Source organism: Vulpes lagopus, chromosome 12 (assembly GCF_018345385.1).
Source record: "Vulpes lagopus strain Blue_001 chromosome 12, ASM1834538v1, whole genome shotgun sequence".
In the NCBI taxonomy this organism is placed as follows: Eukaryota; Metazoa; Chordata; class Mammalia; order Carnivora; family Canidae; genus Vulpes; species Vulpes lagopus.
This window is the reverse complement of record NC_054835.1, coordinates 66,847,809-66,984,975: the sequence shown is the minus strand read 5'-3', so window position 1 is coordinate 66,984,975 and position 137,167 is coordinate 66,847,809. Positions and strand designations below refer to the sequence as shown.

Genomic DNA, 137,167 nt, shown 5'->3' with positions numbered 1-137,167 from the left:
AACATACATCACAAAAGACACACATATTAATGATGGGAACCAGGACCCCAGACTATGTATTTTCAGAAACAACCGAAGAAAAATGCATCAAAATTAGAAGAAGAGCACCTGGGTGGCTCAGTCAGTTAAATGTCTGCTTCTTGATCTCAACTGAGGTCTTGATCTTGGGGTTGTGAGTTCAAGCCCCATATTGGTCTCCTTAAAAAAATAAAAATAAAAAACAATAAAATAAGATGAGAAGAATGTTTACGATTGCCGACTTCCATGCTCTTTCTTAAAAGATTTTCAAAAAATTTCAATAGATAGGGCTATCACACATCACCTCTTTGACAATTTTCACCATTAAAAAATGGTTACTTTTACCCAACATTTATTTATTTATTTATTTATTTATTTATTTATTTATTTATTTATTTTCGAGAGAGAGAGCATGCATGCATGAGGTGGGTGGGGAGGGCCAGAGTAAGAGGGAGAGAAACAATTTTAAGGGGACTCCACACCCAGCCCAGAGTCAGAGGGGGCTCGGCCTCATGACCCTAAGATCATGACCTGAGCTGAAATGGAGAGTCCGATGCCTGACCGACTGAGCCCCCAGGCGCCCCTACCCAACTTTTATATGCTTTGGAGAAAGGAAACCCACCTCTAAGTGTATCTTAAGAGGGGCTGGGTAAGGATTCCCAGGGTTTCAAGATCCCTGGTGGTATCTACACTTGCCTTTCATCTCTTCAATTTGACATATGTTCCTCGGCCTCTCTCAGTGCTTTAGCCAAAGTCCTGTACTGGGCCTGGCCCTTCACCCATGCTGGGAGGCCACCCCAACTTCCATATAGCCCACATGCCTAAGTGACAATCACCAAGGGAAGCCTTTGGCCATAGTCCTCGGTGTTCTTACCAGACAGCATATCTTGAGTTAGCACTCTTCAAGGACAAGGAGCCGGTTTATAGAATTCTCTTAGTACAACTCCTCAATCCACAGGACAGAGAGAGTGAGTACAGGCAACCGAGGCTCTCCCTGCAGCCAACTTTGTGATTTTTAAATCTCTCTTGTCATCTTAAATAATCTTTTATAGGCCGTGCATGCAAACCCCGCACAAATGAATAATCTTGAGAACTTCAAAAGTAAGGACAGCAAATAGTTTCGAGTTCCTCCCACTACTCTGCTGGACCTCACGTCAAATCACAAAATAGATTATCTGGAACCAGAAAGCCAGTAAATAGCTGGTTGTTTCTGGAAACAGCTAGCCACCTGGCTTTGTATGTGTTTAGGCTCCAGAGCAGCCACAGATGGAAGCCGCCTACAATAAGAAAAGAGGAAAGTGCTATAAATACCCCCCCCAAATTCTTCACCGGGCCTTCGTTGGTGCTCCCCAGAAAGGCTGGGGACAGGGTGCGAGGATGGCAGTGTCCTGGCCAGGGAACGCCGAGGCTAGGGAGGCCCCTCTCCTAGAGCAGGCCTGCTCTCTGGGGACAGATGTCACCTCGGGCCTCAGGCTGCCCCCCGCAAATGCAACCCGGAGAAGGGGCCAGAGCGATGGGTGGGAGCCTTGCGTGCGCCCTTGGCACACCCACTAGGGATGCGGTGGGTCGCTCTGCCAAGCAGGTGAGCCCCGGGCTCTGAGGTCGCGGCCCAGGGAGGCCCTGCCCCGACGGAGCAGATCCTTCTCTGGCCCTCGTGGCCTGGCCTCAGGCCTGTTGGGGGGTCAGGAGGACCCGAAGCAGCGGAGCGAAGAGCGGGACGGTGGCCCCGCTGCTCCAGGGGCTGGGGAACCCCAGGGGGGAGGAAGGGGTGCCGGGCATGAGCCTCCCAGGGCGGTTCTGGCACCCCACGGGGGGCTCAGGCCCACTGGGGCTGCACCCGCGGCTGACCCTGTGTCCCCCGCTCTGCTCCCATGGTGGGCAGCTTGGGCCAAGAGCCTGCAACCACGTGCTCGGGTCTCTAACTGTGTGGACCGGGGCCTGGGGAGCTGCGCAGCCTCCAGCAGCAGGCGCAGCCCCGTGTTGTGGGGTGTGGGAGGGTTCCCCCGAGGTCTGAACTCGCAGAGACAGGGTTGGCAGGAGCCCGGAGGTGGCCCCTTGCCCCACCTCCTCGCACCCTTGTGCCCCCCACGATGCCGAGACCCCCTGCCAGAGACACCCTGACTTTTAAATGTTATTGCAGATCGCTCTTCTGGGGACCCCGGCCGGGGGGTCGCCAGGAGGGGATCGGAGGGTCTGCCTGGGGCCTTGCACAGAGGTGGGGCAGGGGGCTCCCCATGCACCCCGCTTGGGAGCTGGGGCACCATGAGAGCCCGGGGCGGGTCTGGCTGGGGAGGGACTGACCTTGACCAAGACAAGATGAGGGACAGCCAGAGGTGACAACAAGATGAGCAGCCCCCGGCGGTCTGGGGCCCCCTCCCACGAAGCCTACTTTGGGAACCCCTTCTCCCCGGGGCCTCAGACTGCGCTGGCCCTCAGCTCCGGACGCCGACTGCAAGAAGCGACTGGGGCCAAGACAAAGGTCAGAGGCGTCACCCCGATGAGACTGCTTTGGCCTGGCCCGACAGAGCTCAATTAGTTTTCAACAGATTAAAATTTTAAACAGGGGGTGTCTGGGGGGCTCAGCGGTTGAGCACCTGCCTTGGGCCCAGTGACCCTGGGGTCCCGGGATCGAGTCCCTGCAGGGAGCCTGCTTCTCCCTCTGCCTGTGTCTCTGCCTCTGTGTGTGTATCTCTCACGGAAAAACAGATAAAATATTTTTTAAAAAATTTCAAACGAAGAGAAGACAACTAAGATGGGAAGAGCTACAGATCCTTCCCGTGGGTGAGGCTGTATTGGTCCCGCTGTTCCGGAAAGTCTATCCGTCGGAGACCCAAGGAGGAAACTCCGTTTGCTGTGTGGGGCCGGGCCTGGGAGGTGCTTCTGCGGCCCTGCCGGGGTTCACTAGGTGACGGCCTTGCTGCCCAGGATCACAGGTACCGGAGCCCCAGAACTGACCCCGGTGACCTCGTGAAGCGGGGGGTAGTTCTTTATCTAGAAATGTGGCTGTTGGCGCACAGCAGCCAGGCAGCTTGCCGTACACGGTGGACTCCCTGGAAACTGTCGGACAGGAGGATGTCTGTCCTGTGTACGTGGGCCGGCTCCTGTCGGCCCCTGCGGAAGGGGGTGCAGGGACCCCCCGAGTGTAGCTCACATTCTCCAGGCAGACAGATAACCTCATTTTAAGCTCACAATAACCCCCCATGAGGAGGTCCTCTTATTATCCCTATTTTTCAGATGAGAAAAATAACTCCTTACTGAGTTGCTTTGAGTCCTGAAGGCCCAGAGAGGTCAAGTAAGTCCAAGGTCCAACAAGTCGGAAGGCGCAGAGCTGGGATCCAGGCCCAGGCTGTCTGGCTCCAGAGCGTGCCTTCTAAAATGGCACAATTCCGCTGATTCTTCATTAGTCAGAAATGGAGACACCCCCCCACACACACAAGAAAAAAATTAGTCTCCTCATTTAAATACTCAGAGTATTAAGAAAAAAATACTCCGTAAGCCAAAGAAAACTAAAGTGTGGGCCAAGATGCGGCCTTCGAGCCTCCAGTTTGTGCCTGGTGTTCCAAGAGGGTAAGTTATGAGGTATCCTTGGAAAGCCGTGTTTTTGTTTTCATTTTTGCTTCCCCTCCATGCCCCCAAATATCCACAGCGGAGTTTAAACTTGGTTTTCCTTCAGTGTAATCAAGTTGTGCACCTGCCCGCTCCTACCAGTCCTGCTTCCATTACTCCACATACGGCTGAATCCCTCTCCTGGAGTTGCCTTCAGAAAGGTTTACAAGTCAGCTATATTATTTTGTAGCCATGTCTTCTTTTTTTTGATGAAACTAGCATTTCCCTGCATGATTCCAATCATGTTCACCAGATGTGGCTCTGAATCACTTTCAGTTATTTCCAGAAATCACATCCACTCTGAATGCATGGCGACTGACTGCCCGGGGAATCGTTCGCAAGAATGTGCTCTAACAATCATTAAAACATGTTTACAGCCTTCAAGACCGTGACATCCAAGAGGACACACCAATCCATCTCCTCACAGTCTTACCGGTTAGAAAGCCAGTCACTAATGCACACCTTCATCCCATTTGGATGACCTGGGTTAGATATTCGGAGTGATGCTGAGATATTAGCTCCTATAAATTCTGCTACATGAGATCAATCGTTCCCTCCACACACCCCCGCCCCCCGCTGCCAAGGATTATGAACAAGGTACAGAAACTTGAATGGTCTCCAGTAAAACAATTAAAAATAAGACTCTCCTTCCTCCAGCTCTTCTACTTCTGGGCATATGCCCCAAAGAATGGAAAGCAAGGTCTTGAAGAGCTATTGGTACATTCTAGTTCACAGCAGCATGATTGACAGTAGCTAAAAGGCGGAAGGAACCTAAATGTCCATTGACAGATAAGTGGCACCTCAAGTCGTCCAACTCACAGACACAGAGAGCCGGAGAGTGGTTCCGGGAGGCTGGGGGAAGGGGAGATTTGGCGAGTGGTGCTTTAATGGGGAGAGAGTTCCAGTCTTGCACGATGACTCAGTCCTGGAGATGGGTGGCAAAGCGACGCGAATATACGTAACACTAGTGAGCTCTACACTTGCAGATGGTTAAGATGGAAAACTCTGTTGTGTGTATTTCACTACAATAAAAAACGAAGAAGAACAAAATCAAAGAAAGGAAGCCACGATTCTCTTTAAAGCAGAACCAGACCCGATCCCACGTGAGCGGATCTCTTGCATGAATCACATCTCAGTAGGTTGGGGCCTTCATGCCCTCGGCGATGGGCTAGTTGGGAACCCTTGGGCCTGGACTCTCATGCTTCCAGGAGAGGGGAGGGGGCCCAGGCTCTGGGCTAGAAACAGAAAAGGAGAAGTGGAGCATCCCTGGCCTCAGCCCACAAGGAAGCCCGGCTGTGGGCCCCCGGCCAGCGGAGGCGCCAGGCTCCATCCACGCTTAACCTCAGAGGAGGTAATATCGAACAACGTGGGGTAATATCAAACTACGTTAAAGACAAGAAGGAAGCAGTCAGGTGGATGCTTGCCGAGGGCAAGGGGGGGATCTGGAGCTCTCTTGGCTGCCTCACTAGTTGCTCTGCCTTCGGTCGGGGGCTTTCAGGGCATCGGGGAACCTGCTGAATACCAGCTGGTACACACGGGTCTCGATCTCTCCCCCACCCAGCTTTATGGAGGCATAACTGACAAATAAAAAATGTATTCACAGAGTACAATGGGATGGTTCGTATATGTGCACAAGGCAAAACGAACCATAATCAACTCAGTTAACATATCATCACTTCACATAGTTCACATTTGTGTAGGGGTGTGTGTGTGTGCGTGTGTGTGGAGAGAACATTCAAGACTTCTTCTCTTAGCAAATTTCAAGTATACAATGCAGCATTATTACCTACAGTCACCATGCTGTGCATTAGGTCTCCAGAGTCTCTTCATCCTGCATAACGGCGACCGTGCACCCTTTGAGCCGTTGACATCACCCCCTTCCCCCCACGCCTCACCCCTGGCAACCACCAGTCTACTCTTTGCTTTGGGTTGACTTGCTCAGTTTCCACCTATAAGTGAGATCATGCGGTTCTTTGGGTTTTCTTCCTTATTTCACTCAACATAATGTCCTTCAGGTTTATCCATGTCGTCCCAAGTGACAGGATCTCCTTATTTTTCAAGGCTGAATAATATTCCTGTGTGTGTGTGTGTGTGTGTGTGTGTGTGTGTTGTACCACACTTTCTTGATTCATCTGTTGACAGATAAGTTGATTCCGAATCTTAGCTACTGCGAATAACACCACAATCAACACGGGAGGGCAGATAGCTCTTCGGGATCCTGATTTCCTTTCCTTGGGGTATGTACCCAGAAGGAAGATGGCTAAATCATAATACGTACTTCTATTTTTAATTTTTGAGGGAACTCCATACTGTTTTCCATAACGGTGGTACCAATTTACGTTCCCACTCACAGTGCGCCAGGACCCCCCTTAGTCCACGTTTCAGCACTCATCTGTTGTCTTTTCGATACTAGCCATTCTAGTAGGTGTGAGGTGTTATCTCTTGGTTTTCTTTGTTTGTTTGTTTGTTTTTGGTGTTTTTTTGGTTTTCTTTTTTATTCCCCTGACAGTTAGTGATGTTGAACGTTTTATTTATTTATTTATTTGAGAGAAAGAAAGCATGAGCAGGGGAGGGGGAGATGGAGAAGCAGACTCCCCACAGAGCAGGGAGCCTGATGTGGGGCTCAATGCCAGGACCCTGAGGTCATGACCTGCGCTGAAGGCAGATGCTCAACCGACTGAGCCACCCTAGTGCCCCAATGTTGAACATTTTAAAATTTCTCTTCCAAAGATGACAGAAGGCTGTTTCTTTTGAGAAATGTCTATTTAGGCACTTTCCCTATTTTCTAATAGAGTTACCTGTTTTCTTGTTGTAGTTGTTTGAGTGGCTTATTTTTTAAAAAGATTTTATTTATTTATTCATGAGAGACACAGAGAGAGAGGCAGAGACACAGGCAGGGGGAGAAGCAGGGTTTCCACGGGGAGCCCGATGCAGGACTAGATCCCAGGACCCTGGGATCACCCCTTGAGCTGAAGGCAGATGCTCAATCGCTGAACCACCCAGGCGTCCTGGTTTGAGTGACTTATATATCCTGAATATTAACTCCTTATTGGATGTATAGTTTGCAAATATTTTCTGCTGTCCTTTAGATATTTGCTTTACTCTGTTAACGGTTTCCTTTGCCACGTAGAAGTTTTTTGGTTTGACGCAGTCTCGTTTGTCTATTTCTGCTTTTGTTGCCTGTGCTTTCGGGGTCATATTAAAAAAATCATTGCCCCAACCAATGTCAAAAAACTTTTCTTGTTTTCTTCCAGTAGTTTTACAGTTTCAGGCCTTATGTTAAATCTTTAATACATTTTGAATTGGTTTTTTTAAATGGTGTGAGATAAGGGTCTAACTTCAGTCTCATGTACACAAATATCCCGTTTTTCCAACACCATTTATTGGAGACACTCCTTTCCCCATTGTGTGTTCTTGGCACCTCTGTCAAAGATCAACTGACTGTAAATGCATGGATTTATTTCTAGACTCTCTATCCTGCTCCATATGCCTTTTTTATACTAGCTCTGTACTGTTTTGATTATTGTGGCTTTGTAGTATATTTTAAAACCAGGAAACATGATGCCTTCAGCTTTGTTCTTCTTGTACAAGATTGATCTGGCTACTTGGAGTCTTTGGAAGTTTACTGAATTGTAGAATTGTTTCTATTTCTGTGAAAAATGCCATTGGAATTTTGGAAGAGGTTGCATTGAATCTGTAGATGACTTTGGGTAGGATAGATATTTTTAATAATATTAATTCTTCCAATCCATGAACATAGGATATCTTCCATTGTTTCATGTCTTCTATCATTTCATTCATCATATTTTATAGTTTTAAATGTACAGATAAAAAATAAATGTACAGATATTTAATCTTCTTGGTGAAATTGATTCCTAAGTCTTTTATTGTTTTTGATGCTATTTTAAGTGGAATTAGTTTTCCTTATTTATTTTTAGATAATTTGCTATTACTGCATAGAAATGCTGATTTTTATGTTGATTTATATCCGGCAACTGTACTGAATTTTATTACTGCTATCAGGTTGGGTTTTTTTTTTTTTTTGGAGTATTTAGGGTTTTCTCTATATAAGATGATGTACAGAATATTTCAAAATCTTTATAGTGAATAGAAGCATATTAGTGAATACCAGCTCAATACTCATTTGCCCTTTAGGTTCTTAATGAAGGTCTTCCTAAACTCTCCGAATTCTGCTGCACTGAACTGAGGAGGGAGGGGATTTGTCTGGATCTGGAACAAGTTAGCTAGGAAAAACCAAGTGATCTAGATCAGGTTTATGGGCTTAGGGAGGAGTCAGGAGAAGGGTGCCAGCAGCTGGCCAGCTGGAAAATCAGGGAAGAGCCTGTGGTAAGGATGTGGGCAAAAAGAAGTTGGAAAGAGTGAGTGGAAAAACACCTCTCCCTTCCCTCTTTTCAAGGGTGTGTGTGGAGCCCTGGCATCTGTAATTAACCTTGTAAACCTTAAAAGTAAAGACCGTTCATAGCTTCAGCTTTCTCCCACCACCCTGCTGGTGCTCGGATCAAATCACAAAGCAGATTTTCTGAAGCCACCAAACCAAATAAATAGCTAGTTAGTTCAGGAAAAAGTTAGTTTTTGTACATATTCAGCTTCAGGGGCTTTTTGGCATCATGTGGGCACAGTCTCAAGTGTAACCTCCCTTCCCTTCTTCCACCAGGAGGTGATGGTTTTGACAGACCAGAAAGCTGGAAGCCAAACAGGAAATAGAATAGACAGCAGTGAGCCTGGAGAACATCCCAGAAGAACTAAATGGAAGGCAGCACCTTCCATTGGAGAAGCTTTGACCATCATCAGGTTTAAACTCGAGAAGCCTCCCCACACTGGGTGGTGTGTGTGATGTGCACGTGCGTGTACACCTGTGTTCATGCACACAGGTGCAGCTGCCCATGTTTTGTGGACGCATAAACAGAGGGATGTGGGAATGTCAGTTCCAGGACAGCAAATAATTAGTGGAAGTGCTTCACCACGTAGTCCCTGAAGTGGGGAAGCAGGTTTGTTGTTGTTTGTTTGTTTTTTACAGCTACATTTACTCTGTATTTCCCTTCCTCTCACTTGCATCTTCTGTCACCCTCCCCCTCATTCACAGAATCCTTTATTCAGAATACGTCTGCAGTATGGTTGGGTTTGGGAAAAATTATTACAGGCAGTAGGAAAGTATAAGAAACTTGAAGCAGAGACAATGGAGCATGGCAGTGCTGAATATAATGTTTGTTGAGTGAACAAGTGATGGGCCAGAGTGGAAATAGCTAGGAGGTACTAGACTAACTAGGAGGTAGATAATAACGGCAACACACCAAGCACTCTCTGCCAGATGCATCCTGGGTATTATTTCTTTTTAAGATTTTATTTATTTATTCATGAGAGATACAGAGAGTGGGGGTAGGGCAGAGACAAAGGCAGAGGGAGAAGCAGGCTCCACGCAGGGAGCCTGACGTGGGACTCGATCCCAGGACTCCAGGATCATGCCCTGGGCTGAAGGCAGGTGCTAATCTGCTGAGCCACCCGGGCTGCCCCATACCTCATTTGATCGTGCTTTGTCTTTTCTTCTTTGCAGATATTGCTTTTTTTTTTTTTTTTAAACCAATTGAAGGCTGTGGCAACCCTGCATCTCAGACTCTCATAGCTGGAGAGGAGAAGTCAAGGCCTGGCTTCAAAGTTTCAAAGGACACGCTGACTCTGGTTAGGGGCTGGTGAGTTTAGGTCGAAGCCAGTGCTCATTCACCATCTCAAAAATCCTAGGGCCCTTAAGAATTATGCTGAATCCACTTTGCTTGTGCTCTATGAATGGAACAACAAAGCCTGGATGACAGCACATTTGTTAGCAACGGGGTTTACTGAATATCTTAAGCCCACTGTGGAGATCTGCTGCTCAGAAAATATTTCCTTTGAAAATATTACTGCTCACCGACAATGCACCTGATCACCCAAGGGCTCTGACCGAGATGTAGGGTGAGGCTAATGTTTTCTCAAGCCTGCTGACACAACATCCATTCTTCAGCTCGTGACCAAGGAGTCCTTCTGACTTTCAAATCTTACAGGTTAGGAAATGTTTAAGAAATTTTATAAGTCTATAGCTGCCATAAACAATGATTCCTCTGACGGATCTGGGTAAAGTAGAACTGAAAGTCTTCTGGAAAGGATTCATCATTCGAGATGCCATTAAGAACATTCATGACTCATGAGCAAAGGTCCAAATAGCAACAACAGTAACAGGAGTATGGATGAAGCTGACTCCAAAACTCACGGAGCACTTTGAGAGCTTCAAGACTTCAGTGGAGGAAGGAACTGCAGCTGTGGTGGGAATAACAAGAGAACTAGAGAGAGAAGTGGGGCCTGAAGATGGGACTGAATTGCTGCAATCTCATATGAAACATGAACGGATGGGGGGGCTGCTTCTCACGGATGAGCAAAAAAAAAAATTGGTTTCTGTACACAGAACCTACTCCTGGTGAAGATGCTGTGAAGACTGTTGAAATGACAACAACAGACCTAAAATATGACCTAAACTTAGTAGATAAAGCAGCAGCAGGGCTGGAGAGGGCTGACTCCAATTTGGAAAGACCTCCTAGTGTGGCTAAGACACTATCAAAGAGCATCACGTGCTCTTGTCACAAACAGACAAACTGTTTGTGAAAGGCAGACAACTGATGGGGCAAGCTTCACTGTTGTCCTATGTTAAGAAACTGCCACAGCCACCCGGACCTCCAGCCACCACCACCCTGATCTGTCAGCAGCCTTCAACATCTAGACAAGACACTGCACCCGCACAAAGATTACGATTTGCTGAAGGCTAACATGAGGTTTAGCAATTTTTAGCAAGATTTTTAAATTAAAGGATTTACATCGTTTTCAGACAAAGTGCTACTGAATACTTGATGGACCACAGTGTCGTGTGAACATAACTTCTATATACCCTGGGAAACCAGAACGTTCAGTTGACTTGCTATAGCGTGATGTTCGTGCTTTTGCGGCAATCTGGAGTCAAGCCTGCAACATCTCCAAGGTGTACGTGTACATGATCTCCTTTAGCTCTCACAACAGCCCTAGGGGGTAAATCCTTTGGTCTCCTCACTACTGGATGAAGGAATTAAAGTTTGGAGGCACAGATGTGCTGGTAAATGTTTAACAATCAGCTTGGGGAGGGAGGAGGATGCTAGCTTGTAGCCTTTGTCAGTGTCCATGGTGTGAAACTTCGCCATGGCCAATTTCGAGCTGCCAACAGGAAGTCAACTGAACACAGAGTTGGGCAAGAGCCCGCGCTAGCACAGGTGTGCTTAGGGGAGTTAAGCTCCGTCCCCAGAAGCGCGTGCCTGCACATTAGTGCCAGAGCCAGGGCTCAAACCCAGCCTCACTCCAGGCCACCCTTGTCGCCGATGCACTATAGCACACCCTTTTTAAATCACCAAGATGTTAAAAGGGTCCGCACTGGGGCGAGGACCGTGGTAAAGGGGAGGAAAGAATGGATGAGAGGGTTTGCAGAATGCACTCGAAGAGCCCAGCAGTCGAAGGAAAGCAGAGTTCAAAGACCGAGGACTAACTAACCTCCAGCTGCCCACAGACAACTGCGCTTTGACCTTAGCAGAGAGTCACAGAGGCCCTCCCCGGGCAGGAGACTTCTTAGGGACAAAGGGGGTTCACTGAGGGCGAGTTGGAAGTATTCTCCTGTCTAACCCCGGGAACTCTGGCCGAGGGGTGAACGCCGAGGGGGGCTCTGTAGCATCTCTCCATGTCCCGGCCTGAAGGAATCAGGGTTCGGTGGGCATTCCAAAGCCAAAGATGGGGGATGGCGGAGGCACTGGGGGTGATTTCCACTTTCTGCCACTAAGCTTCGGGGCCGCTCGGGGGTCCCAAGCCTGATGGTTGGAGTAAAGGCGCTGCCTTAATCAGGGCCATCGGCACATGGTGCTGACTGCGATACGCGCTGCACCCTGTGGCCTGTTGGAAAGAGCTGCTCTGGATTCTAGTCCCAGCCCTGCGGTCATGGGCTGGCCCATCCTGGGTGTGCTCCTGAGTCTGCATTTGCACAGGCTGCTTGTAACACAAAAGGTTTGGACCAGATTGATTTTTTTAAAAATCCACTTTAGTTCTAAAAAGCTACAATTCTAGGGCAGCCCGGGGGGCTCAGTGGTTTAGCTGCCCTGCCTTCGGCCCAGGGCGTGATCCTGGGGTCCTGGGATTGAGTCCCGCGTCGGGCTCCCTGCATGGAGCCTGCTTCTGCCTCTGCCTGTCTCTCTCTCTCTCTCTCTGTGTGTCTCTATGAATAAATAAATAAAATCTTTAAAAAAAAAAGCTGCAATTCTATGACATGCACATATGGTCATTTGCTAAGTCGGGTGCTCCACAAAGACCCTCTGATGAAGCAAATCTAACATGAAAACAGAGCGACAACTATGAACTTTTTTATATGGTGCTTGTTAGCACCAGACACTTTTTAAAGTGCTTTATACACGTTACACGATTTAATCCTTGGAGCAATCATTTGAAATACGTGGCATTTGATATGAGCTGATAGATGCTGACTGAGGTTCCCGATGCTCCTTGTGCAGCAGCTGCACGTCAAGTCATTGCGCTGTTGCACCTGAAACCTGGGCGGCTGTGGGTCGGTTCTAAGTCTATAAAAACTGGGGAGGGGGGAAGAAATGGGTTATATTATCTTCATTTTGCAGGCAAGGAAACTGAGGCACAAGGTGGTTATATAAGCCAATGGCAGGGGCTCTTCTTATCCCTCTTACATGGATGAAGAAAGTAGGGTCACAGGCGGTGACATGCTGCGAGCTTGTGGTGGGAGCCCCATGACCCACCAGGGAGCCCAGGAGCCCGGGGCCAGGGGCAGGCACCTGCCGTGGGTGCAGCCCCCCGTGGGCCCTAGCCCCCCGCGGGGTGCCAGAGCCTCCCTGGGAGGCTCATGTCCTGTGCCCCCTCCTCTCCCCTGGGGTCCCCCAGCCCCTGGAGCAGCAGGGCCACCGTCCAGCTCTTCACTTCCGCTGCTTCGGGTCCTCCCAACCCCCCAGCAGGCCTGGGGCCAGGGCACAGGGGCCAGAGAAGGATCTGCTCCATCGGGGCAGGGCCTCCCTGGGCCGCAACCTCAGAGCCCGGTGCTCACCTGCTCAGCAGAGCAACCCACCGTGTCCCTAGCGGGTGTGCTAAGGGCATACGCAAGGCTCCCACCCATCTCTCTGGCCCCTTCTCCGGGTTGCATTTGCGGGGGGCAGCCTGAGGGCCGAGGTGACATCTGTCCCCAAAGAGCAGGCCTGCTCTAGGAGAGGGGCCTCCCTAGCCTCGGCGTTCCCTGGCCAGGACACTGCCATCCTCGCACCCTGTCCCCAGCCTTTCTGGGGAGCACCAACGAAGGCCCGATGAAGAATGTGCGAATGGGCCTAAATATCGTACCTCCAAGGGGCTCTGTAGTCTTACGTTGGCCACACTCAGCCATTAGCAATTCATTAAAAATCTTAGTTGAATTCCTGTTACCAGCTTGCACGCATCCGCCGGCACCCGCCCTGGCCCAGGAAGTGCTCCTGGGCCATTCTTCCCTGGAGATGCCTGTCCTCACGTAGATTTCGAGCTTGTGGGTTGACCTGCATCCTCAGCTCTCTGATAGGTTCAAGAAAAGTTTTGAGTTTTCAGATTTTTTGGCCAGATCATCACTTGTTTGATTAAGGCCTAACACATTGGCGAGAAAGGCCAGGATAAGCTAACTGAACGAAGTGACTCATCGCCGAACAGGTAAATTAGAGAACAAACCATCAAGCAGTAAGAGAAATCTCTTGGATATTAAAAACATAATGGGAAAGCGGAGCCGAACACGGGTGGTGCAGATGACTTGGTTTCCGTTAGAACGCTTTCTGAATTACACGATCCACAACCACGTTCATATATTACGTTGACAAAGAGGTTTGAAAGTTGTGGAAGGACACACAATCTTATCAATCACAAAGTCAGAAAAATAAGCAAAGCAGCCCAGTTGTGTGCTGGTTTCCGCCGCAGCGTGGGAATAAATCAGCTGAACCACAGACCCAGATCTGTTCCCACTGAGGGAATCTGAATCCGCTCTTCTCCAAGAGACAGAAACCAGAAGCCCAGGAAGTGCTGGATCATTATAAACTTGGCCATCCTATGCCTCTCATTTTACCTATTCGATGACTTAAAAAAAAATCGAGTTGTAGTGGCACCAAGTCAAGATCTAAGAGGGTCCTTAACACGTGTGTGCATATGATTACATCGCACGAGACGAGCCATAGGCAGCAGGCCTCCCCCGCAGAGGTCACGGCCCGGACCAGCAGAAACACTGTGGGGGTGACAACTCCCGTCGGCTGCAGTCAAGCCTTGTTCCAGCAAAGAAAGGCTTTGCCACCCATCTGCCGACACCCAACAGTTACCTGGGTTGGAATCCGAGTTCCCAGCCTGGCACCCCTAAACAACCAGAGTCGTGTTGGGGGTTCTCCTTGTCTTAGATCACTTTCTTCAGCCGAGCCTTTCCAGAAACACATTTCCAGAAAGAAATGAGTCATGCTGATGTGATATGCAATATTTTAGCTGTGCGAGAATTCCCTGGACTCTTTCCATTTAGTTGCTTAGAACTCAGGCTGAGGGAGGAACCAGCTTCCACTTACCATAAGATGAAGTCAGATCAAGCGGAGATTTGAAACTCTGGAAATGTGGGATGATCCGAACGGCGTTCAGGAAGGGGGGGAAGCTGCCGAGATTCAGATCGCCGGCCCCACTGCTCATTAGAAACACACACAAAAAACCCGAATTCATAGGATTTCATGTCTCTTCACAGAAACAGATCAATAAAAACCCAGAAGCCCGAACAGAAAAGATCCCACTGAAATCTCAGTGGGGTCCCACTGAGAAAGGCTGGATGTTACGGAATGATACGCCGTCTATCATCTCCCTGCCTCCCAAGGGCCTGCGGACTGAAGCTGGGTGTTGAGCAGCACCGAGCTTTGCAAGGAGAGAGGATTCCTCCTGCTTCCAGAACGGGGTGGAGCTACTCCTTGTCACAGCCAACTGCAGAAGCTTCTAGGCGGTAAGCAGCCTCCCCTAATTCCAAGCCTCCTGCTTCACCTCCTGCAGGAGGGAGAGTTTTCTCTTGCAGGGCTGCCGAAGGAAGGGCTTTCCGCACAGAGGAGTTCGTAACGCAGCTAGCAGAGGGAAAAAAAAAGTTTTTTTGTTGTTTTTTTTTAATTTTAGTGGGAAAAACATTCTTCTAGTGCATAAAAAGCTGTTTTCCTTCCATATCGTTCTGGAGCATATATGCAAGAGCGGTTTATAAAGGTGCTAATTAGGCTGCAGGAGCTGTGTGGCAAGAAGTCTAGAAGAGTCCGGGGCTCTGGCCCAGTTCGCATCTCATCTCTTCCCCTCGTTGTGACTTTGGAGAAACTGCCATGCCGTTGCAGGCCTCTGGAATGTTCAGCTGTGTAGTGAGAACAGTACAATCGTCGTGAGCACGAAGTCCCGAGGCCCGGAGCGGAGAAGCTCTCAGCAGATGGCACCCACAATCATTTCCGTGGTTAACTTTCCGCGGTGCAGTTGCTGGCGAGCCCCGAAGCATCCGCGACCAGCCGGCAGAGGAGGAGCTCAGGGGCTCGCGCAGGGTACCAGTCAGCTGAGCCTTCTTCCACACCCCCGCCCCATGAAGGATTTTCCTAAATCATCTTCTGGTCCTCGAGGTCCCTGGCAGCTTTGGGGGTCCATTATGCCAGCCGGGGAATTTACCTGGTTGCTTTGCCAGTCACGTCTGCAGCTCAGCACTGGGCCCGCTGGCCTGATGCCTGGGCTATGTCAGGGCCTATAAGCTCATAGGGCACATTACTGCTCTCTTCCAGAACAAGAACCAGGACACGATTTGAATGGCAATTCGAAGGTTTTAGAACTTTAGGAAAACAGACGATTTCCTATACTGTCATGTTAACGTCAGTTCTTTTATCGAGCTAGAATACAGATTCTGAGAAAGGGTGCATGTAGTAGGGGTGCCGCGTTATGAGTTATCCCAAAGTGAAGAAACCTGTATAAATGTCATCCTAAGACTAAGCCACGACCAGAACCTTGGAACCTCATCCCCCACCCCTTCTCTCTCCAAATGACCAGTCCTCCCCTTTGGCTCAGAGACAACCCCAGTACTGACTGCTAACACCATAAATTAGCCTTCCTGGGTCTGACGCTTAGATACATGGAATAACAGAGCACGAATGTGCAACTTTGGCTCTTTCATAGTAGAATAATAATCAGGTGTGCTGTTGCACGTAGCTTGCTCTAAACATTGATTTCAATGTCATTTGGTGCACTTACGTGAGCATTTTTCTTTTTTTTTCAGATTTTATTTGTTTATTTGAGGGAGAGAAAGTGAGCACGAGCTGGGGGAGGGGCAGAGGGAGAAGCAGGCGCCCCGCTGAGCAGGGAGCCCGCCAGGCTGGATCCTAGGACCCTGAGATCAGGACCTGAGCTGCAGGCAGATCCTCAACTGGGAGCCCCGGGGCCCCCACGGAGGCATCTCTGATGAGTATATACCTAGTGGGGGAAATGATGCATCACCAGCTATGTGCGTGCTCAACCTTAACAGATAACGGCAAACAATTTTCCACAGTATTTGTAGCAAAGCGCACTCAGGCTCGACACACGTGAGTTTCAGTTGCTCCATATCTTTACCAAAACTGAATATTGTCAGTCGTTTTATTTTTAATGTTAGCCATTTTAGGGTGAGAATAGAACGGTCTCACTGGGATTCTAATTTGCATTTCTCAGATGATTAACCGTGTGAATCATCAGATGCTTACTTATTGAATCTCAGATGCTTATTTGCATGCAACCCTTTAAGATTATTGTACGTATTATATGATTTGTTCTTATTTTATAAATACAGCAGATCACATTGATTTTCAAAAGTGAAGCTGACTTTTCAATTTGGTGACCTTTATATTTTTGCTCAACTTGATAATTAGGATTTTTTTTTTTAGGCACCAAAATGTTTATTTACCCACCTTCCCACTCTCTTTGAACATTATAAACATTAACTAAACATTATAGATAAAACTAATCTTTTTGATCCAGGGTTGTGATAAGAACCATCATGTTACAAAGAGGTGCCCAGATCTATGTCTGCTTTTATGACTCTCTGGCCCTTCTCAACCTCTGGCTGTCACTTCTCTCGTCCTTTTTTGGCTGTCCCTTAGCCGTCTTTTTTAAACTCTGTAAAATAGAAACTGCAAGTATTAACCTCATTGTTCTGTGAAACCTCTTCAAGAGAATGCCCAGCACTAAGCCATGCTCTCTGGGGCATTCAAACTCTCAAAAGCTCCTCCCTTCCTTTTTTTTTTTTTTAATATATTTTATTTATTTATTCATGAGAGACAGAGAGAGTAGAGAGAGAGAGAGAGAGACAGAGAGGTAGGGACACAGGCAGAGGGAGAAGCAGGCTCCATGCAGGGAGCCCGACGTGGGACTTGATCCCGGGTCTCCAGGATCAGGCCCTGGGCTGAAGGTGGCACTAAACCGCTGAGCCACCCAGGCTGCCCGTCCTCCCATCCTTTTGATATAATCCATTCTCATCTCTCATGGGCCGAGGGACCAGTGAACCAGTAAACTAAGAACATGGGTACAAAGTTCATAGGCCAAGTGAGGGCCTAGAAGGTGACGTGTATGGGCTTTGGACCGTGACCACTGCGGACTTCCAACCTAAATAAGGACTGACTGGGCGAGCAGTTCCCAAACCACTGAGCTCAGGGTTCCTTGTGGGTTCTTCCTGGGTACTTCTATTATGACCAGGGCTTGAGAAGGGGCTTCTCAATTCCCTCTGCCACACCGAGAACAGTACAAGGGATGCAGCAGAGGCCAAAGACTGAGTGACCAGCCCTGGGGAGTCAGTGGGGGACATTAACAAACCTATCTCAAAGTTGGCACCATTTGCTCTTGGGGAAGAGAGGTGGGACCCCAGCAAGGCCAGCAGTTATAAGGCAAACGATAGGCCTGGTTCTCAGTAGCGGTAACGATCGGGCTCGAAGGGGCCATCACGGGACAAGCCCAGGTACTGGGCCTGCTTCTCAGTCAGCCTGGTCAGCTTCACATTCAGCTTACCCAGGTGAGCTTCAGCCACTGCTTCATCCAGCTTCTTGGGCAGGAAGTGAACCCCAACAGAGAACTTGTCTGGGTGGGTCCACAATTGTATCTGTGCCAGCACTTGATGGGTGAATGAGTTGCTCATCGCAAAGCTGGGATGGCCCATGGTGCAGCGCAGGTTGACCAGCCAGCCCTGAGCCAAAAGGAGGATAAGGTGCCCATTTTTCAGCCAGTAGTGGTCCACCTGGGGCTTGATGTTCACCTTCTCTACAGCATTTTCATGTAGCCATTTGATGCCAATCTCCATGTCAAAGTGTCCAATGTTACACACAATGGCATCATCTTTCATTTGTTCAAAGTGCCAGCCAAGGATGATGTCAACACAACCTGTGGTGGTGACAAATGTATTGCCGTCCTGACAGGCCTCATCCATAGTGGTCACCTCATAGCCCTCCATGGCAGCCTGCAGTGCATTGATGGGGTCGATCTCTGTGATGATGACGCGGGCCTCAAAACCCCACAGGGCCTGGGCACAACCTTTGCCCACATCACCCTAGTCTGCTACCACTGTCACCTTGCCTGCAATCATCACATCTGTAGCCTGCTTGATGCATCTATAAAAGACTCCTGGCAGCCATACAGGTTGTCAAACTTGCTTTTGGTGACAGTCATTCACATTGATGGCAGGCACCTTCAGCTTCCCGTCGGCCATCCCCTTGTATAGGTCATGAATCCCTGTTGTGGTCTCTTCAGAAATGCCTGATAGGAGCTGTAGGTACTTGGTGCGGATGAGATTGGTAAGGTCACCTCCGTCATCCAGAATCACATTGAGGGGCCCGTCCTTGAAGTACAGTGCCTGCTCAAGGCACCACAGGTGCTCCTCGTCCGATTCCCCCTTCCACGCGTACACTGGAATGCCAGCCTTAGCAATGGTCCTGGGTGGAGAAGATGTTGCAGCTGGACCACTGCACCTCAGCACCCAGGGCCGGATGCGGGCACCCTTCAGTGGCTTGGAGGCCGAGTACATCTCCCTCATGCGCATCAGGCCCGGCATCTCATTCTCCACAATGTCCAGGGCCATGTGTCCCCAGGAGGCCAGCCTGATGTCAGTGACTTTGTAGGGCAGTTTGTCCGACATACTGGCAGCGCTTCCGTGATGGACACCAGCAAAGGGAGCTGGCCTTAGGGGTAGGACCTGACACGGGAAGGGTGGTGCTGGACAGATAGTGATAATTTAGGATTTTTAAAGATTATTTATTTATTCCTGAGAGATACAGAGAGAGAGGCAGAGACACAGGCAGAGGGAGAAGCAGGCTCCCTGCAGGGAACCTGATGCAGGACTGGTCCTGGGGTCACAACCCGAGCCAAAGGCAGATGCTCAACCCTCTGAGCCACACAGGCATCTCAATAATTTAGGGTTTTTGTGCCTGTGTCATTAAAGAAATTGACCTCCAGTACTTTTTCTTGGAAAGCTCCTAGGGCACGATGATATTATAAAACAAGATCCAAAGACTTGGTGCATCTCTTCCTTAAATGTTTGGAAGAACTCATTGGTAGGGACATCTAGGCTTGAAGTTTTGCTTTATTTTGCTTTGTAGGAAGTTTTTGCTACTTAACTTCTTAAGCAGAACATCAGGAAAAGTGCACATCAGTAGACTGCAGTACATTTTCACAAGCTGAGTACATAGCCATGTGGCCAGCACCCAGATTGAGAAACATAATCAGCACATAATCAGCACATAATCAGCCTTCCAGATGCCTGTTTCTGGCCTTCTTCCAGCCATTATCCCCCTTCCCGAGGGTGATTGCTATCCTGAATTCCGAGACCATTATTTAGGTTTGCTGTTTGGGTACTTGATTGGAAATCTGTTGAGACTTACTTTTGATCCAGTATATGGTTAGTTTGGGTATTGTTTTGTGTTCACTTAAAAAAAAAAAAAACTGCCTATTTTGAAGTTGTTGAAAAGAGCGCGCTATAGAAGTCAATTTAGTCAACTTTGAGAATTGTGTCATTCAAATGTTGGATATTCTATTTGTCGGCCCGTTCTATCCGTCGGTGAGAGAGACGGGATAAAACCTCCAACTATGTCAGATTTGTCAGTGTCTTCTTTTGGTTCTGTTACTTTTGGCTTTTTATGTTTTGAAGTCATGTTATTAGGTTCATAAGATTGAGAATTGCTGTACTTTCTTGATGGATTGAACATTTACAGTTATATGATATCCCTCCTGTTAATTGCCTTGAAGCCCACTAGGCCTGGTGGTAGAATTGCTTTAGCAGCCATGTCTTTGTTAATGTTTGTAATGACCCATCTTTATCTACCCTATTATTTAAATACTTTGGTATTTAAGATTTGCCTCTGGTAGGCAGCATATAGTTAGGGTGGTGGTGTCGTTGTTCTGAAGACCTTTGTCTTTTACTTAGTGTAATTCATCCATTTGCAGTGAATCTAATTACTGATTATTTGGGTTTACTTGTACCATCTTACTCTTTGTATTAGATTATGTATCCTACATTTATGTCTTTTTTTTTTTCTTGGTTATCTCTTTTCTTCATTTTCATTAATTAAATTACTCCACTGCTTCTCTTTTATTAATTTGTCCTACATTCTTTACCATTTATATCTGATAGGATTTCAGTTCAGTCTGAACAGTTTCCTTTAATATTTCTCATACTACAAAACTGGGTAGTTGGGAACATATTTTCTTGATTTTCAGTTATCTGAAATTATCTTTGCCTTTTTTTAAAAATTTTATTTATTTATGATAGTCACAGAGAGAGAGAGAGGCAGAGACACAGGCAGAGGGAGAAGCAGGCTCCATGCACCGGGAGCCTGACATGGGATTTGATCCCGGGTCTCCAGGATCGCGCCCTGGGCCAAAGGCAGGCACCAAACCGCTGCGCCACCCAGGGATCCCTTTGCCTTTATTCTTGATGGATTTTTCACTGAGTGTACACTGGAGGTATTGGTCCAAAGTCTTTTCAACTTGTGTTTGATGAAGAGTGATGGCTACTGAAATGGTTGTTCTCCCCTATACAGTGTTTTGTTTTTTCACTCTGCTACTTCTGTGACTTTCTCTTTTCTTTGGTTTTCAGCAGTTTGACTACAATGGGCGTAGGTATGGTCTTCTACATATTTCTCTTGTTTCAGGTTTCCTGAACTTCTTAAATCTGTAAATGTATGTGTTACACTAAACTTGGGGAAATTCCAGCCTTTGTTTCTTTGTGGGTTTTTTTCTTTTTGTCTCATTTTCCCTCTTTTTTCCATCTGAAATTCCAATCATTTGTATGTTAGGTCTTTGCTGTTGTCCCATAGGTGCATGATCTTCTATTCATTTAAAATGTTTTTCCTGGTTCTCCATATTGGATTAATATCCATTACCTATCTTCATTTGCATTGAATCTTTCTCTTGTGAGTTTTTAAAAATATTTATTTATTCATGAGAGAGACAGAGACAGAGGCAGAGACAGAGACATAGGCAGAGGGAGAAGCAGGCTCCCTGTGGGATCCCTGGGATCAGTACCTTGGCCAAAGGCAGAGGCTCAATCACTGAGCCACCCAGGTGCCCCTCTCTTGTGAATTTTTAATTTCAGTAAAAGATACTCCTAGAATTCCCATTTAGTTGTATTTTATAGTTCCTTTTTTCTGTTGAGATCTTCCACCTTTTCCCTTATAATAACCATGTTTTCCTTTATGCTTTTGACCCAGTTATAATATCCACTTTAAAATTCTTATCTACTAATTCTAACATCTGGATCACCTCAGGACCAGTCGCCACTGATAGTCTTCTCTTTTGAGGTTTGGTTAGATGTTGCTGATTCTTCATAAATTAAGTTAATCCAGTATCCTGGATATTGTGATTCTTTTGTTGTGGGAACTCTGGGTTCTGTTAAATTCCTCCACAGAGTGTTGGTTAATTTGGTTAGATTCAAATAGCCAATTCTGTCTATTGTGCAGCACCTCAAAATGCATTTCAGTAGTTTTATCTTTAGCTGGGCTACTTGTAGACCAACCTGCAGACACATGGTTCAGGGATTAGTTTCAAGTCTGAGCAGAGTTTATACTTAGAATTTGGGATTTCTCCCTTCTGGCTCTATTTCTGGGATCCCTTCTCACTTTCTAGAGGCTGTGGTTGCCCTAAAATCTGTCTTCTGGTTGAAAGGCTGTAGGTTTTCTATGAAAGTTTTACTCACCCCATGTGATGCAGACTGTGGCATAACTAAAAGTTAAAAAGCTAAACTAAAAGCTAAAAACAAAACAAAACAACAACAACAAAAAAAAAACCCACCTTTTTCTGTCTCATTCTCTTAATCCAGGTGTCAACTAATCTTCAGACTCTGCCTGTTTTTGCTTACTCTCCAGTGCTTTCAGGTCATTATCTGCTTTTAATTTATCTACAGTATTTTATAATTTCTACCTATACATGTGGCTGCTTTTTAAGATTTTCTTTGTTTTTTTTTTTTTCAGAGGTTTTACTTGTATGTTGGTTTGCCTTTGTCCTGCTTGAGTGTTTGCAGCACTCTTGAACTGGGACTTCTTATCTTTCACTAGTGTAGGAAAATTCTTAAACATTGTCTTTAAAATATTGCCTTTGCCACGTTCTCTGTCCTCTTTTTCCAGGACTAAAAGTATTTGTATCTTAGACCTTTTCACTCTGCTGTAAATCTCTTGACTTATCTCTGTATTTTCCACTTTTAAAAAATTTTATTTTTAGTTTCTCTGTGCTTCAGTCTAGATTCTTTCTGACATATTTTTTATTTGTTAACTCTGTCTTTGTTGGGCTTAATTTTCTGCTAAAACCTAAATCCACTGAGTTACTAATTTCATCTATTAAATTTTTCAGTTCTAGAATTTCCATTGGATTCCTTTTTTTATAGTCTCCACTTCTCTGCTGAAATTCTCTCCCATAATTTAGAGTTATTTAAAGTCCACATCAGATAACTCTAATATCTAAATTTCCTATCATTTTTTTTTTCTATTGGCTTTCTTCTTTCTTAAAAAAAGTCTTAAAAAAAAAAAGTCTTGTCCTGGGGCACCTGGGTGGCTCAGCGGTTGAGAGTCCCAGAGTCCTGGGACTGAGTCCCACATCAGGCTCTAAACAGGGAGCCTACTTCTCCCTTGCCTGTGTCTCTGCTTCTCTCTCTGTGTCTCTCATAAATAAATAAATAAATAAATAAATAAAATCTTTTAAAAAAAAGGTCTTGTCATTTTTGTAGACTTAGTTATTTTTGAATGATTAACATTAAATAACATTGTGTATAAGAAATTACATAGTAAAAACTTCTGTATGATATTTCCTTAATAAAAGAAAGATTATTTCAAGGTTTCAATAGTCTTACAGACATTTAAAAATAGACATTAAAAAGTAGAGCAAAGCCAGCTGGGAAAATGGGTTCTGGTCTTGGAACTTTGAGGACTAAAAGCTGCTCCATCTGTCTTTCAGGGAACTGCACATCTCATAGCTGCTGCTTACTGCTGCTCTGTGCCAATCAGCTTTTTATTTCTGACTTATTGAAATATAAGATGGCAATCTACCCCACATCTTCATGACATTATAGATCTCATACCCATCTATCTCCTCCTGATTTAGTATATTTTAGTTCAAATTCCTGAAGAAAAGAACACGGGGGGCTCAGTGAAGTCTATGGATTGGTACCCATTGGGACAGGTGTGCACGTCCCTGGTCTAGTTGGCCATAGCCATAGGTGTGTGAACTCACGTATTCACAAAGGGCAGCAAGAGCAGAAAGTAAGTCTCAGCAGGGGTGCCTGGGTGGGTCAGCTGGTTGGGCGTCTGACTGTTGATTTTGGCTCATGTCTTGATCTCAGGGTCATGAGATGAAGCCCTCCATTGGGCTCCGTGCTGAGCATGGAGTCTTCTTAAGATTCTCTCCCTCTCCCACTGCGCCTCCCCTGCTAAAAAAGGTATCTGCAGCAGAAACCAAAGATGATCCTGTCTAATATAGTTTGAAGGCATTCATGTCAATATCATTAAATTTTGTGTTATTTTCTTCATTTATGAGCTTTACTGAAGATACATTACCTCTCACTGTTTTAAATTTGAATTCTTTTCCCATGAGCAAATAGTGTTTTATTTCATATATGTGTAACCCATGGATGGTCTATTTTTTTTTCCAGATTAGAATTTACTTCTGGTTCTGTCAGGCAGTTAGACTCAGGACATTCACTGCAATCACATCAGGGATTGGACTGATTTGAAACTGAGCTTTAGTCCTTGTGCTGGTCTATTTCTAGCTCATCCTTATTTGTAAACCCTTTTAGCTTCTCAGAGTCCTAACCGTAAGTCTAGGGGTTTACCAGAACCCTTCCTCCTTGGCAGACTAAACTCACCCCAGTGAGACCCTCAAAAGATCTTCTGAGCTTCTCAGCCTCTACTTTCACTCTCGAATGGACTACATCCTAAAGGAAAAAAGTAGCCTTGAATACTAGCTCATCAATCTTGGCTTCTTTCTTCTTCTAATCTTTGCCCAACAAACGTTCACTTTCTTAGTAGCTTTTCAATTCCTTCAAACAGATTCTAAAACCATTTTGCCTAACTTTTTAAAGCTATCCTATTGAGGAGGTTGTCCAAGACAGCCACCGTAGGAAGCAAACTTCAGATGCTATCCACATACTTCCCAAGAACGTCACCAACCTAGAATAACTGGTCTTACTTCTCAAGACCTTTGATCCCTCCATACTATGGAAGACTTTATAGCTAACCTTTACATTAATTGTTGCATCTGATGATTTTTCTCAAGAGTTTTCTAAAAACAGAGGCCATTATGGCACATCCTCTGCTCTTGCCCCATTGCCTCAGAGAGACCCAAGTTCAGCCTAAGGAACTCATGAAGGTGGAAAAGAGCTACATAGTGTGATATATACATGTCCTCATCTACTCCAGCCATCACTTTTGTTTTTGATGAGGGTTGTGATTTCTTCCACTTTGCCTGGCATATGGGTAATGACAGATATTAAGCTAAAGGGATAGTTGGGACAGAGTGAGATATTGAGAGGACCCTATCCACCACCACGACATGGGTCTTTATATAATAAAAAATACTATCAACTCTCCTCTTGTTTCCTAATATGTCCACAGAGCATGATGGCTGGTCTCCTACAATTACCACCACCAATGGCCAGCTTTTCAAGGACTCTCGGCTCTTACGTGAGGTGTCCTTTAGCTCCCTCAGCAAACAGGAGACACATTTGGAAAGTGACAGGGGTTACCCAGTTATCATTTGATTTCTCATACTGAGGCAACCTTCAGAATGTTTTCCAACCCCTTCACTTCACTATCACATTGAGGTACAGCCTCCCACCTTCTGATGGATTTGGATATTAGGACCACACAGGTCCATGGAATTATTCCACTTCATCTCCAAAGCTTGGGTTTGGGGAGTATTGGGTTGGAAAATGATGTGGAAAGTCAATCTCTGCTTATCTATATCTTAAATGTGTTGCCATGCCAATGATGTCATAGTCTTGGGGTAAGGCCCACCCAAATCCATTCTTCAGCTTCCTCCCACTCACCATCAGTTCCATTTCTAGATTGTTCCCTATAGGAGTGATTGTCTCCTGCCTAGTTGACTCTTGGTCTCCTACTTCCATCCCCCAGAACATCCTTCAACATCTCCTGTATGTCAGGGGGGGAATCTAACCCCGGAGACAGTCCATAGGAAGAAACTAGAGCACCACTGGATGAGTCCTCTTTACTTAAGGGGTCAAAAACTGTCCTTCAACCTTAGCAGCTTACTCTCTGTAGGGCTTACTGTATTATTCCCGGAAAAAACTGACCTCCTCTGATGTTTGTTCCAAATTAGTAAGGAGCAGTCTGATATTCCTCATATTGCAACTCTGAGGCACAATGTGCCCCCTTGTCCCATTTTTGCTTTTAATCCACCAGATGACCCACTCCAGCATCCCAGAATAATCACATATATGTCATCATCCAGTGTTCCTGCAGCTCGAAAGTCACAGAAAGCCCCTGGCTGGATGGCACCACTCTAGTAACTAGGCAGTTTCTCATGCTTGTCTTAGTCTTTCTCTGCTCTCTTCTTACACATGAGGTCATTCTGCCCGAGTCTGTTGGCCATTTACAGGGACAGGGCTGACCACAGGGCTGGTCTGGATTTGAAGACTAGTAGGAATGGCACGGCAACTCAACTATGGAAACTTCCACTTTGTTTCACCATCTCTTCACCCAGAAAACAACGCAAAGTATATGCAAGCATTCAAGGACCCATGGTAGTTTCAAGCCAGTGGACATGGTGTCACTGGGTTTCCCTTATTTTTCAAAAGGTATCTCTGCAGGCTGGAAATAGAGGAGTTTCCTAGGTCCGAGGAGCCCAAAGCCCAAATCCTGCTGTCTTCTATACCAATTTTGGCTAGGGGCCAGAGCCCGTCAGCCGTGTCACCTAGACCTCATGTCAAGGTCCTGGATTCACAACTTCTTGCTGTGCCACAGTTACATAACCTAGACTTATTCTTATTTTTCTTGGGACAATGAGACTCACTCGTTAATCATCTTTTCTTATTCTCCTCTTGGACTCTTCCACGCTTCCATCTCTTTGAACGCACTACCTCTCCCTTCTCTTGGTAGAAATCTTTGAATCAGTTCCTGAGAAAGCCAAGGCCATAAGGTTAGACCTCTTAACCACCTCCTACTCATTTACAGACGACTCCCCTCTTGTCTCAGGGGAAAACTGGTCCCTTGCCCTAAACCTCCACTTGGCTGTAGGGTCCCTCCTCCTGCTTCCTCCAGTTCTTCATTCCACCACCATCTCCATTCCCCTGCCTTTATCTTGAGGATGATAAGTTCCTAGCCCCCTCTTCAAGAAAGGAGGGAAAAGCAACAGGATCATTGGCCATAGTAACATGTCAGTCACTACTAGAACTGGTTTTAAACTTGGCTCTGTTGATCAATGACAGCTTCGTATCATCAGTACCCACACGTGATATTGTGATTGATGATAAGAAATATATATTTGGTCTTGGTCCCAGATCCTGGTAGAGTTCCTAAACCCCTCAGAAATTTCCTAAGTGATAAAAGAATTAAGATGCCTTTTGTGATGTTAATGAGGTGACTTAGAAAGTCCCTAGGTAACCTGAGGATGGGGTTGGCTTCCTGGGGAATCCATTCTGTGATTAGAGGGTTGGAAACTTCAGTCCCATCCCCATGCCCCACCTCCAAAGAGGGGCTGGAGATCGAGTTCAATCACCAATGGCCAATGACTTAATTGTGTCTATGTAATGAGCCCTCCATAAAAACCTTAACAGATGGGGTTCAGAGAGCCTCCTGGTTGGTGAACACATGGAGATTTGGGGGAAAAGGGTATATTTGGAGAGCATGGAAGTTCCATGCCTTTCCTACACATCTTGCCTGATGCATCTCTTCCATCTGGCTGTTCCTGAGTTCTATCCTTTTATAATAAACTGGTAAATATAAGTAAATGTTTCTCTGAGTCCTATGAGCCACTCTAGTGAGTTCATGGAACCCAAGGAAGGGCTGTAGGAACCTCCAATTTATAGCCAGTTGGTGAGGATCTCAGTTGACAACCTGCTCTTGTGATTGGTGTCTGGAGTGGCCATGGGGGGGGAGGGGGGGCACGGTCTTGTGGACGCAGCCCTCAACCTGTGGGATCTCACCAGACAGGTACTTGCTTGGTGGTGTTGGAAAACTACACATCAGACCATGCCTTTGAAGCAAGCCCCACCCTTCTGAGTTGGCCAATCAACAATATTCTTACTCCAGTGACCTCAATTCCACGGCTGAAGTGCACCCTAGCCATACATCCCCACTTCTGAAAAAATCAGCCAATCCCTGAACTCCGTGTTTTCCCAGAACTCGATAAAATTAGCAGGAGAGGGACACTGGCAAATCTATCAGAGACCCAAGCAGCCTGCGTGGGACTTACAGGCCTCAATTCTCCTCGTGGCAACTTTTCTCTGCACCACGTGGTCCGATACCAAACTGCCAGCGGTGGAGACATCCACCTGGGTTTAATCCTCACTCTTGCACCTTCCAGCCGTGGGAATTAGCACACGTTACATACACGTTCTGAACCTGTTTCTTCTAGTTCCCATGACTGTTGAAAGGTGTCTCGGGAGACCAGTGTAGAACACACTGCCTCACTGGCCTTCTTCTCTTCTGAAAGGAGCTAAGTAGTGTCAGTAAGCCACCAACTGGCCTTCCCGTCCACATCCCTTGAATCCGTGACAGCTTGCTGGCAGTCAGCTCTCAAAATCCACGAATACACACATGACATCAGTGTATAAAGTACCAAAGATGATGGCATTGAACCAGAAAGTCTGATTTTTTTTTTCTTGCTCACTACCATGAGTCTGTCACCTGCAATGTCATCTCATTGTGGTCAGAACTCAAAAAGTACTTGGCCTAAAAGACCATCAACGTCTGCTCCTTTATATCCCCAAATTTCCACGCCAGAGCACGAGGGAGATGGTTGCAGGTGCCTTCTAGCAAGTTACTCTTTCCGCAGGGAGGGTGGCGGTGGGATAGGGGGACACCTAGGTCACGCAACTGCTTCGCTGCAAAGATTTGGACAGTCAGACTGCACAGAAAAAACATGCTGTTTGGAGGCTGGATGGATTCGGAGCCAGTGGGGAGGGCGCGGGGTCTCTGCTAGCCCGCACGTCCTCCCTGCAACTGAGTTGTCAGCAGGTGAACTCCCTGCTTTCTGAGCCCTGTCCACACCTCGGCCCCGCCTGCTCCCCACGGAAGTTCCCCTCCCCTAAATCTCTCCCCCACACTGCCTGACCCTTCTCACTTCCCAGCACCTCAGCTCCCCATTCCCCTTGCAGAACCTTGGGAGGGGTCTTCCTCCCGTGGGTCTCCTCCCTTCTACAAAAATGCCCAGAGGCTGGGCCTGGGAAGGACACTCCTGAACAACTGACCTTCCTGTGTCCCTCCTGTGAGAAGGCTGGGGTGCTCTGCACCCCTTACTATCATCAGGTGAGTGGGCAGGCTAAGGGCCAGAGGACATCAGAGGGGTACGCCCTCTGGGAGAGGGCCAAGAGGCATCTCACACTTGCTGGAAGCCTCATGCTGTGTGGGGTTTCAAACATAGTCGGACAGCCCAAGTGGACTTTGGGGATCTGGAACCATCTCCTGCTTGAGGTAGCTGCCTCAGTACATCCCAGATCTTTTTTTCCTGAGACATTTCTCCTGCGGGCCTCGTCAGTTTTACTGCTCTCTCTTGATGGCAACCACAAACTCCTCTGTCCTGAAAAGCCCGACTTCGGTGCTGCCACCACAAGCTTTGTGTACACTGTTAGTCGCCCCTGAGAGTCATCCATGCTCAGTTCCCATCCACCCCAGTAATGCCCTACTCTCCAGAGGAACTCTTGGCACCCAGCGTCCTTCTGGTCTACCACTTACACCCAATGGGCATGAGACCCCACACCCAGGGGTCCTTCCAAATTTTTCAATCTGTTGATTTTCTCTTTATCCCAGTCCTCACTCTGCACACTTACAAATTTTAATGCCCGTGTTCCCAATTTCACATAATGGTTCTGCCTAACAGACAACTGAGGTTTGCTGATAAATGATTACACTGAGAATTTGAAAATCCACCTCGATTAGTTACATAAAGGAGGAACAAAAATTTGGAGCGCTTATGAGACATGCCGAATAGGGTGCTAAAAGGCACGTGTTATTCGATTGGGATCATCTATGGTGGGGTCATAACGCTTGTCCAAGTCCCACTCTCAAGGTGGTGCAGGTAGGAGCCCCACAGGTAATGGAGCCAAAATCAGTAATAAGCAAATAGATATGAAATGCGGTGGCTTTTTTTTTTTTTTTTTTTTGAGAAGGGGGGAGAGAGGGAGGGTGAGACAGAAGTGGGGAGTGGTAGAGGGAGAGAGAGAATCTTAAGCAGACTCCACACCCAGCGTGGATGGAGCCCACCATGGGGCTCACTCTCAGGACCCCGAGATCATGACCTGAGTCAAAACAAAATCAAGAGACGGACGTTTAAGCAATGGAGCCACTTCAAAAGCAGGGACTTTCAAGGCACTACCGGAAGTTGGCCAAAACTTTTAGGTTAGTCCACTGGTTGGGAGTACAGCTGCAGCTCTCCTGATCATCACATTCATCCCAAGATTTCTAGAGAACACTAGTTTGAATTTCAGATATTCAAATTTAGGCAATTCTGAGAAATCTCTGCTAGAAAGTGCTGGAGGAAAAACAAAACAAAAGAAACCCTCCTCAGCTTACTTTCTTATTGCCCCGGTTCTTCACAACCCTCAGGCTTCAGAGTGATTGCAAAGGAATTTTTTCCAAAGGACTGAACGCATTTCTTCAGGAGAGGAGATTACATTTGAAATGATGCTTTAAAAAAAATTTCCATTTAATGACTATAGACAATTTGTGTTTTTCAGTTTCCAATTATTATTCTCAGCATAGCTACTCACTCACTCGCTCTAGTTTCTAAGCAAGTACTTGTATACACTTTTTTTTTTTTTTTTTTTAATAATGGCAATTGAAGATAAATGTCAGGAGTGAGTTCTGGGGGCGGGGGGGAACCAAACTATCTTCTGCAGAATGGGCCCACCCTGGTGAACGCGCTCTATATTTCAGGTTACCTTGCGCCCTACAAGCTTAGGGGAGTAGACAGGGCCAGAAAGCTCACGTATTATGTATTATTTCCTCCCGTGTTAGGCTTTTTCCCCTTTCTAGCTGTAACTAAGTTCCATGGGCAACTCTTTTCTAGAAGGATCATAGGTGGTTTTCTCTCATCTTGTGGCTGGAAGTTACTCTTCACATGGAGATATGGGGTTAACGTTCAAGCAGGTCATACAGGCCGTGAGGCCCACGGCACCATGGAGAACAGGTCCTGCCTCCCTGGGGGGCTCACACAGGCCAAGAGAGGTGTTGTCCAGAAGCAGCTAACTCTTGTCTTCACTGCTGTGGCCCCGGGGCAGACTCAGGAACCTTCCATCTTTTCCTGTGGGTGATGTTGTTCATTTTTCAGTTCACTTTCCTCTCTGTCCCATTATTTAAAAAGCTGTCTTATTAGAAATGCCCTTCCTTTGGGGCAACCTTCCTGGAACCTTCTCCCTTCACCCGTCTGCCTGCCATGCACCTCGAGCTGGCATTTTTTTTTTTTTTTTTGTCTGAGACAGGCATCAGTGATTTATTCTGTCCCCAGTCTACCCTGCTCGTTACACTGCTGGAGAACTCGATTTCAATTCACGTTCCTATTTTGTAGCATCGGACGAAGTGCCTCATGCCTCCCCGATGGCTGTAGCCCAGGCTGGGTGCCCTGTCCGGACACTGGCCATCCCCCATATCCTGCCATCCACGTGCAATTAAGCTTTTCCTTCACCTCCGCCTACTATCTTTGGAGGAGTCTGCATGAGTATTTTCTTGAGTCCATCCTCAGCTTTGGGTCCAAATTAGAGTCGGAAGACCACCTACATCACCAATTTAAATGGAGTGTTTGGATTCTGTGTTGTAGGAATCTTGTCTTCTCCCTCCTGTCGAGCTTCTGGGAGTCTTAAAGTCCAGATCTTCAATCCTCAGGTCTAGGTGGGTCCTTGTGGGTTCTCTAATCTTTACGTGGTTTCTCAGGTCCTGATAATCCATTGTCAAGCATGAGCTCCGTGACTTGCTTCCTCCCACATACATTTCCTGGGCACCCACTTCTGCCAGACGTCCTGCCATCGGGGGGGCTGAGGTTCTAGTGTAAGACAATTTCAGAGAGGGGGTGACCGGGGCTGATACACACTAGAGGTAACCAGATGGCAGCGCTGGACGTAGTGAAAATGGGCATCTCTGCCCGACGCTGGCACATGGTAACCACTCAGTTATTAGCTCAGTCTTTTGGAAACACAAAATGTGGTTGTTTATCTTTTTAACTCACTGTTCGGCTGAAGCGTGTACTCCATCTGGAACTGTTCCAGATTAAAAGAGACTGAAGAGACAGGACAGCTCAGTGCAATACTTTCCCCCAGATTATGAATAAAATCGCCATCAAGGCCAATACTGGTACAAACGGAGAGGTTTTTTTTTTTTTTTTCTTTATTTATTTATGATAGTCACACAGAGAGAGAGAGAGGCAGAGACACAGGAGGAGGTAGAAGCAGGCTCCATGCACTGGGAGCCTGACGTGGGATTTGATCCCGGGTCTCCAGGATCGCGCCCTGGGCCAAAGGCAGGCGCCAAACCGCTGCGCCACCCAGGGATCCCTAAATGGAGAGGGATCTCAGTCTTAATCTAGACTGTGTATCAGGTAATACAACTGTTATCAATGTTAAATTTCTGGAGTGTGATCATTGTACTGTTGTTACAAAGATGTCCTTGTTTCGACACACTAGGTAAGAAGCATCATAATGTGATTTACTCTCAGTTCAGGAAAAAAAAAAGTATCTATCTGCAGGGAGAAGTGTACCTGCATATACACACACACACACACACACACACACACACACACACACACATGCACGCTCAGAGTGGCAAAATGGTAACAGGCAGAAAGTCTAGGTGAGAGGTACACAGATGGGTGCTTGATATACTCTTGCATTTTTTTTCTGTAGCTTTGAAATTCTTCAATATAAAGAGCGGGGTGTGGGGGGGTGGGGTGGGGAGGGAGCCAAGAAATAAAAGATAAAATACTTTAAAACTATCTTAACTGGTTTTTTGAAGCACAATCCTGAGAAGAAAGAAGTCACCAATCAGTTCTGAAACCAAACACAAATACTTTTTATTTATGGGATATCATTTTACATCAATTCCATTAAAACCTAAAACCAGTTTGCTGTACTCAAGTTAGGTGGCATAACAGTGTTTTAGTTAAGCTGGAGTCACAGGTTTATGGACGTAATGCAGATACTGACGACACGAAGCGTTCACAGTTACAGGTTGGCTGCTGTCCGTTTAACAGTAACCCCCAAGGGAAAGGTTTTTTTATGATAAAAAGCAACCCACGTTTTGGTCTCATTTACAGACACCCAACATTTAGTTGGTCAATGGATTCTATACATTTATTATACAACATATGAAAGAATAAAAGATAAGGCTTACAGAGGTATTTTAGCAGTTTTAAGAATAAAAACCAAGGGCACAAACTAACTTGGAAAGCTTTCTGGATAAACTTCAAAAGCACTGTTAAAATGGAGCCGGAGAGGCAGCAGACGTGTGTCGTGAAATGAGAAGCTACAGGTTTGTCAAGTCAGATCTGTACGAACTTAATTCAGAGTTCATGCTTCAGGAAAGCTGCGCGCTACGTTACCATGGGTGTTTACGGCAAATCAAATCATGGACTTTCTGACCTACCAGTAAACACCGAAAGGCTGTATTCCATGACGACAGAGTATTGCAATGGGTAGTTCAAGACACAGTGGCAGGAGAGAAGGGGTGTAGACAGGTAAGAAACAAAAACCAGAAGAAGGCACCCTAATTTCTTTAACATTAGCCAGTAACTAAGTGTCTGATGACTGCTCAATTTTATGTAACTTAGGGACATTTTTAAGAGAAAAGTATCTTATTACTATGCGTTTGGCCCCTTTTCCTCTCCCTAAAAATAGCTGCATAAAATCAAGAACCAAGGGCAAGCTCTCCACAGTCACAGAGGTTTATTTTTCAAGGCAGCTTAAAAATTATTTGGAGTCTTCTAGATATGCAAGATTATCGACACCTTGGAATACTTACTTTCATATTCTAATTCACGCATAGTTTTTCCCCCTATTATCAAAATGTTCGCTGTGGATGAAATGTAACAGCTCCCCGTAACAACCCTTTTATGTTAGGATTAACTGTGCTTAGTGTTTTAAAAACATTCTCCAGTTCCTAACCCTAACTTTTAAAATAATTTCATCATCTATGATTTCTTTAAGCAAAAACTATAGTTGACCGAATCTAAGAACTGTTGCCTTTAAAGTGTGATTTTTTTCTTCTTTTTTAACTTTACCGGATACTTCTGAAAATGAATCACGTCTTTCACAAATTCAAACCTGCCTGTGGCTCATCGCCACTGGAATACCAGGCACCTGTGGGAATGGAACCCCTTGCAACACATCGGTCCCAAGAGCTGTGCTTTGCCATCAACATCTTCTATTCTCTTCAGATATTAATTTGTGCAAACTGGTATGAAGTTGTAATGTAGAGGCGAGTCTACAGTTCCTAAGCAAGGAATGATTAAGTCTGCTTAATCACTACAGAGTTTTCCACACTTCTGGTTTATTTCACAGCAAACCACACCTTTCTATTTGGTAGAAAAAGGAAGTGATTTCCTTCTACCATTATCATGATCTTGTATATGCACACACACCGTATATACATACAAAATTTTCTGTCTTTGGTGGTTCAGTTAGGGGAAAAAAATAATATGAAAATCTGAACACTGTTTGCAAAGAAACTGTGAAATAGTGGTCAGGAGTAGCATTGTCTGTGTGCTTTACTCATTTAATGCCATTTAAAGGTTCACATTTAATCCGAAAGATTTTTTTGGCCAGATTTTGCAGTAAGCCGAACCTCTTCCAATCATCATTCCATCATGGGTCTTGCTCACACCTACAGCATTCACTTGTTCAAATGCACCATAGCTTTTTACTTGGTTTAAATAATTAGACTTTTATGTTTTCACAAAACTTTAGGGACTAAATTAGTCATTCAATAGCACCAGATAGTTGAGGGGAAAACATGTTATCTAGACATTTCCTCAAGAAGGGTAAGGCAAGGAAAAAAAAAAAAAAAAAGACACAAAATACAAACCTAAAAATACCGTCCTGTTTACTCTTGTTTCCTCATCCACATAAATAATGGCTATCACCTTTCTGTACAAATTACTCGGGTAATGAATGACGAGTGGCCCCTCCAGGAAAGGTCCTATTGTGTAATAAAGTTAGCTCAATGCTGGTGGTTTCGTGTCCACTGCCTGCAATGGACATCCTGCCAGGAAAAGCCTAGCATGAAAGAAAGAAAACAAAAGAAAACACCTCTCACTTACAGTATAGTTCTTTTTTTCCGAAAAATTAGAAAATTAGACACCATGAAAGCTTAACTAAAAATCCAAACCACAACTGAAAGTGCTCTGCGGTTACAAACTGCCAGCAAACCATGAGGTTTCCGCGGAGGAGGCAAAATCAATGTTACTTGAATGGCACGGGAAGCATCGGCAGACCCAACACTGACTAGGAGAATGCAAAAGGAAAAAGAAGACCGTAAAGGAAGTTTACGAGAGTTTCAAACTCATTTAAAAAAAGGTGCAATTTTAATTTGTTCATTTGTACCTATATTCAAACTACTACGGCTTTAACATCAGAGAATAGAAACCTACACCTTGCGTGGTGAAAATCATTTGTGGCATGTGGGACACGTCTATATGCTCAAATAATTGTAACTTTCATCATTTAAAAAAACGCTCATATTTAAGGAAACCAAATTATATTTGGCATATGCCTCTGGAAAAGTTCTGATTCCCACCTCCTTCCAAAAGTTGGCCTCTTTAACAATGAGGTTAATTCTGGCAACATTTGCTTATGGTAACAGCTGTTCTCTCTTGTGTTCTGAAATGCTACATTTGAGACCAAATAAAGTATAATCGGTTCATTTGAAAAAAGGGACTAGAAATATGCCACAAAAATTATTTTTACAATACAGTTTTGCAGAAATAATCTCTAGGTGAAGCTTTTTCTTTTTATACACATATACAAAATTTAAACAGCAATATACACATCATCACAGTGAGGACGTTGGCAAATTCACCAATCTGTAGTGTAAATACAAACTGCAAAGCAGCCTTCCAAGAGAACAATGCTACACAGCAAGCAGAGCTGGCCCATTCAATAGCAAACACCAAAACGTCCCTGCAAAAGGGAGACAGTGCAAGAAAAGCAGCATGCGCTTTGATACAAACAGCAATTTATGGCTAATGGTTGACATATCTGTGGTAACAGTGACTCTCTCGCTGCTATGCATAAAGTCCTAGGACATCTGTTTGTCTTTATACCACTCCACAAACTCGTCCAACAAAACTGGCCCTAAAGAGAGAGAGAGAGAGAGAGAGAGAGAGAAAACAACACGGCTATAAGGCTCTTCCCAGTGAGGAGGGTGTGCGAATGTACAGTGATGGGGGTGGGGTGGGGGGGGTGCGTGTGCGAGAGCGCCCAGCGCCGGTACTTACACGCTCCATCTTCGTCGTAGTTGCTGAGGTCAAGGTTAATTGTCCTGCTAAACTCTAGCACATTGCACCACTGGTCTTTGTTAATAACTTTATATTTTGATTGCTGATGGGAGGGAAAAGTAATATGAATTACTGACACTTAAAATTAACAAATGGCACGGTTTCAACTGCTGTATGAATCAACTTAATAAAGTTCATGAAGGTTAAGTCTTTCCATTTGAGGTATGCTAAGCACCAATCTGGGAGAAGGATGAGAGAGAGCAAGAGTAGAACTTAAGATGACAATTTCCATTAGAAAAATACCATGAGGGCTCAACACAAAATGACAAGCACATCAAAGAAACATGATTTTTATCCCTAGAAGTGAAATTTCTAGACTGCCAAAGCCCTTTTATTAAAAGGAGACACAGAGAGAGAGATAATTAGCCTACTTCATAGAGATCTTGCAAGAATTAAAAGAGGTAATTTATGTAAAGTACTTCATTCAGTGTTTGGCAGAAAGCAGGTGCTAAATAAAGAGTAGCTCCCACTAATAACCCCTGCCCTGATCAGCACGCTCCCTGTCAAGCTGTCCGCGTCAAGCACACCCAGCAGCGAGTCACCCTTTGGGAACTCACCAAGGGCTCCCGGCGGTCTCAGCACTAGGTGCTCTGGCCGTTGGAAGAAAGTTACTGTTCTAATCACTCAGAACCTGAATCTCATCTTCAAAGTAATAAATTAGAAGACTCATGAAGTAGTTTTCCTATTCCTCTTAGACAAGAAATATGCCAGAGGCATTATTTTTTTTTAAAGTACACGATTCCTGTATAAAGACTGAAAAATAAAACCCAGATTCAACAGTTTTTATATCCTACCCATGAAAACTCAGCAACACTGGGGAATAGCACGAGTAGGTAAAAAAGCTAAGAGACCTGAGCCCCTGGTTTGGGGACGCAGACGCAAGAGAAGCTCAACCCAAAGGACTGCGGTGTCCTTTGAAAAGAAAAAAAGCAAACTAACGTAAAAGAGAGAACAAAGCCCAGACTACAAGTTTGACTCTAAGCAACTCAAAGCAAACACCAGTCAGAGACAGCCGAAGATGCTCCTGCAATTGTGCAAAGTCGGACTTGCTCGCAGCAAGGTCTCTCAGCCAAAAAAAAACTCCTCTCGCTCGGGCTCAGATTTCTGCTATCCCCTGAGAACAAGGACCTATTTCTACTCATTTTCCAAATTTCTCTGACGTTTCATGGGATAACCAGAGAAATCAGAACGGATCACCTGTAGACATGGATTGGCGTGTAAACACCTCGTACAGTAAAACTAGTTTCCAGACTTGTCTTGAGGAGTCCTGGTTAGTGACGCTAAAAGCAGTTTTTAGTGACAGTCCTCAAAGAATCCGGTCAGCTGGAAGTTCTTCTGGACCAGTGTGTCAAGTGAATTGTAAGAAAGAGGGTGGCAAGAGGGAGGCCGGAGTCAGGGGAGGGCCCAAGCTTTTCTCAAAGACCCAGAACCTTCATCCTTCTGGGCAGAGGGTGCTTTGTAAGGGGTTTGGGTCTGGAGGGCAAGAAAGATGCCAAGATACGAGACAAGCCAAGCAGCTCAAACTCCCATCTCAGACACTTCCAGGTCCTACACTATCACCTGGCATCAAAACCAGCTCCTGATAAACCAGTAGCTCAAAACTTTGGATCATTAATAGTTAGAGCAAGCAACAACAGTGAAGTGCTGGATTTTCTTCTATTGCGAACGTGAAGGAAAACTGAAACTGAGGGAGATATTGCCAGTTTGCCTCACACTTAGGTTGACCTAGGTCCCCACGTTCTCGGGGACAAGAGTGGATAACAACACATGACAAGCTTCTTTTAGTAAGAAGGCAGATGGCTGTTCTTTTAACGAAAGTGGAAGTTCATGGTTGTACAGAGCAGGAAATCCTAACGGAGGGAAAGCTGTTAAAGTGGGGTGACAGAGAGGAAAGGACAGAGCTGTGGCTGTCTCAGATGCGCCTGCACTGGGAAGCCATGTGGCACATACACCCCCCACCCCAGACACACCCAGAGAAAACCGGTGACTGCTCACGGACAGCGATTACGTCACCATCATTCCTACAGGCAGAAGGGGACAACACACAGAAAGTTACGTGAAATGGTTAAATAAAAGTATACTTGGTAGTTCTAAGCAAGCAAACATACATTCCATAAAATAACAATTTGGTACCTCTAAGAATTGGTGAAAAACTGGAAAAAGGGGCCAGATTTTTCCTAATAACAGTCCCAACATGCACTTGGCAGTGTTTATGTCTAGGCTGCGCTGGTCCTTTTCCTGTTTAACAAACAAAAACAAGGATGAGCCAGGTGCCCCCAAATAATAATTTCCAATCATCCAAATTTCTATTTCACTTCGACACAAAATTAGTAAACAGCTCATTTATCATACACCATAAAAACCCTGAACCAAGCCTGAGGTGGGGGAGGGGAGGCGGGCAAATGCAATGGAAGGGCTTAATCCGTTGGGTGCTGTTATCAATTTACCATGGGAGAGATGCACGTCAACTGAGTGATCGCCCTGATGCAAAACCAATTAGTTATGTAGTAACAGTAGCTATGATTATTTCATGGGATAAAGAAAAATCTCCAACTCAATCACTTGCTATGACGTTTATGATAATTGTCCATATCATAATCATTGACCCCAAAGCCCACATCTTAACTAAATGGAATGTTAAAGGTTTCGATTTCCATGCCTAGAAATCAGGTTTCCTTAAGAAAAATCATGTTTTTCCAATAATTTTATTTCACTAAGTGTTTTTCTTGAACCTAAAAACGTTGGAATTAAATTCAACTCCTAGTAAATGCTGGGGCTCTGGAGACTCTGAGAGGATGAACTCTTCCACCCACCACTGGGGGGAACACGGTGTGACCTACTGCAATCCTCCTTACCTTGGATTTACTAGTTGTGGAATCTCTTAGCAGAATACCCCTACCCAGTAGCCAAGTGAAAGACAACATCTTATAAGGAAACCAGAAAGGCAATAGTACATAAGCCTGAACATGGGCAGATTAAGTTCTATTCACTTCTACTTGCAATTCAAGATCCTACTTTCTCCTTCTCACCTTTCGTACAAGTTCCCATTCCAGAACTACATGCAGGCCGCTTCAAGGTAAAGGGACAGCACCTGGGACCATAAGCGGTGACCTCACATATCCAACGCTAGCCTCCTGGTGGTACTTTAACTACAGTGGAAATGTGCAACAGTACTTCTCTACAAAAGAGAGAGTGCCTGGCTAGCCCACTCGGGGTGGAATCTAAATGTTCGCCAAACTGAGGCATGATGCTGTGACCACCACCGTCGGCCACGTGTGCAGCCACACATAAATGACCTTCCGATAAAATTGACTGTTACCTCAAGGACTCCGACCCTGGAGTGCTCTTTAGCACACACCGAATTTCTGGCCATGACACTGGATTTAAAAGTGAAGGACTTAAATAATACAGCAAATGTGAGGGCCTCACTCGACAACAACAAGCAAGGTAGAATGCAGATTCGGGAACCTATGCAGTAGGTCCGTCCTTCTGGTCCCAGTCGTATAAAGCGTTAACGACCGTTCACAGACAGACCAGGGCAGAGGGCTCCATGTCACCCCTTCTCTGTTACAGGCCACACAACTGAGTCTGCTGATGGCGGGGGCCCGATTCCACGGTTCCGTGCAAACAGGTGGGACCTCCCTTCCACTGCTTTCTCTGCCTGTCTCCTGGCCACATCTATGGTCTTGCTCAGGGCTTGTAGGACTCTCCCATGGAGAGGAGGACAGTAGAAAAGGTGCTCCCGAGATTGCCCACCTTTTGCCAACCACCTCACCGGTTTGTTACATTGCAGGGGCTCATCCTCCTGTGATGCACCCTGCAACCTCCTCTTACCCGGTAACATAGGTGTGGCACACAGCAACAGCACACCACACTATAAAGCAATCCACAAGAAAATTTAAAAAATAATAATAATAAAATAACGAGTATTGAAAACACACGCGGCACCACAGGACCGGGCCCAAAATTCATTTGTTGCACAATAGCTCCAGTAGCACAGGGCCGACACCACCAGCGCTCGGCTAAAGCTGCCCCTCTGAGGGGTTTGTAGTCGTTCACTACACTTGAAATCGCTAGTCTTGCCTTGATAACGTTTGTGCCTTCTTCCAACATCAATGCCTCTGTCCCCATCACAATGGACATACACTAAGGTGACAAAAAAAGAAAAAAAAAGAAAAGAAAAGATACAAAGGACCTGGACAGACTCTTTGCAACAATATAATCATCTGACAAACTGATGATCATGAAGGATTTCAATGCATGTGTTTGGCAGTGACGCCAAAACATGGAGGAAAGGCATCAGACTCACAGGACCGGAAGCTGAACAGCACTCACTTACTCCTGCTTTGCAAGGGTGCCAGCCGGCGGCTCGCAATCACTAACACCATCTTCTGCCTAGCAAATAAGAGAAAGATATTATGGATGCACTCATGGTCTGAACGGTGGCATCTCGCTGATAACCAACATTGCCGGTGGGTGGACACGACTAAGTGCAAATGACCATGACTGGAGACACTCAAAACTCCTGCGAACAGCACAGTTGAGCGATCCCATGGCCAACATCTCCTAAACAGGAAAACTGGAGACACGCCCAGGGAGTTCTCGGACAATGCTCCTAATGGCAGTCTCTGCAAAAGGGATCCCAATCAAAAAGGAAATGAATCTTCTAGGATGCTAGGCAGTAGCCGTCAACATCATGGGCAGTGAAGAAGAAAAAAAAAAATCACCTTAATGAATTCAAGGAGTATGGTGAAGACATACAGAAGCTCCTTGAAAGAAATTAAACAGTACACTGTCAACACCGACCCTATGATCCTCCGCTCCTGGAGCACCATGGAGCAAGGGACAGACTTCTGCATCTCAAGGTCAAAATCTATGTAGGAAGGACCTTGAGACAGACGGTCAAGAGTCGATCAGCGTCCCCCGAATGCCCATCAAGGTTAAAGAAGAAGAAATGAAACTTCCCTTCCTGACTACTCCTGACCCAAGATGTGGGGGGGTATGTATTTCATGAACTTTCATTTTCTAGGATAACAACTTAAAAAACAATTTTATTTTTCAAATAATAGGAACTGACACCAAAGATGTACTAACTCCCCACAATACACAACTAGACTGCCTTGCTGTCTTCCTTAAACAGAGATTTTAAAAGAGCAGCTACAGATGAATCAGGGCTCTCAGTGATGGTACAGCCGTAAAACCAGAGGAATGTACTCTGAAGATCTGAGGACGTTACCTCTTGTACCTGGAATAAATGGATTCCTCAATCTAAAGTCTAACAAGAGCTAACACAGAAAAGGATGACATTTTTATTAAGGTCTGATTTAAAGCTTCTAATATATACATATATAGATATACGTGTATTTACTACATCTCATATGTATGTATAGGTATGTAAAGTGCCTTTGTTCACGTAAGACTGTTCCAGTATAAGCCTTCTTATAAAATGTCGAAGCATTTTTTTCTTAAATCGCTCAAATGACTTAAGTAACAAGAACAGAAACAAAGCAACTTAAATACATAAATATGGTATTAGAAAATTAATCTTCCAACATCTAGGTATCCAGATATGCTGTATCAGAGATGCCCAACTGGCTCCAGATGATTTCTAGTTTTCATAAAGTGTTAATAGCTTAAGACTTTGTATGTGAAAAGGGAACCTTGAATTATTAAGATTATAAAGAAAATAAAATTCCAAAAAAAAAATCCCAAACATTTTCAAGAGAGACTAGATCAACTCAAGAAACAATATATGTGACTACAATTCACAAACATAAACGGCAAAAACCAGTCCGAAGTTGGTACATGAAATCAAAAGGCCTAAACTGAAGACCTATGATACACGTTCTGCAATTCTCACTTGACACCACAGGGATTACAAAAGATAAAGAGAAAACACGGTCCTCCTTAACACAGCTCCCTACGGAAACAAATGTAAGGTAAAAATAGTGCTAAAGAACGTATGAATCCTAATCCGGTTCAGTTTCTAAAACTGAAAACACAGTAAGATCAGTTTTTGGAGTGGGAGTCCTTTTTTTTTTTTTAAAGAAAAAAAAAAAAAACCTCATTAAAAACAAGTAAAAAGTAAAAAACCCAAGACTGCCCTCTCATTGGGAAAAATAGAACTAAATAATTCTGTTCTTAGAACTTACCCAGCATTCAGTTACAGATAACAATGTTTGCAAGGCAATTACTTAAATTAAGTGAGACTGATACTTCTTTTAAAACAAAAGAAAAAAAATCTGCCCACAGGCAGTCTTTCCTTGTCATCTTATTTGGCAAAGATTCTATTACTGTAAGCACGACTCTTGGAAAACAAGTCATTATTTGAAAACTGAGGTTTGCAGACAACCTACATAATGTCAGCACAGAATAACTCAACCACTATTCCTAAATCTATGGGCAACTTTTCTGGAGAGCTCAATCTGCACCAAAATCTCTTAAAGGTGCCTAATACTTAGACTCATTTCATACAATAACCCTGTTAGGTCAGGCATTACGGATAACCCCACTTTATAAATAAGGAAACTGAGGCCCAGGGAGTGGACTTGAGCCGGCAAGTACCACGGCGCTCTCCCGAGAGGGGGTGGGGGCGGAGGCTGCCAGCCAATCCCTTCCCCATAGACAACACTGACAAGATGTTCGGGGTCATGACCCCAGGGTTGGAGGACACCACATTCTTCCTACTTTTGTCCTCACCCAGGACCACCTTCTGTTTTCTTCCTAATCCACCATGAAAACAGGAGAAAAAAGGGAGGGTTGGTGCGTGTTGGGAAGGGAGGCCGTGGGGGGAAACTAGACAGCCGTGTGCTTGAGAAGGGAGACTCGGCCGCGGGAGAAGAGGAAGTGGCCCCGACGACGGGCATGGGCTGAGGTCAGTCAGGGCACACTCTGCCAGCTTGGTTGCTGAGGAAGGCCTGGAAATTTTTCCTGAGCAAATCCTACGGGTAACCCTCATCGTTGTTTCTGGTCGTGTGGGATGACTCAGCGGCCCTTCCACTCAGAGGAAGGTGACACAGAGGCTTCCTCAGGCTCTTGGGCCTCCACGGAACCTTCCGGCACATCCTCCTAAAGCTGGACTTGAGGGCCCCCACCCACTCTAGGAAGACTCCCCACACCCGGCTCCGCACCCAGTCCGCGCGCCCTGTCTCTCCTCGGTACCCAGGCCCAACGGCCTGCGCTTCCCTGGGCTGAGACACTGCTGCTCTCGGCGCCCCCCACAGCCCGACACCTGTCCCCCACCCAACGCCCAGTGTCTACTCGCTCCGTGACCTCAGCTCGCTACCTGCCTCGGCACTGAGCATGGAGAAAAACCAGTCTAACAGATTTAACTATTCCCAGATCAACAGCAATCACTAATCTTTTACCTCATTCCATTTCTTCACTTTGATGCTCCCTAGGTCCTTTTAAAAAAAAAAAAAAGGAATAAAAAAAAAAGACCATTTTATTTTAAATGAGTTCATAAATGATACTTGTTTATATAATAATATTTACGTTGTGGGGGGAACCTCTCTGCATAAATCCCACTTGTATGAAAGAACTGGCCATTTCCGCACCTGAATGTGTACCCCACTCTCTTCCTCCCCCAAGACATCATGGGACGGGGGCAGCTTCAAGTCAGGGAAGGCAGTGTGGCTCTGTGAGGGCCCCGTGCTGTCCTGCCGCTGTCCCCTCCTCTCTGGCTCTCCCATCTCATCGTCTGCAAAATGGCAACACTGGACCAAGTGGCCTCTATGGTTTCTTTCAGCTCTCAAGTTTCACAATTCTATGGCATCCGTAAGACTATAAATAAGTTCTAGTCAAAATAAAATTAGAAGAAAAATAATATAACTTTACAGCCTACCAGTATTTTAAATTGGCTACAAATTTGAAAGTGAAGGATAAAAAAAAAAAACACACCCACTGGACTATCATCTGGGTGGAGAGATGTCAAAGAGGTCATCTTACCGTTTTCTGGTACTGTATCATAGTTTTTTTTCCCCTCCTATATTAAAGCATAATTGAAAATATTTAACTTATGCTATTGTTACTTACGACAGGGAATATTTAGGATGTTTAAACTATTAAGAAAGCTTAATTTCCATTAAAAGTTTGGTTATAAAAGGTCTGCTGCATTAATTATATGTTATTACCTCTAGGAGTCCTTTGTTAGTAGGGAAAAAAATAAATACTACAGGGAGAAAAGAGGAGATGGAATTCTGCTTCCAACCAAATGGAGTTTGAGAAACCAGATTTCCCCTTTCACTTTGAACAATCAGAAAACTGGACCAATGATCTGAAAGAATGGCCGTCACACAGCGGACAGCGTGCATCTGGAAGCCCCACAGTGATCCCAGCTCACTGTTCAGAGGTGGTTTCCAGGCCAGAGCACAGGAGGGAGAACCCAAACCGAGCCCGGCAGTCTTGCTGAGTTGGAAAGGATAGAGTCTAGGAAAGGAGTCTAGGAAAGGAAAGGAGATTAGGAGGCAAAGGTGACTATAATTTGTGGGACAAAATATCAGCAAGGTGGGAGCTACACAGGCAGAGATCTGGAGATACAGAAAGTGCTCCCTCGCTGTGGGCCAAGGACTTATCTGTGTTAAGTGCGAGAGGAGCCTAAGTTCAGGGAAGTAGCCACTCACTGCAAAGGAGTAAGCAGAAATTCCCAGACCTCCCACAGGGCTGGGGAAGACCTTGTGTTCCACCGGCTGCAGTGGAAAGACCCAGAGTGCAGGCTGCTCCAGACCAGTCCTTTCAAAGGATCAATCTGGTTCCAAGTAACTATAACTATACACCAGGAAAATTTTTAAATTGATTCTTACTTAAAGGAAGATAACAAGGCCCAGGAGCCAACAACATAAAATTCACAATACTCAGCATCCAATCAAAAAACAAACAAAAAACCCCAGAAACTACTAGGAATGAAAAGAACTTGTCAAATATGACCCATAATCAAGATTAGAAATTTAAAAAAAAGGAAAGAGACCCCAAAGTGACAGGTGTTATGGTACCAGAGGACAAAGCTGTTAAAACATCTGTTATAACCATGTTCTAGATGTTCAAGAAGATAGAGGAAGATACTATCACATAATGAAGAGAGAAATGGGTATTAAAAAACCTCAAATAGAACATCTACAGCTGAAAAATACAGCACCTAAAAAGAAAAACATACAGGCTAGGATTACTAGCAGAATTAGACACTGTAGAAGAAAAGATTAAAATTAGCAGATGTAGTAAGAAATATAACAAAGGGTAGGGGGGTGGAAACGCCAAAACCCTAAACATGGTATCACTGGCTTGTGGGACAATACCAAGCATCCAACATAGGTGTAACTGCAGTCCCAGAAAGATGGAAAGGGAGAACAAAAACAATATGGAAGAAACAACAGCTGACAAACTTCCTAACTTCGTACCAAGTATAAGTCCACAGATTCAAAAAACTGAACGAACCCTAACCAGAATACACACAAGGAAAATTATGCCAAGGCGTATCATAATCAACGTGCCAAAAAGCAGCGAAAAAGAATAGAAGCTGTGAGAAAACAAGACACCGTGTTCAAAGGAAAAATGAACAACATCAGACTTATTGTCAGAAACTACACAAGACAGAAGACAAGGGAGAGAGATTAAAGTACTGAAAGAATGTTAATAGTCAATCTATACTCTTTAACCCAGAGAAGCGCCTTCTAAATGGAAGGCGAATTAAAAGCTTAAGAGAACTCATCACCAGAAAATCTTCACTAGGAGAAATGTTAAAGGGAATTTTTTAGGCAGAAGGCAAACAACACCAGGAAGAAAGGTGGATCTATGCAAAAGAAATAAAAAGTACAAAAGTGGCATACAAAAGATATTTTTGCCTATGTAAAGCAAAAACGGGAACGGTTTATGGTATGGTCTGACATTTGTGGCTCCCCCTAAATTCATATGTTGAAATCCTAACCCCCACGGTGACGGCCTTTGGGAAGTGGTTAGGTCCTGAGGCTGGAGAGGGGTGCCCTTATAAAAGGAGACCCCCGGGGGAGCTCCCTCCTCCCTCTGCCACCTGAAGTTACAACAAAGACAGCCATCCCAGGGCCAGGCTTTTGGGCAATGACCTTGATGCTGGACTTCCCAGCCTCCAGAACTCCGAGAAGCAGGTTTCTGTAACTTATAAGCTACTTAGTCTCTGGTACCTTGTTACAGCAGTCTGGAGAGACTGAGACAATATACTGTGAGATTTTCCTTTTTAAGGTTTTATTTATTAGAGAGATTCTGAAAGAGGGAGAGAAAGAGCACAAGCGGGGGGAGAGGCAGAGGGAGAGGGAAAGCAGACCCCCCCACTGAGCACGGAGCCTGACACTGGGCTCCATCCCAGGACCCTACAATCATGACCTCAGCTGAAGGCAGATGCTTCACCGGCTGAGCCACCCAGGTGCCCCACTCATAGTGTGTGTTTAAGAAAAATGTACAACGGCAGCAGCAGTAAAGTATGGAAGGGCAAAATCAGAGTCTACTGCTGTAAAGGTTCTTGCATTATCCATAAAGTGGTGTCACATTATTGGTAGACTGTGAACAGTTAAAGATGTATGTGTAAAGCTGAGAGCAACCACAAGGAAAATGAAACACAGAGGCAGCTATTAGGGCAATAGTGGAATGGAATGGCTAAAATGGAATCATTTAAAAAAAAAATACCCCAATCCAAAGAAGTCATGATAAAAGGGAATGAAACAGATGAGACATATAGGGGGAAAAAAATACTAAGGGGGAGGTGTAAATTTAACCATACCAGTAACTACATTAAATGTACATGGTTTAAGCATCTCAAGACAAATACTGTCGGACTGTCTATATGCTACTCATATGAAGCTATATCCTACCTATAGAAACCCACTTTAAAAATAAAGACATGGAAAAAAGAAAAAGACACGAATGGGTTGATGTTAAAGGGATGGAAAAAGATGTATCATGTAGGCTTTAATCGAAAGAAAGCAGGAATGGCTCCACTGGTATCAAGGTAAATTTCAGAGCACGGAATACTAAGGCGAAGAGACGTTTCACGATGCTAAAGAGGACGTAACAATATGAAGTGTATCTAATCCTAGTGTCTGCACTTCAAACCCCATGACAGAAATGACAGGAGGGATAGATGTTGCTGGAGACCTCCACATTCCTCTCTCAGTAATGGACGGAACCTGGCAGGCAGGCCCTGGGAAGGATACAGAAGACCCGACAGCACCATCAACCAACGTGACCTAATGGACAGCCATGGAACGCCTCGCTGAACAGCAGCCAGCAGGATACCCATTCCTTTTATGTGTTTTACGCAGAAAACATTCATCCCGGCAGATCGTATTCTGGAGCACGGACCAAGTCTCCATACGTTTAAGTCAACTCTAATTACACAGGGTATGTTCTCCTACCACAGTGGAATTAAACTGGGTATCAGTATTAGGATTATTCAGAAAGTCCTAAATACTCGGGAAATAACACCACAACACACTTCTAAATAACCAGTGGGTCAAAGGAGAAAATCACAGGGGAAGATGGGAGAATATTTTGAACTGAATGCAAATGCAAATATGTACAATATCTCAAAACTTGTGAGATCCAGCTAAACAAACCAAACCAAGGGATTCGATAACGAATCCATCTGAGAGCACAGGTCGCCCGGCCGAGCCTATCTGGCAGTGACTGAATGTGGGTGGCAGTTATTCATCCTACATACAAGGGCTCATTAATTCACTGGGAACGCTCACTAAAAGCAAAGAACTCTGCTGGCCGTTACTGGGGCTGCAAAGAAAGAAAACACACAGTCCCTTGGTCTGTCAGAGAAAAAAACGAGGGCCTGCACCCAAACCACAGCCCCGCCAGGGCGGGTGGCAGGGCTCCGCAGGGAAGGCGCACGACCCCCTCCGGGCCAGGAAGGCGGGGTGGCGGGGGGACCTGTGGGCAGGGTGGACGCGGGAGAGAGCTGTGGAGCGCTGGCGGCTCCGGGTGGCGGTCCGGCAGGACGGCAGGCAGAGAGCAGAAGGGCCGAGAAGGCGGGCAGTGAAGGCCGCCCGGACTTCACACGACACAGGCGTCCTGCGAGAAAGGAAGCCCGGGGCTGCCCGCGGCCTAGACTTGGGGCCAGAACTTGGGTCTGGGTCCTGGATCTCCCCCTGATGAACAGCAGACCCGGAGAACGTCGCTACTTCTCTGAGGACCACTCTCCTCCACTGTGAAGTAACTGAAACCACCCCGGCCTGTCCCTCAGACAGTGGGGGGCGGGCAGCTGCACCCCACACGCAGGGAGGCACAGAGGCACCGGGGCTGAAGGCCTTGGTGAGCTGGAAGGTGGCCCAGCGACCCTGGGGCTGAAGGCAGACGAGGGACACCCTGCTGACGGGACGCTGGACGAGAAGGGACGGAATGTGGAAATCAGGTGACTGAGGCAGCGGAGGCAGGGAGTAACAGGGGCCTCGGTCGGCCAGGCTGTGGTGGAAGCACCGAGAAAGAGGCAAGCCCAGGAGCCCTTCGGAGGCAGGCCCCACTGACCGACCCGGGGTCGGCGGGGAAAGGCCGGAGGAGCAAACGGAACCTGGGGTGAAGCAGCGGGTACGTGGCCAGCTCTGGCCCCAAACAGGAAAGCTAGAAAACGGGGCTTATCTTGGTGAGGAGATAGAATGCTGCTCAACAAACCTCACCCGCACAGTCAGAAACAGCTGACTTTGGAGGAAAGCAGTCCCCTGTAATAAAACATTTAAGCCTAGAAACCGCGTATCTACTCTAAAAGCATCTGGCAAATAACTCCTATCTACACTTCTACAAGCACCGTTTAGCAGAACATCGTATCTGAACGTCACCATAGCATCTCTGACATCCATAAACTTTCACGTGTCGTGATTTGAAGGTTCTGAAAATGCAAAACTTCGCAAATGAGGACACCAGAGAATGAGTACTGTTATCACAGGTGCACCAGAATTCACCATCAAGTCAACCTTCAGTGCTGAACCAGCAGAGCCAAAGCACATAGAAAGTGAAAAAGATCAGCGTGGTGGTAAGAAGAAAAAAAAAAAAAGGTCTCTGCCACTGAACTCTCTAAAAACACGATCAATCAAGGAAGCCTACTCACCTGAATCGACCAAACACGATAACCTAACAGAAAACACCCCCCCCCTTCCTGACTAACGTAGAACTGCGTGGGCCGTGGACTGTGTGCGAATGAATACAAGCCAACTGGTGCCTCGAACTCGCTACCAGTGGTGACCAGGCTGAAAAAACAAGGCTTCATTTCACTCCAGTGGAACTACTGTCACACACTCGGGCGGGCCTCACTAGGTGACGAACAAGATGCTCAACTTTTCAAAACGATGACTGGAAACTATGTTTGAGTAACGTTCACTGAAATTAGCTTGGGTTTTGAAATTCAAACGATTTCCAAACACAACACAGCACCCAAAGTGAAACTGGATTGGATCTGAGTAGTTTATTGCAGTAACTCAATGGGTGAAGGTTTGTTGTTCCACGAGAATGAAAAGCTTTTACCAAGCCTATCTAAAAGACATTTAGCCCATTTATTCACGACTTCTGAGCCAATCGCAAGAGCTATGAAGGTCGGCCACCACGGCTTTTCGGAACATCCTACATTTTTTTGCCCAGAATCAGTTAGTTTAGAAAGCGTACATGTAGAAGGAGATTCTAACTAGCACCCTGGGAGTAACTTACTTAACTTCTTTGCTTGCATCATGTAAAAACAAACCTCAAAAGGCAATAAAAAAAGGGGGGGGGAGGGGAGGGAGGAGAGGGAAACATCTGGATAGGCTCCAGAGAACTCACCCGTGCAAAGTCAAACGCGTATCTGTAAATAAGTTTAAAGTTTGTAGAATCATTTAATAATGATCTTAAGTAATCCAAAGTATTTCTGAGTTTTTCTGTTGTATCACATCTAGAAAAACAGAATAAAGGCAAATTACAACCTGAGGTTTTCGGTTTTTTTGTTTTTTTATTTTTCTTATTTGGGGCAGTAAGATAAAACATATTACCAAAAGACAGAATAAAAACCCTAGAGCTGGAATGCATTTGTGATGATCTATTTTTTCCTACATTTTTGATTTTGAAAAAATTTCAAATGTACAGAAAAATAGGAAAGAATAGTAAATAAGCACCTGTACACCCATCCCCTCGGCTCAAAACAACTCCTGTCATATTTGTGCTCTCTCACATACGTGCATTTCCTGTACCATTTGAAAGTAACATGCCAGCACTATGGCACTTCACTCCCGAACATTTAAACACCATCATCCCTCGTAATGTGTTATCAATGTGAACTTTCTTAGCTAATATACAAGGTTCCCAATTGTTCCCTCAATTTTCTTTATAGATGCTTTTTCTTGATGTGGGATTCCATCAAGGTTCATGCACTGCTTTTAACTGTCTATCTCCTTAGGCCCTAGAAGGATATCCCGCCCTTTCTTCCATCTTTCTTGACCATGTCATCTTTGAAAAAAGTTATTTTGTAGGATCCCACTTTGTCAGATAAGTTCACTGTATCCCACGAGGAGGCTCATGATGTCAGTCTGTCCCATTACGAGTGACACTAAATGGATTCTTTCAATTAAGGGTAACACCCCCCCCCCCCCCATTCTCCACTCACAGGCACTTTCCTTCTTCTGAAATAGTATGTAATCTATGGGATGCTACCTAGAGACTGTGAATCCTGTTCCTCAACAACCTTTCATCTGGTGGTTTCAGCATCCATTGGTGGTACCTGCCTGCATCAACTCTACATTTGAAGACACAAACGGTGACTCTTCTGACTCTATCTTGCTATTACCCTACTGCTTGGAGTTCTTCTGTAAAGAAAAGTTCTACTCACCATCTTTCTTCTTTTCTGGACTTAAGGCTTTTTGCTTCTTGACATTCAGTGTTATTAATCTTTAGCTGCCTTTATTCTTTTCGATGCACAAACTGTCCTCATTTGGGCAGTCGCCCCTTCAAGCTGGTGCCAGTGTCCTTCTGACGTGTCCCTGTCAGTCTCTGAGAGCATGTCCTTGCTTCTGGCACAACATATTCTAGCTCACCTTGTACTTTCTCTACCCTAGACTTGAAATCAGCCATTTCTCCAGGGAGCTTTGGTAGTGATAAAGCCCTATTTTTATAGGTAAGTGACACAACTGTTTATTTTTCCTGAGGAAGTAGACTAATTGGCTATTTCTACAAACTGATTTTCTGTTCCTAATATCTAGCCCTTAAAAATGAGAACTAAGAGACACCATTTCCACCAGAGATATTAATGTTTTTCAAAGCTGGATGTGCTTCCTTGTATTCCTCTGTAGAGCATTTACCTACTGCTACTAAGCATAAATAATACATATTATAAGTATCATCAATGTAAATATTTTAGTTTATAAACTAAAATACGGTTCATAGGAGAGCACACTGATCTATTTTTTAGTAATAAATTTGTGAAGGCTTTTTTGGTTTTTGCAGTTAACTACGAAACAGTCCCCATAATCTACTGAGATAATAAAATATCTAAAACCCCAAAACTAGAATAAATGTTTCATTTCTATGAATCTACAATAATTTAGAAGATCCTTTATTTCTTCCTGATGTTTGTAAACTAAAAAAGATAACAATTCAACTATTTTAGAAAAGGCTTCTTTGAGGAATTGAAATATTAGTTGACAACTAAAAGCAGAAGCTAGGTATTTTTAGCAGGGAGGTTTTCCTGATAAGGGGAACAGCATGTGCAAAGGCCCAGTGGCAGAAGGAGGCATGCCAAAGACAGAAAGGAAACCACTGACTAGACAGGGTAGATGAAGAGGGGAAGTAGCTCTAAGATAAGGCTGAAAGGGAGGTGGGGCCAGGCCTTAAAGAGGTTTGTGGTCCATACTGTTTTGTTTTGTTTTTTTTTAAGTTAAATCCTAGAAACAGTGGAAGCCACCTCCTGGGAGAGACCACAACCGCTAAGCTTGCATCTCGAAAAGCTCACTCTGGATCTCTGTGGAGAAAGGCTGGGAAGAAAAAAAAGATGCTGACAGCCTTGTTAGAGATCTAGTACCAGACTCCAAGTGAGGGGTGATGGAGGCTAAAAGGACACACAGAAACAGGAGTGGAGGAGGCAGGAGGGGAGCAGGACTTACTCTGCATTGGACATTCTTCTGTATGATTTTTTATTTTATTTTTTAATTTTTTTTAAAATTTTTATTTATTTATGATAGTCACAGAGAGAAAGAGAGAGAGAGAGAGAGAGAGAGGCAGAGACACAGGCGGAGGGAGAAGCAGGCTCCATGCACCAGGAGCCCTATGTGGGATTCGATTCCGGGTCTCCGGGATCGCGCCCTGGGCCAAAGGCAGGAGCCAAACCGTTGTGCCACCCAGGGATCCCTGAATGATTTTTTAAATAGTATAAATAACTAATAATATTTTATTAATAATATGGGGGAGGGTCAAAGAAAACAGACACCAAAACATTTAAGGCCAAGGTCTCTGCTCTTCACTGGAAAGGAAGGTTAAGGACCAAAACCACAGCAAATTGGCCAGGTTTTGGCAGGTGGTTTAGTGTACTCCTGCCCAACGAGAGGAAGAACGGATGTTTGTCTCAACAGATTCAAGGGCAGGGACTCCTCACCTAGACAAGTGTTACTGCTACCCAGCTAAGAAAACGAGGTAGCTGTGACTCTTTGGGTAGAACCGCAAGGCCACATGTGAAGTTCAGTAGCAAGCCCGGGAGTCCAGCCACCACCCTGGTCACAGATGTCCTTACGTTTGAAAGACACTCAGAGATCCTGTCTGGAGTGCAAAGCATAAAATGCCCAAAGTGAATTTTTCACTTCACGTATGTACTAAAGACCGTTAGCTACACAGGCTGGAGCTAATATCATCATTAAAGAGTTTCATCTGCTTTGAAAGGGGCCGGACCCCACAGAAGCCTCTGGCCTGACCCCACCAGGGAACAGGCCGCTGAGTCACCCGGCCCGGACCACACACTGCCACCTAGTGGTCGCTCAACGAGATCAGGTGCAGACGGAGTCCCTCCTAACCCGGCCTGGGAAGAAACTGGCTTGGGAAAAGCAGCCCCGTCTTCAGCCCGTTCCCCTGCTTTTCCATGCACCACACGTAAGGAAACCCGTGGTAGCCTTAGAGGGGCAGACCGTGCCACACCACTCAGGGACTGTCCTTTCCCAAAACAAAATGTGCACATACCGTGGGGCCATTTCTTATGTGAGTTTTGCTCTGGCAACAGATTCAGAAGCACCAGGAATCACGACAACAAGCCTCACAGGTTATAAAACGGAAAGCAGTTCTCATGACCCATGGAGAGGCCTTCTTCACCCCTTCACTTAGCCAAAGGTCTTTTTCCAGCCCATCATCAGTTCTATGCAAAGTCAGTCACATCTCTAACACGCTTTTGTTCTGTTCTGCATACACATCTCTATAAGCTTAATTCATCAGAAGCAACCAAGGCGATGAGTAAAACAAGTAGTCAACTGAAACGAGCTGGGCCTTCTCCGGACTGAGAATGATCTACGGAGCCTGGGGACGACTGCTCCCCACCAGCTGCTGACAGCAGCTGTGCCTGCCGTGCACCCCGCTCCCCGGCCCGGGTCAAAGAGGGGGAGTTCTCAGAGCCCAGGTGTGAGCTCCAGCACATCACCGGCCCTTCCTGGTTTTGGAGCTGCGGCCAGACCCGCAGGAAGTGGTGGAGCAGATTCAAACCTCTGGTTCGAAAACCCGTGGCCCTTCCGTTTCTAGCACACACGCCCACTGTACAGGAGCCATTTCTTCAAACTTCGCATTTTAATCAAATAGGTATCGTATATACAGACACTCTCATGCACACTTTAATTCCAGTTTGAGTTCAAAACACTTCACTGGACAGGTTTAATAAAACCAGAAAGAGAGCAAACAAGAACAAAAATCCCAAACAGAAGACAAAATCGGTAACCCAGAAGATGGACAACTTCCCATCTTTACAGCACGTCAGTGATCACTTCTAAGCATTCTTATTTACTGAGCATGCACACCTTACACACACACACACACACACACACACACACACATACACTACTTAATTCAAGAAGTCAAAAGACTTTTGAGTCTTTTGATTGGACTTTGCTTCCAAGTCCCTGCCCTGAATGGACTAATTTGTGGATTTTATTTCCCCAGGATGTAGAACAGTGTGGTTGGCACCTCCCGGCCTCTTAAATACTTGCTGAACAAATGATGAATCTAGGGAGGTCAGAGGGAGGGGGAGCGGACGTTCTTAAAACTTGACATTGGACTATTCCGAACTACACAGAACCTTAAAGGTTATTCTAATGATCTCTTCCTCACTGATGAGGAAAGCAATCTCAGAGCTTCAGACCAAGAAAACAAAGCAAGCTCCTCAATGTTCCTAGAGGGGGTCGGGCTTGTCATTCCACCCTGAAGGGCGAGGACCAAGTGGCAGTCTCCTACAGGAACCCATCTGCCACCAAATGTGTCACACCAAGTGTTAAGCGGAGTTCCCAACAAAGATCCGGCAGGGTCCCTGCAATCCCCTTCTGACTGCCCCCTCCCCAAAAAAATACACAGACCTCCTCCAGGAAACTGCATACCTCCCAGGCAGCGTGACCCTCAAAACACAGGGGAAAAGGCCTGGCACTGTGTAACATTCTTTTGTAAAGACAAATGTGAAAAAGAATGTAGAATACCCATAAAAATGGGTATTATCCCCTCCCTCCTAAGACAAATGAAAATGCGCCTGAAAAATATTAATGGTGTTTCCTCTGAAGCCCTGAAATAAAATCTTGATATGGCCACACATTCATCATCTCCAGGGACCCTTCAAAAGGAGCAGCCATCCTGTGCTGTGTTCGGAAGGCAGCGAGGAAAACAATCAAAGTTAGCATGTTCCCAACACCAAAAAACACAATTTTAAAGAGACTTCAGAGGACTTAACTCTAAAATTCTATAGCATGCTGTCAGGAAGGTGTATCAAGGGTGACTTGACTTTTACCTAACACTTGTTTGCCATCAGACGGTAACTGTTAGAGGAAGAACATGACCTAGCAATCAGAAGTTTGGGGTTTTCTTCCCAATCCTGCCACTTAGTTTAACGTATCCTGTATCCCTGCTAAGCTTCAGTTTCCTCATTTGCAAAATGTGCAGGATAAAGCCTGATCTGTCTTCCTTAGCAGGCAGCCGTGAGGCTCACACGGGAGAGCAGTGAAAAGTGCAATAAGACTACTACAACCAAGTGCAAAGAAAGCACTCTCATCAATAACAAATGGACAATGCTAGCAAGTTGGCAAATTCCAAAATTGTTTAAATAAAACCATAAATCCATTTCCACTCCAATTTCAATCCAGTAAATACCAAAGTCTGTTATTCCAAGTTAAAGTGAAAAGGAAAAGAGCCATCCCCAGCACTTTAGACCAAACTTCTCATGCGAAGAATCAGCACTTCGTCTTCCAGTACCACAAAAACACTGACTCACCCATCGCCACTGTATCCTTCAATGCAGAGTACAGAGTAGCAACTGTTTTCCTGAGTGAAACTCAAGTGCATGCGTGCACACTCTCACACATACACGCGCGGGCAAAGTGGACACATAAAAAAAAAAAAAACACTATTTTTTTTTTCTTATTCTGGCTCAGGTAACACAAGTAGAAACTATTACTACTTTTTAATCACTCGAGTAATCAAGCTCCAATTTTGCCAAAGCTAAAATCAGAATATATAAAATAGAAGACATCAAATATCTCATTTGAAAGTCAAAGTTTCTAGTCAACTTTTTCTCCCTACATGTAAACCAGATGCTAGTAATTCGCCTTTGCTATTTTTTAAGCTCTGCAAGTGTGCTAATATGGTAGTCACTGGACACATGTGGCTACCAAGCACTTCAAATGCAGTTAATGCAAAATGAGACAGATCAGAAATATAAAATACACACCAGATTTTGAAGATTTAATATGAAGAAAGAACAGCTCATTAATTTTTAAAATACTGATTATATGTTGGAATAATAACATTTTTGGATACTAAATAAAATACATTAAAATTAATTTTACCTTTAGTTTAACTTTTTTTTTTAATGCGACTGTTAGGAAATTTAAAATTAAACATGTGGCTGACATCTACAAGAAGAGGCTGGTCTATTTCTACAGGGCAGATCTGTTCTAGAAGAATACTAAAATAAACAATATACATTGTATAAAAATTTTAATTGCTAAAATTCATGCATAATGTCCTCTCTTCACCATATAAAAATAGGATCTGGTCTTTATACCTATGGCCATAGGGAAGTCGGCCAGAGCACGTGGCTTCCTCCAGTCACCTAACCCAGGCTCCCTGACATCCCGGGGAGGAAGCAGCCAGCTGGGGAGTGCATGGACCCTCCCCCCAACCTCCAGCCCAGGGCAGCCTCCGGACTTACTGTAGAGAAGTCATTCCTTTTAACCATTCCTGTAGAGTAAAATAACCCATGTTTTGTGCATCCAGTTTCCAAGCTAGGACAAGCATAACTACCTGTATAAAAACAAACAAACAAAAAAATAGACTGATCAAATCAGAATGACAGATATTAGGAAATGAGACATATCAACAACTTCCCAAATACTTCTGTTCAGTCACTGAAATATGAACAGGGTAACTTCAAAAATGAGTTCTAGTTTGGAAAACATCTAAAAAGTTTGATAATTAGTCTGCTGACAAGACCTTAGGGAAACATGAACTCTTATGATGCATGATGGTGGAAGTGTAAAGCCATTAACCTCTCCAGAGGGCAGTTCTGCAATATTTATCAAAATTAAAAATGAGTTATTGACTCAGCAATTCCAGGACTTACGGAAAGTTCTCTTATAGATATGCCTGCACATACAAACGAAGATGTATATGCAACGATGTTCTCTGTGGTATTATTTATAGCAGCAAAAGACTGAAACAACCAAACATCTATTAATAAGGGACTAATTAAACATTTCCTTGCTGAATACTCTCCACACAAAGGAATACGATGCTGCCATAAGACAAACCAAGGAGAGCTATCAGCAGAAAGAGGGAACAATCTCCAAGGTTTATTAAGTGAAAAGAACAGGAGCAGAGGGCTAAAAAAATAAAAGGTGGGTGGACATATGTAATAGTGGAGTTGTATCACAAACACATTAATGTTGAACGGAACCATATACACTGGAGGAATAGGATATAAAAGTGGCTCAACATTCCCCTAAAGAGCGCTGTGCCAGGACTGAGCACAGGCTGAGGGGCACGGCCCAATCACTCCTCAGTGGGGCACCGCTCTTGCTTTGAGTGAATCTTCTGAGACCCTGCAGGTATCAGGAACCGTGATGACTCTAGTTTACGGCACTGCTTATCACTTAGCTGCTTTAGGGAAGAGATGGCCCAGAGATCCTGATGGTGAGTTTAATAAACACCGAAGGTGTAAACACAAAGTTACATTTCAAAAGTACATCAGCTTCCAGCTGTCCGGGTCCCTGCACAGGGACACAGCCGGGTCTACCCATCCATGATTGGGGAAGAAGTGGAAGCCTTCCCATCTCACCTACCTCAAAGACCCAAGATTAGAGGAGGAGTAACTAAAAAAGAAAGTAGGTCAGCCCTAGACAGGTAAAGAAGAGGGACAGGGATTTCCTAGGACCTTCCGGACACTCTGCAGGAGTGAGTATCCTGGACGGCTGTCCCATACCTAAGGGACACCCAAGTCCTGACCTGGGGACCACATACACACTGCTGAATGGCTACATCTCCATTTGTTGTAACAAAAACCAGTGGGGGAAAAAAAACCAATGGGGAAAAAAATAGATGTTTCTGCAAAAGGTGGCCAGGGACTAGCATATTCCACATTTGGCAGCTAATTGGTAAGAGGATGATATAACATGAAAAAGTTAAGGCAAGCAGTCAATTAGAAATCACTTTAGATGATTTAATTAGACTCTGAGAGCCAACACACACATTAAGTACTCCAGAATAGTCATTTAGGAGGTTCAGAACGTCTGTCCTTTTGTTTGCCAACAAGTTAGTCTGTAGACTAAAAATGTCCAGCTTTGTCTAATTTATAACTGCAAGATTAATGAAAGGCTTTCTCTTGATGCTGACTTCATGGTTTTCCACCTTGGAAATTATTATCAATGAGAACCCACTGAATCTAAGCCCTTTCATCAAATCTCAATTAAATCAGTACATAACCAGTTTTTAAAGTCACTAGGTTTTGTAGGTTAAAAAATCCAGACTAGTAGGTAGATTACTAGTACTGATTAGCAAACCAATGCATATCTTCACAAGATACCATTGCTTAATAGGTTTAAAACACTTTAACTTAAGAGGCCAGGATCTACTCAGAACTTCCCAAAAAGAGCTTACATGTTCTTCCAATTTAACATTTCTCCTCATGCCTCAGCTTTTCTTGGAATTCTGACTCCAGAATATCAATTTACCTAGGTAAAATAACCCACATTTTTCTAATTCAAACTCAGTATGTTCTCAAACAATATCTATATTAAATCCTCTATTAGAAAGGTTTACAGTTCCACATTAACACTTGTTAAGTAAAAAAAAAATGGTTAGGGCACAGACACACACACAAAGTATGCAAGAAATGTGCCTAAAAAGCCAAGTTGATATTTACAGTGAGTGTTTCTTTACACAAAATGGACCTTTTCTTATGGTAGCTAATCAGGATGTTAATTACTTAAATAAAGGATTTTGCTGTTGCCTTCGTAAATGACAGCAGATTTGAATTTTACAAGCCTGCTTAAATTTCATAAGCTGTAAAGGCAAGGTGAGGGCTTTTAAAACCTTTAAAGTGTTTTAAAGTGTTAAGGCAACAGTGAAGACAAGCCTTCAAAAAATTATTTTATTGCTTATTTTTCAGATGTTAACATTTCTGAAGTTGGGATGCATTCACAATTGATGCATATCAGAGTTTACTTGGCAACATTTTTTCTTAGTGATTATAAAAAATACAGCCTCTATCAGTGGCATCTTAGAACTGAAGCACGATAATAAATACTTTGGAAAAATATTCTAAATTCGGTCTCCTAGTCTAGTCTTCAATGTGACTCGACATGTCAAGACTCTTTTCCTACAGAAACTGACAACGAGAGGCCTCATGACTGCTCCCCAAAAGGATAATAACAGCATCTCTCCATTATGGAGTACTGGTATTTGAAGCACTAGCATCAACACCAGCACTCCCTCCACCCAACAGGTCCTTCTAGGCCGCTGAGAGTAAATGCTCACACAATGCCTCTCACCCTGGAGGCCTGAGCCTGGCCTCTGGATCTCCTCCCCTTGGGCCCCACTGGCGTCCTCCAGCCCCCTCTGGCCGAGTGCTGATGACTATGCTCTGGGTAGAACCTTTAGGTCCTCTCTCAGGCCCAAGTCACTCTCACTCCTTACTACTCAGTCCAGAAAACAAACACTCTGCCAACCTTGGCCCAGGCCATCAGGAAACTTCCTTCATACAGCCAGGAAAATGTTCTTTCCTAGGTCTATAACTAGTCTATGGACCATATCAGGCAAATACTATTGGCCCAGTTGTCCCCAAACCTTTATAGCAAGCTGAATAATTTATTAAGATACCTGAACTGGATCACATTAAAATAAAAAAAATACAAGACAAAAATCCATGTAGTGAGCTAAAGGCTCTTTAGAAAATGTAAAGTGGGGCAGCCCCGGTGGCGCAGCAGTTTAACGCCGCCTGCAGCCCGGGGCATGATCCTGGAGACCCGGAATCGAGTCCCACATCAGGCTTCCTGCATGGAGCCTGCTTCTCCCTCTGCCTGTGTCTCTGCCTCTCTCTAGCTGTGTCTCTATGAATAAATAAATAAAATCTTTAAAAAAAAAAAAAAAAAGAAAATGTAAAGTGTTGGGGGGATTTGGGAGGAAGACAGAGGCACAGAAACATTAAGAGTAAAGTTTTAACAAAAAAGTGTGGTCTTAATTCCTAGTTTTTTCTTTTTTTTTGATTTCTAGTTTTCTTTAAAAACATGATATATGCATGGGCACCAGCTAACGAGCCAAGAAGAGTCTGAATGAGGGGGATGATCTCTTAAGATCCCTCCTAGATCATAAATAAATTCATTTAGGATCTGAGACATATTTGTTAAACTGGAGGCTAATGCAATATTAAACTGCACAGTTAATGAGCCAGGACACTTGTATGAGCATCATTTTTCATTTTAGTTTGAGAGAGATGATGTAGGAACAGGGAAAAATATTCAACAATAACATGATGATAAGAAGTAGGAAAAAATCATTAAGCGTATAAACTTCTAATGTAATTTTTTTCTAATGTGATTTTTTAAAGGAAATACTTAAGACCTTTATACTAAAAAGCAATCCCAGAGTTAAATTCAATCAGAAGCAAAAGAGCTATGAAAAAATCTTGATAATTACAATCTACACAAAACTCTTATAAGTTATTACTTATTCAAAGATGTGGACAGGGCAGCCTGGGCGGCTCAGCAGTTTAGCGCCGCCTTCGGCCCAGGGCGTGATCCTGGAGACCCCATGTCGGACTCCCTGCATGGAGCCTGCTTCTCCCTCTGCCTGTGTCTCTGCCTCTCCCTCTCTCTCTCTCAATCTCTCTGTTTCTCATGAATAAATAAATAAATAAATCTTTAAAAAAAAAAAAAAAAGATGTGGATAAACTACATTAGCCTGCACAAATACAGAACAGACCGTGACTCAGTCTCCCAGCTGATCTCTTACTGGAGATACACAGGTCCACATCACTTTTTAAACATCTAATTACTTTATTATCATATCTTTTAGATACAAGAAATGAAACAAGAGAAAAAAAATGTCTAGTTACACCATACCAGTCACAACAAAAAATTCTGCTTAGAAATCAAATTAGAATTGAAACTTGTTTCTTAGATTGCCTCATAAAACTAACCCACCGTTACGTCTCTACTGTTGCTTCATTTGTCAAAGGACAAAAGAGTTAAGGAAAATAATCAATTGATTTGCCCAACTTAATAGGTTAGACTTACATTTTCTGGTTCAACACCAATGTCTTCACAAAATTTCTCCATTCCTTCAGGACCTACAACATCATCAGTACCTGTGATGAAATGCAATCTTAGATAAATTAAATCTACCCATGTACACTATTACTACTAGAGTAATAGTAATTATAGTAATGTTAAAATATTATTAAAGTAAACTAAAATCAAATAACACTTACAGGCCATAAGCCTTCCTGAAAGAAGAAATCATTGAGTGATAAATTGAAAAACATTCTGGAATTTCTGTTACTTCCTTTTAAAAGATTCGGCTTTACGCAGTCATTTAAGTCAATTTATTGCCATGCCTTTCAACCTAGAGACACAGGCTACAAATAATTTATGTTTAAAGATAAGGCTACCTGAGTCCAACTCCTCTGCTCTTTAAAGTAGCTTAAAGCTCTGCCTTATTTTGGTAATAATTTCAATACATAACAATCATCTCTGGAAACCTAGCAGGGAACCACACAATCTTCTTTACAAAATTAACTGGGAAACAACATAATTGCTTCTCTTACGTGGGAAAAAAGCAAGGAGTCTTTCTGTTCTTGATAAGGCAGTAAAGCCTCTTTCTTCCCACTCTGGCTTCCGCTCGGTTTCTTCCTGAAAGCACTGCCTACATGTTCCATCTCTACTTCATCTCCCATTCATCCTTCAACCACTGCAATTTGGTTTCTGCTCTCTCTCTACTGAAACTCTTCTTGTCAAGGTCACCAATAACACCTCCCCTGCCAAATCTGATAGGTAGTCGGGTTTTTTTTATCTGACCTTTCTGTGATATCAGAAACTTTGAAGCAGTTTTTTCTTCCCAAATCTGCCTCCTCCCACAGCGCCTAGAAGTACCCTCTTCTCATCTGGTCTTCCTCCTACTTCTCTTTTGGCTCCTTAACATGTTCCTTTGCTTCTCCCCACTTGTTAAAGCTGATGCGCAGAACTCCAGCCTGAAGCCTCCCCTAGTCCATTCGCTACCCTCTCCCGAGCAAGTTTCATCGATGCTCCAGCTCCCGGGCCCATGCTTTTCCCCTTAGTTTGGGGCTGTCTAGCACGCCGCTGCCTGGCCGCCCGACCTCCTGTTTAACTGCCACAGCTAAACCCATCTTCCGCCCCCAGCCGCCTCCTGCATTTCACATTTTCAGCCACCACCTCACTGAGCGGATCATCCTTTCCCTCCTATATCGTCTCACTTGGTGGCACCACCAGAAACAGAACCCCGGGAGTCATCCTGGACTCTTCCTTCTCCTACACTTTCTACATTCGGCCACTTAGCAAATGCACTACCAGTTTTTCCTTCCAAATATTTCTTAACTGTACCTCTCCTGTGCCGGCCTGTTCAGGCTTTAGACTCACATTACCACAAGCAGGCTCCTCAGGACCTCCCCAGCTCCACAGCCCCGTACCCTCAGACCCATCCTGCACGCTACCACCTAAAGGAGCCATCCCAAACACAGAAGCCACGCTGGCTTAAAGGCCTTCAATGGCTCCCCACTACCTGGAGATAAAGTCCAACGTGTGGCATATCAAGTAAGGTTCCCCATGATCTAGTGCCTCCCTTCCTTTGCATCCTTCCAGTCTTTCCACCTCCACATCAAGTTTCTTGAAAATAAATCAACAAACAGTACTCAGCGAATAAAAGCCAAGACCCAGAAACACTTACCTGTGGTTTGCTCCGCACACACGTCCTGACACACCCAACACCAGATGTTCTTTGCGGCCTCAGCCTATCTTCCTCTCCCTTCCCCGTGTTAGCTGGCTGCCTCATTCAGTTTTTAAGACCGAGAGCAGACAGAGGGTCCTCCACTCCTCCCCACCCCCACCTGTGGAGGCTGGGAGGGCCAGTCCCCTGGGCCCCTAGCAATGCCAGGAGAGGTTCTCTCACATTTGGCACATCTGTGCTAGGTCCCAGCTCAGCCGTCTTTCCAAGTTCCTCAAAAGTTAAGAGCTATTGTGTTTCTCGTGTAACCTCAGCAGACCACCTGGCATGGAGTAGTTGCTTTTATAAAGTTTATTAAATGAATGAATGAATGCCAGCATACAGGAGTCACACTCTACAGTCTTTGCACAGGACATGCCTCTAGATCTGGCACACTCTGCAGAATCCACCATCTTCATGTGTCTCCATGTCATCCGGGCAACATTTACTAGACACTGTGTCCCCAGGAAGGGCGACAGAGCAGAGAAGTAATTCCTTTTTTTCTTTTTTGGGGGGAAGATTTTATTTTTTTAAGTAATCTCTACACCCAACATAGAGTTTGAACCCACAACCCCGAGATCAAGAGTCACATGCTTACTGAGCCAACCAGGAGCACTCCAGGAATAATTTCAACACAAAAGAATGATAAAGAGATGCTTGACTGGCACGGTCAGTAGAGCATGCAACTCTTGATCTCTGAGTTATGAGGCCACGCTCCACGTTGGATGTAGAGATTACTCAAAAAAAATAAAATCTTAAATAATAATAATAAACCACAATGAATGTATTAGGTGGTTGCCCTCAACAAGGAATGAATATTAAAATCACCTAGAGGGCTTGTCAGAAATTCTTAGCTCCCCTAAAGTCAAACTCGGCCCTTCCCTTATAGTGAGGCCATGGCAAATATTTTTTCTGCACGCTGTTATTTTCCTTTTGATCACAAATGTGCTGTTTTGTTACAAGATGTTTTGCTTCATATATCCAAATCTGTTACCCTTTTGTGGGATTTTCTTTTTTCTCCTTTTATTTTACATGTTTTTCTATGTATTCCTAATTCTTTTATCTTGATTACTAGGGGAAGGGAGCTATTCTTCAAACAAAAGTTTAAAAACTGAAATCTTTAAGTAATAAATACTTAAATATTAAGACAGTAATAAAAGTTACTATCCAAATAAAAGATTACTGTATTTTTAATTCAGTTATTTTTTTGCTACATTAATACATAAACATCATACAAGTTTTCATTTAAAAGTGAAAAAAATTAGAAAGCAAGTTTCCCTTCCAACCTCTCCCTACTCCTAGGAGACAATAATTTATTAAAAATGCCTTTAAGTAACCTTCCCAAAATAAATTGTTTATAGAATTCTATGTGCATGGAATAGGTACCTATTTATTTGCTGTTTCTGTTTGTCCATGAAATTCTCTGCGGCTTTCCGGGCATAATTTGATCATTTCATCTCCAACAAGTGACCATTTTTGCCTCCTCCTTTCCATTTATCCCCCATTCTTTCTACCTCTGTCTAACAGCACTGGCTCATTTCCAAAACAAAGGCAAATAAGTGGCACAAAGGTAAGCATCCTTATCTCCTTCTTCACTCAAATGAAAATACATTTACCCATCTGATCGACTGCTAGCTTTGGCTTTGAGAGTGCATATGCCGACGTGTGTGCAGTCATGGGTATGTTATACAAATGACACATGAATACACCCACAAAGGAAAATAAAATACTCAGACAAAAGTCAGGGCAAAATAGACTAAAGAGAAAAGCCGTTTTCTCCCTTTCCTTACCAATCGGGCACATCTCCTCTCAGACTTTTATGCTCATATACGTGCAAATATACAATGAAATCACTTTTAAGTTTGTTTCTCTACACACAAGGGTTCATGCTACACCTAAATCCTTCACCGAGCTTCTGTCACTGTGTATGCCTGGTGACCCCCTGGAGAGCACCCCCGCCACCACTGCCAGCGGAGGCGGCACTCATGAGGACCCTGTGCATGGCTCATCGTTCTTTACATCGTTCTGCTACTGTAAAGAATTTCGGCCATGAGATCAAAGAATAACTTCTCATAAGGAAATAGCCACATATTCCTATTTCGCTAAGTGGCTTTGTTTCTAAGAACAGACGTCTGTTTTTTTGGTATATACTGAGAGGATTCCTCGGGAGGTAGTTGCAGATCTGAAAACGTTACTTTATAATTCTGTTAAAATTCCTGCCGCTTTTGGTTTCCATTCCTCCTGATTTAAAAGCTGTTTTGCCATAACGTGTTCTTTGGCCTGGCGAGCCGCCCATCTTCCCCAGGCCTGTGCACAAGGCCTCGGCGGGTCCTGGCTTCCTCCCCACCCCGTCCGCCCTCCCACCTGGCCACTGACACTTCTCTCGCCAGCATGCATCCCAAAGGCGATGCTTCTCAGTTTGTCTGTTTGCTGCACTAGAAAATCAGCTGAGTGCACCCCAGGGCCTGGCACACAGCAAGTACCTCAAAGGAGGTTTGCCGAGGTATATGGTGCAGTGGTTAAGTTCGCCAGTGTTTTTTCCTTTCTTCCAGATTTTATGCAATGCCACTATCAGGTTACCTGTATATACTTGCATCTGGGTTTGGGGTTTTGTTTTTTGGTGTTTTTTTTTGAGATTTTATTTATTTATTTGAGAGAGAGAGAGAGCACAAGCAGGTGTGGGGAGGGACAGAGGGAGAAGGAGACACAGAGCCCGACATAGAACTCAATCCCAGGACCCTGGGATCATGACCTGAGCCGAAAGCAGACACTTAACCTACTGAGCCACCCAGGAGCCCCGCATCTATTGTTTTTAAACAGCAAGGTTTTAACCACATGACTTGCAGTAGCAGGACTCTGCCAAAAGTAGTATTTTATCCTAAAAATAGTAAACTATAGCTTGTTAACATTATGTAAAAGATACCCAAAATCCGGCTATCTAAAACAACTGTTCTCTTTTTGTGATTATCTCTCTCGTGCACACATTTAGATTCAGTTGTAATCACACTGTTGGGATTAGGATCGTATTTACACTAAATTTATCAATCCACTTGTAGAATTCAGCCATCTTAATTCTAACATTAAGAACTGAGAATTCTTAATTCTGAATATGCAACTGGATAACACAAGTTATCCAGTTATAAGGTTATAACTTATGGGTTATAAGTGAAGCATGAAGGAGATTATTTTAAAAAGTTGTATCTAAAATCGTTAAGTTGTGGAATGCCCTGCTAACAAGAGAGCGGAGATACATCTGGAAAGCAGATGTAGACATTAATCTAAAAAGAGTAGTTTCTCCCACTGTCCCAACCATTTTAGGCACTGCCCCTAAAAAATATATTTGACCTTTTGAATGATGACCCAGGGCCCTCACAGTGAAGTTTCCATAATGCCACCATGCTGCATCCCTGAGGCAAACAAGGCCACGCTGACCCCTACGGCTGTTTTTGCCCTCTGCTCCCTTACTGACAGGCCACTGGGTCACTGAGCACCTGCTCCTCCTGGTCCCTGATCTTACTGCGGTAAACCAAAACAGAAGCCTGTCCTAGAACTTAATCCAAAATAGAAACTAAGGGGCTTCCATTCAGGACCTAGGAGTATGTCTATGATCTGCTTGTGGGAGCTTCCCGATAACTCTGAATTCAGCGTTGGCATGTGCATATTTGGCTGAATTCCTTATTCTTAGATATATTTCAGAAAACGGAAATTATTAGGTAAATTTTTGATGCAAAACTGGTTCTTTTCAAGCTATTGGAAAGAAATGGGACTCCAGTTTCAGATGGAGGTTAAATAGCACTCGTCCACCTTCCTTTCTCAAGTCACAAAGACGTAAGGACCAAAGTCCAAAAGGGAGGAAACCTCTGACCACAGCGCCCGGGAGGAAGAGCCTCCAGTGGAGTGGGTTTCATTAATTACATGTCTGAGAATCAGAAATGGAGCTGATAGGGATATTAAAAGGGGAGAGGCTGCATCCCAGAATGTGTAAAGCAGTGCTGGGGTTAACAGGCCAGTGAGGAGCTGGGCTCAGGCTGCAGAAGCCCCGGGCAGCAGAGGGCAGGGCAAGAAGTGGAACCGAGAACTCTGGGTAGATGTTGGAAGAACAAAAGGGGCACCGCTATGAAACAACTCCACCACCAAGGCCTGTATGATCCACTCCAGATTAAAGTGCAGGGAGTCCACCCAAACCGGCTAGCTCTTTCCTAAGGACACAGAACTCAGCATGGGTGTTAAAGCCTTCCTCGTGCTAGCTAGCTCATCCCATAGCACAACCTGACAGTCACCCTGGTCATCTCACCATTCGTCTTTCTTGAATAATAATCTACAGCTCACATCCATGTGCTTGAGATCATTAAAAGTGAAAACTTTAATTGGGGCTCTGAATGATTCCCAATTTTAAGCCATTTTCCCTTATAAAATGAGAATGGTGGATAAAAATAGGGATAGCCATACGCACAAAACTTTTGCAAGGATGAACTGCAAGGAGCCATCTGACAGGGATCTCAAGGAACCTAAAGAATGTGGCTTAAACTTTATCCCAAATGTCACCGTCCTGAGCCAGAAGCAAGCATACAAGAAGGAAAACTGTAGCCTGTTCTCTTCTTAAAGGAAACAGAAGTGTCGTCATACCACGGAAAAATTATGTTTGCTTGTAAAGGAGGACACACACACACACAAATCAAAAGAGCTGTGCTCTGATGGTAGAAGTTAAGTGTACTTTTTGTCTGTTTAAAACGTCCTTTTCCTAACTCACTTCATAAAAATCACCATGAACCAAGATAAGAAAGCAAAAAACCTTCATAATCAAAGTGATACAAATATGAGAACACTCTTCATCCAGCACCCATCTATCAAACACCTGGCAGAGTGCCAACCACTTTTCTTAGGAATACAAAATGTCTTCAAGAGATTCATTTCTTCATAATGTAACATGTAAACACATATGTTCAAATACTATGTAAGCATTTGTATGAATGTCCATGCCCTGCAAACACAATCCAGCTCAAACCTGTTCAAATTACAAAGGAGAATTCATTAGAAAGATACTGAGGTGGTTAACAAAAAATCCAAAACCTCCAGGAATCAGCATCATGCCCTTTCAAGTCTACCACCCAAAGAGAAAGATACTCTTCTCCTAGCTTCAATCTGAAAATCTCAGGAAATGTTATCTGATTGGTCTGGCCTGAGTCATCTGCCAGCCCCATGGCACAACATCTGTGGCCAAAGGGGCCAGGCTCTTACCAGAAAATGGATAGGTACACAAAGATAAATGCAAAATGGATGAAAGATCTAAATGTGAGACAGAAATCCATCAAAATCCTAGAGGAGAACACAGGCAGCAACATCTTTGAACTTGGCCACAGCAACTTCTTGCAAGACACGTCTATAAAGGCAAGGGAAACAAAAAGCAATAATGAACTATTGGGACTTCATCAAGATAAAAAGCTCTGCACAGCAAAGGAAACAATCACCAAACTAAAAGGCAACCTACAGAATGGCAGAAGATATTCACAAATGACATATCAGATAAAGGGCTAGTATCCAAGATCTATAAAGAACTTATCAAACTCAACACCCAAAAACCAAACAATCTATTCAAGAAATGGGCAAAAGACATGAACAGACATTTCTCCAAAGAAGACCTACACATGGCCAACAAGCACAGGAAAAAATGCTCCACATCACTAATCATCACGGAAATACAAATCAAAATCACAATAATACCACTTTAGACCAGTGAGAATGGCTAAAATTAACAACACAGGAAACAATAAATGTTGGTGAGGATGTGGAGAAAGGGGAGCCCTCTTGCACTGTTGGTGGGAATGCAGGCTGGTACAGTCACTCTGGAAGACTACGTGGAGGTTCCTCAAGCAGTTAAAAATAGAGCTACCCTACGACCCAGCAATTGTACCACTAGGTATTCACCCGAAGAAACAGATGCAGTGGAACGCCAGAACACCTGAACCCCAATGTTCACAGCAGCAAGGTCCACAACAGCTGAACTGTGGGAGGAGCCACAACGTCCTTTGGCAGATGAACGGATCAAGAAGATGTAGTCTATACAGACAGTGGAATATTACTCAGCCATCAGAAAGGACGAGTACCCACCATTTGCTTCAATGTGGATGGAACTGGAGGGTATTACACTGAATGAAATAAGTCAATCAGAGAAAGACAATTATCATATGCTTTCATTCATATGTGGAATATAATAGTGAAAAGGACCAAAAGGGAAACTGAGTGGGGACAAAATTAGAGGAAGACAAACTATGAGAGACTCCTAACACATTCATATGTGGAATATAATAGTGAAAAGGACCAAAAGGGAAACTGAGTGGGGAAAAAAATTAGAGGAAGACAAACTATGAGAGACTCCTAACTCTGGGAAACAAAGGGTTGCAGAAGGGGGGGTGATGGGTAACTGGGTGACGGGCATTAAGGAGGATAAGTGATGTGATGAGCACTGAGTGTTATACTATATGCTGGCAATTTTAATTTTAATTAAAAAATAATCATTTTAAAAATCACCATAACATCCCCCCCCAAAAAATCACAATAATGAAAAAATTTGAAATATTGTGAAAATTGCTAAGACATGACACAGAGACACCAAGTAAGCAAATGCTGTCCGAAAAATGGTGTAGGAAGATTAGCTTCATGCAGGGCCACCCCAAATCATCAAGCTGTAAAAAACACAGTACCTGCAATGCTTAATAAAGTGAAGCACATCAAAACGAAAGACAAATAAAAAACAAAAACAAAAGAAACCTACACGTGCTGGGGGCGCTTGGTTGGTTCAGTTGGTGGAGTGCGCGACTCCTGATCTCAGGGTCATGAGTTCAAGCCCCACACTGGGTGGAGAGATTACTTAAAAATAAAATCTTAAAAAAAGAAAAAGAAAGAAAGAAAACGAAAAGGGTGAGGCAGGGAGGGGGGATCAGCAAGATCAGACCACAGGAGGCACCCTCGCTTTGACACCTAATGAAAGGGTAGGAGAACTAGTTATGAAAAATGTCCCGTAAAGTACAAAGAAGGCTATTAGACTAATTAAGGGGCTTCGAAGATGTACAACGAGGGCTGTCAGATGGAAAAGCAGAGAGAAAACACTCCAGGGGGAGGGATGGCAGTGAGTCAGGTCTTCCAACCTGTAGGTTGCAGGGAGTTTTCAACAAGAGGCGAAGCTGGAGGGGACTGCTAGGGAATCACATATACAATCTATTCAGTTTTCTTGTTTTTGTTTTGTTTTTTAAATAAGACAACGGGAGGCCTGTGAAACCTAGCTGGGAGCAGAGACAGATATGACAGGAAAATCGGTTTGCCAAGGGGCTGAAATTGTCAAATTTATAGGCTATGAAAAGGCCAGAAACACGGCAAAGAGGAAAGGGAGAGGAGCCTTTGGCTCAAACTTGTCTGGAAACACTCCTTTTCTTTTTGCACTGCACACAGCCACAGTGACAAACCACCCCTGGATTTCAGTATGATATTACCCAACCAGTTATTGTAAGTTGCAAAAACAGGACTGAATTTAAGACATTTTAAATGACAAAACAAACATTTTCTGCCAAATGATCTTTCAAAATAGACACTTAATATAAGAGATTCCATTGCACATAAGGGTTCAAAGCAGCAAAGCTTATTTTAACTTTGATGTACAAACCAAACAGTCACCCACTCCCAGCATTCTAAATAGGTTTCCTAGCAATCCCGAGTATTTCTCCCAAGTGCATTCATCTTTTCAGTTCCCTTCTAGTGTTCTGAATTCTTTGGCTTAGCTGCTGGCTATAAATAGGACATTTGGTGATTTGTTTCGACGATGTTCCCTCCCTCAAACAGGAAGAGACTGCACACAAACCACATCAGAAAAGTGCACATTTTTAAATCCTTTAATCCTCCCTGAGATAGTCCTTATTTTCACGAGGCTCAGTCTGAGATCATCTAAATGAGGACCTACCTGCATATTCGTAGAACCACTCTAAGCATCTCTTACTTGAAAAGGCTTCTTCTTCCGTCTTTATTCTGGTTGAATCATATTTCCTATACATGCTAGAAATCAAGAAAGGAGTCTGAAGTTATTTTAAAAGGCTGAGTTTCTTCTAAGTAGTAGATCGTTTTCATTCTTTCACCCAAACCAGACATCTATTCAGTATTTCCAGTTTATGTTCAACATTTTACTTCCTGCATTTGGAAGTTTTAGTTTTTGTAACTACAGGCAGACCCAAAACAGAACTGAACGGTAAATTCGCGATATAGGTCTTTGCTCTGATTAAGAAGTCCTCAGTTAAGAACTGATCTGATGTATTCCCCTCTGCCTCATGAGCCAGAATGACTACAGAATGATAGAGTGAGACACAGCCAGAAATGGCTATGGTGTCTTCTTCAAGGGCTGACCCTAGAACTCACTCACAGGACATGGCTCTGCATTAAATTCTCCGGACTTTCATGTCTTATGAGTCAGGGTGGGCACAGAACACAGTCTAAAGAAGAACCTGTCAGTATTAGGTCAAGGGAACATTAAGCAAATAAAAAGAAACTCTAAATTATGCACAAGCCTCCGGGGGGGGGGGGGGGGAACCTCAGGACAGAGAGGTGCAGAGAAACCCTGGCTTCCACCAGCTCCCCCATAATGCCCCACTACGGTGGAAACACCCAGCATGAGCTGGAGGACAGAGTCAGGAAGCCCGGTGGCCTCCTCCTGCCAACAGTGTGACTTTCTGCAGGAATTCTTTATTTCACAATGACCTGGGGCTAAGAACCAAGATTTTCCCTACCTGGGGAGGGGAGAAATGGCAGGATCTTTAAAATAGTCATTTTAATAGAAAAATTTTGAGTATATACTTTTTCTTTCCCTCATTTATATATAAATTGCCTCAATAGGTGTGGTGTATAGATATTTATGATTATTTACGAATACAGTTTTAATTTATATATTATATGTTGCAAAGATCATACATAATTACTTTTTAGTAAGTTTTTAGTCATGACCTAGACATTCACCCGAGTATCTATCTATACCTCTGATTAGAGATTCGGGTTTTAATAGTGAACACGGCTAGAGAGTATTAAGATACTGAAACTGCAAACCACTCATTTTGTATTTCTTCTACAAGAGGCAGCCATGGTACCCAGAAAAAACAGTGGGTACCGGCCAAGGGTTCAAACATACAGGTTCCAATCTTGGGCCTAGACATTCTCAACTCACAGGATATAACTGGTCAACAATACAGAGACCTACATACGACACTGCAATATTTGAATTGCCTAAAAATACTCTACATAAAAAAAGGACAATTGAATAGCACTCAGTAGATAAAAGAAAAATACTGACACATGCTTATTACATGGATGAACCTCAAAAACATCATGCTAAGTGAAAGAAGCATGACACAAAAAGACCACTCCACGTGAAATGTCCAGAAAAGGCAAACCTGTAGATGGAAGCTGGACTGGTGGTTGTGGGGGGCTTGGGGGTGGGAACAAGGGGTGACTGTGAATGGCATCAGGGATCTCATTGGGGGGAAAGGGGGCGGAGACGTTCTAAACCTGGTTTGTAGGGGGATCCCTGGGTGGCGCAGCGGTTTGGCGCCTGCCTTTGGCCCAGGGTGAGACCCGGGATCAAGTCCCACGTCGGGCTCCCGGTGCATGGAGCCTGCTTCTCCCTCTGCCTGTGTCTCTGCCTCTCTCTCTCTCTCTCTCTCTCTCTCTCTGTGACTATCATAAATAAATTTAAAAAATTAAAAAAAAAAAAAAAACCTGGTTTGTAGTGATGGTCACCTAACTTTTAACTATTTAGTAAAAATCACTGAATTGTATACTTAACGTATATGGTATGTAAATAAATATGGTAAATAAATAAAATTGTTTTTTTAAAAAGCCCAAGAAAGAAACTCAGCTAAAGCTATAGACCCCTATCCCTCTGGTGGCCAATGAAATGCTATCAGTAAGGGTATTTCACACCCTTCTGCAACATAGCTACTAGTTTTTAAACTAGCTTTTTCACACTAAATTGTATCAGACTGTGGTGAGAAAGAACAAGCGCCACATATTAGAGTCACAAAATGCTGTGTGGTGATTAGAATTCAACAGTTCCATGACAATAACATCTACACTACCAAAGAAGTATTAAGTGACCTGGCTTCCCAAAGCTATTGAAAATCACTAGACATTGCTGGGGATGGTCTTCTCAGTCACTGCTATCTTCCTATAGATCGTATTTTCTACTCATCTGGGATATGAAGAGTTGACACCACTTTCATATTGTCGGAGTCCATCTTATCCTTCCAACCTAGCTGGGGCAGATGAGGTATCACAGCAAGAAAGAAACAGAAAAATCTTATCTCATCCCTTTGATTTTTAGATGTGAATATTCAGGCCCATTAGTGAGGTAACCTACAGAGCCAGGATGGAGGAAAATGGAAAAAAGGCAGAAAAGATTGAAGTTTACGACGACTGTTTATTGTTAAAAAAAAAAGAGAGAGAGAGAGAGAGAGAGAGAGAGAGAGAAAAGAAAAAATGACTCATGAAAATCAAGGTGATCTAATAAAGATGCCTAAAATAAATAAGTCAAATGACTTTTAGGGTCACCAAAATTAAGCAGTTCCCTTGTCTGAAAGAGAAGTGGTTTACACAGTCTCCTTTTTCACCGTTTCTAGCAAAGTCTCACTCATCTGAGCCTCAAGCTCTGCTCGGCTAACACTCCAAGCAGGCTGAGAGCGTCCAGCTGCCACGGTGCTCCCCAGCCTCTCGGCCCAGGTCCCCTGAGGAAGCAAGAACTTGGCCCTGTGGTTGTGTGTGGTGAGACCCTCGTAGAGAACAGATACGTACCGACCCCGTGGTCCTCAACAGGCACAGACGACAAGCCCTTAAAAGGAAAGAAAGAAACTCTACACCAGTTTTGGTGGATCAACGGACTGAGAGAAAACTTTAATTTCTAAGAACTCGACTTACCTAATTTGGTTTTTGTTTTATAAACCCACACGTAAAAGGAACATCACAAGGTAACTACACTTTGAAAATGTTAATTCAAATTCTTTGATACACGTCACCGAGTTTGATCTACTATCTCTGCGACATACCCATCGTGTCTACTTTTCTTGGCAGATAAGTCATCTCCGGAGGCAGGTCTCCTCTTTTTCCTCGGCGGCATCACTTTACTAAAGCAGTCTGAAGAGCTGCAAGACCGCAGGCTTCCTGGGGACAGAGAGCCACGGGGCACAACGGCAGGGTTAGCCACAGCCCAGCATTCCCAGAGCATCCCACCCGCCAAATTAAAAAATGTTCGTGGCGTGTAGTGTAAAGGGGTTGGATGGTCTCTGTAATGTTCTAAGGTGGAAAAAAAAAAAGGGTGTTTAGTTCCTCTTTAAGAAAATGTTACAGTCAAGAAATAAACCTTGCAACGACACAACTAAGTTAATACTCTCCCCACCAAAACCACATGAGAAACGAAAGTAATCACAATTTCCATTTACTCTCCAAAAACACTAATATAAATCATCAGGGCTTCCAGTGTCTTTTACGTGGCAATGTTCCTTCCAAAGGAACCGCACCGCTATCTCCTTTGTGTATGTCATCAGGCAAGGCCAGGTCAGCCAGTCACCTTGACTCTAAAATACAAACAAGCACATCAGCCCCAATACTCCTCTCTAAGTTGAGGGATATCTGATCTTAAAAAACAAAACAACAACAAAAACAGGATTTAGATTTTTTGCACAGCAGTCTGCTATGATCTTGAACAAAATTTCCATAATAATTTTTCATCCATTTCTGCCACTTTCCGCCAGGATTTTCAGAAGGGTGACTTTCATTGGGTAAAAGATGTTCACGTGTAGTAACAACCAACAATCCCAGCAAGGAGCACTTACAGAGACCTCCCTGGGAGCCAGGCCCCGTTCCCAACACTTACACCATGTCGTCACTTGTTAACCTCCTACCAGGCTTACGGAAAGAGAAGCATCGGGACTGCTTATGCCGATGAGAGAATAGGGGCAGGGCAGGGAGAGGTTAGGCAAAACTTTAATTCAAACCCAGGTAGTCCCTGCTTCCGATGGTCTAAGACCCTTACAAATTACGAAACAATTATAAGATAATTAAAATGTGCCCATCCTGGCACAGGCGCTATCACATATGCCATTTGGGTCCCACAATAACCCTGAAAGCCAGGCAGGACAGGGATAATTATCTGTACGTGACAGATGGGGAAAACCAAAGCCTGGGCATCCAAGTGATTTTCCAAAGGCCCCCAAAGTGTCTAGGGACGAATTCTGGGCCCCCGTCTCTCTCCTCCTTCCAGCAGCCTGTTTCCGGAAGGCCCTGGGCTCTCAGGGAGTCAGGGAACGAGAGAGCAAAAGGGTGCTGGTGCCTGAACGATCCGCATTCAATGCAACAGCTCTAGCCCTTCACCCAACTAGGGGGCTTGGTCGGTCACCGACCGGGTCTGGTTCATCATTTAAAGAGTAAGAACTGGGATACCTCCTTCTCAGGGTTTTTTTTGTAAGATTTTATTTATTTACTCATGAGACACACACAGAGAGAGGCCGAGACCCAGGTAGAGGAGAGCAGGCTCCCTGCGGGGAGCCCGAGGTGGTACTTGATCCCAGGACCCCGGGGGTCACACCCTCCACCACTTATGTGTCCCCTGCTCAGGAGTTTTATGGAGACAAACACCCCATAAGAGCTTGGGCGCCGAGCCCTGCGTGAGGACCGACGCCGGGGATGGGGAGGAGGCAGGGTGCAGCCAGGGCCAGGCCGGACCCCACGGTGGTGGCATCCCCACGCTGCTGGGCCGAGAGCCAGGGGAGGAGGGCCGGGGAGGGCGGCAAGCGGCAGCGGATGGTGACAGAGCAGTCAGTAGCTCACGGTCAGGACCCCGGGAAGGGCCACCATCAGATGCCCGAGGCGACCGACAAACTTCAGGAGCCAGGAACGTGCAGCCGCACCTTTCGGGCCACAGACCAGGGCCAAAGCCCGACCCGGGCAGGTGCCCCGCACCGCGTAACGGTGCCCGCGCCCCCACCGTCCCGCCTCCCCCCTCAGCACAGAAGCGACCCTCGGCCGCCCCTCTCCAGGTCCCCACCAGGCCCCGTCCTGCCGAGGATGGGAGACATGGGCCCATGGCACCCGCAGCCCCATGGCGGCAGCAGTGACCAGGAGAGGAAGGGGGGTAAGTGCTGCCCACACCACACGCGCCCCATCTTCCCTGCAAAACGGTCCTGTTCAGGGGACCCCTGGGGGGCTCAGCGGTTTAGCACCTGCCTTCGGCCCAGGGTGTGATCCTGGGGTCCCGAGATCGAGTCCCACGTCGGGATCCCTGCGTGGAGCCTGTTTCTCCCTCTGCCTGTGTCTCTGCCTCTCTGTGTCTCTCATGGATAAATAGATAAATCTTAAAAAAAAAAAAAAAAAAAGAAAAATGGGCCTGTTTATAAACAACCCTAAAGCATACAAAAAGGTCCAAAGAGTGTCAGAGTGACTCAAGCTTTTGGAAAAAAAAAAAAAGATTCTTGTCCCTGGATGCTGGGGGTGGGGTATGCACGATGCAGCAGTAGGGCCCCCGGCCGGCAGGCCCCCCGCCCCGTCCACGATTAGACCAGGTGCCGGCGAGGACGTGGGACCCGGGAGCCCTTGCGCACTGCGGGTGGGAGCCCAAACTGGTGCAGCCACCCTGGAAGACCGTACGGGGGTGCCTCAAAAAAAATGGAAACTGGTGATACCCGATGATCCAGTAAACCCAAGGAGGACAAAAACACGAACTGGGAAATAATATTTGCTTTCCTACGTGTGTTCGGCGTTACTTACAACAGCCAATAGGGAAGCAACCTAAGCGGCCGTCAACGGACGAATGGATAAAGATGCGGTGCATACACCTCGTGGAGTATTAGCCACGAAAAACAATGAGGTCTTGCCATTTGCAACAACATGGAGGGAACTGGAGAGTATTATACTAAGTGAAGTCAGAAAAAGACACCATATGATTTTACCTATATGTGTAGAACCTAAAAAACACAAATGAAAAAAAAAATAGGAGAAAGGAATTAAGAGGATAAATGAGTCACAGGGATAAAGTATAGCCCAGTCAGCAGTACTGTAATAACTCCATATGGTGTGAGAGGGTAACTACACTTACCCTGGTGAACACTGTGTAACGCACAGAAATGTCAAATCAGTATGTCGTACACTTGAAACTAACAGAACACTGATGTCAACTATAATTTAAGAGAGAGGAGGGAAGGAGGAAAGAGTGGTCTGTCTTAAACCCCAAAGCTCACTTTGCCCTCCTTGGGTTTGTATGCATGAGGAACAGTCGGGGGCTCCTGGGTGGCAGAGGCGATTAAGCATCCAACTCTTGCTTTTAGCTGAGGTCATGACCTCAGGGTCGTGAGATCAAGCCCCACATCAGGCTCTGGGCTGGGCAGATGCTCTCCCTCTCCCCTGCCCCTCCCTGCCCCCTTGCACACCGCTCACTCTCACTCTTAAACAACAACAGCAACAACAAAAAAGGTCATTTCCTTCCAGTACTGGCCATGGCTTGGCTCTGAGCACCTCGTGTGGCAATAACCATTCCCTTACGCCAGTGTTTGCAGAACATGGAGGAAAATGCACTATCTCCTCAGCGCATCGAACAATGCACACACTAAGATCATGTCTTCACCAATATTTGCCCATAAAGGTTAATCCGCTAGCTCCTCTCCTATCTGCTTCCTCGGAGGCAAACTGGTGTGATGCCTGGCTTCACTGAGTCCTACACACCAAGAGTATCATATTTTTGGTAAACGTACATGCATCATCAATTAACTAACTTTTTCAACTTTCCTTATTTTCTTCCTTATTGACCCATGTTTTCTGTGAAAAGTTTCACAAATCATTTTTTCTTGTGTTTGTGTAAAATGCACTCAATACTTGAGCCCAAATTTGGCATTTTTTAATGTTTTAAAATTTTTTATCTTCTAAGAACCATGGTTTTTGCTTAGATTTTCCTCTGCTCCAGTGATCAGCATAAGCGAGTAGCTATTAGGGGGCCATCTTTTGCAAAAAAAAAAGTCTGCTCACCTTCCTGGTGCCCACCAGAGTTCAGGCATTCACTGGCTCACTGACCCTTTCACCCCTGCCTCAGAGGAAAGATGTGTCCAACTCATCCCCCAGGGAAGATACAAAGGACTACACGGCCTAACTCCAGAGGCAGAAGCCTAGAACCCACAATGACAGAGAGGAGTTTCAGGCTACCTAAAAAGCAATTTTTTAATATTGAGGCAAATAAGTTTACTTAAAATACTTTGCCAACATGAATCAAGTCAATAAAATATACAGAGGACACAACTCAAGACTAATATGCCCCAAACCTGGTCCCCTTCTCCCTAGGATAGCTCCAGGGATCCTTCCTGAGTGAGAGCAACAGCTAGAGATTTTAAGTGCACATACGTAGGTACACGTTGGTCTGCAGGACCCCATCTGGTTCACCTGTGCATACACAGCAGCTAATACAGTACCTTAGTACAATAATAGTAAGATCCATACATTATTGAAAATCCTACAGGAGACTCTCAATAAGTATTGTGTTCCTGAAACATGTGTAAATCAAATTCTACTTGAAAAGTCAGTATATTTCCTCAGTATCTTCTCAGATATTTAAATTACCTATGCATAGATAAAGTATCATTTCAGATTTTCTTCCTGTCAGTAAAATAAGCACTTGATTTTAGGTCTCCTGGCAAGCAGGATTTTCTTAAACAAAAATATTTGGGAATGTTGGCTTCTTAAAATAACCTTGTGATAAGCCTTTTTATAATAAAAATTATATTCATTTAAATGAATGTTTTACAAATTTGTATTTAGTTGTATCATTAGATTTAAATTTAGGCTTTACTAGCTCAGAACTTATATCACTTCATCTACTACAACTCAACTTTATCTCTAAACTAAAAGAACAATTTATGAAAATGTTTGCCTCCTAAAAGTATCTACTTAAGTACAATCAATCTGACATTACAGATCGAGGCAAAATATTAAGGCCGACACTTTGAAGAATAACTCTGAAGCACTTCCAAAGTTATCCTCACAAATCTGAGTGGCATTATTAGGTCCCAATTCCACAGATGAGAAAATGGCCGATAAAGCTGAGCCCCCAAAAGTTCCTAGATTAATAAATACTTAACAAAGATAAACAAATTCCAATAGATGCATTTTAAGAAACTCAAATTCAGTTGAAATGATGCAAGTTTTTATTCTCTGACAATCACCTAAGCAAAAGGCGTGATGAAAAAGATTTTAAAGATCCATCTTACATCATGAAAAATATTTGGCAGATACACATGAAAGAAGAAAAAGCCTTTTGATAATAATAATAAAGTAGGAAGAGGAGGAGAAGAATCTCAACTAGTAATCCCGATAACTCACACTCCTTAATATTATTTTGATGTTCTGGTGTTCAGATGAACAGTCTGAAATCCACCCCAATGCTGGGGTGTGTATACATGGTCCTTAAGGAGGCCATAAAAATTGCTCATATTTTTTACCCAAGGGTTATAATTTGAGTTCAGGTTCACTTCTTTTTGGTTTAGCGCTAAAAGAACTTCAGATCGGGCAGCTCGGGTGGCTCAGCAGTTTAGCGCCACCTTCGGCCCAGGGCATGAGCCTGGGGACCCAGGGTCAAGTCCAACGTCAGGCTCCCCGCATGGAGCCTGCTTCTCCCTCTGCCTGTGTCTCTGCCTCTCTCTCTCTCCTCTCTGTGTATTCTCATGAATAAATAAAATTAAAAAAAAAAAAAAAAAAGAACTTCAGATCACTAAAGTAGATCTAAAATAGTTCTAAAGTGATCAAGCTGCTAAAGAGAACAAGTGAAATATTCTGTTAACTGCCTATATTTTCAAATAAATCAAGTAGTCAGTGAATTCTTCCCACATTAAACAACTAAAAATACTGCCAACGTCTTTCAGCATATTTATTTTAATATTTGGTCTCACAAAATCTATTTCAAAGAGCAAATCGAACTCATCTCGATCAGACTAAAGGCCCTTTAGTGACTACCCAGCTTTGTTTTGACAATAATTCAATTAAACCTGTTATTTTTAATAAACAGTATCTAAGTAGGTGTTCCAATGCCTTTTCTTTTTTAATCTTTTTGTTTTGGGGGCTCAAGAGATCTAAAATTAGAGAATTTGTCTGATTTTTCCTGTAAGTGTCAATGCACGTTCTGATACAAAAATCTCACTAACTTTTTGTTTGAGTTTGTTGTATCATAACCTTGTTTCACTTAATAACATTTTACACGGTTCCTTCTGCTGCTTCAGTACTTATCTAGCTATTTCACCTCACTATTCACTGAACAATGTCACAAAGGCATAGTGATTGCAGTTGATAAATAAATCACATTTGAAAACATCTTTCCAGTACCTAATATTTTCTTTCATTTCCTTGAACAGATCATTGAACTACTTGCCTGCTTGAGTGAAACTGTTAACGTCTAAATGTGCAATTTTTATCCTATTTAAGAAAAAACTTTTTTCCATTCCTTTCTCTCTAAATACTCATTTCTGAAATCTAGCATCTTTTTCCTTACTCATTTTTTTTTCCCTCTCCATTTGGCTTTTTTTATATTCATTCCCTGTAATTTAGATTTGGGGCTACTTGTCCAAGATTAACTCTCTCTCTCTCTCTCTTTTTTTTTTTGGTAGGAGAAAGACTGAGAGCACCAAAGAAAAGTGTTAGAAGAGACACAGCAGGAAGACAGCAGCCTCTCTCACACTTGGGTTTGGCTCTTCCACATAATTTCTTACAGATACTGCTGAGGCCACAGCTGGGCCGAAGATTCAAAGCAGCATTAGGGTGATGAATGTTCTCAGATCGCTAAACATCATGGATTTTATGTTGTTCAAGTTCTTAAAGCATACTCTGTCAAGTATGGTCCTCACAGGTGATGCTACAACCAAATGGGGAAATGTTAGAGAAAGAGATATTCTAAGAAATGACTAACGCTAATTGCCACCAACCGGCATATACAAGGGACCAGGCACTGCACCAGCATGTTACACACCAAACAGCACACACAGGCACTGTCCCCAAGGGTGAAAAGAGGAGGCATGAGGCCAAATACATTTTCTACTTTCATTTTCTTAATTACAGGTTCCAGTTATTAAATCACCACATTTGGGTTAAATATTTAGATATAACATTACTATAGTAACAATATTCATTTGAATCCAAAGTTCAAAGTTAACTACACAACGTAAAGATTCAGAACTTAGATGTTTTACTACCTCAGCTAAAGAAGAGACAAGACAACCTCAAGGCTGTACCAACACAACATTCAGTTTTAAATCAAGACTGCAAATCCTCAGAGCCCACCAACGTTCTGGTTCAGAACTGGAGACGAATGTGCTTTAATTCTGAACTATTAAAAGCAGCCCTGAAAATTTTATTTCAGCATTATTGGTAGCAGCCAAGTTAAACACACTTAAATGCATATCAGTAGGAGGCTGCAGATATGATATACCCATGAACTTGAAAAATGCGGAGACTTTAAAATATAAAGCAGATGCTTTATAAATGTGCTACTATAAAAAGATCAAGATACACAGAGTGACAAATACAAGAGGCACATATAAACATATACTTTTGTGGGAGGAATATCCCCATCGGCAGGGAAACAAACGTAAGAATAAAAGAGTTACCTCTACAGAATCAAATGTGGAGTACTGGTGGGGTGGGGAAGCTGGGGGTAATAAATTGGAACAGAAATTTTCATTTTTTATTTTATACCTTTCCGACATTTCTTTTAAAACCATGTGCATACACTGTTTTCAAAATGTATTAAGTAAATTGTTTTTGATTGTCCTTGAGTTGATTCACTGACACAGAAAGATCAGGTGAAGGGAGCCCTCTGTGGCCTGGCCTTCTGGAACACTCCGGGCACAGACTCTGCCCCCCCCCCCCCACCGCCCCCTTTTCTCACTCCTTACCCTGGAAGGAGGAGTGTCTGATCTAATTAGTGATCCAGGGAGAAGGAGCTGAGCAGAAGGGCCCACAGCCCTTCCTGAACTCCCTTTCAGACTGGCCGGCCAGCAGCAGCTCAGACTCCTCCGCCGGAGGGCGGACAGCAGTGTGCTGGCCTGTGCATACCTCATCGTGGCAGTGACTAGATGTAGGGCTGTCTAATTCAGGTGAATACAGGAAAGCCTCCGCATTCTTGCTATACATCTAGGCTGTGTTTTCCAACAAAACTGTTACTTCGATCTCCATCTTGCATCTAATTTTCAACTGATTCTGAACCAATCTAGAGGAGAGGGTGAGACAGCTCTAAATCCCCCAAGCCCCAAGATATACCATTAAATGAAAAAACAAAGATGCTGTGTAATATGTACAGCATGATCTCACCGATGCTGAATTTCTAAAAGTACTATAAAACGGAAAGAACGGACATGAAACAGCATACCGGGGGAAGGCTGGATGGTAGAGGAGGAGGACTGTCACTTTTTACTCCATTCACTTTTGTCCTGGTCAAAATTCACCAGCAAGCACGTATTCCTGTATCACTGCAGTAATTTTCAAAACCCTTTAAATATATTTTAATAATTTTTGCTGGAAGACGTAATAACCACAGATCAAGCACACATTTCTGAACTTCACAGGATTGTCAACAGTTTAGACAAGTGGTTCTCAAAGTGTGGTCTCCTGCGCAGCTGCTGCATCGGCATCATGTGAGAGCTTGTTAGAAATGCAAACTCTGGGGCCCCAGCCCAAGTCTACAGAATCAGAGACTCTGGGGGTGGAGCCCAGCAATCTGTTTTAACAAGCCCTCCCCAGCTGATTATAGGCTAGCTGAAGTTGAAGAACCACAGGACTAGAGAACGGTTTATAATAATTGTTTCAATTTTCCAATTCCTAAATCCCTAAGACCTACACAACAGATACATGCACTCCCCTACCCACTTATCAAATCATGTTTCATCTCAATCCAGCAAGCATTTGTGGAATACCTTTCAAACTGCACGACTGGAGTTTTTAGTGTAAACTAAAATACTTTAGTGAAGAAACAGTACCATGAGACTGCTAGGGAATATTCCCAGCCAATGTAAAGGGACTGAAGTACTCTGACATAAACCAGGGCCCCACGACAGAGACACGCCACCGCGAAGGAGCTAGAACATGGCTTCCTTCCTACACCCTGAAAAACATCCTCAACCAAGTAACAACTTGTTGGTGTATTACAACACAGATCACTCTCAGCTAGTACTTCTCCTTCATAACTTTCTATTACAAAGCTTATTTAAAAGTAAGTAGTGTAAGCATTAAAGATACCTGTTGGGTGATCGTCTTGGCCAACGTCTTCTGTTAGATTCTGCAAGAAATGGGTTCATTAATACCAAGAAATCACGTACCATATAGCAAGTTTTAAGATTCGTCAACATTTCCATAAACAGACGATATCTTAGTATCTGTGATCTAAACTTCTACCAAATACACTTAAAACAACTACTTTAAACGGCTGGTAGTTTTGTCTTTAAAAGGATGACTTACTAGCTTATTAAGAGTGTGGTAGATCTTATGAATATTTGCCAGTGTTGAGAGATGAGAGTTCAGCTGGAAGTCTTTAAAAGAAAAAGAAGAAAATTCAGTGTCATTTATTTCCCATGCTGCCAGAAGACTGTAAAAGAAGAAAACTCAGAAGTGAAGAAAAACAAGTGTTTTGCTACCATTGAATAGTATCTCCATTAATTTGACACCTATTAAATGAAATACAACATGCAACTACTGACCTCTTAGAAATAAAGTCTGGCAATAAAAGTTAAATTCCCAACCCGAATGTTTAAGTTCATGAAACTTTCATGGGAACCATAAGGCAAAACAAAAATCCCTCAGTAGTTGTAAAATCCTACCAGCAATGAACCTGAACATAAGAGAAAAATGTCAATAACGTCAGCAAATTAAACAAGTCACACAAATAGAAGAAAGATCTCAAAAGAAACGTGTTCACTTTCTCTTTCTCTTTCCCTTTCCCTTTCTCTTCCCCAGAATTACTAATACAGTATCAAATCAAGCTCCTGGCAAGAAAAGAATAGAAAAGCATCTCAACCATTTGGCATTTCTTGCAATATATTTATTTTGTTGGCTCTTATACAAGAGAGCGAGCAAAAATGGAACCTAAGTCCCTCCCCTCCCATCAAGCAAACACAGACAAATCAAAGGATTACACTGCAAGCTGAGTCCACGAGCCCAGAGCCCAGTGATGGAGTCTATAGTTACTTGCATTGCAATATTAAAAAGTGCCACAAACCCAGGAACACAGAAGCAGAAAATCATGCTCATAAACCTGTCCAAATCAAAGAACGTATCCCCCATCATCCCTAATAATTTCAGGATTACATGCTAAATCATACACACATCTTAGAATCCTACACAACATAAAACTCTCAACTGTTAGGCTTTTGCATCTCTAATTTCCAACATTTCTTACGGCCTGCATGCGTGTTAGGCTACATAAATGGAAGTTAAAATTTTACAAATAATTTTATATCTGAATAAACAAGTATTTTTGTAAAATATCAAGATTTACACTAGGCTCCTTTTCTTTACTATCATAAAGATTAGTCTGAAAGTAACCTTGAAAAGATACTGTAACTCCCTGAGTTAGGCCATTCTGATAAAAAAAGAGAAAAAAAAAGTTGCCTTTCACTGGAATGGTTTATGTGGGACATGTATTAGGTGCAAAGAATAGACCAAAGAGCAGACACTACAAGTTTTCTGCACTAGGCTGGACTCAGCTGCTGCTCCGAGTCTGGAAAGCGAGCTGACTTCCCTGCCAGTGTTTAGAAAGCTTTACTTTGCAAAATTGTGCCAGGAATCCAGTTCTGGGCTGGCCCGCAGAGCAGAGGGGCTGGCAGGCAGCAGAGCCTCTGGCATTTACACGTCACTGTCAGGAGCAGCAGACAAACACACGCTTGCACACACACATACACACACACATGCACAGCTCTGACCCACCTGGCGGCAGATGCTCCTGTCACAGCCATTGAGAACTGCCCAACTAACCAAAATTAGAGGCTGAGAGACAACCAGAGCAGGGCCTCCGACTCTAAATGAGCTTCTAAATGGGCTTCGAATATAGACAAGTGTTGCTTGTTTAGCATCTGAATGGTTTACCCATACTTAAGGTAAATGATGGCATAATGTGGCCCAGAATCCTGATTTTTTCATCTTAATTAGCACAGTTGCACAGAAAAGGTTTAGGAAAGCATGTGGAGTAGGTGTGTGCATGTTTATTTACTTATGTTTATAATTAATAAACATTGAGTGGGGTCTCTAAAGCTAGAAGCAACAGTGCTCTCCTGATCCACGAGAGGCTTTGGGGATCCACACGCATACCTCCTGACCCACATTTACCACCACACCACAACCGCCCCTTTTTTGTACTCTCTCAATTTAAAAATCGGAAGACAAATTATACATTCCATCATCATCTCTAAACTAAACCCTGAAATAAAATTCTGGCCCCACCCAAAAAAAACACAAAAACTGTCTAGATTCTCTCTTCCCTGAGGCCACATGGTGTGGGACAGAAAAAGGGGCTTGCCAAAGACCATTCAACCACTGAGGTTGCCAGATGCTCCCCCCATGCTGTACTTTCTCACCACCCTGATGTTAATTCAACTGTCAAAATTCATATAAAAGAATCTAAATGAGGGGCGCCTAGGTGGCTCAGCTGGTTAAGCATCTGACTCTTTGATTTCAGCGCAGGTCACGGTCTCAGGGTTATGAAATTAAGCCCCGTGCAGGGCTGGGTGTGGGGCCTGCTTAAGATTCCCTCCCTCTCCCTCTAGCCCCTCCTTCAGAAAAAAATCAATCTAAATGAATTAAAATTTCTAACTCCTTCTACATACAGAGACACACAGAGCCCCAAACAAAAATCACAGCCAAAATACACTTTGATTTACAACCTCTCTGTGGAGTCTGAAAGCGGATTTGAATCTCAGGTCCACCAGTTATTTAACCTAAATCTCGATGTTCTCATCTATAAAATGAGATTATAATGCCAAGATGTGGCAAACATCCATTATAATGTCTGGACCATATTAAGTGTTCAATAAAAGAGACCAATTATCACATTTCGCTTATATCATTCTCCATACCACACTGCTATCTAAAATGCTCACTGAAAAAAACAATAAAATAAAATAAAATAAAAAATGAAATGAAATGAAATGAAATGAAATGAAATGAAATGAAATGAAATGAAATGAAATGAAATGCTAACTCCCAGAGGTCCAAGTCAAGCCCCATAACAAAAACTCCAAGGTTGGGGTTCCTTCTGTGACTGAAGCAGGTGGCCTGCCTGGGACGTCTGTACAGCCTATGATGGCATTCCTGTGTTCATACACCACAAACTGATGTTCACAATGATGGTCAAAGATAATTTCAGCACAGAGGGAAAAACAGACAAGAGCATTTAAGACCAGGTTCTACATATGAACTTTCACTTCCCAGGCAATGCAGATAACAAGGCTTGTATCGCAAATCACACAATGCACTCAGCGATTCTCCATTTCCACAGCCACTGTCATCACCACCTACCTCATCATCGCTTTGCCCAAAGGAAAAAGAAAAGGGGAAAGAAAAGAAACCAGCAACATGAATAATTTCTCTTCAGCTTCACCAAGGTAAGGAACAGCTAAGGAAGGCACACAAATTCAGACCAAAAAAAGACAAAAATGGCATTAAAAGATAAATCCACAAAGGTTAACACATATTGAATTTATGGTTCATGTGTTCAGTGCTCAGGGCAAGTAATAGACCTTGAAATCTAAAATAGATTTCACATCCTTAAGGAATAGATGTTAAGGGTAAAGATCAAATACTTTACAGAGAACGTATTTAGGAAAGCACTAACTGATTCATAAAAATTTCCTTCTGCTCATATTTCAATTCCAAAGGATAAATGCTAGGTTAAGTCACCTTTATTCCATGATCAAATGACTCTCCACAGTAAAGCAGTGACTGGGTTTCACTCTCCTGTGTGACATGCAAACTCTATATCCTATATTGAAAGCAAAAACTAGCTCTGCAAAAAAGTAAGGACTGTTTAATAAACAGCTTGCCTAAATTATACTCTGGGTATTCTTAAAACAATCGACAAACGTTGACTGGACATAAAGCTTCCTGGGTTTTTGTTTTTGTTTTTTTTGTTTTGAAATTACCATTTGCTGTGACCTACATAGAATAAAAGAAATCCCACACAACCCCCATGACACTGAGTGTGTGGGGGTGGGGGGGAGTCCATGTCCCTAAACTACCCTAGCATAGGGTTTCACAATATAGACAGACACAAATATTAGGAATGAAACAATTCTGCAAGTTCAGACAATGACCATCAACCAAAAGAATCAAATTTTAAAATTAGCAGTCCTAAATAGGAGTTTACTTCCAGAAGAAGGTCAGAAACAATTTAAACTCTTAAAAATCAAATCCTTTCCTTCATACCATAGTCACTTGTAAAATAGAGCTGGAGGATGATCTCAACTGTAACAGCAACAAAAAGCAATTAAATACACACAGGAATAAATAAATATGTAACATACACATAAAAAACAATAAAAATTTCCTGAAAGACATAACTGTAGGGATATCAGAGATATTACAGCGCTGGAGTGGAAAGACCTGGTATTGTAAAGCAATCACTTCCCCTTTGCACCAAACTACAAATTAAATGCAATCAAATTCCTATTCTTCCTGCCTCCCAGATCTCCACCCCAAAAGAGGTGGAGAAAAGGAAGGGAGGCAGGCAGATTGATTCTAAAGTTCATCTAAAAGAATAAACATGCTGGCCCTGCCAAGAAATTGTTGAAAAAGAAGAATGAGGAAGGACGTACCCTATCAGATAGCGATCCATAGTATAAAGCAGAGGTCGGTAAATTCTTTGTAGAGGACCAGGGCGTAAACATTTTTTAGCTTTGTGGGCCTTGCCATCTCTGTTGCAATTACTGGGCTGGGCCATTATAGCTCAAAGCAGCCATAAACAATAGATAAACAAATGAGGAAAGCTGTGTTCCAATAAAACTTTATTTATAAAATCTAAGTGGTAGGCCAAATTTGGCCCTGTGGACCATAATTTGCCAGTGTTTGGTATAAAGGCACATTAATTTCAACAAAATGGTACAAGTGCAAGAAGACAAATCAATGGAAGAGAGCTGATAAGCACGTGCATAGGTATAAACACACATGCAATTAATATATGATATGGCATTTCCAATCAACAAGGAAGAGACGACCATTCAGTAAACAGAGGGGCAACGAGCTTGCATGTGCAACAGATTAAAGTTAATTCCAACCTCAACCAAGTTACAGATGGAAGGGGAAGGCATTCAAGGCAAAAGAAAATCCCTTATCTTTGGTACAGGGCCCTGGAGGCTCTGCCTTTACCCATTACTCCCATGTCACCTCCTACCCATCCTCCTTGCTTACTCTCCTCAACCACAGTGAGCCTCCCGCTGTTGTGTGAATATTCCAAGCACACTCCTACCTCAGGACCTTGACACGTGTTTTGCCTTGAGCCCTTTCTCTCTGGTGGTAACATGGCTTGCTCTCCCATTTTACCAGGTTGCCATTCAAGTATCACCTTCTTACACACCGTTGCCAGAACAACAAACAGGACCCCTTCTTTGACCTCTATCACCTTCCCTTGCTTTCCTTTCCTTTTTCTTTTCTTTATATCACAGATTTGTCACCTTCCTGTCCCATCGAAGTGTAAGCTTCATGGAAGCCAGGACCTGGTGGCCTTGTCCACTACTGTATCCCTTGTACCTAGAACAATACCTGGCACATAATAGGTGCTCAATAAACGCCCAATGAATGGATGCAAACACAGGCACCAAATCGTAATTTCGATAAGTTCAGGGCATTTCAAGTGCATCCACATCATGTGAGCTTCAAATGTTGAGGAGCAACATGATCAAAGAGGAAACTCATAAGGAAGGCAAAGGTCAGAAAATGAAGAACCTGCGAACTCTGCTTACCAGTTTAATCTCCGAAGGCCTTGTACCTCCAACTGGGCCACCCGAGGGTATGCAAATCAACCAGATAAACGTGGCACACTCAAGCAGCATCAACTCTACTCAATAGTAACTCCCTGTAATGTGTTACATGAACACAAAAAACGTGATTATGGCATAAGACACCCCGAGCTATGTCTGCTGGGACCCCATGAGTACAATTTAATTCACTGAACCTCCGCTATGGCGCAATGCTGGTGGGGAACTTTGAGAAGTACTGCTGTGAGGCTGGGTGCTGCACAAGTGTTGAAGTCGGGCATTTTTTTTAGGATTTCTCCGAGGCCAACGTATGGTGGGGAGATGGTGAGTGAGTGGCCTGGCTTGGGAAGGAATGGCCTCTTGCAAAGACTACTGGAAACGACTGAGGCCGGGAAGGGTTAGGGCCTTAATGAGTCAGTGGCAGTACAAGCAGAGAGGACCTACACTGTGGGCAGTGGGGCAGCAGAATATCCACACTGAACTCACTCAAGGTCAACTTTATTCAGTCCCCCCACCCCCCCCCCCAAAAAAAAAGAGAAAAGGAGGGGAGAAGACAAGATATTTCAGTTGTCCCGTACCGGCCCTTCATTCTACTTCATGAGCTGGAGACAGGCACGCAAATCAGTTTCCACGTGCCCATCATACTTTGTGCATCTCACAACACTGTATGAGTCTAGTATTTAAAAAACGTATTTTCCAATAAAACATGGTCCCTAAATTTGCAAGCCAGCTGCTTCAGCTGGTGCGCCACCGAAGAGCCAGAGATCCGTTCCAGTGCTGGAGGAAAGAACCGGCTGTGCTGGATTGATCTGAGACAACCCGCAGCAGGGCACCTTCTGACAGTGATATTCCTAAGACAGGTGATTTTGACCTTACAGATGGACTTAGGAACTAACCTCTATACAAAATATGATTGTACTCGGAGGAAAAAAATCACTATTACTGTCTGTATTTAGGAGATGAGAAAGAGGAGTTCAGTGTTTCAGGTCCATTTGTCCAATTCTTTTACTGGCTCAGGCAGGCTCACACAGCTCGCTGTGGCCAGGCTGGGAATGATTCACTTCTAATTCCTAATCCAAAACCCATTCCTCCCTTCTAGCTTATTTCTTATCGGAGCAAAAACCGATCTATCTTCATGCTCCATAAAAGGAAAAAAAGCAACACCATTTCCCACCCAAAGTTAATAATGAAGTACACAAACTTAGAGTAAATTTTCTTAAAAGTTACTAAAACTGGCTAAATCTAAAACAACCTACCGATTAAAAAAAAAATTTATTTATTTTTGCGGGGGGGTGGGGAGCAGAGGGAAATGGAGAAACTTTAAACAGACTTCACACTGAGCTTACGTGGGGCTCAATCCCAGGACTCTGAGATCATGACCTGAGCTGAAAGCAAGAGTCAGACACTCAACCCACTGTGCCACCCAGGCTCCCCCACCACTTTTTTTTTTTTTAAGGGAAAAAAATGTGCACAGGTGATACTACCAACACCACCAATGTTATTTTGATTTCAAGTACACTTTTCTTCTGAGCACTAACAATCAGTAAAAGTATTTTATTTTTTAAGATTTATTTATTTTAGAGAAAAAGAAGAGCGTGCGCACATGCTTGCAGGAAAAGGAGAGGATGAGCACAGAGCCTGACATGAGGTTCCAATCCAGGACCCCGAGATCATGTCCTGAGCCAATATCAAGAGTGGGATGCTAAACCGACAGAGCCACCCTGGTGCCCCTACAAGGATTTTATTATTAGCTAAGCTCTAGTTGGCCCGTCGGTGAGCAATGCCCTTAGGTGTAAAGGTTTGTTGTTGTTGTTTTTTTAAGATTTTATTTATTCATGAGAGACACAGAGAAGCAGAGACATAGGCAGAGGGAGAAGCTCCATGCAGGGAGCTTGATGTGGGACTCCAGGATCATGTTCTGGGCCAAAGGCAGGCACCAAACCGCTGAGCCACCAGGCACCCCACCCCGGTGTAAAGGTTTTTAATGCAGCACTGTGCACAGATAGGTACTCAGTAAACGCTTCTTGATTACAATGAAAATGATGAACTAAAGCAGTAGAGGCTCTTGGGGAGGGGAGGGACAGAATAATGACCAGGTTATTGACAAAAAAGTGAAGCCAAATCAGACAAAAATTAAAGGTTATCAAAATCAGCATCTGTCCTGAATGCTTCTGGGCCAGAACCAGAACATGATCTAGCAGAGCAGAGCTAGGGTCTCTCACACTGGGGTTCGGCATGGAATGCTCAGGGGCTAAGGTACAGGTCACGGGGCCCATTCCCCTGAAATGTCAACTTTACTCAGTGATAAGGAAAAAGGAAAAAACTCTTGTCGTCAAAGTCAAGGGTATATGATAGCTGAAATGTATTCTTTAGGTTTGCCTTGACTCCTCCTTTCCTCAAACAGGAGCCCTCCTTCCCGTGGCTTTCAGACAGAAGGAGGCCAATGATGTCAAGAGGAAACCCCTGCCAGCTTACAAAGAACATGTAACAACGTTTAATTTCAATCAACAAGAGTTTGGATTTGTTGCTGCAGCATAAAAGAAAAAAGGAAAAAAAAAAAAGTCCTAAACAAGTCCTTACAAGGCCGTACATGATCTGATCTAAGTCATCTCATTCCATTATCCTTGCTCACTCCATTCCAGCCCCCTCTTCCTTGAATACTCACGTGAATTCCTACCTCAGGGCCTTTGCGTCTTCTATGCCCTCTGCCTCCCTGACTCCTGGTGTTCACAAAGCCTCGCCGCTGACTTCACTAGCTATTCAAATGACACCTCATCAGCCGGGTCTCTCCTGACTCCCTATCCAAAGCAGCACCTCCACCCCCCAGCAGCTTTAGATTTCATTGCTCTAATGTGTGTGCTAGGTTTGTGGGTCAGCTTCAGACGACATGTGCCCTTCTTTATGAGAAATAGGAATTTCTTTATAAAATGGGTAACAGCGCCTGCCCCACAGGGACACCGTGAGGACTGAATGAGTCCGTGATGGGACCGGCTGGGAACAGCGTCCGGCACAAGGTAAGCACGGCCTGGGTGCCGGCTGGGGTGCCGGAGTGAGCAAATGGCCTGCGAGCCGCCCAGTGTCCTCTTCCCCACTGTCCACACCAGAACCCTGCTCGCTAATTTAGCTTCTTAAAATTAATCCAGTGGCTGCACATCAGAATCACCCGGGAGGCTTGAGAAAGGCGGCCAGGGCCCCAGTGCAGGCCAATTAAATAAAAGTGGGAGTGGGGTCATTGATTTCTCACTCAGTGGCCCAGATGGTTCTATATGCAGCCAAAGAGGGGAGTCCCAGCCCCACCCCGGACTCGGTCCCCAACCCGCTGGGGCAGGCAACCTACTAAGGAATGGAATAAGCTTGGCACAGAACACACCAGAATCCAACTCATTCACCGGTACCCCATCAGCACGTGGGAAAATAAAAAAAGCTCAAGATCCAGGGAAAAGATTGTAAAACTGAAAAGCCAGGTGAATACGAGAAGACCCCAAACAGCAAAAGGAAGGCCTTCAAGTCATTCTCCGCCTCAGCAGGTGCTGGCCACTCGGGGGCACACAAGCCAGAAGAGGAGGCCCAGAGAGGGGGCGCTGATCGCGGTGGGAAGCAGGGCACCATAGGTGACTCAGCGTTTTCACGGAGCACAAGATCCAAAATCGAAGCCGTCCGAGCAAACCGCCGCTGGCTTTCTCCTTCTAACTCTCCCAGGCCCCATAAAAGAGGCTGCGAGGAGAAGCCACCCGCCTGCCCGGCAGAGGCGGCCTGCACCCAGCCCCCCCACCACAGCCTGCACCTGTGGGGGCCCTCTCAGGAGCCGGCCACTGCAGGGCACCCTGTGTGCTGCCCTCCAGCTGTGACAAGGTGCAAGGGGCCCTAGACCCGCCCTGTGCCCCGCCCCACGCACCCAGGAGCACAGATCACTGGACAGTTCAGAGTGAAAACCGTCCTCTGGTCTCACTAATGTCACCAGAGTCCTGATGCGCTGGCATTGGAAGGGCGTGGGCTACAGTCACAGCTCTGGGACATTCCAGCTGAGCGACCCTGCCTGTTGCCCCAGCTGCCTGTGCCTTAGCGTCCTCATCCGGACAGCTGCAGCGACGGGCCCCCCTTCGCATGGACTGAAGCGCTGCCTGCCAAGCCCTGAGCACGGGGTGGGCCCACACCCAGGCGCCCCTGAGGGTTCACTGGTTCACCCCCCGGTAGTATTAGCACCTAGAAGAGGCTAAGACACACCGAACCCAGAAGATGAAAAAGTAAAGACAAGGCAGAGGGGATGACAAGGTGACGGGTCTTTAAAAGTTATGACGTCAGGGCACCTGGAGGGCTCAGAGGTTGAGCACCTACCTTCAGCTCAGGGCCGAAGAAATCAGTTTTTAAATGCCCGGGACTCGATCCAGGGACCCCGGGTCCCACGTTGGGCTCCCCGCAGGGAGCCTGCTTTTCCCTCTGCCTGTGTCTCTGCCTCTCCCTCTGTGTGTCTCATGAATAAATAAATAAAATCTTTAAAATAAAATAAAAAACTACGAGTATGACATTGAGAGCCAGTTGTCTGGACTTGAATGTACAACCATCCTTCTCAGCTTCCTGTTTAATTAAGAGCAAATAATTTGTGGTCTAATTGTTGGGAATGGCATTAAAGGGATTGAGAAAGACAATCTCAACTATGGGGGCGGAAAAAAGAAAATAACTTCATGGGGCAGCCCCAGTGGCCCAGCGATTTAGCACCGCCTTCAGCCCAGGGCGTGACCCTGGGGACCCAGGATTGAGTCCCACGTGGGGCTCCCTGCATAGAGCCTGCTGCTCCCTCTGCCTGTGTCTCTCCCCCTCCCTTTCTCCCTCTCTCTCTCTCTGTTTCCCATGAATAAGTAAATAAAATCTTTAAAAAAGAAAAGAATAGAATTTCAAAGATGTTACACAAAAACATGTTAGTAGCTCTACTATAAGGTAAAGGAGTTTTTTGTTTGTTTTTTGGGGTAAGATTATTTTATTTGAGAGAGTCCGAGAGAAAGGGAGCGAGCACCCACACGAGTGGGGAGAGCGCCAGGGGGAGAATCTTAAGGAGACTCCTACTGAGCGCACAGCTCAACACAGGGTTCGAGCTCACAACCCGGGATCGCCACCTGAGCCAAACCAAGAAGCAGGTCCCAACTGACTGCAGCCCCCAGGCACCCCAAGAGGTAACTTTTACGTTTTCTCGCTTTTCTGCAACATTGTATGTCCCGTATTTAAAAATAACGTGAAAAGCATATTTAGGAAGTAGTTAACACCTATCTATTTAGAGTAAGATGTAAGAAGACTAAACTGACGGTTTCATTAGTGAGTTAAGAAAAGGTGTGCAGTACTTTTCTTTGCCATAATCAGCTCCCCCGTCAGAATCAGTTTTTAAATGCCTGCTGTCATTGAGAGGAAGGCGGCAGAAATGAGGGGACAGGAGCGCTGGGAGAGGAGGAGTTCCTCCCACATCCTGATGCTGCTGGACCCATTCCAAGAACAAAAGAACCAACAGCAAAGCGGAGCTGATCAGATCAGAAGCAGTGCCGCGCGTCCCGGTTCACGGGCCAAAGAGGAAACAGGGAATCCCGATGTACCTGCAGGGCCGCCCTAAGAACCAAGCCGAAGCGGCACCGGAGTAGTATAAGCCTGGTGGCGGTGGCGCCCCCAGACCCTGGAGTATGGAGGCCTACGTGCAAGTCTCAATGCACCACACAGAGGCTGCGTGACCTGGAGAAAAGGAATTAACCTCTCCGCACCTCAACTTTCTCATCTGTAAAATGGGGGTGCTGACAGCCCAGTCATCAGCAATCCTCAGCCCCTTCCCACCCTTGTTCCTCCTCTCTCCCCGGGCCCCACCTTCTGGGATCTCCTGCTCCCATCCTCCCCTTCCCGGCCTACTCACAAGCTCTCCCTGGTACCCCCTCGCCACCCAGCCCTGCCCCGTCCCCCACACCCCAGGCCTACCGAACTCCCATCCTCCATGCTCTCACCCATGCTGTCCCCTGGGTCCCCTCCACCCCCTGGGCTGGGAAAGCACCCTCCCACCGCAGGCCCCTCCAATCCAGGCACACCTAGACCTTTTTCTTCACATGGGACAATTTGAAAAGTGAACCCCACGGGGTGCAAACTAACCCTTCCATGAAGTCGAATTTTAACGGCTTCCCCTTTGTTTCTAGAGCACCCAGGGCATCCAATGGACGTAGCTGCCGTGGTGCCACATGTCACCTGTCCGGTACCTCTGGGCCTGCACCACTACACCTAAGGAAGAAGCCCCCACCTGGCAACGAGAACCCCTCAAATGTTTGATGACTGGCTAAGTGAGGGAAAGCCCCACTTGGTTCTTTCTGATAACCTCTCTTCCTCTCCAGGGTCTCCTTTCAGGGCCCCCCAGGGGGCTCAGTGGTTGAGCGTCTGCCTTCCGCTCAAGTTGTGTTCCCAGGGTCCTGGGATCGAGTCCCACGTCGGGCTCCCCGCAGGGAGCCTGCTTCTCCCTCTGCCTGTGTCTCTGCCTCTCTGTGCCTCTCATGAACAAATGAAATCTTAAAAAAAAAGAGGGGTCTCCTTCCAAAGCCTAATGAGGACAACGTCGTTACACAGCAACTGTTAGCCATAAAATCAGAAGAAAGGGCCAAGCACCTCTCCAAACTATGTTTTATGTCATTTAATCTGTGGGATGGCTCCGATCTTGCCTCCTGCTTCTTTCTCCCTGCCCAGCCCCCATCTCCACCCCAAGCACACCAGCGTCTTTGCAATTCCTATTCCAGGCCTGCTCCCGCTCAGAGCTTCTGCTTTCACCTTCCCACAGCCTGGAATGCCCCTCAGTCCCAGCAGGTCTTAAAACCTGACCCCCGCTATTCAAATCCACAGCACCCTCCACTGCTCTCCCCTGGCCCACACGTCTGCGTGCCCCACCCCCTGCTGTATTCCTTACCTACAGAACTCACAACCATCTGACACACTATCCGGTCTACCTGCTTATTTGCCTCCCTGCCCTTTGCTGGAATCAGAACTGCATGGGAGACGAGGAAGGGCCTCGTATGTGGTAAATGCTCAATCACCACTGAGGACCAAACAAGCCCTACTCTGCGGTCGGTATGCCTTATGCGGGAGGACCACTGACGTGCACACGGTAGCTGAGGAGTAACTTGCCCACTGTCACACAGCTAATACCTAACAGAGCAAGGATCTGAATCTAGGCACTCTGACTCGAAGGCCCACACTTACCTCTCATGCCTTCCTGTCTCCCAACCTGACCTAGATAACAATTAAAAGACATCATCACATCCATGGAGCAAATCCTAGCACTGGTACCTTTGGGCCATACAGAACAGCCATCCACTGGAAAACTTCAAAAGAACAAGTCATTTCAGTCCAGATAGTCCCATGTGGTAAATCATTACCAGATTTATAATTTATATAGCACCGATAGTTTTTCTTTGGATTTAATAATTCAGTTTTTAAAAAGGGGAGGGAGATTCATCACACCTTTTTATACTGTAATATCCCCCACGAACAGCAAAATGACAAATCATCAACTAACGTGGACACGGTCCAAGGTGAAATGTATTAAAAGCCAAAGATTGTGGTAGGAGGTGGTGAAATACGGCCTGCGAGGGGGCACAAGGGAACTTTTGGGGGAAATGAAAATGTTCTGTATCTTAATTTTAGTAGTGGTTACACCGCTAGAGATATGTATCCAAACTGATCAAGTTACACACTTAAAAAAGGTACAATTTTATATTGTGTATATGATTATAAATAACTAAAAAAGCAATAAAGACTATCAGGAATTTTAACTAATTAGTCTACCCCAAAAAAGCCACAAATAATATTTCCATAGCAAATACTCCCAAATTAGATCCAAAAAGACGCAACAGAAGTTATGCGTTAGCTCCTGAGCATCACACCTTTCTCTCTCTCTCTCTCTCTCTCTCTCTCTCTCTCTATCTCTTTTTAGGACAAAGAGGTGACTGGAAAGACAAGCAGTGAAGAGCTCTAACGAGGTCCAGCAGGGTGGCTGCCGTGCGGCTCAGAGCCCACCTGACCACCGGCAAGGCAGCGCCCACAAGTGACACCGACGATGTGCCCCCTCTTCCGTCCTTTGGGTAACCTCTGGCCGCGACTCTAGAGTCAGGTCAGGCCCATCACTGCCCTTCTCCACACGCGCCTCTGCACGTACTGACCAGTGCCAGGTATGGATGCTATACTGATCAGAACTCTTAGTTTCCAGCCTCAGAAACCAACTAGCCAATGTAAAAGCACAGGGATTTCATTTTTAAAGGGCCATCGGGTAATTCACAGATCTAGGCCACCCAGAAAACCAAGCCACACAACTCGAGGGCTTGGAGCAGAGCACACTGACACAGCCTGAACTGTCCTGGCCCCTGCGACCACAGCTGGCAGCTGCCCCCACCATCCACCCTCCCCAATGGCCTCCAGGTACCCCCAGCTTCTGTCCAACACTCACCTCCAGCTTCAGAGTCACACTCCGGTGGGTGTCTCTGAGCGGCCCTGCCTGCAAAGGTGGGCATTTCCCACACAGAGAAACAGCCAGGGCCCTTGAAGACTGACAATGCCCACCATAAAAACAAATGGATGACACGCCACCTCCGGGAATACTAGTGATACAGGCCAGCAGGTAATAAAAGGGTTCCAAAAAAAAATATTTACAAAAAAAAAAAAATCCTCAAAGAGAGACATAAAAAGAATCCTATCCAGAGGTAACGCTATTTGGGGAGGGCGGGGGTCTTTTTCATACCATTTAGTGTTGTACTTAGTATACCACTTAATTTCAAAGACCTACCTTCCTAAATTGAAAATGACTCATTAAGAGTGTTTTCTAATTAAAAGAAAAATAATTCAAACCTGGAATAGCAAATACTTCACTAGAATAAAGGACACAAATCCTTAGATCTGAAACAGTACCGCGACGATTGCTAAAAGACAGGATTCTATCTAATGCATTTCAGTATCTTTTTCTACTTAAAGCATATTTTTTAAATGTATGTTTGCTTAACATGCAGCTATTGCTTAAAAGAATAATTCTCAAGAGGTCCTTCTCCTAACCTGAATCTCAGAATAAGAAAAAAGAACAAGCTATGAAAAGCTATTAACACTAATTCAAGATGACCAACTATAAAAAGATATCCGCATTAATGTCAGACAATCAGAAAATTCACCTCCAACTAACAACGTTTAATTTCTAAATGAAGAAAGCCTTCCAGTGAGCTCAACGTATAGTTAACATTATGAAACAAACCCTAAGGACCAGAATCTGGTCATAAAACAAAAAGGGGTAATGTCAGACCTGTCAAGTCCTGCCTTAGCCTTATCTTCACAAGACTGACACACCAGATCTGAAATGGAAGCATGCATTTTCACACGCAGACTCCTGGCCCGTTAGCACATCACCAGCATTTTACTTTCTCCCAGACAATTTCTCCACGCCACAGTCTTCAGAACTGACATCTGCATGTATTTAAAGAGAAATATTATTTAAATTGGTTTGCTTATGGCTGACTTCGTCCAAAAACAAGACAGAATGAGTAAGAGGGAGTTTGTACTCCCTGAAGAAAAATCCCAAGACAATGAAAGACGACTCGGAAGCACGCTGAATAGCAGGAGGGAGAATTAAAATTTTCCAGATAATTCACTATTTAACAGTTGACCATTTAAGTGCAATTCAATCCCTCTTTGAGGGCCTACTTTGTGTAGGCCATCATGGATGATAAAGTGGACACTAAGTAAGACAGTCCCAGGTCTCAAGGGGGTAATAATCTAATTGGGGAGAGGACAAATAAGTCAACATGCAGCTATTGTTAAATTAGGCAGAACTGAGAACCGAGGCAAACCACAGTTCGGAGAGTCAACGGAGGGCGAGAGTGGGAAGAGAGGGAAGAGGAACCCAGAAGAGAACAATTCCCCAGAAATAGCACTGAGGCAGCGGGCAAGGAGGTAGTAGTCTGCCGGGGGGGGGGGGGACAACGACGACAAACTGAGCTTAACCCCACTAGCTGACTCTACCCCATGTGTGGAGAAGTCTATATTTCCTTTAAGCAAACGGGAGCCCTCGAGGTTTTGTGTAAGGGAATCCTAAGGACAAAGATGATGTACCTGGTAACCAAGGGGACAAAGAGGAGGATGAGGCTGGCAAAAGCTCTGAATTTCATGACAACATAAGAAAAGACAGGTCAGACCCAGGACGATGACAGTAGGAAAGAGTTCCATAAAGCATGGGAGGCGATGCAGTGTCTCTCTTACCACCAGCCAAGAAAACAGAGGATGAGAAATGCTTAAGTTTCCACCCTGGGTTATTACATGAACTGGAGCTTCATTAACTAAATGAATAAAATTAATTAGCCTTTTTTCCTCTTTGTTTTGACTACTACCAGGAAGCTCAGAGCCAAATAAATGGCCTATTTGTAACCTACGGCAAGCATTTATGTGCAGCCTGCAAATCTACAATTTATCTTCCTTCTCTTATTTATTTATTTGAGAGGGAGAGAGGGAATCCCAAGCAGACTCCCTGCTGAGTGTGGAGCCTGACCCTGGGCTCAACCGCAGGATCAGATCCGATCAGATCCGGAGATCATGACCTGAGCCGAAATCAAGGGTCGCACACTTAACTGACTGAGCCACCCAGGTGCCCCTATTTCCCTTCTTTTCGCAGGCTTTTATCTATACTTAGCACGTCACCTTTAATTATTTTCAAATGAGAAAAAAATAAATCAACAGATTTAAAAAAGGTTGAGACCAAGCCAGAGATAGCTGGACAAAGTAGCTGGCTCAGGAATACAACCTGTGGGCTGCCAACCCAGAGCATTCTCCTCACTGTTCCACCCTAGCAAAGGCCACATCTCACAAAAGAAGCTGAAAAATGCCAGACTTTCACTTTTTCAACCTTCCTTACAAGGAGCAGTGCCATGAAATCAGTTCTACCCAAGACACTGATGGGGAAGTCTCCAAGGTGACCTTCTAGAAGACTCCTCCCTGCTAAGAGGGAATTACAAGAAAACATCTTCCTTCCCTAACACAGGCTTGATGTCTGGGGCTGCAGCAACCACACTGCCAACATGAAGCAATGAGCCTGAGGCTTTCCATAAGCCAAACACTAAAAACAGAGGAATAAAAGGATGCAAAGAGCCTAGAGTCTTCAAACACTGAATGAAACACAGTCTGAATGATTTCAGACACTGCACCAGCCTTACAAACCATCTACTCTCTATACTTCTTGCTACTGGACAATAAAAAGTTCTATTATTTATGCCATTTTTAGTTGTGTATTGTTAACTTGCCAATAATTGATACTATACTGGTCAAATCATGAGGTCAGTTTCTGACAGGTAGTTTTTTATCCTGCTGAGTTAACAAGATTATTATTGAGATGAGAAAATGCAAAACACATATTAGAAAGAAAGAAAGTAGTATGCTTTAAGAGCTGCTGGGAGCAGCTAAAGATAAAAACAGAAAGGGATGTAATGATAAATAACATTTGAAAAAAAAAGTGTGATCAAGTATCGATGGGGCACTTCTTGGAGGCAGGAACAGAGGAAGGAAAGAGTAAATGTACAGACGTCCTCTGAGGCAGAGAAAATGAGGGAGACTTTCTTTTCTGGCAATGTTATGTTATAGACAAGATAACTTAAAAATCCTTTCCAATACAGAACAGAGGAAAAGGGGCATCTGGGTGGCTCAGTGGTTGAGCATCTGCCTTTGGCTCAGGGTGTGATCCCAGAGTCCTGGGATCAAGTCCCACATCGGGCTCCCTATGTGGAGAGCCTGCTTCTCCCTCTGCCTGTGCCTCTGCCCCTCTCTCTCTGTATTTCTCATGAATAAATAAATAAATAAAGCTTTAAAAAAATACAAAAACTCTTAATTAAAAAAAAAAAAAAGAAAAAAGACCACTCCAAGGTCAAAAATCAGAGGAACCTAAAATCCACAGCATAAAGTCTAAACTGATCATGTTTAGAAACCTAGGGTTGGGGGAGGGCCTGGAGGAGAGAGGGGCTCTGTGTGTAAAGGGCACCTGCCCTTTGGGATGTAACAAAAATAAAAAAGGGAAAGAAATGACTAGCCTAATATTTTCTTTAAAACACCGTCTTGAAGCCAATCATAACTCTTGCTTCCAACCTTGTACACTTTACCCTTCATGTGAACAAATTCTAGCATTAAGCGTGTATTTTAAAAAACATGTCCGTATTACATATTTACATATCACAAAGGGCTTCCTGAACATTTCATTGTAAGATCAATGAAATGTAAGAGAAATTTTTTCCTGCAAAAAAAAAAAAAAAAAAAAATCCATTGCCCGATTTTTGAGCCATTATTTAACCATCAACCACTTAATCAAGTATGCAAGTTCAGCATATACATGTATATATGTATATATACTAAAAAGCTTCCAAATCTTAGGACCTTTTGGTAAAACAGCATCATTAGGATCCTTAGAATATCCTCCTTGGGACTATGCAACCGACCGCCACAAGTTTCATCAAGACCTGAGAGATGACACAGAACCAGTCCGTCCTCCCCAGCTCATCTTACTGCCCTCACATTGCACGTTCTGTAAGGCACAGACTCAGCCCACAAACGGGAGGGGACGGCAATGGCCTGGGAGGAGGCGCTGGGGCCCTACAGCCGGGAAGGTGGGCTCCAGTGGTAGAGAGGCAGAGGGAAAGGCATCACAGCTGCAGCTAAGAGCAAAAAAAAAAAACCACCAGGAGAACCTCTCCAGCCCCCCCCCCCCCCGTTTACCTTCTGCTACCCTCATTCGCCTCCCACGCAGGCCTCTCCCAGCCCTCCGCTCCCCTCACGCGGGCCTTCCGAGTGGGCACGGCTCCACCCTCCGTCACTCACTTCTAGACCATCTTCTCCCACAGAGTCCCGGCGCCGGGCGGTCCACGCGGCCCAGGAAACACCCGCGCACACCATCTAGACGGTCTTCACGGCGCGCGCACGGGAGTCCCCCGCGCCCCCAGCCCCGCCCCCCGGGGGTCACGGACGCCGGAGCCACCCGACCCCCGCGTCCGAATCAGCCCGGGCCGCGCCGCGCCTCCGCGCCTGCAACCCGCTGCGCCGGACGGCGGAGGACCGAGCGTTCACCCCGCGGACACGGCCACCGCCGCAGGCAGGCGGGGTAAGCCCCCGAGAGGCAAGAGCCCCGGCGCGGAAGCGCCGCGCTGGGCTCGGTCCTCCCCGCCCGCCGACGCAGGAGGAGGTCCGGGGACCCGCCCCGCGCCCGCGCCCGGGGGACCAGAGGGGCTCCCGGGGCTCGCGCGGTCCGCGGGGGAGAACGCACGAGTTCGCGGCGCCGGGAGGCTGCGAGCGGCGCGCGGCATTCTGGGACTCGTTTCCACAGTTACCCACGTGCACCCAACCCAACCGCGGCCCCGCGCGGCGCGGACTACAAGTCCCAGAATGCCGCGCGACCGCCTTTCCCCTTCACACCCGGCCACCGGAGCCAGACCCTAAAGGAAACCCCTAACGCGTCCTCCCCGCAAGCCTGGCCGAGGTCGCGCCCCGCGGCCGCGGCGCGGGGCTTCGGGCCCGGCCCTCCCTGCAGGGAAGCGGGTCCCCAAGCACCAGCGTCCACACCTGACGACCAGAAATTAGACAACTGCGTCACAGGCTGCCAAACCCACGGACTGCCTGGGACCCCAACACCTCCCCTGCGCAAACCTCCCCCCCCGCGCACACACACACACACCCCCGGTCTGCAGGGCCCGACCCCTCCCGACCCCGCCGCGGAGAACCCGCAGCCCGCGCCCCGGCCCCGCCTCCCGGTCCCGCAGCCGGAGCCCGCGCCAGCGCTGACCTCGCTTCCCGCCGCTCTGGGGGAACCGCGGCCAGCGCCAACCTCAGGGCACCTCCCCGCCCCCTCCGCCGCGGCCCCGCCCCCTCCGCGCCCCACACCCCGAAGCTCAGGGCTCCCCCTTCCAAGGACCCCGTCTGGGTCGGGGGCAGGGACCACCTCCCAGGAAACAGTCTCACACCTTCCCCCCCACGAGCCCCGCGCGGACCGAATCCGGACTTGACAGTCCTCCCCCCGCCCTGGCCCCTCCCCACCCCCCTCTCCTCCCAACTAGCTCTGCACCCCCACCGCACCTCCCCTACCCCTGCCCCCATCCTGCACCCCAGAGCCTCCCCGCCTCCCTCTCCCCTCACTCCCCAACACCTGCTCAATCCTATTAAAACCCGACGCCTGCCCCCTCTCACCACTCCCAGTTACCCCCCCACCCTCCCGACGCCTCTCCCGCCCGCCGGACGCCCCAACTATCCCATCGCACCCCGAGCCCTCCCGTTACACCGGCCCTCGCCTCGGTGCCCGCCCCCCGTCCCCCTGCCCCGCTCGGCCGCTGCCCCCGTTCCCCCACCGCATTGTTCCCCCCGCCCCCGCCATCCAGCCCTTCTTCCCATTGTCCCCGCCCCCGCGCTCCCCTCGCACTCACCCGCCTTTCTCACGGAGCCGCCCGCACCGCTCAGCCCCCAGGAAATCCTCACCCCTGCGCCCCGCCGCTCGCTCCCGCTCCCCCTGCCCGCGCCGGTGCCACCCCCGGCCCTGCCCGCCAGCGCCCGCCGCCGCCTCCACCTCCATTCACCCCGGGCACTCCGGTCCCAGCCCTGCATCGCACGTCCCGCCCCCCCTGCCCCCAACACTGAAAGGGAGCCAGTCCCCACCCCCTCCCCCCGCCCTCCCCCTCAGGCCGGCCCCTTCCCCCCGCCCGCCCCCGCCCCCGCCCCCGCCCCGCGCCGCCCGCAGCGTCACCGCCCGCCCCGGCCCCGGGAGGGGAAGGGGTGGCTCCCGGGCAGGGGCTCCGGGCGCGTTTCGGGACAGGAGGCGCGGGGCGGGGACTGCGGGAGCGGAGCGGAGAGTGTCGGCCGCCGCCGGCCGCGGCCCGCTCGCCCCCGTTACTCACTGACAGCGGCGGCATCCGAGTGCATTTTCGGGCAGCTCACACCCCGCTCGCCGCCCCGGCTCCCGCGCTCGCCTCGCGGTCCCCCCACCGGCTCGCCGCACCTCGGCTCGGAGCGGAGGACCAGCCGCCAGCACTCCGGGCCCGCCCCCCTCGGCTCCAGCCATTGGCCGAGCTCCGGCCGGGGGCCCGCCCCCCCGCGCTTCCCATTGGGCGAAGGGCGAGCGGAGGGCGCCGGTCCGGGCCCGGCAGGGAGGCCCCGCCCCGCAGGGCCCCGGCGATTGGCCCGGGCGCCGCGTCCGCGCACCGCCCCCGGCGGAGGCCACGGGCTGGGGCCGCGGGTTGGGCCCGGCTGATGTCACTCAGCCCCGGGGGTCCGGGAGCGCGTGTAGGGGCGAGGCTGGGGAACTGGTCCACCTTGACCCTGAAGCCCCGCCCCGCCGCGGGCGGGATTGGTGGAGCCGCAGACCAACCGAGAAGGACGGGTCGGCTTCTGAAACAAAGCACGCGTGGTGTTCCGCGGGGAGCCGCGGGGCGCCAGCGCCGTCGGGGCAGCGCGTGTCCCGCTGCGAGGACGGGGGGCGGGGCGGGGCGCGCCCGGACCTGGGGCCCCCACTCGCCTCGCGCGCCCCGCGGCGCTTCTCAGCAGGAGCCCGGTCCGCGCCCAACTTGGGCTGGGACGTCTCCCGCTGGGTGTTTCCCACCGCGGGAAACTGGACGAGGAATCGCCGAGTCCTCGTTTCCTGCAAACCCTCGGGTGGGGAGCAGATCCCCGTGCCTCGTGCAAGTACAGCAGCCCCTCCTCTCCCCGTTTGCGAAATGCACGTCCCTTCCAGGATGCACACACTTCTTCCCCCGCCCCGGGTCACGAGGGAGCTGTTGTGCAGGCTTCGGAGGCTGCACGCACCTCGGGGGACGCCCCGCCCACGGCGAGTTAGGGCCGCGCCTGAGCGTGGGGCTCCGAGCGTGGGGCTCAGGCTGGCCCATTGGTAAGTCCAGAGGGGAGGTGCCGAGGCCTCAAGGAGGCTCAGCCTGAACCTGATTCACTGACGCTGGGGGGGGGGGGGGGGGGGGGGGCTCGGTTGGGCTGCTGTGTCAAGTTGTTAATTTAAGGGAATTCTTAAGACCTAAGGCAAGAATTCGCACCATTTTCACCAGTTGCAACCATTTTTCTCAACGCCTTCCAACCAACTCATCACACTCTAACCATAATGCAGCAGAGTAACACTTGGAGATACCGGGGAGGATAGCCCCCAATCACAGGACACCTACCTTATTACCCTGTATCCCTAGGCCCTGCCCAGGCCTACAGCCAGGGCATTACACCCTCTCAAGGAATGGGTTACACCACAAACAACTGGTAACAAAACATTAGTCGCTTTGGTTTTAGGTTTCTTCAGCCCAAGGCTTTTGAGTTTCAGCGTTCTGAAATTTAGGTTTCAAATCAAAGGGATAAGTGTCACGCCAAAACCAAGATATTCTGAAAGAACAGGACCAAACCAGTTCCTCTGTCCCACACCACTCCTATTGTAGTCCACTCTTATCCCCCTTAATCCCTAATGTCTCAGGGGTAAATTATATGCTTATAATTTTATATCTATCATATTTCTATCATCCAAATGTTTATGAATCCCTTTACCTAATCATAGAATCTCAGAACTGACCTTAGGTTTCTCCTCGAGAATCTCATCCATATGGGTGACCTTTAACCTGCTAGTTCCTCAGCTGGGCCTCCCAGAGATGGGTAATTACCTCTGGACTCTGAAATAGACCATTCCTTGTTGGACAGATCTACTTCTCTTTTTTTCTTTTCTTTTCTTTTCTTCTTTTTTTTTTATTTTATTTTATTTTTTTTTTGAAAGAGAGCAATCCCACACGGTAGGGAAGGTGGGGGTGGGCAGAGGGCGAGGGAGAAGCAGGCTCCCCTGCTGAGCAGGAAGCCTGATGATGCCTGATGCCTGCAGGCTAATCCCAAAACGCGGAGATCACCACCCAGCCTTTGGCTATCTGCTTAACCAACTGAGCCACCCAGGTGCCCCAGGGCAGATCTAATTCTAAGAGAGCCCACCCTTACTTCGAACAGGAGAGCTGCTCCTGCATTCTTTATCCCATTGATGCTTTCAACCTATCCTCTATCTAGGAGATAATAAATTATATATATCCTACACAAATTCATATTATTTTATATGCATAATATTTGTATGTTTTTTATTGATCATGGTACTTCAAGGGCTGAGACACATTGTTGTTTTGCACAGAAATGAGTTTGCTTCCTAACACCTCTAAATTTAAAATAAGGGGATCCCTGGGTGGCGCAGCGGTTTGGCGCCTGCCTTTGGCCCAGGGCGCGATCCTGGAGACCCGGGATCGAATCCCACGTCGGGCTCCCGGTGCATGGAGCCTGCTTCTCCCTCTGCCTGTGTCTCTGCCTCTCTCTCTCTCTCTGTGTGTGACTATCATAAATAAATAAAAATTTAAAAAAAATAAAAAAATAAAAAAATAAATTTAAAATAAGCCCAAATTAAAATTAATTTGTTTTAGGTACCGGTTTACTATATTGATTCATTTGCAGGAAACCTGATAATAATGTATGTAATGACTAAGCTACTGAGCGGTCTGCCCGCGGCTCTGTCCCTAGCACTCATCTCTTTCCTGGCTCGTGGTGTCCACAAAAACTATACAGAATGTTTACCCTTTGTTGTTTCTCAGCATCACTTTCAGTTAGATCAGTACGGTTATTTTCAAATAAAAACACACTTAAAAGAGTAATTTATACAGATCTTTTTGATAGTCAACTGCAGCCTCAAGCTTGAGGGACTAAGCTCATCCTTAGTCTCACATGTAGTATGAATAGTAAAACAGGTATAATTAGGTGATTACATAATATTCTGCAGCTATCACCCCGTCATTTTAATAATCCACAAGACTATGAACCTTTGAGGGCAGGAATCTTCTTATATTTATCTTTAAGTCCCTAGCATCTAGCACGGTGCTTTCAAATAGTAGGCACTACTAAACTGTTCCTTAAAATGAGCCGAATCTTGACTGTAAAGTGAAATTTTAGATCTGAGAGAAGCCTTGGGAAGATCCAACTTCCTCATTTTAAGAATATGAGAGTTGAGGTCCAAAGGCGTTCAATGTCTAATCCAAGTTCCCCAAATAGTTAATGACAAAGCAGTAACTAAATTAGGTTTCTCCACTCCTAGACCAGGTCTTTTCTCCTGTACCAATATCAAAGCTTCTAACTCCAAAGATGGATAAACCACTCTTCCTTCCCCTTCGAAAGTTATTAGAGCAATCTAATACAAAGTCTATACTTCATAGCTGAAATACTGCCTTCTTTTTTATGAAATTCAACAGGGAATGTTTTCAATCTGTAATAGAACATTTAACTTTTTTCTCATTGGTACCATCTCCAAATAACTTGATCCCTGTGGGGACGTTTACTGAGATAATAATGTCACATTTCTGTGCCTTTATATTCAAGTCCTTGGGAGGGGGTTAGAAATTAGTAAGTGTTTGGGACTGTGATGGCAAAGTTAAACTTTTTCCCAAAATCCACATTCCACAGCATGCTTTTCTGCAATTTGTTGGGGATGAGGATACAGAGTGGAGAAGGGCGTAGTCCTAAGACTGAAACTTGGGCCTGCTCAGACAAATAGATAAATGTGCCCCTGATAAAATTGGAGGACAATTGGAAAGAACACATGTCAGGGAGGAGTTAATTTAGCCTCAGATCGCAGTGAAAGAGTATGTAGAACTCCACTAGTTATCAAAAGTCAGGCTACATGGGTTTACATGGAAACAAACAAACAAAATAAATCAATCTGTAGAGGTCAGGATGCTTTACTTCTCCAAACTCATAACCAACTGACAGTTTGCTAATCCCGATAATGACACCTTGTTTTTTTAGTTGCTACCCATGTGATAGACACTACTCTTGATAGTGCTTTGCTTGTTAAAGTAGTCTACCTAACCTTGCAACACTCCAGTGGGGCACTAATATTATCCCCAATTTACAGATAAGTTAACTGAGGTTTAGATCGTTCAGTAACTTGCCCCCTAGCTAATAAGGAATAGTGTTCCTAAGTGGTCAAATTCCCTGTGTTATAATGTACCCTCTCTTTAAAAAAAAAAAAATTATTCATGAGAGGCACAGAGAGAGAGGCAGACACAGGCAGAGGGAGAAACAGGCTTCATTCAGGGACCCCAACGTGGGACTCGATCCCAGGTTCCCAGGATCATGCCCTGAGCTGAAGGCAGATGCTCAACCACTGAGTCACCCAGGGGCAGCAATGAACCCTCTCTTCTTAATCAGATTAATATATGCCCTCCATACCTGAGAGATTCATTTATAAGGATACAACGATATAGAGGAGAATGTGTTTTTAAAAGTGAAACCTAGGGGGATCCCTGGGTGGCGCAGCGGCCTTTGGCACCTGCCTTTGGCCCAGGGCGCGATCCTGGAGACCCGGGATCGAATCCCACGTTGGGCTCCCGGTGCATGGAGCCTGCTTCTCCATCTGCCTGTGTCTCTGTCTCTCTCTCTCTCTCTCTCTCTCTCTCTCTCTGTGACTATCATAAATAAATAAAAATTTTTAAAAAAATGTTTAAAAGTGAAACCTAGCCTTTTTCTAGAATATGTAGACACGCAGGCTGCCTTTGTAGATATATATTACGAAAAATATGAGTCAGAAAGATTATTTCCAGGTTATTCCATCCTTCTTATCTATTTTATCCTTTTGACCTTATTTCAATAACAGCTATCGACTTCCTGGTATATTATGAATGAGATTATTTATCTAGGGTATCTAATGAGGCTCTGCTGAATGTAATACACTCCCTATTCTGATAGATCAGTGGGACGGGGGACAGTCCCTTCAGCCTCCTGGAATTAACCTTTTAACCATTGAGGTCTGTGCTATGGAGAACGGTTTCAGCTCTTAAGATTTTAATTTCATAAGTATGCTGTACTTAATGCTGCTTTTCACAGCATACATAGAACAGTTTTGCACTTGCCAGATGCAAATAGGGTAATAAAAATGTAGGTTTTGTTTTTCAATACCTATACATAGCCATGTCCCAATTATTAGGTTCATGGAAAAAGCTTAGAAGTAAACATTTTCCTCCATTGTCACCAAGAGGGACAGTTTCTCCTCAAAACTGACCATAGTTGGGGCACCTTCTTTAAATTTTCTAACCTTTTAGGCTATTATCCTACCATCATACACCGCTTGACACCCAAAATAAGTTTATCCATAAGTCAAAAATCAGCATCTATACTCCTAGACCATATCTGACTAGAAAGTGCTCTGCCAAAATCAATCTCGTTTTTCCAAATAAAATCTTCTACCTTAATTTCAAATCAAAAAGGCCTCATCAAACTCTATTTCCTATCGTTCATAATCACCATGGCCCTCAGCCTCCTAATCCTTAATTACCACGTGTAACCTCCATAATTACTAACACACCGGTCAATAACGATCAACCAGTAACAATCACCAATCAAGTCCCATAACTCTATTACGCTGCAATTCCCATAGCTTCCTCACTAAGAAATCTTGCATCTCCCGTATCATAATCTCCCCCTGCCTTGTGTCTCCGCCTCTCTCTCTGTGTCTCTCATGAATAAATAAATAAATCTTAAAAAAAAAAATGTGGTCATGATTGACAACCTGAAAAGATGGCATTGTTTGCCACATATCTCGTCCACTATACTTTTCCTTTTATCAGCTTCCTTGTCCCTTGCCCTTCTTATGCTGACAATGACACACAAGCAAGTGACCTCTTTATAATCACGACAGGTTATTTGTAGAACTGATATCCTGTCAGGTGGGTTTATAATGTACATTAAAGGGATTTCCACTTTTTTCATCAGCCTCTATTGGGGCAATAATGTAACTCCCCCCCCCCCCCCAAAAAAAAAGAGAGACCTTAAGAGATGGAACTTTCTGGAACCACCTCTACACTGGGCATTTTTTTTCTTTTTTTTTTTAATAATAAATTTATTTTTTATTGGTGTTCAATTAGCCAACTTACAGAATAACACCCAGTGCTCATCCCGTCAAGTGCCCCCCTCAGTGCCCGTCACTGGGCATTTTTAGCTGCACTTTTGATGTTTTTTCTGAAGCAGAACATAGAACATAGGCTTAATCCAGATGGCCTGGATTAAAAACCCATTGGCTTAAGAAGACACTGTACCACTTAAGACAATGAGTTACTTCACATTTCTGTGTGGTTTTCTCATCTGCAAAATAGTGAAAATAATAGGACCTACCTCGTGGGTATGTTGTGAGAAATGAGTAAGTATAAGTAAAGCACATAAAACTACGTGGCTTAATACCTGTTAGCTGCAGCACTCAGCATATTCTGGAACAAACCCTTCCCCCTCCCAGCCAGCTGGTCATCCCAAACCTTTCTTTCCCTCTAAGCTGGTCCCTGACTCCACAGTCACGATGTCTTATTATTAACTCGGCTTCCTTTCTCCTTTCTAGAGTTTATGGGAACATTGAGTTGGGGTATGGAAGCGTTCTTCACCAAGACACCCCACCAACGTGAAATCGGTCTAGTTTGAAACTGAAATTCGAGACTCTGAACAATAAAGGGGAAAAAATGAGTCCCTCTTATCAATGCTGTGTCATTCAAACTCTTTGAAAACTAGCTTAATGAAAATTGATTGATCCTGCAAGTTCAGATGTACATAGGAAATTCCTAAACAATCACACAGATTGTAGTAAATTACCGGGGAGCCTACATAAATAGAAGCCCATATTATGTTCCCATAGCGACTAATATCTCTTCCTCGTCCTCTGAAGTAATATTACCCTTCCCTGAGTGCCACAGTTACGGGTGTAAAAGATTTTTAGTCTGCTATACCAGAGGCAAAGTGTCTTTGAGCATCACCCCAGGGCCAGACTCCCCCACCTAAACCCTTGAGCAGGAATTCAATTTGTCTGGGCCTCACTTCCTCCCTCCATGAAAATGGGGCTGAAATCTTCAAGGGATAAATAGGATAAAATATGTGCAAGCACTTGTAAAAAAAAAGTAAGAGAGAGAAGCAGGAATAAATGCATGAGCACCAATTCTGCGATGCTTTCACATACTTCCTTGTGAACCTCATGCGGTCTTGTGAGGTGCCGTTGGCTAATTTTTATGCTTGGGGCTATTGCAAGCAAAAATGAGTCTGTGTTTTTAAGTTATCTGGAAAAGCCTGGTTTCCTCCTTTACGAAGCTGCCATTTTAGGGCTCTCTCAGAAAAACTAAGGATTTTCCAATTCTGCTGAGATTTGACATCAGTGTTTCAGTTTCAATTTCAATTTCTTTTTCTGATCTTTTTCTCCAGCCCAACCATAGAATGCTTAAACTGCCACTTTTCTTTTCTTTTCTTTTTCTTTTTTTTTTTTTAACCCAGGGCCTTTTATTTTTCGGAAATCCCACCTGCCTAGGGATTTAACAGGCTATTTGAACAAAACTGTGTTCATTACCACACGTTCTTCTCTGAATTGGGTCTTTTCACCTTATTCGCATTGGGCTAATCAGGTCCTTAATGATGTTGCATGAAATTCGATCTCCGCAGGTATCATTTTCCAACTGAATCTAAACAGGGCGTGACGTTTAGGGTGACTGTCACAAACACAGCATCGCTTCAGTTAGGCCAGCTAGCAGGGCATGGGCAGGAGGAGTGACCATTTTCCTCGCACAGTGGCTTCTGTGTGTCGCCAGGCTCTCCATTCCCCCTGGCCTTCTCTAGCCTGCCTCCATGAACACAATGTCGTTTTAACATCCCTCTCAGGGCAGTACAGGAGGCCCCATCCATCTCCAGACGTCGGGGCTGCACAGCAGCCGAGCATCTCATTATGGCAACGTGAAGCATTCTGGGAGAGTGGATGGAGCCGGCAGGCAGCAGGGGAAGTGGGGGAGGGAGGAAGGGGCCGGCAGGAGCTGAGGAAAATATATGCTCACTTCCTTGGTGATAGCCTGCTATGGAAGTAGGAACTTCCTGTTCTGGAAAGGAAGAGGATGGAGGAGGCCGCAACCCGGTGACTAAGCAGATTCCAGCCCCTACCACCTGGTGGGTCTGTCTCCACTACCCCAAGACCCCAACACTCACACCTGAACCCCCCAGTTGAAGTCACCCCAGAAGCCACGTCATGGGAAGAAAGTAATGAATCCAAGTATTTAAGAAAAATACTGATGGTTCCCAGATAGAGAAAAGAACTTGGAGGGGCAGGCCTGCACGCACACATGTGTGCAAACACACATACGGACGCACGTACAAATCATTTCAGTGGGTCCTGTGGCTCCCAAAATGTTACAGGCATTTGCTTTAACCACTTTGGGCCAAGGCAGTGTAAGCAAGTAAAGTGTAAGCATCCAGGGTTAGTTGAAAGAAAATATTGTCCAATTGGGTAAATCGGTGATTTGTGTATGTGTGTGTGTGTCCTAGATAGACATTCAGTTGAGTTTACAAGTATTTCCCTTTGAAAATCCCGATACTCTAGGGACGAGCCAGTGGCCGTCAGTCGTGTGCTGGTGACAGAGGGGTTCACCTGCCGCGCTCTCCCCCACACCTGACCTGGGGCCTGCGCTGGGGCAACAGTGCGTGGTGACAAGGTGAGCAGGTGCAGGCCGTGCGGTGGCAGGAGGGGAGGGAAGCTTGGCTGGGGGTGGGGGGGGCAGCATTTTCAAGGCCGTCGGGAGGATTTTGGACTCCTGGACAAAGGGCAAGAGAGAAGCAGTGCTCTTTGGAGAGGAGACGCTGAAAATAAACTTCTGTTCCCAAATTTTGCTCACCTCCAGTTCCAAACTGGGTTGTGGTCAAAACTGCCTTTTCTGCAGCCGCGCACCCCCGGAGTCTGGGTCCTCCCCTGCCCGCTGTGACCCTCTGCCTTCCCTGTGGCCTAGCGGTTCCATCCTCTGACCTCCTGGCCCCGGGCCCTGATCAGCACCCCTGCACCTGGCCCCCCACCCCCTGCGCCCCCACAGTCTGGTCCATTTGCTGGGCAAGCCTGCCCTTGAGCCCCTGCACCTGCTTCCACGCCACTCTCTGCCCCCCGCCCCTCACAGCCACCACCCATCCTGGCCTCAAAGCTCTCGCACTACAACCGTTGTCTGTTCTGAACCTCCAAATTTTATCTAACTGGAGCTTTGGGAAACATTTCAAATTCAGATAATAGGCTGGGGGGATATAAATACTGGATTGGCGGCCACTTACATACCCCCCACTTGGCACCAGGCACCGTGCTAGGGTTTGTGGCGACTCATTGAATCCTCTCAACGATCCCAAGGGGTAGAAACTTGTGTTTAAACTCATTTGACAGGCGAGGCAACTGAGGCACAGATCAGATGGACTACCCCAAAGCAAAACAACTCGTAAGTGGCAAAACTGGGAGAATTAAGGCCAAGCACCCTCAGATCTGCATTTTGCCTCACTTTGCTCTCTGGCTCCTGTGCATAGCACTGTATGGAGGGCCACTTGCCCACCCTCTGCAAACCACCCCCAGCCCCGCCGCCCCCAACACACCCTCCAAGTCCTTTATTGCAGAGGCTGTACCTATTTTTCTGGCACCTGCAGGCAGTCCCACCTAAGGTAAGTCTAGGGGGCCGGGGCCAATGTTCCGTGTCCTCTCTGCCCATCATTAGTGGCAGCATGAAACACAATTTCCCCAATTCCAGGGAATGGGACTTGATTCTCTTCCTCATTAAAATGCTTTGGGGATCTGGCAACAGAGCTACATGGGGGGTGTGCACGAGTAGGGCTCAGGGTGCCTCGGTTGGTTAAGTGTCCGGCTCTTGATCTCAGCTCAGGTCTTGATCTCAGAGTGGTGGGTTCAAGCCCCATAGTGGGCTCCATACTGGGCGTGGAGCCTACTTAAAAAAATAAAAATAAAAATAAAAATAAAAATAAAAATAAATAAAAAGAGTAGGGCTCAAAGTAGCAGAGTATTGTTACCGGCCATTCGGCTTTAAAGGGCGGCCACTGCATGTGGATCAAAACTGTGCCACTTGTCCCCTCGGCCGGCCCTCCGGATAGACAGCTGCCGTTTTCAGGACTTTTGTGAGTGAAGGCAAACCTCTGTGCCCCCTAATGTGAGCAAGACTGAGTTTGGACGACATCCTGGAGGACAGGCCCAGGGGGTTGCCCGAGAATCAGAGGGAGGCCAGGCCAGTGCTGAGAGGTTGCAATGCTCAGTGGGCACAGGAAGGGTCTAGGGCCAATTCCTCTTGCCATATTGGGGTCAGCAAATGGAGACACCACTTTCTTCCCCACCTCCGAGTCACTGTGCCACCGTGGGAGCAAATAAACGACGCCTGGCTCCCCACAGCACCCAGGAAAGTCTAGATCCCAGGGGCCAACAGCCCCCTTCATGCCCCCTAGAGATGCTTGCACGGGCCTGGGACCTACGGGGGTGATCACAACCTACCTGTCCAATGTCTCATTCCCTCAGCTCCTCGTGCGTGCCTGGCTCGCTGTTCCCGGATAAGCTAATGCAGGGGAAACACAGATGTGTTAACCCCGCACCCCCAGCAAAGATATTTACACTCAAAATAAAAGACTCCTAACAACTGGCTCAACACCAACAACATACTTCCCCCAGCCTGTCCTCCTCCCCGTCTCCAGTACAGCTCGGCTTCAGGCTCACCTCCATCAGGCCTCCCTTGACTGAGGTTGCCCACAGTCATGTCTTTTTCCACTTTACACCTGCAACACTGGAACGGAACTTGGCGGGAGGGAACAGAACCAGAACAAACAGGAATAGAATGTAGGGCCAAGGTAATCTCAGATGAGCTGGACACATTCCCTCATCTCACAGGTGAGGAAACAAAGACATAGGAGAGTCTGGTCAGACAAGGCCCATGGCAAGTTGATGGCTCCGTGGGGCCACTTGGACTTTTTTTGGCCTGGCCTTTCTCTCTTTTGCTAGAAGGAGCCCTGCTTCTTTTCGGGGATCTGCTCATCCCACCCTTCGTCAGAGTTTTGATAGCCGATGCCCCCCCCCCACTCCCAATGAGCACGTGATCTCTTGTTGGCTCATTCCTCTCTTCACGAAACAACCACTATCAAGGGCCTTCTGTGTGCTCGACACTGCTGGGCTCTAGGAATAACACGTTGAGCAAAAAACAGACCCAATTGCTGCCCTTATGGGGCTTATGAGCTTGCAGAGGAGGCATTCCTTAATTAGTCATGCAAGCAAGATAAAATTGCTATTTGACAAGTAATAAGGAGAAAAGGGACATAGTTTTTACGAGCCTATGATAGGGGAGCTGGCTCAGTTACTTTGTACAGGTGTACAGTTTGTGCACTGTGCAAAAAAGCACAGCCAAGGGGGCGAGGGGGCTGGGGTACCACTTGCACTCCGTTCACCAACCCATGGGCTCGGTGTGAAGCTGTGTTTGCTCAGAGGAAGGGGCACCTTGTTCTTCACACACCTCTCATAACATTACATTCCCTATTTATAGTCCAAATTTCGTTTCTGTTACTTGCAACTGGGGGGTCCTGGCTCACAGAGCAAAGCTGGTTCAGCTCTCCTTCCTCCCAAGTCCGTTGGGCCTCCTCCCTCCACCAGGCCTCATCCCTCCATATTAGAAACCTCTGCGCTGTCAGGCCACCTCACCTCCAGCGCAGGAACTCTGTCTTTGATGATCTAGTTTTGTCTCCAGCATGTAACAAAAACTCAATAAACATTTCATGAATCAAGACTTGATTAACTCCCTACTGGCAGTCATTTTGTCCACTGGGATTGCATGAAGTGTGAGTACTGGAGTACGGAGGAGCTTTCCTGAACATCTCTCATCTCCATCAGTTCACCCATGGTTTCCACCGGCCCTGAACATATGCAGACTCCGGCTTATGCTTATATTAATAAATAGCTCCCATTTGTCTACACTTCGGCTGGGGAGAGCTGGTGGGATTGATTTCATAAGAAAGAGTCAGCAGCTTTTATTCCATCTCTGCATGCCAAGTGCTAGTGGGCCTTTAAGATGGAGCGTTTTCCAGATCTGAAAGTCTAGAGCTGAATGCTAAAGACAGTTTTCATCTTGTGCTTAATATCTACTAAGGCCCTGTCTAGGGGCATCAGACAACTTGAGATCCACTATGGTTTTGTCAGCTGAGCACAGTCTGCTTTCTCATTGATCTCTGTATTATTCCCAAATTAAGAGTATATCACTCTTTTAGGTAGATCCTTCCCCTCTGACTCCAGGGCCTGAAGAATGTCAGCTTCACACAGTATCTCCTGTCACCGATGCTCTTAGCTTTGTTAAGGAAGCTGGTATTTGAGCGTTTTGTTTTGTTTTTGAGACTTATGTCCCCTTTTCCTAAGCCAAGCTCCATTGGCTTGAGATGTAAGCAGTCCTACGGGAGCTGCTGAACAAGCCAACATTTGGAAATAGGAATCAGGATTAGGTTGTTTTTCTTCACTGTGTCTCAAGATCCATGGGTTTCAAGAGACTCTGCCGTTCTTTTCTCCATTCATCATATTAGAAGGGAAAACACAAAGATGCTGCCTCCATCAGATCTTATCCATATTTTCTTCACCGAGACTCCCAAACCAGCAAGTCTACTGAAGGAAGGCAGGTGGTGGGGTTGCAAAAGGGTAACACACCCAGATTTTGGAAAAGCAGCCAAAGCTTGAATGTGGGCTCTTCTGCTCAACACTGGACACATTATGTGAACTCTCTGTGCAAGATTTCTTTACTTATATATTTTTTAAGATTTTATTTATTTATTCATGAGAGATACAGAGAGAGAGAGAGGCAGAGACACAGGCAGAGGGAGAACCAGGCTCCATGTAGAAAGCCTGGTGTGGGACGCGATCCCGCGACTCCAGGATCATGCCCTGGGCCAAAGGCAGGCGCTAAACCGCTGAGCCACTCAGGGATCCCAGATTTCTTTATTTTTAAAACAAGCACAATAGCACCACTTACCTCACAGGAGTGCTGTGAGGAGGACTCCACAGTTGGTACTTGTGTGGTAGACAGAGCAGTGGCACCCCAAACGTGTCCATGCCCTAATCTGTGGAACCTGTGAATATGTTACTTAATGTGGCAAAAGGGATTTTGTGGATATGATTAAGAATTTTGAGATGGGGAGATTATCCTGGATTCTCCCAGTGGGCCCTGTGTAATCATAAGGAGCCTTACAAGTGAAGGGGGGGAGGCAGGAGGTTCAGAGTCGGAGAAGGAGATGTGATGGGGTCCTAGTGAAGCAGTTGCTGGAAAGAGCCAAGAAATGCTGGCATCTTCCGAAAGCTAGACAAGGCAAGGAAATGAATTCCTTCCAGAAGGAACACAGCCCTGAGAACACCTTGACTTTATGGCCCCATGAGATTTATTTTGTACTTGTGATTCAAGTACTATAATAAATAGGTGTGTTTTAAACCCCTACATTTGTGGCATTTTGTTACAGTAGCCATTGGAAACTAATACAGTATATAAAGCATTTATCTCAGGACCTGCTAAAATACCATAAATCGCTGTGATTCTTACTATTATTTTTGTTAACTTGAATCATTTCTTTTTTTGCAAATGGCAGAAATTCAACCAATGTAGCTTAAGCCAAAAAAAGGGGAAGGGGGATTTTTTTTTCTCCTATAATCAACAAAAGGCAAAGCAAATGTAATAATAGAAGCAAATTTATTTATTGAAAGCTGGTCCCGGCATTGAGGGGGGGCTGACCCGGCCCATGCAAGAAAAGCAGATGCTCCTGCCCAGGACTTTACCTCTTCAGAGAATGGTACAGAGGCATCTGGGTGGCTCAGTTGGCTAAGCATCCAACTCTTGATCTCAGCTCCGGTCTTGATCTCAGGGTTGTGATTCAAGCCCTGCATTGCGCTCCATGCCCAGTGTGGAGCCTACTTGGAAAGAAGAGAGAGACAGAATGGTGCAGAGGTACAAGGGTGAATCAGACACAGTTTCTTAACTGCAACGAGGTTGAGAGTCCAGGGGCAGAGAAAAGTGTTCGAGAGTGGCAGAGTCTAGCACAAGCATCCTAAGCACACAACTTCCGTGGCAGGATCTGGATCATGCTCTACCCTACATGCCTCTTGCTTCAGCTAGGTTTTTCAAACTTCCCATGCATTCTGTGAGCTTCCCAATGCTCTCCCGCTGAATTCCTCATCTGCATAAGTTAACCAGAGTAGTTGCATTGTGTGCAACTGAGAAATCCTGTTCAGCTCAGCTGAGATAGTGTAGCTTCAGGGCCCACTGGATTCAGGAACTAAGACTCAACAGGATGCTCTTCCCAACTCTGTCTTGCCCTTTCATCTCTTTTGGCCTATTTTGTTTTGTTTTGTTTAAGAGTTTATTTATTTATTTAAGAGAGAGAGCTGAGTTAAAGTATGAGCCAGGGCAGGAAGAGAGGCAGAGGGAGAAGGAGTAGCTTAGAAAAAAAAAAAAGAGAATGACGCAGAGGTGCAAGGGGGGACTCCCTGCTCAACAGGGAGCCTGATGCAGAACTCTATCCTAGGGACCTTGGGATCATGACCCGAGCGGAAGATAGACACTTAACCGACTGAACCACCCAGGTGCCCCTGTTTGCCCTGTTTTTATTATGGTGGCAGTTTTGTTTGCTGTTTTGCATGTTTCTCAGTTTAGTAGGATGCATTCTTTTACATTTGGAGGTCACTCCTTAAAACATGTGATCTCAGGACAGAACTCTGATTGGCAGGGCCTGACTTATATGATCATATTGAAGCCTAAAAGTATGGCAGGAGATGAAATGGGATTGGCCAGCCCTGAATCATATACTGTCTTCTGGGGCCAAGGGTCTTGGATACTGTGGTATGAAGCCCCAAAAGAATAACATGAAGTTAGTAAGGGGCAGTTTTCCAAGATAATGTGAGCATTCTTTCCAAAACAATAGAATACTAAGGAATACTTACAAGCAGGATATTTTTTAGAGATGTCTACATCATAATTATTCTTGTTGTGATTTTATGACTATTTGTTCAATACTTGTTTAGCATTTACTATGTATCAAGCACTGTGCTAAACTCTGGGGATACAAAAATTAGCAAGACATAAAAATTCACATATGACAAATCAAGGAACCCCAATTAGCCAAAACAAACCTTGAAAAATATGAAGAAGGTTGGATGACTCCAACATCCTAATTTCAAAACTTACCACAAAGCTACAGTAGTCAGGACAATGGCACTGGCATAATGATAGACATACAGATCAATGGAATAGAATTGAGAGCGCATAAATTAGAATTATGAGCATTTATGTTTAAGTGATTTTCAATGAGGGTGCCAAGAGAATTCAATGGAGAAAGGATAGTCTTTTCAACAGTGGTGCTAGGACAACTGGATGTCCATAGACAAAAGGATAAACTTGTACTGCTCCCTCACATCATATACAGTAATGAACTCAAAATGAATCAAGGACCTAAATGTAAGACATAAATCTGTAGAACTCTTATAAGAAAACATAGGCATAAATCTTTGAGAAACTGGATAGATCATGCTTTCTTAGACGTGACACCCACATCACAAGCAACAGAAGAAAAATACAGATAAACTGGACTTCATTGAGACTAAAAACTTTTGTGCTACTAAGGACACCATCATGAAAGTAAAAAGACAATCTTCAGAATGGAAGAAAATATTTGCAAATTATTTGTCTAGTAAGGGACTTGTATCTAAACAACATAAAGAACTCTCACACCTTTAACAAGACACCTGTACTCTGAAAACTATAAAACACTGATGAAAGAAATTGAAGAGGACACAAAGAAATGGAAAAACATTCTATGCTAATGAATTGGAAGAGCAAATATTGTTAAAATGTCTGTATAACCCAAAGCAGTCTACACATTTAATGCAATCCCTATCAAAATACCACCAGTATTTTTCACAGAGCTAGAACAAACAATCCTAAAATTTGTATGGAGGCACAGAGACCCCCCGCAAAAGCCCAAGTAACCTTGAAAAAAGCAAAGCAAAGCTGGAGGAACCTCAATTCCAGACTTCAGGTTATTTTACACAAAGATATAGTGATCAAAACAGTATGGTACTAGCACAAAAATAGACACATAGATTAGGGGAACAGAATCGAAAACCCAGAAATGAACCCACAACTATATGGTCAATGGATCTTTGACAAAGCAGGAAAGAATACCAACGGGAAAAAGACAGTCTCTTCAACAAATGGTGTGGGGAAAACTGGACGGCAACATGCAAAAGAATGAAACTGGTCACATTCCTTCACCAAACACAAAAATAAAATCAAATTAGATTAATGTCCTTAATGTTTGACAGGAAACCATAAAAATCTTAGAGGAGAATATAGGCAGTAACCTCTTTGAGATCGGTCATCATAGCAACTTCTTTCCAGATATGTGTCCTGAGGCAAGGGAAATAAAAGCAAAAAAAAAAAAAAAAAAAACCTACTCGGACTACATCAAAATAAAAAGCTTCTGCACAGTAAAGGAAACAATCAACAAAATTAAAAGGTACATATGGAATGAGATAAAATATTTGCAAAAGACATGTCTGATAAAGGGTTAGTATCTAAAAAATATAAAGAACTTATAAAACTCAACACCCAAAAAAGGAATAATCCAATTAAAAATGGGCAGAAAATATGATAGACATTTTTCCAAAGAAGACCTACAGATGGACAAGAGATGCATGAAAAAATGCTCAATATCACTCCTCAGTGGAGAAATACAAATTAAACTCTAATGAGATCATGTCACATATATATATGTGTGTGTGTATATATATATATATATATATATATATATAATGGAATATCACATAATCAACCATAAAAAGAATGAAATCTTGCTATTTGCAATGACATAGAGGGAGCTAGAGAGTATTATGCTAAGTGAAATAAGTCAGAAAAATACCATATGATTTCACTCATATGTGGAATTTAAGAAACAAATGAGCAAAAGAGAAAAAAGAGAGGGAGGCAAACCAAGAAACAGATTCTTAACTCTAGAGAACAAATTGATGGTTACCAGAGGGGAAGTGAGTGAGAGGACGGGTGAAACAGGTGAAGGGGATGGAGTGCACTTGCTGTGATGAGTACCTGGTGATGTATGGCAGTGTTGAATCACTATATTGCACACTTGAAACTAACATTACACTGTATGCTAACTAACTGGAATTTAAATAAAAACCTTAAAAAATCGTAACCTAGTCAAAAAATGGGCAAAAGATCTGAATAAACATTTCTCCAAAGAAGATATGCAAATGTCAATAAGAACTGAAAAGACGCTCAACATCTTAGCTATTAGAGAAATGCGGATCAAAACCTAGGTGATGGACATTAAGGAGGGCACCTGATGTAATGGGCACTGGGTGTTATTTGCAGCTGATGAATTACTGAACTCTACATCTGAAACTAATGATACATTATATGTTAATTTAATTTAAATAAAATAAGTAAAAAAAAAAGACAAAGTCCCTATCTTCATCAAAGAAAAAAAAAGCTTCAATGAAAGACACTTAACAGGATGAATATAATGAAAAAGGATGAATATAATGAAAAAGGCAGATAATAACAAATGTCAGCAAAAGTGTTGGAGAACAAGTGTTGAAGAAGTTAGAACCCTTGTATATCACTAGGGAGATTGTAAAACTGTACAACTGTTTGGAAAATACTTTGGCAATTCTTTAAAGGTTAAACATAGAGTTACTATATGACCCAGACCCACTAATTCCTCTCCTAGCTATATACCCAAGAGATATGAAAACATATTTACACACAAAAACTTGTACACAAATGTTCATAGCAGCATTATTCATATCGATTAACTGATGAATGGATACGTAAAATGCATGTATCTATACAATAGAAAATTACTTAACAATGAAAAGGAATGAAGTACTGATACATGCTACAACATTGACCTTGAAAACATGGTAAGCAAAAGAAGCCAATTACAAAAGAGAATACCTTGTATAATTCCAATTTTATGGGATATCCAGAATAGGCAAATTTATGGAGACAAAAAGTAAATTAGTTATTGCCTATGGCGGGGAATAGCATGGAGAGTGACTCCTAACGGGAGTGTATTTGGGGGGGGAGAAAGGAATGAAAATATTCTAAAATCGTGATGATGTTTAGACCAATTTGATCATTAAAAAATCCATTAAATCATAAACTTTAAGTAAGTAAATGGTGTGGTGTGTAAATTATATCTCAATGTTAAGCCCTCATGGAGCTTACATTCTATTGGAAAATAGGTAAAACAAACAAATATATAAACGAACATGCTATTTTCAGTGTTACTAAAGCAAATTATAAAGCAGAATGGGGGATAGGGAGTTTCAGAGAGTGGGTGGGGGCTGCAATTGTAACTAGAGTATTGTTGAGGGCTTTCCAAAGAAGGTTACGTATGAGAGAGGCCTAACGGAGATGAGGGTACAAGCCATGTGGATATCTGGAGAAAGAGTGCTCTAGGCAGAGGAAATAGCAAGTGCAAAGGCCCTGAGACAAGAGTATCCCAATCACGTGGATGAACAGAAAGGTCAGTGTGGCTGAAGAGACCTTTCTTATACATTAGATTAGTTGGAGTCCTTTCTGCTATTGTTTTATTCCTTATACTAGTTTTTGGTACGTAGGAATCAGGAATACATCATCCTATTCTTGAATCTGGACACTTGTTCTAGAAAAGTGATTCTCAATCTTTTTATCTGCCATGATACACCTGAAAAATATGTTTCCATGAGCAACTTGTACCCACAGAAATTAAGATTAGGAGTGATGTAATATATACCATAGGTTTGCATGTATGTACACAGCCCCAACTAAGTCTTCCACTCATGAAAATATATCAGAATGCAAGGAAATGAAACTACTATTAGTATAAAGATAATTTTGAATCTATTCAATGTATTTAAAAAACATAGGACAACCTACAGAATAGGAGAGAGTATTTTCGAATTCTATGTCTGACAAAGGCCTGGGATCTAGAATGTAAAAGGAACTGGTACAACTAATAATAAAAAAGATAACCACGTCAACTACATTCATTTTTTTTTAAATTGATAGCATCGAGACCTAAGGGGAAAAAAGGACATATTTTCTACTGTGTTCGTAACTCTGCGTTGTACTCATTCACTAGGTTCATAACAAATACTGTTGACAGAATGAACAATAAGACAAAAAAAAAAAAGACAACCAAATTTTAAAATGGGCAGAGGACTTGGATAGACATTTCTCCAAGGAAGATATACAAATGACCAACAAACAAAGAAAAAGATGCTCAACACCAGTAGTCATTAGGGAGACGCAAATAAAAGCCACAATGAGACAGCGCTGCACAACCACTAGAATAGCTATAATTTAAAAATTAATTAAAAACAACAAGACCAGCAACACAGAAATACCAAGTGTTGGCCAGGAATGTGGAGAAATTGGAACCCTGGTCCATTTCAGGTGTGGATGTAAAATGTTTCAGCCTCTGGGAAAAATAGTTTGGCAGGTCCTCAAATGGTAAATGGAATCACCATAGGACGCAGCAATTCTGCTTATTGAAAACACCTACTCAAACAAATACATGCACATGAACGGCAGCGCTATTTACAATGGCCAAAAGGTGGGAACAACCCAGATGTCCATGGATGGATGAATAAATAAGCCAACTGTGGCATATGCATACAACAGAGGATTATTAGCCATAAAAAGGAATGAAGTGCTGACGCGTGCTACAACGCAGATGAACCTTGAAAGCTTGGGAACATGGGCCACATGTAAGAAGCCATACACAAAAGGCCACCATGTTGTATGATTCCATCTTTTGTGAAACATCCAGAATAGGTTAAGTCCGTAGAGACAGAGTAGACCAGCAGTTGCCAGGAGCTGGGGGGAGAAGACTGGTGAGTAACTGCTTAATGGGAAAGAGTTTAATTGTAGGGTGATGAAAATGTTTTGGAATTAGATAGAGGTGGTGGTTGCACCACTTTGTGAAGGTACCAACTGCCACTGGATGGTGCACCCTCAAACAGTTAATTTCATGTTAGTTTACCCCGATTAAAAAAACAACAACAACATAATAATGCATTCGAATTTAGGCCTTTTATTATTAATAAATAACCTAGTAAGACACTGTAATCTAAAATGCTCTCCCATCGCAATGCCTCTTCTTTCTTCCCCCCAGCAATGTCGCCTTGATTTCTCTTTAATTCTTTTTTTTTAAAAGACTTTATTTATTTATTCATGAGAGACACACAGAGAGAGAAAGAGAGAGGCAGAGACACAGGCAGAGGGAGAGGCAGGCTCCACGCAGGGAGCCTGATGTAGGACTCAATCCCAGGACTCCAAGATCACGCTCTGCACCAAAGGCAGGTGCTAAACCACTGAGCCACCCAGGGATCCCCAATTTCTCTTTAATTCTCAACTAAGTGCTTGCCACCGAGAATCACACAGGGATGCACGGATTGGTAGGGAGGTGTGTTCTTTGGATGGACAGATTTATTCTTCTCCCTTTTCTATCAGCTGGCTTGTTTCGAAGGGGACATAACTCTTGATTTACCTTAGTTCAATTTATCCATCCTATCTTCCCGAGGTATGCGGCAATGAGGTCTCCTAGATACCTGTAGTTCTTACCTCCTTGCACTTGTTAACAGCCTCAAGCCCACTTTGTCTGTCACCATGCCACTACCCTAGTTTCTCAAAAGCACAGGCTGCGAACCAATCGCATCTGAATCACTTCACCCCAAATCCAGGCCCGCCGAATCAAACCAACTGTGGGGGTATCCCCAGGAATCTGCATTTTTATTCGGCAGCACTGCCATTCACTTTCGAGTGTAGATATTTAAGACCATTGTCTTTGTTCTGGATTCCCCTTTGATAGTTAATTTACGAATTCATTCAACCATTCATTGAGTGCCCACCCAGGCAGTAGCCTAGATACTAAGGCGAGGAAAGAAATGGTAACCACAGTTTGCAAAACAAACAGATGAACAAAAAACCCTAAAAAACCTGTACTTTGATTTGCAAAATAGATTAACTGTACCAAACCGTAATATGTAATGTAACCTATCTAAACTCAAATCATCTTAACACTAGCTCATTCAGACCTATCTATTTCAAGATAAAGCTATAGATAAAGCAACGTCACATGGATTTATGTGTTGCAAAGACCGCGGACAGTGCTAGCAGCCTGCCACATTGATTAACTCTGTCAATCCTGACCTAACTCTGGTCCTGCAAACTCTGTAAGTATCCTTCCCTAACTTCCCTCTTTGGAGACCCTACTGAAACTCTGTCAAAGTCATATTTTTCATTGCTTGGCAATTTCAATAAACTCTGCTTGTACAAGCAGCAGGATACCTTGGTGTTGTTTTTGTAGGGCTTCAGCAGCAGGCACAGATATAAAATTGTTTTTTTCTTCTATGAATTATCATTCATCTCCCTTACTGTTATTATGCATTCTGGTTTTTTTTTTTTTTTTGTGATACTACGCCTAGAACCTAAATTTATAGTGTTTCTGGGCATTTTCCTCTTAAGCCACATCAGTCAAGACACATCCATTGGCTGCTTGTTCTCTACACCTTGAGAACAGAGTATTGGAGAGTTATTTCAGGAGTTAAGTTCCTGAAGCAGTAACCATCCCACGGTCTTAAGCAATTTGAAATGTGTCTAGATCCTGTGGCAACAAGGACTATGATTCTTGAAATGTTGCCAGGGTGTCTCTTGATGTGGATTTAGTCTCCTTCATCCTGTTCAGGATTCAGAGGATATGTTCAATCAGAAGATTCCTCTTTTTTCAGCCCTGGACATTTTTCTTCTACTATTTCTTTATTTCTTCCTCTTCCCCTCCAGTCTCTTCATGATGCACTTCTACATAAATGTATAAACTTCTAAATCTAACCACCATGCGTCTTAACTTTTTCCCCCTCTTTAACCATTTTCATTTTGAGTTCTAGACAAATCTCATGGGTTGATCTTCCAACTCAGCAATTCAACTGTCAGCTATGTGCTATTTAATAACCCACTAGCAAAGGGTTTTCGCCCCTTGTTTTATGAATATAATATCTTCCTAAATCTCCCTGACTCTAGTTCTTGCATGGGGAATTGTTGTGGTCTGAATGTTTATGTCCCCCTAAAAATCATATGTCGAGGGCCATTGGAAGGTAGTTAGGTTTAGATGAGGTCATGAGGATGGAGCCACCTTGTTGGGATTAGTGTCCTGACAAAAGAGAAAGAGATGCCAGAGCTTGTTTTCTCCACCATGTGAGGATACACCGAGGAGGAAGCTATCTATAAACCAGGGAGAGGAGGGCTCTCACCAGGAACCAAATCCATATGCACCTTGATCTTGGACTTCCCAACCTCCAGAATGGTAGGAAATAATTATCCATTGCTTAAAGCCACTGGTCTATGGTATTTTGTTATAGCAGCCTGAGCAGACTGAGACAGAAGGTGGCCTCCTCTGCGTTCCCTCCTGAACCAGCCTCAATGCATCATGTAGGGGGACGGCTTGCTACATCCATCAGCCCAATCCCATCTGCTTCTGCCTTTCATGAATTTCTCAGTGATATTCTCAGGAATGCTCAAATCTTTTGAGAAAGCCTGGGATGTTGTAAAAGGGCATTGATCCAGAACCCAAGAGACCTAGATTGCACTCCCGGGTCTATGTCTCACTAGCTATGTGATTTCAGTTGAGCTACTCACTTCCTCGGGTTTCCGTATTCTCATCTGTAAACCAAGAAGGTGGGCCAGATTAGGGACTCTTAACCTTGGGGTCACAACATGCAAGAAAAAGCCAGAAATAATGATGGCTTAAGTAAGATAGAAATATCCTTCTCTACACATAAACAGACAGCCCAAGGATCTCAGGAGAGCTCCAGCATCTTCAGGGACCCAGGCTCCTCCTTCTTGGTTCTTTCCTTTGCCATCCTCGGCATAGACTTTCGGCAGCACGGTCCCAGGATGGCTGCTTCAGCTTTCATCTCCACATTTCAGCCCCAGAAGGGAGAAAAGGGCATGACTCCCTTTAAGGACCTTGTCTAAAGCCTCACTTCCTTTTATAGCCTGTCACCAAGAACTTGTCCCTAACCCCTACAATGATCATTGTAGCTGCAAGAGAGGCTGAGAAATGGAGTCTTTTTTTTTTTATTCTGGGTGTCCATGTGCCCAGCTAAAATTCGAAGGTTCTTACAGGGGCCAGAGGAGAAGAATTATCAGGGGACAACCACAGGCTCTACCACAGTGGTGTGTCTCAATTGTGATTTGTACATGGAGAAACGTATTACTAATTAAGTACTCAAAATTTCTAATGAATTATTTTAAAACCCTGAGTGGATTCAAGGTCATCCCTCTGTTAGCACTTATTCTCGCTTCCTTCTATTGCGATGAGTTTTCTTGAGAGGCAGTGTTTAATTCAACAGTAGGGAATCAAGTAAAACACAATCCTTTCAGTGCCTCAGTCTGCAGTGAATTACTGCTGCTAATAGTGAGTCCTTACCAACGTTCGTGGCTTTGTCAACTGTGAATATGTTAATAAGAAAGTGTCATGCATTTATCTTAATAGCAATCATGTTGGCTCTTATGAAGGGAAAAAGGTTAAGAAATCTTACACCAAATGAGCTCTAAAAGTGCTTATCAGCTCGAAAACATGTGCGATTCAGGACATACAAATTCTCTTCTCAAGAACCACTTGCAGTGTTATGACCTGGGAAGCTTCTAGACAATACAGAGCCCTAGGCCCACTTCATACCATAGCCTAAAAACCTCGGGGGGTGAGGCCGAGAAATGTCCCGATGGCACAAGCTCTCTAGGGGATCCCTGTGGACACTAAAGGTCAGGAGTACTTCCAGGTGTCCTAGGGGAAAGCTTTGGCCAGCACTTTTCACAACCTCCCGTGGACTACTTCAGCTGTGTCTGGCTGCCAGGCTGCTCACGTAGCTTGAGGCAGAGGCCACTTGCTCTGGCAGGATCATCAGGGTGTCATGGTTTCACCAAGTGGCCCTCGCAACAGCATGATGGTTGCATTCACAGCTACAGTCTACCGCTGCACCACCGACACTGCTGTTCTTTGCAGCTTGGAACTCAATGGAAAATTATAAGCAACTCTTAGAAGACAGATATGCCAAACAAACTGACTTGCTGCCTTCTCCAGCTTCTCGCTTGTCAAGGCTTCACAAAGTGCAGTATACCAGGTTGTAGTCTGTAGATGCAAGAGACCTCTTGGGCTTCCATATACTCAACAAACTGATGTTCTGGGGACCGATAGATCTACCCTACCTGGCAAAAGAACATTCCTGCGGTGCTATGGGGTCCACAGCTCTAGGGGGGAAAGAGGAAGCAAGCCTCTGTTTTAGGCTCAGGGCTCACTAGGTGCTTCTGAGGCACACAAGCTCATGTAACGCTCATAACAGTCCCCAGGGAGAGTGACATCTCACTGTATTCTCATTCTCCAGGGTGCCTAAGGAACGTGCTTAAGCTTGAAGAGGCCAACTGACCCTCCTTGACTCAGGGTCGATTAGCGAAATGGAAAAAAAAAAAAGCGGGGGGAGGATATGTGTGGTTCTTGAATCAACACATTCCTGCCACAGCGCATCTTCAAACTTTTGTGCTTGCCCATCCCCATCAGAAAAAAACTTTTGAGGGCATCTCCCATATGTATTTATTTATAAATTAATACATTAGAAACCAGTTTGCTCTTCAACTTTTAGTGGGCACCAGTATCACCTGGAGATCTTATTCAGGCACAGCTCATCAGGCCCCATTCCCAGAGCATCAGACAGCCTGTAGGTTTGAGACGGGACCCAAGAATGTGTACGTTTAACACGTTTCTAGATGATGTCAATGCTGCCTCTGATGGGCCCATCTTTCAATAGCATGGCCATAACCACAACCCCAAGAGAGAAATTTAGAGCATGAAAATACGGATAAAATAGTAATTCTAATTAATATTTTTCCTTCACCCAGATAATTGTCTTACACAGCTCTGGGGGTGAAAGATCCCATTTTGGAAACCAGTGCATTAAACTGAGCCACACTGGCTTTCCTTGCCAGAGAGGCAGGCTCAGTGGCACTTCAGAAATCACAGAAATTTCCCAAACCTCAAACATTGCGCACAAAGGAGATAATAAAGGGACACATCAGATGGGCACAGCTCTACGTCCCACTAATATCCCCCCGTCGTGCTCAAGCACTCTGCCTTTCATTTTCAGCTAACTCTACTCCTATCATCTTTCCTCTGCCTTAATTTTTTTTCCCTTTGTGATAACAGCTACCATCACTTTCAGGTAATGCAATCTAGCACCCCTGTTGTTCCTTTTATGGAAATTCTAGCCACTGCAAGTACATGTGGTACTTGATATCCACAAAGCAAAAAATGTTCTGAGTGAATGACGCTTTGATTGAACTTTAATTTTGCTGTTACTTTGAAGTCCTGGCTCTGCCTAAGTGATGTGCTGTTCAGCATGGTTACACTCAGAAGCACTCGGAAGGGAATTTTTTCCTACTCACATATGATGTGGATTTCCTCCGTGTTTTTGCTGTTTGGGTGGAAAATGGGGCAGGCTTATAGGCAATAAATAAAACCAGTCCCAATATTTTAAAAGAGAAGAGACAAGGGATGCCTAGGGGGCTCAGGGGTTGAGGGTCTGGCTTCGGCTCAGGGAGAGATCCTGGGATCCTGGGATCGAGTCTTTCATTGGGCTCCCTGCAGGGAGAGCCTGCTTCTCCCTCTGCCTGTGTCTCTGCCTCTCAATCTGTGTCTCTCATGAATAAATAAATAATCTAAAAAGAGAGAGAGAGAGAGAGAAGAGACAGGTGTTTGCAAAAACTTGGTGCATAAATTTAAATCTAAAGACTATTAAGCAATAGGCTGTAGTAGCAATAGGCTGTTATAGCAATATAGTTGTATTATAAATAAAATAATATATGATAAAATTAAGATATAATATTATAAATCTTATAAATTCTAGCAATAGGCTGTATCATAAAAGAAAAGAGCCATTGCTTCAGTGGATGAGAAAAGAAGCATCTTTTGAAATTTCGACATAAAGAAAGTGGAATCATAGCTTATTGGTAAAGACCTTCTGCCCGAGATAAGATAACCCCAGAATTTCCTGTGACCAAATCTGAGCAAATGTCATGTACTGAGAGGTGCTTTTCAAAAAGCCATTTGTACTGAACAGGAAGACTGCTGTGACACATGCTCTGGCTTTTGTTGAATAAAGACTCGAATTCAAGGGAGATTCCAAAGGACTGATGCATATTGATCAACAAAATGGCTCATGCACATTTCTTGCCCCACAGCTATTTCTTTCCTCACTAGTTTTCCACCCATTTTAATCTCAAATAAATGGTGCTTCTTCCACGGGGGAAGCCCTTGCTTGCTCAGAACTCAGAGTAATGTTAACCCAGCAGCATACACTGAAGGCATCATCTGGCACGACTACAATTCTCCAGTTCTTGCGGAGCAATCATCCAGTTCTCCCAGGGGGGCCTTCCACCTTTTCCCTCTGCCCCTCACCCTCATTCCTGCCTCGGGAAGCAAACAGGTCAAATGGGAGAAGAGAGGCACTGGGAACGTGGACCATCAGAGCCAGACATACATGGATGCACTGGGCACCTCCAGTGACTTATAAAAGAGGAGGAGCAGGGCACCGGGGTGGCTCAGCGGTTGAGTGTCTACCTTTGGCTCAGGTCGTGATCCCAGGGTCCCAGGATCAAGTCCCCCATCGGGCTCCCTGCATGGAGCCTACTTCTCCCTCTGCCTGTGTCTGTGTCTCTGCCTTTCTCTCTTTGTCTCTCATGAATAAATAAATAAAATCTTTTTTTAAAAAAGAGAGAAGCAAAAAATAAGCAGTGTTTACATATTATGTCCCTTAGGATATATTTATCTAAGTCCAGTAAGGTGTCCAGCAACATATATATGCTGGTCTTAGAATCAGCAGTTACTAAATGTGCTATTCTGGGCAAGTCAACTCAATTCGTTTCCTCAGCTTGAGAAAGCAAATAATGCCTTCTGAAATCTAGCTGTGGCAGGTTAAAGATGGCCACACACTTTCTGACACCCCTCCTATTGAGAGGCGGAGTCCTGATTCACAAACTTTGAGTAGTGAATAGGATATGGATGAAGTGACATTGCTCGGATTTCTGAGCCTAGACCTTACTCTTCCGGAAGCTTCCTTTTTTTTTTTTTTTTTTAAATCTCCTGCAATGCTTACTTTGGGAGCCCTGGGCCAGCATATATAAAGTCCCACTACCCAACAATATAGAGAAAACAGCTAACGGGCTCAGCTAAATCTAGCCTTCCAGCTGTCCTCATCAGGGCACAAGCATATGGGTGAAACCAGCTTGGACTCTCCAGTCCATCCCAGCTACCATCCATCCACATGCCAGCAAGTGACCCCAGTCAAGGCCACTTAGAAGGATTGCCCAGCTAAGTTTTGCTCAAATTTCTAACCTGCAAAATAATGAGACATAGTTTATTACAGAATAATAGATAACCCACATTAGATGATTGTGAGACTTAAAAAGAGATTATAGGTGGAAAAGGCTTGTAGACTCCAAAGCAACATGTCTTGTCAATAGTATTTAAAAGAACAAATAATCTCTAAACACAGGCATTTGCTAAGTATTAATTTAATACTTTAATTAATTTATTGGTGACATTTGCCATTACCACTTAGGGATGCAGTCAATTGCCATCAGGTGACAGTAGTGGAGATTAAGAGAAACACATTCAACACCTAGATATTTATTTTGATAAGGGTCAAGGCTCTGTAAGTGACGGATACTAAAGCAAACCCCAGCTGAGCAAAGAATATACCATCAGGCTTCAAGTTATTTATTTTGTAAAGGAATTTGGAACAATGATTTCTTTTCCTATTATTATATTCACCTTAGAGTATTTTGAAAAAATAAAATCAATTAACCAGAATATTAAAAAACGTGTAATGTATCTGAAAATTCCATCAATGCTTCTTGTTGAAAAGCTTTCCAACATGCCATAATAACGTTCTTGCCTTGGTAAGTTGTTCAGGAAATCCCAGATCTTTGAAAAGATTGTGAAACATTACTTTGTAAGTTGAGTGTTTGAAATTTAAAATGCATTCTCCCACTGAAAGAACACTATAAATGATAATAAGATTCCAAAACCCAAAGCCAATAGAATTCCAAATGTTTTACAATGCTGCATAATGATATATTTTGAGGTTTTAAAAAAAGTTTCCCCAACCAATTCCATGCAGTCATTTCTGTAAGCCTCATAAAACATGCTCAACCCTTATCAAACCCTTTCCAGTCGGATCTAAGGGAATCCACAGGACAGGATGTCAGAGCCTACCCAGTAGGGCAACAGACTTAGGGAGGTAGCATCTGCACCTGTTGCCCATGTCTGTCCAGGCCTTAGCACAGCGCCTAACAGAAGCAGTCCGCAGGCATCTGCTATTGATCCCCAAAACGTGGTTCCCAGTCAGACCCCAGCTTGCATTCTTCTCTGCCTCTTGCTAGTGGCGACCATGAGCAAAGCTCAGCATCTGAAGCCTCCGTTTCTTCAACAATAAAATGAGAATCCATGATGCCCATCACATGGTGCCCCTGCAAAAATTCAACGGAACATTTTAACAGAATGGTACCATGCCTGACACACAGGAAGCCCTCCAAAAGTGGCAGCAATTATTATTACTATTACTGAATGCAGACATATCCCATTTGTGGCTACATCCACTGCCTAATTCCGCAATTCTGGGGAGTGACAGGGGAAAGAGGACGTGCAAGGAGAAACTGTTACAACTTCTATGTATATTTCTTTTTACCCAAAAATATTGGAGATAAATTAAGCTTTACTTATATTTGATATACGGATTTTCTTATGATTTGCCTCTTATGCCTAAAAACTGAATACAGGGAAAAACTATAGCTTATTGGTGGTATCTGATTACTTACCAGTGTTTGACTAAGTGTTTCCCATTCTAGAGTCTTCTTCAATGTCTTTACTCTGAAGTAACAGCTACATTACTGCTCCTACTTGCTGTTCAAATCATGAGAGAGCATTAACTCTCTTCTAGAGCTGCACAATACAGATAAGTTAGATTAAAGGAGTCTAAGTGAGTACAAGAGAATAAAAGATGGGATTATTAGCTCATAGGAAACTTGAACTAAAGCAATCACATGCTTTCCAAATGTACAGGAACGCAAACAGGTCCTGACCCAATTGTATAAAGTAAGATAAGTTCACCACTCCACAGCAGAGAAGCATTTTTCCTTTTATTTTTTTCCTGGTCTTTTCCATTGTGCCCAGAACCCACCTAATGATCTAAAAAGTGTACTGGAGGGGTAGCCTGGGTGGCTCAGCGGTTGAGCATCTGCCTTTGGCCCAGGGTTGATCCTGGAGACCTGGGATCGAGTCCCACGTCGGGCTCCCTGTGTGGAGCCTGCTTCCCCCTCTGCTTGTGTCTCTGCACCTCTCTCTCTCTCTGTGTCTCTCATGACTAAATAAATAAATAAATAAAATGAAAGTGTACTGGAATTCAAAAAGCAAATAAGAAATGAAATGTTGAACTGCTAGATTCCACTAAGTGGAAAATTGGTTGGAGAGCAAGGACAGAAAGGAGAGCCTGTGTCCGGAACAGAGAAAACGCCAGCTATCACGAGTGTGTCCACTGTAAAGTGGGGACAGAGATTGGGATGTTTCCATTTTTCCTCACTGCACTCCCCTTCCTCTCTCTACTGACTTCCTCTCTCTACTTCCTCACCTCCACCCCAGGTTGAGTCACTGGGTTATTAGACCTATTCTCCTAGTCAGTTGGGGCTGCTATAACAAATAATCATAGACTGGGTGGCTTAAACAACAAATATTTCTCAGTTCTGGAGAGCGGGAAGTACAAGATCAAGGGGCTGGTAGATCCAGTACCTGGTGAGGACCCTTTTCCTGGTTGGTAGTTGACCATCTTCTTGTATCCTCACATGGTAAAGAGCAGAGAGAGAGAGAGAGAAAGCTCCTGAGTCTCTTCTTTACAAGGGCACTAATCCTACCCACGACGGCTCCACCCTTGTGACCCAATTTCCTCTCAAAGGCTCTATGTCCTAACACCGTCACACTGGGGAGTAGGATTTCAGCATATGAATTTGGGGGGGCACACAAACATATTACCATGTTACCTGTCCTAAAGGCATCCTCAAGAAACAAGTGAATTCTCAAATTTAAAAGGAACCTGGAGAAAGAAAGAAAGAAAAAGAAGAAAGAAAGAAGAAAGAAAGAAGAAAGAAAGAAAGAAAGAAAGAAAGAAAGAAAGAAAGAAAGAAAGAAAGAAAGAAAGAAAGAAAGAAAGAAAGAAAGAAAGAAAGAAGAAAACCAAAGCCATATTCAACATACGGCTAGCTAGCTGCATTTTTTAAGGGGAAAAAATAAATCTAAATGGAAAACTGCCAGAAATGTTGGGAAATGTTTACAGGGATATTGTTAGAAAGTTTCTGTTATGGCAAAAAAAAAAAAATGTTTATAGAGTGTCTTACTCTGCCAGCAAGCAGTGCAAACATGACAAATCTGTACACTTTCCTTCTCCACAAACAAAGTAAGCTACAATCGAGGAGGAATTAAGTCCCCAGAACTCCCAGTCATCCTATATTCAATTATAGAATATGAACTCTGGTGTTATCATTAACAGGAACCCCAAATTTCCATAGAATTGATTTAATTTCTAATCCATAGATTTCCTCAGAAACCCTCAAAATAAGGGGAGCTAAGAGCTTGTTGTATCTTGCTGGGTTGCCAGCTTATTAGTCATTTCCAGTTTAGGCACCTTCTCAAAGTCTCCCAAGCAGTCCCCTGGAGCCCCCGCCCCCCAATCTACCATACACCTTAGCCTCCAGCGGGTCTGCTCAGAGGGCCCAGCCATCAGAGACCTTGTGAGGCCCACCCTCACCCCACTCGAAACATCAGGGCCTTTATTTTTCCCTGGGACGCAGCAACAGCAAGCATCTGCCTGACTAGATGGTTAGAGGCACTCCGAATTACTGAACTTGCATTGGAATAATGACCATAGGGTTAAGGGGGATCACAAGCTAGTGCTCCATGACTTCCTGTTAAAACTGGTGAAAGGTGCCTCCTTTGACTCACACAAAGCACAATACTCTGAGGCCCACTACTGTAAAGGTGCAAAGAGATTATTCAATATACCGTTATTTATAGGTAGACAAAAGATAGTGTCTTTGTAAAAATAAAACATACGCATTTGAATTTTCCCCTTATCTCCATTTCTTGGAAGACTTCCATCTCTGGATCTGAGTTTCTTCTCACCTGTCTTCCAGCTCTTCTCTTTTTTCTATTCTGATATTAGAACATTTCACTGAGGGGTGGCTGGGGGGCTCAGTCCCCCAGCCTAAGCATCTGGCTCCTGGTTTCGGCTCAGGTCAAGATCTCGAGGTCATCAAGACCAAGTCCCACATCAGGCTCCCTACATGGAGCCTGCTTCTGTCTCTGTGTGTCTCTCCTCTCTCTCTCTCTCCCTCTCCCTCATGAATAAATATTAAAAAAAAAAAAAAAGATCTCGGGATCATAATATAGAGCCCCATGTGGGGCTCCACGCTCAGCATAGAGTCTGCTTGAGATTCTTGCCCTTTCCTTCTCCTTCAGCCCCTCCCCGTGCTCTCTCTCTCTCTCTAAAATAAACACATAAATACATAAAGTCTTTATTATTTTTTAAAGATTTTATTTATTTATTCATGAGAGACACAGAGAGACAGAGAGAGAGGCATAGGGAGAAGCAGGCTCTCTGCAGGGACCTTGATGCGGAACTTGATCCCAGGACCCTGGGATCACACCCTGAGCCAAAGGCAGGTGCTCAACCACTGAGCCACCCAGGTGCCCAATAAATAAGATCTTTAAAACAAAATTTCACTGAATTCTCAATTTCAGATATACTATTTTTGAGAATTGGAGAATTCTTTTTTCAAATATGTTACATCATTTTTGAGTTTTTGGTCCCTGTTAGAGTGTTCAAACATGGCTTTTATGTCCCTGAACACAGGAAGCATAATTTTTAATAGTCTGTATCTCATAAATCTTATACTGAAGTCTCAGTATGTCTGTTCTGTTGTTTCTGCTGGTCATGGTTTTTGGTGTCTTACCTCCTACTGTACTCAGTCATCTCTGTGTAGCAGACATTGTGTATGAAAATTGTTTGTAGAGATAATTTGAGATCTCTTATCTTCCTCCTAAGAGGATTATTCATTATATTTTATTTTATCATATCTTATTTACTTATTTTTTCCAGGTGTCTAGGGGTAGGAGCCATCCAGAGAACATCAGGGCTTGACATTTTTTTGGCGCACCAAGAACAGGGCCTCTCAAACTACATAACTTGTGGATCTTGTTAAAGTACAAATTTTAACTTAGTATAACTGGGGCAAGACTTGAGACCATTTTTTTTAACAAGTCCCTCCCAGCGATGTCAGTGGTTGTGATGGTTAATTTTATGTGTCAACTCGACTGACCACAGGATGCCCAGGTTAAACATCATTTCTGTGTATTTCTACAAGAGTGTGTCTGGATGAGGTTAGCGCTTAGATCTGTGGACTCAGTAAAGTATATCTCCCTCTACAATATGGATGGACATCATCCAGCCTATTGAAGGCTTGAATAGAACAAAAGGTGGAAGAAAGGAGAAGTCACCCTTTCTTTCCTCCTGCCTGTTGCTTGAAGTAGGACATGGATCTTCTGACCTCAGCACTCTTGGCTCTCAGGCCTTCAAACTGTATCTGGAATACAGTATCATTGGCTTTCCTGGTTCAGACCATCAGAATCAGACTGAATTATACCACCAGGTCTTCTGGGTCTCTGGCTTGCAGAGGGTAGATTACAGGCCTTCTCAGTCTCTGTAATTGTTTGAGCCAATTTCATATAATAAATCCACGAGTATAGATTAATACATCTATCTCTATCATCTATCTGTTTAACTATCATCTATCTATCTATTTTTCATCTATCGTCTATCTCTCCATCCTATTGGTTCTGTTCCTCTGGAGAACTCTAATACAATGCTGATGGTCCGTGGTTCCATACTTTAGGGAACAAGGACTTAGAATGACTTGAAGCAGGCTTGCAGTTCTTTTGAGTGCTGACTTATTTCCGGTGTCTCCTAACATGGGTGTTTTCCATTTGATTTCTGCTTCCAGTAATTCTAAAAGTTTATCTGTAGATTCTGATGGGTTTTCTTATACAAACAATCATGTAGTCTGAAATGATGACAATTTTATTTTTTCTTTTCCAATTATAATATCTTGTATTTGTTTTTCTAGCCTTATTGCACTGGCTAGGACCTCTAATACAACTGAAGTAGTCATAGCAGGCATTCATTGATCTCACCAAAAAGCCATGATTTCAAGAAAAAAAAATCATTCAATAGTTCACTAGTGTCATGTTCCCTGTAAGATTTTGTACATATGCTTTATTAAGTTAAGACAATTTTCTTTAAAAAAAAAAAAAAGAAAAAGAAAATTTTCTTTTTATTCCCAGATTGCTGAGACATTTTTAAAAAAAATGAATGGGGGGGGGGGTGTGCCTGGGTGGCTCAGTCAGTTAGGCGTCCAACTTGGTTTTGGCTGAGGTCATTATCTCAAGGTTGTGGGATCAAGCCCCATGGGGGCCCCACCACTCAGTGCAGGGTCTGTTTGGGATTCTTTCCCCTCCTTTCCCCTCCCCCTCTGCTCCTCCTTCTGCTCTCTCTCTCTCTCTCTTCCTAAATAAAGAAAATCTTTTTTAAAAAAATGATGAATGGGTATCAAGTTCTAGCA

The 137,167-nt window shown here is 44.6% G+C and overlaps 1 protein-coding gene and 1 pseudogene across 16 annotated transcripts; both read right to left on the bottom strand.

The window, feature by feature from the left end:
- Positions 1-17,614: 17,614 nt before the first annotated feature.
- On the bottom strand, positions 17,615-18,838 carry LOC121473873 (annotated as a pseudogene).
- A 13,561-nt stretch (positions 18,839-32,399) lies between these two features.
- DCUN1D4 (defective in cullin neddylation 1 domain containing 4) lies at positions 32,400-103,573 on the bottom strand. 16 transcript variants are annotated; one of them, XM_041724785.1, is made up of 12 exons: positions 103,451-103,573; positions 83,047-83,117; positions 82,828-82,867; positions 76,515-76,529; positions 73,617-73,731; positions 70,496-70,587; positions 60,843-60,913; positions 56,264-56,355; positions 49,678-49,786; positions 38,035-38,139; positions 35,842-35,944; positions 32,400-35,698 (listed from the first exon to the last, which is right to left on the bottom strand). In XM_041724785.1, the coding sequence occupies exons 1-12, from the start codon at positions 103,473-103,475 to the stop codon at positions 35,643-35,645; spliced, it is 894 nt and encodes a 297-aa protein (XP_041580719.1). In that variant the 5' UTR covers positions 103,476-103,573; the 3' UTR covers positions 32,400-35,642. The 16 variants fall into 16 exon arrangements, with proteins under 16 accessions (XP_041580719.1, XP_041580729.1, XP_041580735.1 ...); XM_041724795.1 differs by lacking the exon at positions 76,515-76,529 and adding an exon at positions 88,536-88,648 and having other exon boundaries at positions 103,451-103,525; XM_041724801.1 differs by lacking the exon at positions 103,451-103,573 and adding an exon at positions 102,983-103,103.
- Positions 103,574-137,167: the final 33,594 nt, after the last annotated feature.

Bases quoted from the DNA above. Each gene is read 5' to 3' on its own strand.
- DCUN1D4 (XM_041724785.1), bottom strand. From the start codon at position 103,475: ATGCACTCGGATGCCGCCGCTGTCA. The intron at 83,118-103,450 runs GTGAGTAACGGG...TTTCTTTTAAAG, and splicing joins CTCGGATGCCGCCGCTGTCA to ACTTCCAGCTGAACTCTCAT. The intron at 82,868-83,046 runs GTAAGTCATCCT...CATTTCTTGCAG, and splicing joins ACCACACTCTTAATAAGCTA to AATCTAACAGAAGACGTTGG.